This window comes from Gorilla gorilla, chromosome 16 (assembly GCF_029281585.2).
Source record: "Gorilla gorilla gorilla isolate KB3781 chromosome 16, NHGRI_mGorGor1-v2.1_pri, whole genome shotgun sequence".
Classification (NCBI taxonomy): Eukaryota; Metazoa; Chordata; class Mammalia; order Primates; family Hominidae; genus Gorilla; species Gorilla gorilla.
Window position 1 is genome coordinate 95,011,330 of NC_073240.2, and position 144,179 is coordinate 95,155,508.

General features: G+C 39.2%; 1 protein-coding gene and 1 long non-coding RNA gene across 2 annotated transcripts; one reads left to right on the forward strand and one right to left on the reverse strand.

Moving 5' to 3' along the window:
- Nucleotides 1–29,356: 29,356 nt before the first annotated feature.
- Nucleotides 29,357–78,391, forward strand: LOC129527273 (uncharacterized). Its single transcript, XR_008672251.2, has 3 exons — nucleotides 29,357–29,622; nucleotides 38,099–38,211; nucleotides 77,978–78,391. It is a non-coding gene; the product is annotated as an uncharacterized lncRNA (long non-coding RNA).
- A 3,256-nt stretch (nucleotides 78,392–81,647) lies between these two features.
- Nucleotides 81,648–96,501, reverse strand: LOC129526902 (uncharacterized). Its single transcript, XM_055362774.2, has 4 exons — nucleotides 96,421–96,501; nucleotides 95,487–95,817; nucleotides 95,172–95,271; nucleotides 81,648–83,961 (listed from the first exon to the last, which is right to left on the reverse strand). The coding sequence occupies exons 2-4, from the start codon at nucleotides 95,807–95,809 to the stop codon at nucleotides 83,665–83,667; spliced, it is 720 nt and encodes a 239-aa protein (XP_055218749.2). The 5' UTR covers nucleotides 95,810–95,817; nucleotides 96,421–96,501; the 3' UTR covers nucleotides 81,648–83,664.
- Between the last annotated feature and the right edge of the window lie 47,678 nt (nucleotides 96,502–144,179).

Consider the following 144,179-nt stretch of genomic DNA (forward strand, 5'->3'; position numbering starts at 1 on the left):
GCCGTATTCTTTTTTTGAGACAGAGTCTTGCTCTGTTGCCCAGGCTGGAGTGCAATGGTGTGATCTTGGCTCACTGCAACTTCTGCCTCCCAGGTGCAAGTGATTCTCATGCCTCAGCCTCCCGAGTAGCTGGGATTACAGGCACACGCCACCATGCCTGGCTAGTTTTTGTATTTTTAGTAGACATGGGGTTTCACCATGTTGGCCAGGCTGGTCTCAAACTCCTGACCTAAGGTGACCCGTCTGCCTTGGCCTCCCAAAGAGTTGGAATTATAGGTGTGAGCCACCACGCCCGGCCTATATACTGTATTCTTAAAATTAAAGTAAGCTAGATGACAGAAAATGTTATTAGGAAAATCATAAGGAAGAGAATATATATTTACAATTTATTAAGTGGAAGTGGATCATCATAAAGGTCTTCCATCTTCATCATCTTCATATGGAGTAGACTGAGGAAGAGGAGGGAGAGGAAGGGTTGCTTTTGCTGTTTCAAGGGTGGCAGAGGTGGAGGAAAATTTGCATATAAGTAGACCCACACAGTTCAAACCCATGCTGTTCAAGAGTTAACTGTACCTGTCTTGTTTACTATAAAATGTGGTTCAGAGAATTAGAGCCGGAAAGATGCTTGGACACCCACCTGATTATATTCTCCATTCTACACATGAGAATAGAGGCCAGGGTACAAATCTTCCCAACAGAATGAAGAGGTGGTTGTAATTTTTTTGTTTAATTTTTAACATTTTAATTTTATTATGTTATTTTTTATTGTATTATGTTATTTTTACTTCATTTCCTTTCTCTCAGCCAGGTCAGAAAGAATAAATTTGTAAAGAACACTCATCACTAAGCTCCAATAAAAAAAAAAAAAGGAAGAAAATGATTAAAAGAAAATGTACCGTCTTGGCAGAATCCTTAAAGACCATCTGGTTGCGATTTGGCAGAGGGGGTCTGATAGGAGCCCCAGTCCACAGTGTTGCTTGACCCTGGAATCATGGATTGTAGTTTTCGTGAGCCAGTCACCTTTCGTTATCTATCTGCTCTGTATGGCCAGAGATTAGACTTGGTTCTTTCATATATTTCTTCCAATGTTAACCTCTCAGCATCTTTGTTATTATAATCTCAGTTTTTTTTTTTTCCAAAGGAGGAAAGTGAGGCTTAGAGAATTTTTGCAAGACTTACCCAAAGGCACTTAGACAATTAGTGGCAGGGATGGGCCACAACTGCTAGAGCAAGACTAAAATCAATTACTTTTATGTCAAAGAAAATAAATTACTAAAGACTTTCTATCTGCTAGGTCCTGCTCTGTGCTAGTCCAGTACTCATTCTGTCTCAAATTTTTTTCAAATCATATCTCCCCATCAGCAGCAAGCTTTGTGAAAAAGAACAATCTTGGGATGAAATGATATAATTGCTGCAATTTTTTAGACCTAAGCACATGGAAAGGTGACCTGAAAAGGCTGTCATTTGCCTTACTGCAGAATAGACTTGCTCAATCCTAAAGAACAGTTCTCCATTTTCTTAGGCAAATAGAAATCTCCAAATACAAATGTTCATAGTACTAAGAAAGGACTTAGAATATTACCTATATTGTTAGAATGTAAAAAAAATTCATCCTTCTAAATAGTTAGATTAAGATTGCTTTATTGCAAGAGATACTTTCATTACAAAGTACCTGCAGCCTGTCCTACAAGAGTCATTTCTCACTATTTCTAGATGCATCCTGCAACATGATACTTATTGTCTCTGGTTACTTCCATACACATTTGAATTTGCTTAGTTCTTGCCTCTACATGGAATTCTTTCCATTTCCAACTTCAAGAAAAGAACTTCTTTTAAGGTTCCACTAAAATGCTCCTTCCTCTATGAAGTTCTTCTCAATCCTCTATGTTTCAGGAGGGGAAGGGTAACATTTATAGATCTCCAACTACATACAGGAGCTATGGTAGGAACATGACATGCTGTCAACATATCTCATTCCTCCAAAACCCTAACTGGTACGTATTGCAAGCATGGAGGGAAAAGGAAGAAATGTTTTAACTAATGTTTAGAACCAAAAATATTTTAATTAACGAAAGTTTGGACTTAATAATGTAAAGACAAATTTTTCGGGGGGTGATGGGGCATCTGTGTATAATGAGTTATACAAGCTGCTGAAGTCTCTTTGTTCCATCTTGCACTGTTTATGGAGTATTCTCTTTAATGCTGGAGGAGCTGAATACTCAGAGGATATAAAGACAAGCTCTGCTGTGTATATTTCCTGGATGAATTTATCTTTTGTGTTGAAATATACAAATTTCCTAATATTATGTTCATAAACCTATTTCGAGGCTATTCCTATAAAATCCAAAGAAATACCAGTTGGCAGGTGAAATTCCAAAACTGAACAGAAAGTACACCTTGAATGTATCAGAGAGCTGTCAAAAACTATTTCACAATGGGATTTTGTGGGGTGGATTAGAAAATGCTGAGTACAGAAGAGACAATTCTTATTTCTCTTAGAAGGCTTAGAAAGGTGAGAAGAGCAGAACAGATTGGTTCATTAACATGCTAACCTTAGAAATGCATGTTTCTTAATAGGGCTGCCTCTACTGGAGATCCCCTAAAAGAGCCAAGTTCAGAGCTTGAAAAAGAGGGAAAACTGTTTCCAGGCTAAGCACTTGTCAGTTCTCCCATGAGTTCATGTAGGGGAGTATCTCCCTTTATTCATTTCAGAGCAAGAAGACTCAGCAATGACTGGGAGCATGGGCTGTGCTCTCAGTCCCACCTGACATGCTAGACCTTTACACAACGTAATGCAGGGTAGTCACTCCTGAGCCAAAGGCAAAATTGGGGGGGGGGGGCGGGGGCAGGGAAAGATGTCTTCTTCTCCAGAGACATGAAATGTTTTGGGGATTGTGAGCCTCTGCCATAAAGCCTACTCTTAAGGCAGATGATGGAAAGGCAAAGATTTCTTATTTTAAGGGCTTCTATTTGAGTGCAGTTTTTGCTGAGTTCCAAGCAATTCATATGCACACAATTCCTCTGTGTGTACAGAACCCGGTCTACAGAGAACTTGAGATGGTGAGTGGTCTGGATTTACTTAGTCTAGAACAGGGCTTCCCAGACATTTTACCAGGAGTTAAAACTTATATTAAGGGAAAGGGGCAAAGTGATCTGATTCATATATATGTTTAGTATTTTGTAATAAACCAGCATTTGTGCTAAGAGGTCTTATTAACAAGTATAATTTTCAGGATGGGTGAACCTCAACAATTTGAAAGACTACAAAGCCTCTGAGTTAGCGTTCAAGTTCTGCAAATGCTATAAAACCAATTATTTTCATTAAACATCCCATGTATGAAGTTTGGTCTAATCTGAGAGGGATGGGAATCAATTGATTTTCACAGTGTTCCAGAGTTTTGCTGAAATGCCTGCTGTGATTAATTTAAGGGACCTAAAAAATTTCAAAATTTCAAAATTATTTCTCAAATTTCATAACTAATATCCAATTTTGATTTAACAATTGATTCACTTAACCAAAAATTTTTCTTGATATGGATGCCATGAACTGGAAGGGGATTACAATGGTCTGAATATATCCTCAAAATACATATATTGAAACATAATCACCAATTTGTTAGTATTAAGCAATGATAAGTATTAGGAGGCAATTAGCACCCTTATAAAAGAGGTGTGAGGGAGCTGTTGGTCCCTTCCTCACTTTTCCATGTGGAGACACAGCATTCATCCCCTCCAGAGGATACAGCGACAAGGTGCCCTCTTGAAATCAAATACCAGGTCCTCATCAGACATAAAACCTTCTGGCACCTTGACCTTGGACTCTCCGGTCTCCAGAACTTGAGAAACAGATTTCTATTCTTTATTAGTTAGCCAGTCTATGGTATTTTGCTACAGCAGCACAAACAAACTAAGATAAACTACAAAGAACATAATTGTTGAGACATTTTCCTGGAGAGAGGGACCAAGATGGCAGACTAGAAGTAGGCTCATGTACTCAGCTCTTATGCTCTTACCAAGAGGAAACAAAAGGGCTAGTGAACAGTGACCCTGCAGGCTGATCATCTGAGAAACCACATCTCGATCCATGAAGGCAACAGGGGGACCCAGAGAACAGAGAGAAGAGAAGCTGGGCACCAGCCTATTTGTGTTCAGCGTGGTGCCAGGACAACCTCTTCAACACAGGAAATGGTGAGTTAATGAGAGCCTCCTGGGGGATTCGTGCTGTCCACAGGAACCTGTACAAGACTGGAAATGGGAGAATACCCCTGCCCCTCAACCCCCACGACTCCACTCTGCTTCTAGACTGAGACAGAGAGCTACCTGGATATTTTGCAGGGACAAGTCCTGACTCCAGGAAGACCCCTATAAGCCTTTGGCCCTTGAGCAGGCCAGCACCAACGCCACAGCCCCAGCAGAGGCTGCAGTCACAGTGCCTGGGGGCAGTAAGATTGCTTCATCCTCTTGCCGGATGGGGCTCAGTGCCAGCTTCTGGCTCAGTGGTCCTGCTTCTTTCTGAACTCAGCTAGTAGGTGCAGCCCCCTGTTTTACCAGGAAACACCCAGGCAGCAGGGCAGGTGGCCCTGCTCACCCCCGCTGCTGGAAGCCAGGTGGGCAATGCCTGCTAGAGTTTCCAGCTCAGCAATCCCTCCTCTGTCTAAACTCAGCCAGTGGGCACAGCCTCCTTTTGTCCTGGGAAGCACCTGGATGGCAGGGCAGGTGACCCCACCCATACCTGCTGCTCGTAGCCAGAAGGACAATGCCTGCTAGAGCTTCCAACTTAGTGGTCCCACTTCTATCTGAACTTATCCAGTGGGCACAGCCTCCTGTTATCCTGGGAAACACCCAGATGGCAGGGTGGGTGACTCTACCTACCCCCATCTCTCCTAGCTGGACAAGCCACATCTGCTAAAACTTTCAGCCCAGCAGCCCTGCATTTACCTGAATTTGCTAAAGGGCACAGCCTCCTGTTTCCCCAGAAACACCTGGATGGCAGGGCAGGCAACTTCAGTCACCCCTGCTTCTTGTAGCCAGATGGGACCCACCTGCTAAAGCTTCCTGCCCCGTAGTCCCACCACTGCCTGAGCTCTGTGTGCTGGCACAATCTTGTGTTTCTCTGGGAAGCACTTGGACAGAAGATTAGGGCTAACCCAACAAGGATACAGGTTATCTGCCAACTGCAGCCCCTGTCTGAGAGAGCCACATGGACCAGAACAGCCAATAAAAGAAACACAGGCACAAAGATAGTCATGGGAGAGGGCTCCTTTAAGACACAGGAGTGGAGTAGAATCGAAGCCAGTCAACTAAACCTACCCTATACCACAATCTAACCTCCAAGGGCATCAAAAAATATAAAAACAAACAACAAAAAAAGCAAAGGATAGCAGCAACTTCGAAGATTGAAGGAACATCAGCCCACACAGATGAGAGAAAACCAGTACAGGAACTCTGGCAACTAAAGAAGCCAGAGTGTCTTCTTACCTCCAAACAACTGCACTAGTTCCCAAGCAATGGTTCTTAACCAGGCTGGAATAACTGAAATGTCAGAAATAGAATTCAGAATATGGGTAGGAATGAAATCATCGACAGGAGAAAGTCAAAACCCAATCTGAAGAATCTAAGAAATACAATAAAACAATACTGGAGAAAAAAAGACAAAATGACCATTTTAAGAAAGAAACAAACTGAATTGATAGAGCTGAAAAACTCACTTTAAGAATTTCATAACACAACTGGAAGCATTAACAGCAGAATGGACCAAGCTGAGGAAAGAATCTCAGAGCTTAAAGACCGGTTCCCCAAAATAACTGAGTCAGAAAAAAATAAAGAAAAAACAAAGAAGAATGGGCAAAACTCCAAGAAATATGAGATTATTTAAAAAGCCCAAATATGTGACTTATTGGTATCCCTGAAAGAGGAGGAGAGAAAGCAAAGTTACTTGAAAAATGTATTTGAGGATATCCATCCATGAAAATTTACCTAACCTTGCTAGAGAGGCCAACATTCAAATCCAGAAAATGTAGAGAACCCTTGTGAGATACTATACAAGATGATCATTCACAAGATACCTAGTCTTCAGATTCTCCAAGGTTGAAATGAAAGAAAAAATATTAAAGGCAGCTAGAGAGAAGGCACAGGTCACCTACAAAGAGAACTCTATCCGGCTACCAGTGGAGGACCTTTCAGCAGAAACCCTACAAGCCAAAGAGCCTGGGGGACTATATTCAGCATTATTAAGGAAAAGCAATTTCAACCAAGAATTTCATATCCAGCCAAACTATGCTTCATAAGCAAAGAAGAAATAAGACCCATTTGTTTCCACCGCACCTGCCTTACAAGTGATCCTTAAGGGAGTGCTAAATATGGAAAGGAAAGATATTTTCTATATTTCCATTTTCATTATTGGCCACCACAAAACACACTTAAGTACCTATACCATTGATACTATAAAGAAGCCAAACAACCAAATCTGCTTAATGACTAGCTAATAACATGATGACAAAATCAAACCTGCATATGTCAATATTAACCTTCAATGTAAATGGGCTAAATAACCCAATAAAAAGGCACAGAGTGGCAAGTGGAATAAAGATGTAAGACCCAACTGCATGCTGTTTACAAGAGACCCATCTCACATGCAGTAACACCCATAGGCTAAAAGTGAAGGGATGGAGAAAAATCTACCAAGCAAACAGAAAACAAAAAGGCTGACGTTGCTATTCTAACTTCAGACAGACTTTAAATTGACAAAGATAAAAAAAGTCAAAGAAGGACATTGCATAATGATAAAGGGTTCAACTCAACAAGATGACCTAACTATCCTAAATAAATATTCACTCACCACAGCAGCACCTAGATTTGTAAAACAAATTCTTAGGAACCTATGAAGAGACTAAGATAACCAGACAATAGTAGCAGGAGACTTCAACACCCCACAGACAGTATTAGATTGTTTGGGGCAGAAAATTAACAAAGATATTCAGAATCTGAAATTGACATTTGACCAAATGGGCCTAATAGACATCTACAGAACTCTTCACCTCAAAACAAAAGAATATATATTCTTCTCATTTGCACATGACATATACTGTGAAATTAACCACACAATTGGCCATAAAACAATCCTCAGCAAATTAAAAAAAAAAGAAATTATACCAAACACACTCTCAGACCACAGTGCAATAAAATAGAAATCAATAGGTAAGAAAATGGCTCAAAACCAGAGAATTACATGGAAATTAAACGTGCTCCTGAATGACTTTTGGGTAAACAATTAAGGCAGAAATCAAGAAATTCTTTGAAACTAATGAGAATGAAGATACAACATACCAGAATTTATGGGACATGGCTAAAACAGTGTTAAGAGGAAAGTTTACAGCACTACACACCAAAATAAGTTAGAAATATCTCAGATTAACAATCTGACATCACACCTAGAGGAACTAGAGAAACAAGAGCAAACCAACCTAAAAGCTAATAGAAGAAAAATAACCAAAATCAGAGCTGACCTGAATGAAAGTGAGATGTCAAAAACTATACAAAAGATTAATAAATTCAAGAGTTTGTTATTGAAAAAGTAAATAAGATTGATAGACTGCTAGCCAGACTGATCAAGTAAAAAAGAGACAGAAGCCAAATAAACACAGTCAGAAATTCCAAAGGGAACGTTACCAGCGACCCAAAAGAGATACAAAAACCCTCAAACTCCTATGAGGACCTCTACACACAAAAGCTAGAAAATCTAGAAGAAATAGATAAATTCCTGGAAACATATAACCTCCTAAGATGGAACCAGGAAGAAGTCCTTGAACAGAATAATAATTAGTTTCAAAATTGAATCTGTAATAAAAAAGCCTACCAATCAGAAAAGCCCAGGACCAGACAGATTCATAGCTGAATTGTACCAGATTTGTAAAAGAGCTGGTAACATTCCTACTGAAACTACTCCCAAAAAAAAAAAAAAAGAAAGAAAGAAAGAAAGAAAAGAAAGAGGAGGAAGGACTCCTCTCTTACTGATGCCAGCATCATCCTGATACCAAAACCTGGCAGAGACACAACAAAAAAAGAAAACTTCAGGCCAATATTTTTGATGAACATAGATGCAAAAATCTTGAACAAAATACTAGTAAACTGAATTCAGCAGCACATCAGAAAGCTAATCCACTATGATCAAGTAGGCTTTATTTCTGGGATGCAAAGTTGGCTTAATATACACATGCCAATCAATATGTTATTTACGACATAAACAGAACTTAAAAACCACAGGATCATATCAATAGATGCAGAAAAGGCTTTCAATAAAACGCAACATCCTTTCACGTTAACAACCCTCAACAAAGAAAGCATTGAAGTAACTCAATAAGAGCTGTCTATGACAAACCCACAGCTAACATCATACTGAATGGACAAAAGTTAGAAGCATTCCCTTTGAGAAGTGGAATAAGACAAGGATGGCCACTCTCATCACTCTTATTCAACATAGTACTGGAAGTCCCCGCCAAAGAAATCAGGCAAGAGAAAGAAAAAGCATCCAGATAAAAAGAGAGGAAGTCAAACTATCTCTATTTGCAGACAATATGATTCTATTCTTAGAAAACCCTATTGTCTCCGCCCAAAAGCTCCTAGATCTGATAAACTACTTCAGCAAAGCATCAGGACGTAAAATCAATGCACGAAAACCAGTAGCATTTCTATACATCAACTACAGTCAAGCAGACAGCCCAATCAAGAATGCAATCCCATCTATGATAGAAGAAGAGTTAATACCTAGGAATACAGCTAATCAGGGAGGTAAAAGACCTCTACAATGAGAAATACAAAACACTATTCAAAGAAATTGGAGAAAACACAAACAAATGGGAAAACATTCCATGCTCATGAATAGGAAGAAACAATACTTTTTAAATGACATACTGCCCAAAGCAATTTACAGATTTAATGCTATTCCTATCCTACTACCAATGACATTCTTCACAGAATTAGAAAAAAACTATTTAAAAACTCATACGGAATCAAAAAGAGCTCAAATAGCCAAGGCAATCCTAAGCAAAAAGAACAAAGCTGGAGGCATCATGTTACCTGACTTTGAACTATATTACAGGACTACAGAAACTAAAACAGCATGGTGCTGGTACAAAAACAGACATATAGACCAATAGAAAAGAATAGAAAGCCCAGAAATAGAGCCACACATCTACAACCATCTGATCTTCAACAAAGTCAACGAAACAAACAATGGGGAAAGTACTCCCTATTCAACAAATGGTGCTGGGATAACTGGCTAGCCATATGCAGAGGATTGAAACTGCACCCCTTCCTTACACCACATAAAAAAATCAACTGAAGACAGATTAAAGACTTACATGTAAAACATAAAACTACAAAAACTCCAGAAGATAACCCAGGAAATATCTCTCCGTGCAGAGGACTTGGAAAAGAACATATGACAAAGATGCCAACTGCAATTGCAACAAAACAAAATTTGCAACAAAAACAAAAATTGATAAATGGGGCCTAATTAAGCCAAAAAGCCTCTGCACAGCAAAAGAAACTATCAACAGAGAAAAGAGCCCACAGAATGGGAGAAAATATTTGTGAACTGTGTATCTAACAAAGGTCTAATATCCAGAATCTATAAGGAACTTAAACAAATTTACAAAAAACAACCCCATTAAAAGTGGGCAAAGGGCATGAACAGACACTTGTAAAAGAAGACATACCTACAGCCAACAAGCATATGAAAAAACTCTCATCACTAATCATTAGAGAAATGGAAATCAAAACCACAATGAGACACCATCTCACACCCGTTGAGGGGGGGATGGCTATTATTAAAAAGTCGAAAAATAACAGATGCTGGTGAGGTAGTGAAGAAAAGGGAATGCTTAAACTATGCTGGTGGGAATATAAATTAGTTCAACCATTATGGAAGACAGTGTGGTGATTCCTCAAAGATCTAGAAGCAGAAATAACATTCAACCCAGCAATCCCATTGCTGGGTACATACCAAAAGGAATTTAAATCTTTCCACCATAAAGACACATGCAAGCAAATGTTCATTACAGCACTATTCACAGTAGCAAAGCTATAGAATCAACCTAAATGCCCATTAATGGTAGACTGGATAAGGAAAATGTGGTATGTATAGACTATGGAATATTATATAGCCATAAAAATAATGAGATCATATCCTTGGTAGGAATGTAGATGGAGCTAGAGGATATAATCCTAAATGAACTAATGCAGGAACAGAAAACCAAATACTGCATGTTCTCACTTATAAGTGGGAGCTAAACGATGAGAACGCAGGAACACAAAGAGGGGAACAACAGACACTGAGGCCCACTTGAGGATAGAGGGTAAAGAGGGAAAGGATCAAAAGTCTACCTCTTAAGTACTGTGCTGGTTACCTGGGTGGTGAAGTAATCTGTATGTCAAACTCCTGTGACACATAATTTTCCTATATGACAAACCTGCACATGGACCCATGAACCTGGTTTTTTAGAAAATTTCCTTCATATAGGCTAAATATAAAGATGGCTACCTTGTAAGACTCACCTGCGCAGATTGTGTTCTGATGTAATTGGTCTGGGAATAATCTTAGCCACCTTTATAGTTTAGAAGTGACTTAGATGATTTTAATGTGCAGTGGTTGAAATCACTGGCCTAATATATTATTTCACAAAAGAAGTAGTTCTTTGAATTTTTATACATTTGCTGAGCATTTGCTGTACCTGCTCCATGCCTGGCAGACCTATGCTTGGGAGATAAAAAGATTAATAAGACTTACTTTTTGCCCTAAAGGACCTCATAATCTATTAGCAGTAATTTCAAAAATTCCAGTTTTTGTTCCTGTTGTTCAGTCAGAAGCACGACCTTTGTGTTATGCAATCTTAGGCTGTTTGAGTTTGCTTTTAGTTAATGGCCTGTGTGTGAAAGTTAAGCATACTCACCTGTTTTATTGAATGGCCATGGGAAAGAGTTTATACTTATGTTTGTGGTGAAAAAAAGAAAAGGCATTCATCTTAGCTTTCTGCTTCCTATGATGACCTGAGGCTTTCATTTTAGTAAGGAATTCCTCTCTTGGCAGAGAAAGAAAACAGGTGGTGTATCTTTAAGTACATAATGTATGCTTCCTCCACATTATTTTTGGAGAGCATAAAGTATGATTAAGGGAAGTGAACTCATGCTGTGAAAAACAGGCACTGCAGTTGAGGTGCCTGCAATAGCTTCCATATGCACCAAGGTGATGGGTTTTCCTGATCCCCACTGCTATCTTCATCCTGTAGGATTTGTAAGAAGAACCGTTGCTCAAAAAGAGACCATATGATTCTAGTCAGTGAGTGACCAGTTTGTATGACACGCAAGGGCTCTCCAAGAACACTGTAATTACAGATTAGATATCACTAACATAGTTTTAGGTAATTCTGGCAAACTCATTAGCAAAGTCTTATACAATATAAGCTACTTAGGAAGTAATCCTCACATTCTTTCTCATGCTCACTCTGAACACAAGGTTATTATTGTTCCATATGTTGACTTAAAAACACCATTTCACAGAATATAGAGGAGAGCATCTTTAGAGCATATGTAACAATTATAATCAATCTTTTCCAAAAGATATCGGAATTTTCAGGAAAATACCATATGTGATTTCAACAAATACATATTCAGTACAATATGAGGTGGGATTCTTTGGCACCTAAGAAGAAAAAAGCTGAGATTTGCATAAACAATAATGACTGCTTTTGGCTCACAAGATTGGAGAGTCGGAAGAGTGGCCTCTAAGTTAAACCTAATCTAATGGTCTTGGCCGGTTTCTCTGTGCTTCTCTGGATGGTATCTTCCTCCCTGTACTGATGTTAGTCTCAAGCTTAGCACGAAGGCTGCAGCATTTCCAGTTTATACTTGTGCATTTGGATGTTCAGGGCATGAGACAAAGACTAACTTCTGGAAAATCTCTCAGACAAGTGAGAAAAAACATTCCCAACAGATGTCTCCTCACCTCCTGCCTGACCGCTACTCCTTCCCCTTAGACCACATGGAATTCCGTGAACTTTTCTTTTGTTTCAGAGACTGAAAACTGAAGTTCATTCTCAACCCTTTGTCACTGCATTAAGAAAAGATTTATTGCATTTATGGGCTACTTTTCACAGAGGAAATAGTGTACCTGTCAATTGATGAATGCCTAGCCAGCTTTTCAGGCAGGCACACAAGCTCCCTGAAGAATGATCTTCCTGCTTTTTCTGCCTGGTGTTCCCGGGTCTCACCTCCAGAAGGCTACAGCAGGAAAGAAATCAGAGTCTAGTTTTGCTGATCAAGAAACAACTAACCTTTATGTCTCTATCCAGTTTCATTATTTGTATCATATTTAGAGTTTTTATAGAACAAGGGAGTGTCCACGGGCTGTTGGTTTATCTGAGCTTATGATGACTTTGCCTCTCTGATCAGGAAGCTGGGGTTTTGGAAAGTTAACTCTTAGCTGAGTTTTAAGAGTAGTAAAAATCTTCCACCTGTTAAGCCTTGATTACCATTATGAACAAATGTGTACACCTAGGGATGTGCCAGCAGATAGTATTGCATATAAGTGACATGCTTCATCTCAGACAGTAGCCTTTTTCCCATCTGTGCTCCTTGAACTGCCCCCACTGGCCCCATCACACGGGTTCACTGAATAAGGACATGGGGTCAGAAATGCCATCATAGATGTCAGACCAGAAAGGCTACAGATTCTGTATGTACAAATGCATCTGCTAAGTGCTTATCATGGGCCTCTCACAACACTGCAAAGTGTTATGAAGAATATGGGTTTTTTTGTTTTTTACTTTTTTGAGATGGAGTCTTGCTCTGTCACCCATGCTGGGGTGCAGTGGTGCAATCTTGGCTTACTGCAACCTCTGCCTCCCAGGTTCAAGAGATTCTCCTGCCTCAGCCTCCTGAGTAGCTGGGATTACAGGCGCGTGCCACTACGCCTAGCTAATTTTTGTATTTTTAGTAAAGACGGGGTTTCACCATGTTGGTCAGGCTGGTCTCGAACTCCTGACCTCGTGATCCACCCACCTCGGAGCTCCCGAAGTGCTGGGATTTCATGCATGAGCCACCGCACCCAACCTAGAATATGTTTTTAAAATCAATTTAGAGGACACTGTATATCTAAGGAAAAGTTATGATTTTTGAAATATATTCTTTGAAATTGAGGTATAATTTACTTACAGTGAAATGCACAATAAACATGCAATATATTTATGTTTAGAGTGATATGCACATTATTGTGATTTGACACTTTGACAAGTGCATACATGTGTCAATGACGCCTCAAACAAGATATGAAACAATTCTATCAACTGAGGAAGTTCCCTCAAGCCTCCTTCCAGTCCATCCCTGTTACATAGGCAACTACTGTTATTTCTATCAACATAAAGGAGACTCATCTATTCCTCGATTTCAGAAAGAATGGAATTTTACAGCATGCACTCTTACGTCTGACTTCTTTCACCCAGCATAATGGTTTTGAGATTAATCTGTAACATCACATGCATCAGTACTTTGTTTTGTATTATGGAATAATATTCCGTGGTATGATTTTACCATGATGTGTTTAAGCATTCTCCTGCTAGTGGGCATTTGGGTAGGTTAAATTTTTGTTAGGGAACATCAGACTATTGCCCCCGGGTACTGAAACTGCCATGTGTCTCTCTTGCCTAAGAAGAAGTCATCCTCTGAAATGTATTAAGGCTTCCTTTAATCCCCACTCTTTAATAGCACTATAGATAACTGATATTTTTTCCCCATCCTGTTGTTTCTTGTTGCTACCATGGAAGTACAAGTCTTCGATCTGACAAAGTTCCTGAAAAAGAAGGGAAGGCTATATACGTCCACATTACAGTGGTGTAGAAAGCTTAACCCTAGAACATAAACATTTTCCTAGGAGGTGCCGCTGGACTTGAAGTGCTTTATATTATTCTCGGCCAACCTCTTGCACATTTTATTACAACACACTGAATAATTCACAATTGCGGAAATGTATTTTGGGAGCATTTTAGTGTCCCAGATTCCCTGATTGGGAGAGTAAAATGAATCTTTTAAAAAAAGCCTCTCTGGATAGGGGCTAAAACTTTTCTAAAGAGGGTAAGAGATCTCACAGGTAAACTTTGAGCATCATGATTCTCTGGCAGTGGGAGCATGAGGTAGATTTCAAGACAGAGAAGCAATGCTCATGGTAATGGGGTGGGGGTGAATGTAAGCAGGTGTCTAATCAAATGCTTAAGTGTCCTCCCTCCAATCTTTTCAGTTATTCAAGTCTTGCAATAAATTATATAAACTGCACATGTTTTTGGGTAAGTGGTCCTTGGGATCTTTGGGATAGTGGAAAGGATCTAAGGAACAAGGACCCTGAGAAACATGAGTGACAGTTCATGGGTGAGACTGAGGTAAAGGTGCAGAGAAGACCACCATATGAAACAGGCAGCCAGCAGAGCAGGAGGAAAAAGTGAGATGATTCCCCTCCCCCAGATGTATGACAAGGAAAGTGACACTGAGGAGATGGAAATGCTAATATTGAGGTTAATATATACTAGGGGAGCTTATTTCAAAAACATTTTTTTGGGAAGAAAAAGTAAACTCACCACAACACCTATAATCTTAACTATAATTATCCACTCTTTAATCCTCAAGAGTGAAATGTATTTTATACTTTTTTTGAGATGGAATCTCGCTCTGTCACCCAGGCTAGAGTGCAGTGGCCTGATCTTGGCTCACTGCAACCTCCACCTCCCGGGTTCAAGCGATTCTTCTGCCTCAGCCTCCCAAGTAGCTGGGACTACAGGCATGTGCCACCACGCCCAGCTAATTTTTGTACTTTTAGTAGAGACAGGGTTTCACCATGTTGGCCAGGATGGCCTCTATCTTTTGACCTTGTGATCCACCCGCCTTGGCCTCCCAAAGTATACCTTTTTTAAAAGTTAAAGAAAAAAAACCAAAACAAAACTGCTTTTGAGGTAGAGAAAAGATTTAAAAAATATTGACTCCAGGCCCTAGATTTTGAAAGAGGAGAGAGAGATCGAGGGAAGTGGGGACAGCAGATGGCCTATCTAAAGACACTTTTCACTGTATTGCCAGCACCTGCTATGATACCAAGTACAGGGTATCTGTGAGTAAATACATGCATGACTTGCCCACAGTCACATAGTGAGAAACAGAATTCATTTTCTGCTGATTCTGTTGAAGATGTAGTTTTCGTTTCTGTATAACTGATCTAACCTTTCTCATGTTCCTCTGAGTCCTGACTGGGGTGGGTTTGGGGCAGAGGGAGGGGCAGTGGTGGTGAGAAGCACTAACTTAGTCAATGTATTTCAACTTCTTCTGGTTAAACCGTGTCATTAAGATAACATAGTCTCCCTTCAGATAATTACTCAGCCTTTTACATTTCCTCCTCTTTCCATTGCTCTACCAATGACGACCTGAGGACACATGATGGGGATCAGTTGATCTCCTGGGAGTGATGAGAAGGATGTCCTTGCTCCAGTGCATGGGGCCCCGTGCTGTCTTCTGGGCCTGCTAGTTTCCAATATGTTGTCCCTTATCTGCCCCATCACAATATTCTTCTGTCGTCTGCTGCTGTGCACATCCCATGTGGAAGAGGGGCCAGGACTGCTTTATGTTATATTATATATTATATTTGTCCTGCCCCCATGCTCTGGATTTAATATACTGTAGTGGCTATAGAGACTCACACAACATACAGCTCTGATGAATCAATATCAGCAATGTGGCTTCTATTACACAAACTAACCACTCACATCAGCCAAAACATATGAAGGCCAAGATTTTTCATAGTCAGTTGGCGCTGTCCCGCTCTCTGTCATCCACAATTCACAGGGCTAATTGGACCCTGGAATGGACAGTGACTATGAGACTCTGAAGGAAGTACTATGACTAGAATACTCAGACCCTTTCTAGTCCCCACCCCTTCCCAGGATTTTGGCCCAGAGACACCTATGAGGACATGAGACCCCTTTCTTTGCCTCATCTGTATTTTTTTTAAATGAAAGGTCTCATATTTATTACTGAACCCAGCCAACCAATGTATTCATAACAGATTCAGACTGAAAACATACTCCCAATAAAACATGTCCAACTCTTCAGATAGTGGTATTTTCAGCTTGATATGGTAATGTGATTGTGAACTTCAGATAGCATAAATGTGTGTGTCATTTCAGTGCAGTTCCTTATAGACCCAGCTTGGTTCTTCTCTAAAGTCTCCTTCTGGAGTTGTACCTGATCTTATTACCAGTTTTTGTCCGAATCCACTGGGGAGTGGGATGATTTTGCTTGTTTCTTGGCCAGGAATCTCTTAATCCAGAAAGTCTTGTGAGAAGACATGGTGAGAAGCGGAGTCAAGCACACACCACAATGGTGGAGGAAGAAGAGAGGGTGTCTCTCTTTTTTATACATTCAGTGATCAGCAGGGTCAGATTCTCTTCCTGTTTCTTCCAGTCTATTGAGAGATGCTCTTTTTCCTCAGGGTGGAGGCCTCATGTTCTCTCCTTTATAGGTGAACAATTTGAGTGCTTCAGACTAGTTCACATGAAACCAAGGGGCAGCCAGAGACTAGGGATGTGCTCCCATTAAATGCAATAGTTGAATAGTTTTCAAGATATTATCCTCATTACAAAATAGTCACGCTTTTCCTCTTCATAGAGGAAGACAAACACTACTATGTTTATTTTCCATTTAAATCCCATTGGTTTAAAAAAATCCTTAAGAAAAACGTTTTCAAATACTCTGAATCAGACTCAAGCTCAAATCAGATACACTTGTAGTTACAAGGGGCTGAGGTTTCTCTTTGTTTTAGGTTGTTGCTAGATAATACAAACAAAGAATGCTAATAAGGTTGACTTTATGGAAGGTCCCAGGAATATTCAGCGGGCTTTAGTGCAATGCCTAAGTAGCTGTTCTCAAAGCTAACGTTTTGTGAATCTGCACTTCAGCTGTAAACTAATTCCTTTATTTCTTTCATAAGTTAGCAAGTGGTTCCATGCATGCTAACCATTCAAATAGATGGGTGATCTTTCCAAATGGTGACAGCATCCCCAGGGACAACACCACAGGGAAGGTTATTGATGGGAATGATTAGAGATTACTCATGCCAGCTTCAGAGAGGCCTACCAGCTGCTAACAGCAGTAAACCATTAGTTTTAAGCATTATGGTTGATTTTAAATCTGAGATCCTTTTCATGTGATGTAAACTCCTGCAAATGGAGACTGCCTTGTTTCATTAATTCTAACCTGCCAAAAAGGAATATATGCAGAGATAAAAACCAGACATATAGGTACCAGAAAAAAAGTGTTTCTGTCTCTAATTTCAGTTTAAACTATTGACTTAATGACTAATTTCCAAAGTATTGACAGACCAATGTACTCATGACCCTAATATTGAGGCATATGTGTTAAATCTTCAAGGTTAAAAAAGTGACAGTCCCTCCAAATTAGAGCCAACTCAGTGATGGTTATTTTACATTAATAGTTAATCACTGTTGCTGCTCTAAGCCAATGGTTTCCACCTTGGCTATATATGGGAATCATCTGGGAGGCTTTTAAAAAATATAGATGCCTGGTTCTACTCCAAGAGATGCTGATTTAATTGTCCTAGGGTGTGCCCTAAGCAGCAGGGATTGTAAAAGTTCTCCAGGTGATTCTCATTTGCAGCCCTGGTTGAGAATTGCTGCTCTAAGCAGCAACAGGACAAGGGCTTGAATGGTGGGGTGTAGGACCTGAGGGAAAAGATGCTTGGTTGTCAAATGTCTGACCTGTTGCAGAACAAAAGGATGTAGTCTCAGTCCTAAGCAGGGTAACCCAGCCACCTGGTTTGCCCTGGACCATCCTGGTTTTAACATTCAAAGTCCCATGTCCTGGGCAGAATGGGATGGCTGGCCTCCCTAGTCATAAGGTCTGCAAAGAGAGGAGGGAGAAAACTTTGGTCTAGAAACAAATAGTGTTAACTGGTGGAAACAAAGAATGTTCTGTTGACAGGAGGGGTCCAGAGCTAATCTGGTAGGGACCAGCCAATATCAACGTCAGACGGGTCAAAGCCAAAGGGAAAGCCTTGGCAGCAAGGCATGTTGACAATCCCAGCTCTTGTTAGCACATGTCTTAGCCTTGAATCCAACATAGCAGTCCCAGCTGTTCTGAGAGATGTCAGAGTGGAATCAGGTCCATCTGCCTCCCCAAGGTTATCACTTGTTGCCGTCTCTTTGAACCCACCTCTCCAGGCTGACTAATCTTCCTGAAGAATCCCACTCCCTCCTAGCCCCAGTGATGCCGTTCCATTGCCCTCCTTTAGGCTTGCTCAATGCTATGCTGTTGCTGCTTCTTCCCACTCTCCATTGTCTAGGGAATAAGCCCTCTTCTTTAAAGATTTCCCAACCACTTTTATTCATTACTGACACCCCCCAGCAGACTTAAGACTTTTTGGAACTGCCACTATGAAATTTTAGTAACACAGGTGTGCTTTATATTGGCTTATGTAATGCAGCCCTTTGGAGAGCCACAAGCTATTAAAATGCAATTATGGTTTTTTGCTGCCACATCCACCCATGAAACAATTTTCACCCTCTTGTGGGGCTATACCACCCCCATGGAGAATGCAGGAACTAGTGTCATTCTCCCATAGAGTTTTCTACCTCCTTTTTATCTTATTCCCACTGTACCCTAGAGACTTCTAGCATAACATCTATAATATTTAGTAACTCATAGTTCAAATTACTGACCCCATTTTTAAGGGTAGAGACTAGTTCTAATTATGTATATGGGGCATATATTTGTCTTTTAGACACTGGTAAATGCCAGTCATGTTAGGTCCTCAAGAAACATTTGGTTCGAAGAATGATTGTGTGGCCCACGTTTTTCCAGTCTTCACTATATGTAATAAGACTCTCCACTTCCACATACCCCTAATGCAAGTCTTCTGGACTTTGTGTCCTTCCTATCAGAGCAGCCCCCAGGAAATATCTGACATTTGCTTAGAAACAAGTTTTTCTGGGTGTGCACAGTGGCTCAGGCCTGTCATCTAGGATTTTGGGAGGCCAAGGTGGGCAGATCGCTTCAGCCCAGGAGTTCGAGACCAGCCTGGCCAACATGGTGAGACCCTGTTTCTACTAAAAATACAAAAATTAGCTGGACAGGGTGGCAGGTGCCGGTAATGCCAGCTACTTCGGAAGCTGAGGCTTAAGAATTGCTTGAACCCAGGAGGCAGAGGTTGCAGTGGGCCGAGATTGTGCCACTGCACTCCAGTCTGGGCAACAGAGTGAGACTTTGTCTAAAACAAAGAAACAAACAAGTTTTCCAACTTCAACTAACTCTAGACCTCCTGGATGTTTATCTCAGTTGCATGGTTTTCTGTAGCATGTTTTCTAAACTGCAGTAGTGTCATTTACAACTCCATAGAAGTGTCAACTTCGTCTCTCCAAATTTCCTTTAAGAAAAGCAGCAGAACAGATATTTTGGTTTTATAAATCCATAGCCAGTAACCACCCTTTGTGCTGGGGCCACCGTGTGCTGGTCAATGCGTTCCTGCCACCCCAATCTCCATGCCCATTAATACAGGGAGGTTATAGGATGTAGGGAAAGGGGGGCAAATGTAAATAGCAGTGCTATTACCTTATGATAGATTGAGTTCAAGGCCCAGAACACTTCCTTGTTCTAAAGACACTTGCTATTGGATTTAAGGCCCACATGGATAACCTAGGACAATAACTATCTCAAGATCCTTAATCTGCCAGAGCCTTGCAGACCATTTTCCAAATAAAGTCACATTTATAGGTTCCACAAATGAGGACTTGAACATATATTTTTTGATGGCCATTATTCAACCTATGACAGGAATCAAAGCCAAGTTTTTAAGAGTAGAAAAAGCTGTATCGACAGGGCAAAATTTTAGATGCTTGGATAGCCCAGCTTCGGCAATAAAGTGAGAGGAACCAGTTTTTGTGCCCAGGCCCCATTATTAACCTCAGTAGGGATGGCAACAGGTTCAAGAGGTAGAAGAAGAGACCCAGAGCCAGGAAATGGACATGGGGTTTTACTAGGGGCTTACATACGAGGGGAGAGGGTCCGGGGTGTCAGGCTGGACCGGAGAACCACCTTACTTACAGAAATGACCCGTGGCAGTAGGCTGGACAACATATCCACAGTCCTATGGTCCAGTGACGTGAGCTGAACAAGATTAACGCACGGCCTCCGTAGTATCGGGTTGGGGAGGAAAACTGCAACTGCTTGCAAGCAGCCTGCAGCTTATATAGCATTTTCACTTAACATCCTCCCCTTAACGACCTCCACCGGGCAACATTCATTTAATCCAAAACTCAGGGCCTTAATGCCTTGTATAGCCCGTGTTCCATTGGTTGGGCCTGGAGCTTAATGTTACTCATAGACAAGAAATGAATCTCTGGGTTGGCCACTCCCACATCCCCTAGCTCAGAACACACATTCAGGTGCATCTGCCATCGGGGTCATTCTAAGGTTACGCTGGCATTATTGCTATCAGGTGTGTTTACCCTACACCAGCACGGATGACAAGGACATTGTGCACAATGTGACTCACCTGAGAATCTTCAAGGATCATGGGAACATGCTGGGTGTGTGTAGGAGGGAGGGGGAAGCATGGTGCATATGTCGATCAAGGTCTCAGCAGGAAACTGATGGTGCGTTCAAAAGCATGACTAGAGAGTGTCCAGTGAAGCGACTTTTTGCAGAGGCGTAGGCAGGAATAAAGTGCTAGCACAGGGTTTGACTGTAGACTGTCAACGAATGAGCCACAGTTTTACACTCCCCAGTCTTATCTTATTGCAGATGATCTCACCCGGTGTGGGGAGAAAACCAAGTTAGGCAAGAGCACAACAAGCTCTATCAGTGAGGCCTAACTGGAGATGCCTGGATAGCCCAGCTATCAGCCAGTCAACAAGGGATAATGAGGCACCCCAGGGCTATCAACAGAAAAAAGCTGTTACTAAACTAGGGCTACAGGTCCAAGGGAAAGGAGGTGCCATCCTTAAGGCTAAACAGAATCAGATAAGCATAATTAGAGGAACAGAGGACTGAGTGACTCAGGAAAAGCCTAAGGGGTTAAGAAGCTTCACACACACACACACACACACACACACACACACACACACACACACACACACACACACACACACACCCCTCTCTCTCTCCCTTCTCCCTCTCTCTCCTCTCCCTTTCCTCTCTCCCCACTCCTTTCTCTCCTGTCTCTTCCCTCTCTCCTCTCTCCCTCTTTCTCTCTCCTCTCTTTCTCACACCCTCTCCTCTCTCTCTTACCCCCTCTCCTCTCTCTCTTACCCCCTCTCCTCTCTCTCTTACCCCCCTCTCCTCTCTCTCTTACCCCCCCTCTCCTCTCTCTCTTACCCCCTCTCCTCTCTCTCTTACCCCCCTCTCCTCTCTCTCTTACCCCCCTCTCCTCTCTCTCTTACCCCCCCTCTCCTCTCTCTCTTACCCCCTCTCCTCTCTCTCTTACCCCCCCTCTCCTCTCTCTCTTACCCCCTCTCCTCTCTCTCTTACCCCCCTCTCCTCTCTCTCTTACCCCCTCTCCTCTCTCTCTTACCCCCTCTCCTCTCTCTCTTACCCCCCTCTCCTCTCTCTCTTACCCCTCTCCTCTCTCTCTTACCCCCCTCTCCTCTCTCTCTTACCCCCTCTCCTCTCTGTCTCACCCCCTCTCCTCTCTCTCTTACCCCCTCGCTCCTCTCTCTCTTACCCCCTCTCTCCTCTCTCTCTTTACCCCCCCTCCTCTCTCTCTTACCCCCCTCTCCTCTCTCTCTTACCCCCTCTCTCCTCTCTCTCTTACCCCCCTCTCCTCTCTCTCTTACCCCCCTCTCCTCTCTCTCTTACCCCCCTCTCCTCTCTCTCTTACCCCCCTCTCCTCTCTCTCTTACCCCCCTCTCCTCTCTCTCTTACCCCCCCTCCTCTCTCTCTTACCCCCTCGCTCCTCTCTCTCTTACCCCCTCGCTCCTCTCTCTCTTACCCCCTCTCTCCTCTCTCTCTTACCCCCCTCTCCTCTCTCTCTTACCCCCCTCTCCTCTCTCTCTCACCCCCTCTCCTCTCTCTCTTACCCCCCTCTCCTCTCTCTCTTACCCCCTCTCCTCTCTCTCTTACCCCCTCTCCTCTCTCTCTTACCCCCCTCTCCTCTCTCTCTTACCCCTCTCCTCTCTCTCTTACCCCCCTCTCCTCTCTCTCTTACCCCCTCTCCTCTCTTTCTCACCCCCTCTCCTCTCTCTCTTACCCCCTCGCTCCTCTCTCTCTTACCCCCTCTCTCCTCTCTCTCTTTACCCCCCCTCCTCTCTCTCTTACCCCCCTCTCCTCTCTCTCTTACCCCCTCTCTCCTCTCTCTCTTACCCCCCTCTCCTCTCTCTCTTACCCCCCTCTCCTCTCTCTCTTACCCCCCTCTCCTCTCTCTCTTACCCCCCTCTCCTCTCTCTCTTACCCCCCTCTCCTCTCTCTCTTACCCCCCCTCCTCTCTCTCTTACCCCCTCGCTCCTCTCTCTCTTACCCCCTCGCTCCTCTCTCTCTTACCCCCTCTCTCCTCTCTCTCTTACCCCCCTCTCCTCTCTCTCTTACCCCCCTCTCCTCTCTCTCTCACCCCCTCTCCTCTCTCTCTTACCCCCTCTCCTCTCTCTCTTACCCCCCTCTCCTCTCTCTCTTACCCCCTCTCCTCTCTCTCTTACCCCCTCTCCTCTCTCTCTTACCCCCCTCTCCTCTCTCTCTTACCCCTCTCCTCTCTCTCTTACCCCCCTCTCCTCTCTCTCTTACCCCCTCTCCTCTCTTTCTCACCCCCTCTCCTCTCTCTCTTACCCCCTCGCTCCTCTCTCTCTTACCCCCTCTCTCCTCTCTCTCTTTACCCCCCCTCCTCTCTCTCTTACCCCCCTCTCCTCTCTCTCTTACCCCCTCTCTCCTCTCTCTCTTACCCCCCTCTCCTCTCTCTCTTACCCCCCTCTCCTCTCTCTCTTACCCCCCTCTCCTCTCTCTCTTACCCCCCTCTCCTCTCTCTCTTACCCCCCTCTCCTCTCTCTCTTACCCCCCCTCCTCTCTCTCTTACCCCCTCGCTCCTCTCTCTCTTACCCCCTCGCTCCTCTCTCTCTTACCCCCTCTCTCCTCTCTCTCTTACCCCCCTCTCCTCTCTCTCTTACCCCCCTCTCCTCTCTCTCTCACCCCCTCTCCTCTCTCTCTTACCCCCTCTCCTCTCTCTCTTATCCCCTCTCTCCTCTCTCTCTTACCCCCCTTCTCCTCTCTCTCTTACCCCCCTCTCCTCTCTCTCTTACCCCCCTCTCCTCTCTCTCTTACCCCCCTCTCCTCTCTCTCTTACCCCCTCGCTCCTCTCTCTCTTACCCCCTCTCTCCTCTCTCTCTTACCCCCCTCTCCTCTCTCTCTTACCCCCTCTCTCCTCTCTCTCTTACCCCCCCTCTCCTCTCTCTTACCCCCTCGCTCCTCTCTCTCTTACCCCCCTCTCCTCTCTCTCTCACCCCCTCTCCTCTCTCTCTTACCCCCTCTCTCCTCTCTCTCTCACCCCCTCTCCTCTCTCTCTTATCCCCTCTCTCCTCTCTCTCTTACCCCCTCTCTCCTCTCTCTCTCACCCCCTCTCCTCTCTCTCTTATCCCCTCTCTCCTCTCTCTCTTACCCCCTCTCTCCTCTCTCTCTTACCCCCTCTCTCCTCTCTCTCTTACCCCCTCGCTCCTCTCTCTCTTACCCCCCTCTCCTCTCTCTCTCACCCCCTCTCCTCTCTCTCTTACCCCCTCTCCTCTCTCTCTTATCCCCTCTCTCCTCTCTCTCACCCCCTCTCTCCTCTCTCTCTTACCCCCTCTCCTCTCTCTCTTATCCCCTCTCTCCTCTCTCTCTTACCCCCTCTCTCCTCTCTCTCTTACCCCCTCGCTCCTCTCTCTCTTACCCCCCTCTCCTCTCTCTCTCACCCCCTCTCCTCTCTCTCTTACCCCCTCTCTCCTCTCTCTCTTACCCCCCTTCTCCTCTCTCTCTTACCCCCCTCTCCTCTCTCTCTTACCCCCTCTCCTCTCTCTCTTACCCCCCTCCTCTCTCTTTCTCTCTTTCCCCACCCACCCTATCTCTCTCTCCTCCTGTCCTCCAATACCCCATAGGCACTTCCTTCTGGCTGCTGTTAGCTAAAATCTAGAGAGTAGAGAGCGAGTAGCCCTCCTGGGGGCACAGAGCAGGGCAGAGAACAGATGGTGAGGGAACTTGGAGAACAACAAACCTGAGGGCAAGGTGTGATTCTAGGAAATCTGTCTGAGTAGACTGCTCCAGATTGCTTTGGTTTGAATAGTAAAGGTTACGTGACATATTTGCAGTCACAGTTGGTGAGATCTGGAGATTGAAGTTAAACTGTTTTAATGGATTCCCATCCAGGATCCAGGAGGTGAGAGATCACACCTGCCTTGCTCACTTCAACACCCCATTCCTGGGCACAGTTCCAGAATACAGTCGGCACTGAAAACAACATTGACTGAATGAATCAAGTCCATCCTTGCAGATTTGTGCTTTGGGAAAAGATGAGGCTCTTTGTGCCTGACTCCTTCTTCCATTGAGAAGAGTTTGCTCACCCTCTAATATAAATTTACCTTGGGCTGTTCCTACTCTCTGGGCCTCCTGACATATAAAGACAAGCCTATAGCCTAGGCTCAAGCTGAGATACACAAAGACAATTATCTCATGGGCCACATTCCCAGGAGGAGTTCAGGATTAGAGCTAGTAGCTGACTGAGCTGAGGTTCAGGGCTGGGTTTCAGCCCTAAGATGAAAGCAGGGATTCAGGGGCCTGTGTGTAAAAGGCTGGTCAAGTGGAGACCAGAAAGGAATTAGAAGTCTTTGCTCACGCAGATGCCCTTTTCACTTAACATTACTTTATTGAGCATCAGTCTTGCACCAGATACCATGTCAAATGCCTGGGATGTAAAACCGAGTAAAACACATTTCCCTTTCATTGCTTACATTGTTGTTAGGGAGGCAGGGAAAAGTTTACGAATACATTTTGCAATGAGCTCTTTTGTAGAGGCCAAAGATGCCTTAGACAGGAGGGAATGCTAACCACTGCTAGCGTGGAAGTGTGAAAGGACAGGAAAGCTTAACAAATGCAGTGATCCCTGAGGTCTGTCTCAGAGCATGAGTGCAAGTTTTCCAAGACGGGGATGGGGAAGTCAGCTGGACAGCGAATAGCACATGGACAGGCACAGTGGTGAAGAAGAGGATGTTGCTTTCAGAAAACTAGATGTCTTAGTCTGAGCTACTGTAGACTGAGTGGCTTAAACACAAACATTTATTTTTCACAGTTCTGGAGACTGGAATCTGAGACCGGGGTACCGGTGTGGTCGGGTTCTGGTGAGGTCCTTCTTCTTAGTTTACACATGGCCATCTTCTTGCTGTGTCCTCTTGTGGTAAACAGTATCTCTTCTTATAAGGGCACTAATCCCACTCATGAGAGATTTGTTTTTATGACCTAATCACCTCCCAAAGGTCACACCTCCAAATACCATTACACTGGGGGGGATAAGAGTTTCAACGTATGAATTTGGGGGCATGCAAACATTTAGTTCATAGGACTATAAGAACTTCTGTATAGGCCAAAGGGGCTAATCAGGGTTCTTGAATGCCACACACAGGAGCCTGGACTTTGTTGCACATGTAGAGTTTGGCTGAAGCAAGGAGAAGGTGAGGTCATGGTATTCTGCAGGCTCCAACATGCTCAGGCTGGAAGTGCCTACAGGCCTCAGCTGATACCAGCTTCTCCATGTGCTATGCAATAATAGCCTAGTGTTTCTCATAGTGGGCATACAGCCCAAGAGTCCAGTCTCTTGTGGGGACATTAGCCATGACCAGAACTGATCTTTTTATATCCCTCTAATCAAAATCACTTATATGGTTTGCAAGGTGATAAGAGTCTCTCCCACTATTTAGCTGTTTAGATTCACGCCATTCAGAGGCGTGCTCTAGGAGAGCTATAGGCTACTAAGGAGGATGCCAGGCCAAGCTGCTAGGGAAAATCTCTTTTCTCATTTCAAATGCTTATAAAAGCCGAATTTAAAAAGAAATTTCAGTGTATAGAGATGTTTAACCCTCTGCCTCCCACCAAGAAGGCAATACCCAAAAACAAAATAAGGATAAGTAACTCAAAGCCAATGGTGCAGGGGACTTGAAGCCACTCGGCAGGCTCATGGGGGAACCAGGGAATGGCATAGGCTCCAACGGCTGGGGCCTAGGGTCCCACTGCTGCCCACAGAATGGACTCCTGTCCTTGGCAAATGAAGCTACTGTCTTCCAAGGATCAGTGCGGAAAAAAAGTTGGCCTGGCCACTTTCATAAGTAGGTGTGAGTTCTGAATCCAGGCTTCTAATGTGATATGGTGACACCAAGCCAAAAAAAAATTAGGCTGGGTGTGGTGGTTCACGCCTGTAATCCCAGCACTTTGGGAGGCCAAGGCAGGTGGATGAAGAGGTCAGGAGATCGAGACCAGCCTGGCCAACATGGTGAAACCCCGTCTCTACTAAAAATACAAAAATTAGCCGGGCATGGTGGCGCATGCCGGTAATCCCAGCTACTCAGGAGGCTGAGGTAGGAGAATCGCTTGAACCTGGGTTGCAGAGGTTGCAGTGAGCCGACATCGCACCACTGCACTCCAGCCTGGGCAACATGAGCAAAACTCTCTCTCAAAAAAAAAAAAAAAAAAAAAAAAAAAGCAACAAAAGCTCCTGATTTAATGAAACCCATAGGTTCCTCCAGCTCAGGCAAATTCAAAACTGCCTGCCAGTGATTCTGACACAACTCCCGTTCAATAGTCTAATATGACAGGTGAGATTTGAAGATCAATAACTATCAACTTAGAATCACAAAACTTGCAACAAAATGAGGAAAATAATGACACCTTTAGACAATAAGATGCAATCTCTCAAAGAAGAAAATTGAACATAGAAGACTGGCACACAAAAATAAAAAGAACAAATTGTTGTTAACTGTAAACTAGCATTGATTGACTATAAAAACTAAAATGACTTTTGAGAGAGGTAAACAGGTGAGGCTAAAATAATGGTGAACAATTACATGGAAAATGGGTAAGATCTGAATCTTATATGTTGCTGCAAGAGACATACTTGATGCAAAATAACAGACAGTTGAAAATATAGTTGTAGGAAAGTATGTATTATACAAGCACTAATAAAAATCTGATATAGTAATAATATTAGAGAAAATCTATTCAGGATAAAGAGCATCAAGAGATATAAACAGGAATACTCTATAAAAGTAATGCTTATCCCCAGAGATACACAGAAAATGCGAAATTGCATGCCCAAAAATACAGAAATGGGTATTGAAATGAAAGCCTTACAGAATTAAAAGGTGAAATTGACAGATCTGCAGTCCCAAAAGAACATTTCAATTCACACCTCTCAGAAGCTGACAGATGAAATACACAAAAAATTAGTAGGATAGTAAAAAATTTGAATGACACTTTTAACAACTGTGTTCTATATGTCTGTGTGTGTGTGTGTGCACATGTATATAATTGTAGTATATATGAATACATATGTATGTATGTATATGTAATATGTTATATATATTATATATACCACACACATATATTAATATATAAATATATTTTACCTAACTATACGTATCTATACATAACCGTTACACATGCACAGTTTATATACATACATATACATCTTAACCAACAAATAGAAACCATTATATTCAAGTCCATATGTAACTTTTAAAATAAATATTGACCACATATGAGACCATAAAAAAATTTGATAAACTGAAAGTATTAATATCATACACATTATATGCTCTGATCACAATTCTGTTAAATTAAAAATGAACAATAAAGTCATAGTTAAAATACTTTACAAAAAGACATTTAGAATAAACACACATCCATACACACACGAATCCCAAGGGAAATACTCTAGAAATGTGTAAGAAAATATGAAAGTCGAAATAGTTTTAAAATAGAAAATTTCTTAAGACAAAAACAACCCAAGACACAAATGAGAAGGTAAATAAGTTAAATCAAATGAAAAGCATCTCTATCAAAACAAAAACAAAGGAAAGAAGAGAAAGAAAGAAATACATTATAATCAAATTTAAAAGACGAGGCTGGGAGAATGTATTTACAACACATGTAGCAGATTCAAGATCGTATCCACGCTATAGAAAGAATTTTTGTACAACCATCAGAAAAGGAGAAAGAGACTGGGCACGGTGGCTCATGCCTGTAATCCCAGGCATTACTCCCATTTTGGGAGGCTGACGCTGGTGGATTACCTGAGGTCAGGAGTTCGAGACAAGCCTGGCCAAGATGGTGAAACCCTGTCTCTACTCAAAATACAAAAATTAGCTGGATGTGATGGTGCATGCCTGTAATCCCAGCAACTTGGGAGGCTGAGGAAGGAGAATTGTTTGAACTCTGGAGGTGGGAGCTGAGATCTTGCCACTGTACTCCAGCCTGGGTGACAGAGCAAGACTCCGTCTAAAAAAATTAAAATTAAAAAGAAGAAAAGGAGAAATAAAGTGATATTATAATTTGTTCATTGGGATAAATGTGTATATTAAAACATTTTTTAAAAACTTCATGATACTTTTAGGAAGGAAAATAGAGAAACAAGTTGTGGGAGGAATAAACTTCAACTTCATCCTTAATCTCCTATTTTTTAATAGAAAGTGCTTGAAATAAAAATTGGCAAAATGTTAATATTTGTTAATTCTGGTACACAAGTAAATTTTACATTTTTTGTACTTTTTGTATTTTACTAAGTAATTCAGAATCTTAAGATTGTCAAGGAAACTATAAATGCACTAATTAAGTGGTTAATATTTGTGTATGTGTGTGTGTGTTTCTTTATTGCTAGATTTCATGCCAGTATTTTTTCCAAAGCAAGATTGACACATGATCCTTCAAATAAATGAACATTTCCATTTTAATTGACTATATTAGTCCTAATAAGTTAACATGTTAATGTGTGCTTTATGTACATAATTCTTCAGTTACAGGCAATAAATTAATGTTACGTTTTTACCATGCGCAATGAACAATCATAAGAAAATCAGGAGGTGGAATTTCATAATGGGCATATGCAAGATTGAAGAAAAAGGACAAATACAAAAAATAACTAGGGCACAAATCATCATGACAGAGTAACCAATACCCCACTTTTTTCAAAAGAAAAGATTACTAGTGTGACAGGATTGCAAAATAAGTTCATTCCTTAGGTAAAATTGTGAAGAAGAGGAAGTGTGCATGGCCATTTGTGCAAATAAGGCACGTTCGGTAGTAAGTAGCAGAACACACACCTCAAATTGGCTTCAAATAGTGATGGCAAGCATTATTTACATCACAGAGGGGCAGACAATGCAGTGGCTGATCAGAGCTTTCCTGATACCATCATGCTTTTTAGAGGCCTCTGCTCTGCCAGCCTGGGAGTCATCTTCACCCTCAGGCTGGTAGACTCCAGTCTCTGAGGTCAGAATGGGATTAGAGACCCGTTCCTGAACCAGTCACACACAGGGGGCGAAACTGCTATGATTGGTTTAGACTTAGAGACTGGAATGGATGCTGGTGAGTCCCATTATTTCTGCCATGCTCTTCCTGGGGTTGTTTTTTCCCCTATGTTTCCTTGTGTTTATGCTCTTTCATTTGCTCAACGCCTTGTTTTTCTTCTTGCTATTGAAATTGAGGTGCAGATTCCCATGCCAGTTTATAGTCACATTTTAATTTGTGTCTTGTCAACAAAAGCATATTTGGAAAATATACTAATGGATGTCCAGCTTCAGTTACCAAGGTAGAATTGAGCAGTACTAGATAGTGAGGTTTGAAGTTATCTGATTTTCCTCCCATTCTTCCTTCCTCTGTCATTCTCTTGTAAGCAATATCATTGCAGAAAACTTGAGAAATACATATGCAAAGGAAAAGTAGAATTGCCCGTAATGTCACCACTCAGAGAGAGAAGCTTTATATTTCAATCTGTGTTCTTACAGTGAATTAAACCTTGGGAAATTCTGTATAAAACTTATTTAGAGAATTATGTTTGATGTTGATGAAAAAAGCCAAACTCTAAAATATTTGAAGAGGTTATCTGAGCCAATATGACTGACCATGGCTTGGTGTACAATCTCAAGAGGTCCTGAGAAAATGTGCCTGCGATGGTTGGGTTACAGCGTGGTTTTATACATTTTAGGGAAACTGAAGTTACAGGCAAAAACATAAATTAATACATGTAAGGTATACATTGGTTCAGCCCAGAAAGTGCAGGTTGGCAATTGGCAGGGGTGGGGCTTACAGGTCACAGGTAATTTCAAAGATTTTCTGATTGGTAATTGCTTGAAAGAGTTAAGCTTTGTCGAAAAAGTTGAATTCAGTAGAAAGAAATGCTTGAGTTAAGATGGGGAAGGTTGTAGAAGCCAAGGTTCTTGTTACGTAGATGAAACCTCTAAGCAGCAGGCTTCAGAGAGGAAGGGTGGTAAATGCCTTTCTTTGGACATTAAAAGGTTTTGGAATCTCAGTTAAATCTCTTCTGGATCCAGTAAAGACCTAGTAAGAGGAGATTCTATACAGAGGCTAATTTCTGCCACAAGAGAGGGCTTTGCAGGGCCATTTAAAAATACGTTAGAGAGGACGGGCGAGGTGGCTCATGCCTGTAATCCCAGCACTTTGGGAGGCCCAGGTGGGTAAATCACGAGGTCAGGAGCTCGAGATGAGCCTGGCCAACATAGTGAAACCCCGTCTCTATTAAATATACAAAAAATTAGCTGGGTGTGGTGGCGGGTGCCCATAAACCCAGCTACTTGGGAGGCTGAGCCAGGACACTCGCTTGAACCCGGGAAGTGGAGGTTGCGGTGAGCCAAGATTGCACCACTGCACTCCAGCCTGGGTGACAGCGTGAGACTCTGTCTCAAAAAAAAAAAAAGGAAAAAGAAAAAGAAATATATGTCAGAGAACTATATAACTATATTATATTTTGGGGTAAAATATTTTGATTTCCTTTAGGGCATGCGATGTGTCATGTGATGCTATCCCAGATTCAGGTTAGAATTTGGTATCTTGTTGACACAAAGAGTCTGCTTTAGCAGTTACATGATCTCTATTTTAATGTTAATGCTGGTCAGTTGTGCCTAAATTCCAAAAGTGAGGGGGTATAATGAGGTATGTCTGAGCTCTTTTCCCATCATGGTCAGGAATTTAGTTTTTCAGCTTCCCCTTGGGCCAGAGGGGTCCATTCAGTCATTTGGGGGATGTAGGATTTTATTTTTGGTTTACAATGTATATTGGTTTTCTACACACTCTTGTAGAACTAGAGAAGGGAACTGAAGCTTCTCCCAAATGCTTAATTTGATATTTTCTTCCTGCCTCGCATGCCTTTCACCCCTGCTTTAAGAAACATGTTTGTGCCTGTCTGTTGAGACAGCACTAAATTCTGCATGAACAAACATCCAAACTCCAAGGGATTAGGGTTTGCTCCATAGTCTGGCTTTATTTCAACCCTGAGGTCTTAAATTGGAAGAGCAACCAGGGCTCACAGGCACTGACTCACCTTAGAGACTCTTGCAGAACTTTTGCTCCTGAAACCCAGAGACAAAGGGAGGTGTGACTGGGAAAGAATGCTTCGCCTGACAAGAGTTGTGATGGAAACTCTTAAGTCATGAGCTTCATTCTTTGGGCTAATAGCACCCGATTCTGCCAAAGCCCAAACTTTCTTCAAAGCAGAAGATCCAGGATCTGTGAGCTGTGAAAGTGACACTGAAAAATTACTTATTGTGAGTTGAACATCTGGCTGCCATATAGTTTTTATTCTTTTCACACTGTTCTCCCCTACCACCGTCTTTGCCACCATTTACCAAGGGTGGAAGCCAGTGTTGCTATGCTTGGCCTTGCAAACATCTCTCCTTGCAACCATTGTTTTGAATGTGTGGATTGAAGTTAAAGGCAGTCAGCTGCAACTGCTAGTGGCTCCCAGGAAGATTGGCCCCTTCATTACACATCCCTGCCATTGTCATCCATAGAATGATTTAAAACTCCCTTTTCACTTCTTCTCACTTTGGATTATTTTCCCAGAAAGCTACTCTTTGATATGTGAATGATCCTTAAATAGTATCTAGTGAGTGGAAAAGGTTAAATAGATTTCTTCATGGTCAGGGTTGCCAGTGCTTGGGTAGATATGCCCTGAATTCCCTGCCTTGTTCCAGACAGATGCCATGATGCTTATGCCAGCAATGGCGTCTAATGGGTAGAAACTGTAGTTACATAAAGCCACTTAGCCATGGGCTTGATTTCTTGTTCACTGACTGTGTAGATAATGGATATCTTTCTTAGTCTCTTTTAGCTATTGTATTAGTCAGGGTTCTCTAGAGGGACAGGACTAATAGGATAGATGTATATTTGAAAGGGCGTTTATTAAGGAGTATTAACTCACACAATCACAAGGTGAAGTCCCACAGTAGGTCCTCTGCAAGCTGAGGAGCAAGGAATCCAGTCCGAATCCCAAAACCTCAAAAGCAGGGAAGCCAAAAGTGCGGCCTTTAGTCTGTGGCTGAAGGTCCATGAGCCCGTGGCAAACCACTGTTATATATACAAGAGTCCAAAAGCTGAAGAACTTCGAGTCCAGTGTTTGAGGGCAGGAAGCATCCAGCATGGGAGAAAGATGAAGGCTGGAAGACTCAACCTATCTAGTCCTTCCACGTTCTGCCTCCTTTATTCTAGCTGTGCTGGCAGCTGATTAGATGGTACCCACCCAGATTGAGAGTGGGTCTGCCTCTTCCAGTCCACTGACTCAAATGTTAATCTCCTTTGTCAGCACCCTCACAGACACACCCAGGAGCAATATTTTGCATTCTTCAATCCAATCAAGTTGACACTCAATATTAACTATCACAACCATTATTCTTTGATCTGTAAAATGGCAGTCAGAATACTTAGCAAATAGATTTGTGTGAAGTTTAAATAAAATGACAAAATTAAATACCCACCATTGTAGAACCTAGTATGTGGTTAGCAAATATTAGTTTCCCCACCACCTATCTCTCTGCGACTCAATGTCCATAGCTGGTATCCACAAAGAGAGGGCAAAAGCTTGTAATGTTAACATAGTTCACAAACTAATGGGTTAGGAGGCTAAGATAAGACAAATCTTAAATTTTTTCTTGCTCCAAGATTTAAAAATTGTTCATTCAACAGACTTAAAATACAGCAAAAACACACCAGTAACACTCAAAGATAGAAATAGTGGGTGGATGCTGCCTCTGTGGCCATTGAAAGAGAAGCTAGGTTTTCTAGAATATACAGTTCTGTGAGATGTCACAACAGGGGGTTCTTAATTTTACAGCCCATGAAAGCATAAAAAGTGACCAGAAACATCAGCAAAATTCTGAAAACAACATCTCATTGCTGTTTCTGTTTGGAGACGTGTAGATGTTGACAACAAAAATATCCATGAAAGTACAAGCCTCCCAGCTCCATCACATGTCCAAGACTCACTGGAAGTGAGGGGAACCTTTGAGGTTGGCCTTAAAGTCACACAGAGTGGGGTATAATACTAAGTAAGAGTAGGTCCACACTGGTTTAATAAAACCTCAGAGAAGGGTAGAAATCCACATATCAAGTCTCCTCCATGCTGCCTTCAGACAGTTGCTAAGTGAAGATTAATAAGATTAATATTAAATAAGAATAGGTTTAGGGTAAAGCTCTGAACATTAAGTATAAGCAAGATTGGTCTTTTCTAGAACCAGCTTTTGGTTTTATCGATTTGCCCCTATTGTTTTTCTGTTTTCAATTTCACATATTTTTTGCTCTAAATTTACTATTTCTTTTACTCTACTTCTTTTAGGTTCAAATTGCTCTCTAGTTTTTTTCAGGTGGAAGCTTAGATTATTGATTTAAGATTCTGCTTTTCTAATATATGCATTTAATGTTTTAAATTTCCCTCTTTTGCTGCATCCCACAGATTTTAATAGGTTGTATTTCCATTTTCATTAAGTCAAAACATTTTAAAATTTCCCTTGAGACTTCTTTGACTATATTACTTAGGCAGGTTTTCAAATATTTGGATATTTTACAGCTATATTTCTAGTATTGATTTTTAGTTTAATTCCATTGTGGTCTGGAAACATGCTTTGTATGACTTCTGCTATTTAAAATTTGCTAAGTGTGGTCTATCTTGTAGAATGTTCCATATGAGCTTGAGAACAATGTGTATTCTGCTGTTTTTGGATTCAGATTAAGCTGATTGACAGTGATATTCAGCTCAACTCTATTCTGACTAATGTTCTATGTGCTTGATCTATTAATTACTGAATTAGGGATGCTTAAGTCTCTGACTACAATAGTGGAATTTTATATTTCACCTTGAATTTCTGTCAATTTTGCCTCACATATTTTGATGCTCTGTTGTTAGAAACATACATATTAAGGGCCATTATTATATTTACTTGGAGAATTGGCCTATTACTGATGGCTTTGTTATTTAACGTTCCTCTTCATCCCTGAAATTTTTTTTCTCTGAACTCTGTGCTTTGAAATTAATATAGCTATCCCAACCTTCTTTTGATTGCTATTAGAATGCTATATATTTTTCCATCTCTCTCTCTCTCTCTCTCTAACCTATCTGTATCTTTATATTTAAAGTGGGTTTCTTTCTTTTCTTTTTTTTTTCTTTTTTCTTTTTTTTGAGATGGAGTCTTGCTCTGTTGCCCAGGCTGGAGTGCAGTGGCACGATCTTGGCTCATTGCAATCTCCGCCTCCTGGGCTCATGCCATTCTCCTGCCTCAGCCTCTGGAGTAGCTGGGACTACAGGCGCCCACTACCACGCCTGGCTAATTTTTTGTATTTTTAGTAGAGACGGAGTTTCACCATGTTAGCCAGGATGGTCTCGATCTGCTGACCTCATGATCCTCCCACCTCGGCCTCCCAAAGTGCTGGGATTATAGGTGTGAGCCACTGCACCTGGCCCTTTCTTTTCTTTTTTAAGACACGGTCTTGCTCGTTGCCCAGGCTGGAGTGCAGTGTCATGATCTCAACTCACTGCAACCTCTGCCTCTTGGGTTCAAGTGATCCGCCTTCCTCAGTCTCCTGAGTAGCTAGGACTACAAGCATGCACTACCATGCCAGGCTAATTTTTGTATTTTTAAGTAGAGACAGGGTTTTGCCATGTTGGCCAGGCTTAAAGTGGGTTTCTCATGGACAAGGTATAGTTGGGTCTTGTATTTTTACATTTGGATTAATATCTACTATGTTTGTAACTGTTTTCTATTCATTGCATTTTCCTTTATTCTCTGCCTTTTATAATTTTATTTATTTAGTTTTTATTTTTAGGTCTTTTTTTTTAAAGGCAGGGTCTCACTCTGTCACTCAAACCGGAATACAGTGGTGTGATCATAGCTCATTGTAACCTCAAACTCCTGGGCTCAAATGATCCTCCAACCTCAGCCTCCAGAGTAGTTTGGACTACAGGTGTGCACCACTGTACCCAGCTAATTTTTTAACTCTTTGTAGATATGGGGTTTTGCTATGTTGTCCAAGCTGGTTTCAAACTCCTGGCCTCAAGTGATTCCCCAGCCTCGGCTTCTCTAAGTGCTGGAATTATAGGTGTGAGCCACCATGCCTAGGCTCTGGTTTTAATTAGGCATTTTATATGATTCCATTTTATCTCCTGTTTTAACATATACATTTTACTTCTTTTAAAAAATTTAGTTGTTGTCCTAGAGCTTGCAATATGTATTTTTAATTAATCTAAGCCCATTTTACAATAACATTATATTGCTTCATTTAAAGTATAGTCACCTTATAACAAAGTATTCCCAATTTCATCTCTTATAACCTCATTATCATTCATTTTCCTTATCCATATGTTATAATCTCCTAATAAATTGCTACTACTATACTTTAGGCAAAGCATTATATTTTATATATATTAAGAACAAGAAAAATAAAGGACTTGATTCTATGATAGATTCATTTATTCCTCCTCCAATATTCTTTCTGTCTTTATATAGATACGAGTTTCTTATATATATGTCATTTTTCTTCTTCCTGAAAAACATCTTTTAATATTTCTTTCAGGTTTGTTGTCAATAAATTTTCTCAGTTTTTGTTTTCCTATTTATCCTTCACTTATAAAGGATAATTTTCCTGGATACGAAATTCTAAGTTGGTAAATTTTGTTATTGAACATTAAATATTTCACCCCATTCTCTTCTTTTGTACATGATTTCTGGTGAGAATTCTGCCGTAACTCTTATCCTTTTTTTTTCTATAGGTAAGGCTTTTTTTCCCTTGTCTTCTTTCAATATGTCCTCTTTGTCTTTGGTTTGCTGCTGTTTAGATATGATATGGCTAACTGTAGGTGTTTTGTTGTTTTGTCTTATTTTGTTTGTTGGTCTGGTACTTATCGGGCTTTGTGTTTTGCATCTGTGGTTTAGAATTTGTCATTAATTTTGGAAAGTTCCCAGCCATTATTACTTCAATTACTTACTGTTTTGCTCCGTTCTCACTTTCCTATCTTCTAGTATGCCAAATCTGCATATGTCATACCCACAATTCTTGAATTTTTTTCATTTTTAAAATATTATTATTCAGTTTCCTCCCTATGTTTTTGTGTGGGGAGTTTGTATTGGTTGTGGTCAAGCTCATAGATTCTTTCTTTAGCTTTGCCCAGTCTGCTGATAAGTCCATTAAAGGTATTGCTCGTTTCTGTTGTACACATTTTTATTTCTAGCATTTTAAAAAATTCTTGCTTAGAGTTTCCATCACTCAGCTTATATTATTCACTTATTTTTCACATTATCTACTTTTTCTATTAAAAACCTTATCATATAAATCACAGTTTAAAATTTTCTTCTCTGATAATACTAGCGTTTTTGTCATATTGAATGTAGTAATGTTGATTGATTCTTTTCCTCTTCAAATTGTGTTATCTCTTACATTCCAACATGATTTGTAAGTTTTTGTTAAAAGCTGAACACTGCATACTGCATAATGGAAACTGAGATAAGCACGATTTTAATGTATGGTTTTAAGTTAGTTTGGGTCAGCGTTGGACAATGTTTAGTGTTTGATATAGGTGTAGGTGCCAGAGATTTCAAATCCCTCTAGGGTCCTTATTTTTGTCTCCCTTATTGACTTTGAGTGCCTTGAGGACTGCTACTCAGACAGGGTCTATCTGAATCTTGCAGCTCTTTCAGGTTTAATCCACTATTATATGGGAACACTGTTGATATGGTAGTAAGATGTTGGGGAGGGAAGATATTCTATAATTTTATTATTAAATCTCATTATTTTAACAGGGAGAACTCTACATGTTAGTATGGAGTAAAAAAAATAAAATTAATTATGGAATAAAGTAAAATAAAAGCAAGATGTGTAAGAGTATATAGGGCAGGCTAACTTTTGTTTAAAAAGTATAGGTACGTTTTAGAAATATAGTTACTTATATTTTCAGAACAAATTAATGAAAGGATAAACACACTCCTAAGTAAAATGATATCCTACCTGGGGAGACAGAGAACAAAATAGAAAAGGAGAGTGGTAACGAAACTTAAGTGAATATATTTTACTACATAATTTGGTATTATATAAATATATACTTTAAAAAAGTTATTTTGACAGAAAAGGGGAAAAAGTAACATCTAAAGTTAAGAGCAAGTGTAAATAAATGAACAAAATATCTCTATCAAATGATTGCATAATCACACAGAGAAAATAATTATTTCAAGTGACTTTAAACACCATATTTCAACTGAGCACCTCCAGTAAGATGTATTCTAAAGGGAAAGTACTCACAATAATTTTTATGCTTTTTTAGCATTATTATTGTTAGTAATATTTACATTCTTATTTTGAAACTATTATAGTTATGCTATAAGTTGATACAAATAAGTAATTTTGAATATATTAGAAACAGAATTTTTGCGTAGGAAAAAACACAAGTTTAAAATCAAAGTCATTTAATAATCATAATTTTGAAGTGGAATCATCAATTTAAATTATGACTATTTTTTCTCTTAAAAAAAAAAATATATATATATATTTTCTTTTCCCTGAATAGGCCTACAAGTGAAGACACATAGAAGCAATGTGTAGCCAGATTGTGGTCCTAAATGCCATTTCCTACCAGGAAGGAACCAGGGTCTTTGGAGAAATGTATCATTTCACATCTGGGTAAGGAAATGTCTGAGAAGGATCAGACATTTTGTGGATCAGAAAGCAATGGAGCTGTCAAAGAGAAATCATGCAATGGTATCAAAAGGATTCAGAAGAATTCAGTTGATAAAAGTCGGTATAGACCCATTTCTTCCCACTCTTCCCTGCTAAGTATAACTGTAACCCCTGAAAATTACTCAAGAGACAACCAAAGGAGGACTCTAAACACTAGTGGAAGAAGATGAACAGATTTGGGACCCTAAGAACAACACAGTGGCAGGGTGACACTCATGCCTCCTTTCAAAAGAACAAGGACACCTAGACCCAGTATTTTCCTACCTCAACAGAGTAACAGATGGAAGCCCAGGCAGGCTCATTGTTCTCCTGGATCCATCATCAGCCCCTCTGCATCAGGCGAGCCCAACACTACGTTTGAGGAGGAATCAATTTGGAGACCTATCAATAAGCAGTCAGGGGAATCACTCTCCTTCCTCAAGCAGCACCCGCAAGAACCAGTGGGAGCCCGAGAAACACCAGACATGTTAAGTAGTCCAATGTAACACCACAAAGTCTCTGAAAATTAAACTGCCATTGGAACCATAGCCTAAAAAAGTTGGCCAAGACTTACGTATGTGATAAATCTAAACAGGGTGACTGCCATTTAAAATAAAAGATTTAAAGAAGACCCCAGAGTCTCTTAACATACTAGACAAAATGTTGAGGATACAGTAGAAAATTACCCATCACACCAAGAACCAAGGAAATGACAACTCGAATGAGAAAGAAAATCACCTGACACTGCACTAAGTTCAATGTTGGAATTATCTGACAAGGATTTTAAATTATATTTGATCACTGAAACAAAAATTATAACACAATACTTAAGGTAATGATATTTAAGAGTGAAGAAGATGGCTTCCTAAACAGAATGAAGTTTCCATACTTTATTTGAAGTCATAAAATGTTGACACTGGTAGATTATTACATATATATTTTGTAATGCCCAGGTCAACCACTACAGAAACTATACACAAAAATACACCCCAAATGCTTTAAATAAATCAAGATGGAATTCTAGAAAAGAAAATTCAAGCAACCAACAGAATGGCAATAACAAGAAATAAAAAAAATAGAAAATAAGCTATAAAATGGCAGATTTGAATACTAACATATCATTAAGTTCCTTATATATAAGTTGTCTAAATACACCAATCAAAAGGCAGAGTTTAGCAAAGTGGATTTGGAAAATCCTGACTCAATTATATGAAAGAGGCATAACAATCAAATGCAATACGTACAACCGTTGATTTTGATCTGAACAAGCTAGTTGCAAACAGGTATCTTTGGCGTTAATTAGGAGAATGTGAATATGGATGGTTAATTAGATAATAAGAATTTTTTAAAATTTTTTTATAGTTGTGCTTATGACTCATAGTCATGTTTTCAAAAATGTTATTATTGTCTGGGCATGGTGGCTCATGCCTGTGTTCCCAGCACTTTGGGAGGCCGAGGCGGGTGGATCACTGGAGGTCAGGAGTTTGAGACCAGCCCAGCCAACATGGTGAAACCCCGTCTCTAACAAAAATATATATTAAAAAAAATTAGCCAGGTGCGGTGGCATGCTCCTGTAATCCCAGCTACTCAGGAGGCTGAGGCAGGAGAATCGCTTGAACCTGGGAGGCAGAGGTTGCAGTGAGCCGAGATCATGCCACTGCACTCCAGCCTGGACGACAGAGTGAGACTCCATGTAAAAAAAAAAAAAAAAAAAAAAAGTTATTATTTGCTTATTAAATTATGGAAGGACAAAATTATAGGCTGTCTGGTATTTTAAAAAATGCTCCAGGAAAACAAAAATGTGAGAATGACTTGGCAAGATGGCTGACTAGAAACAGCTGTGATCAGAGGCTTCCACCGAGAGGAACAGAAAGCGGGAGTGAATCCTGCACCAGCAACCGAGGCAACTGCCGGAACGGGAAAGACTGAGCAAAGTGGACCCAGGACGAATTCCCCACAGGGAAGCACAGCCGCAGTGGAAGATCGTGGCCAGATTACCTCTTTAGGCTGGACCTCCGATCCGTCCCTCCTCAATGGGTAGGGCCTCCCTGTGGGAATTTCAAGGTCCCGAATCTACAAGGAACTTAAACGAATTTACAGGAACAAAACCAAACAACCCAATTAAAAAGTGGGCAAAGGACATGAACAGTCACTTCTCAAAAGAAGACCTACATGCGGCCAACGAAGATGTGAAAAAAACCTCAACATCACTGATCATTAGAGAAATGCAAATCAAAACCACATTGAGATACCATCTCACGCCAGTCAGAATTAATTATTAAAAAGTCAAGAAACAACAGATGCTGGCGAGGTTGCAGAGAAAAAGGAAGGCTTTTACACTGTTGGTGGGAGAGTATATTAGTTTAACCCATTGTGGAAGACAGTGTGGCAATTCCTCAAAAATCTAGAGGTGAAAATGCCATTTGACCCAGCAATCCCATTACTGGGTATATACCCAATGGAATATAAATCATTTTATTATAAAGATACATGCATGCATATGCTCATTGCAGGACTATTTACCATAGCAAAGACAGGGAATCAACCTAAATGCCCATCAATGATAGACTGGATAAAGAAAATGTGGTACATTTACACCATGGAATATGATGCAGCCATAACAAGGAATGAAATCATGTCCTTTGCAGGGACATGGATGGAGCTCAAAGCCATTATCCTCAGCAAACTAATGCGGGATCAGAAAACCAAACACTGCATGTTCTCACTTATAAGTGGAAGCTGAACAATGGGAACACGTGGACACGGAGTAGGGGACAAGACACACTGGGGCCTGTTGGTGGGGTTGGGGGAGGGAGAGCATCAAGAAAAATAGCTAATGCATGTGGGGCTTGTAGGTGATGGGCTGATAGGTGCAGCAAACCACCATGGCACACATTTGTTTACCTATGAAACAAAACTGCATGTCCTGCACATGTACCCCAGAACTGGGCATGGTGGCACATGCCTGTAGTCCCAGCTACTCGGGAGGCTGAGGCAGGAGAATCGCTTGAACCCGGGAGGCAGAGGTTGCAGTGAGCTGAGATTGTGCCATTGCACTCCAGCCTGGGCAACAGAGGGAGACTCCATCTTAAAAAAAAAGAAAGAAAAAGAAAGAAAGAAAGAAAGGAAGGAAGGGAGGAAGAAAGAGAAAGAAAGAAAGAAAGAGAAAGAAAGAGAAAGAAAGAAAGAAAGGAAGGAAAGAAGGAGGGAAGGAAGGAAGGGAGGGAGGGAGGAAGGAGAAAAAAGTGTATAAACAAAGGGATAAATTGATAGAGATACAGGATACATGAAAATAATGTTTTTAGTTGAAATAAATACTAGAGACTCATAACAGGTATTGCTCTTAAACATCATAATCACATGAATTGTTACTTTTCTTTTTTGAATGACAGCAATTATTATTTGGGTCTTAAATGTTTGACTTAAAAAATTTTTGTTTTTATACTTCCTTTCTTTTTTAAACTCAATGAAAACTTTCTAAACTTTAAAAGAAGCCGTCTATACTCTCAAACCTGCTCTCTTGGTCACAAAGCTTCATTTGTTGTTTGGTTTTGTTTTGGGCTGATTTGAATGAACTGATGAACTTGACCAAACACAGCAGAGAATTGCTCAATCCCCTTTTACTTTCTTGCTAATTAAATTTTGAATGTTTGCTGTGGAAAAGGGAGGTGGGAAGATTTTAGAACTCCAATTAATTGCAGATGCTGAATCACACCAGCTGAAAGCTGGCAAGCCACCCCATAATTTACATAGTCTGTCGACTGGACAGCTGTGGCTGGGAATGGGCGGGGATGGGTGGGATGCAAGCCCCTTCACCCCAGTGCTGGCGTCGTAGTGCTTGCCATAACAGATATTTGTGAAAACCTTTCACCCTCCCCATTGCTGTCTTCACTTTTCCTGGCCTCTGTATATTCCTCTGATGCATTTCTTAGGGTCCTTAAGCCTCCTTGGCTATTTTGCAATTCAGTAAGTTTGTTGTAGGTGTGGCTCAAAATTAAAGAGTAGAGACAGAAAGACAAGGATGGATCAAGTTGGTTTTTTTTTTCTTTGTAGTCCTTTAAATACTAATTTTTTTTTTTTTTTTACCTAAATAATTGTCAGAATCTTCAGAAAGGCAAAGTCTCCTGGTTGCTCCCAAGATTGGCAATCAGAATGGCTCATCTTATTCGCTCTCCAAACACTGGGGCCACCCAGAATTTATTATTTTCTCCTTGTTTTGGATATGTGTATATGTGTGTGTTGGGGTGTGAGTATTCAAGCACATGTGCTGGATGCTAAAACACACACATGGCCTTGGCCTTAAATGTTCAGCTGTGTCTGCTCCACACCCTGACATTAAAATAAACTGTCTTTTGGAATAAGATTCTATCCCCTAGACTCCTGGTTGAAGAGGATTTTAAGCTTGTGAACTCTGCTTACCCTGAGCACTGAAAAAGATTAGGAACAATCAAATCAACCAGGTATTCATCGTTCTCAGTGTCAAGTTAAACTTTTAAATCTAGAAAGTAAATGTTGCTGAAGTCTGGGTCGTGGAGACCAGTCTGCAGAGGTGAGTGTGCAGTTGTGCATGAACAGTGTTTGCTTGGAGCTTTGTCAAGTTTAATTCATGGAGAGGGAGGGATGTGAGACCTGCCATGAGCAGTATGTCAATTTCAGTTAATTGATGCCTATAATGTGCCTTTACATGTGTTTTCTCATTTTATCTTCATAATAGTTCTGTAGACAGGTGAATAAGACACAGAGATGTGCGGCAGTTTGTCTAGGGTCCCCTAGTTATTTCATTGATTCATTCATTTATTCATTCATTAATGTATTTATCCTTTACTATGATCTTATTTTGTACTAGCCACTGTATGATGTGTCTGGGATATAGGTTAGAAAAATAAACATGACTCTTCCTCTCATGCGGTCATACACTAGTGGAGAAGAGTGGTTTAAATCAAATATATAAATAATTACACCAATAATTGAATAATGGCAGACTGAGGTAAATGCCATGAAGGAAAGGAATGCTGATCTTGAAGAGTGCATCATATACGGAACATGACTCGGACTCCTGGGGTCTTTAAGGAGGTGATGGTGAACCTGAGATGTGAAAGATGACAAGAGTCAGCCAGATCAAGTGGGCTGAGTAGGGGAAGAGCATTCCAGACAGAAAGGTCAGTACACAGAGAAAACCTGAGAGGCTGCATTTTTAAAAACTACAAGGCTAGGGATGCTGAAGTTAGAGACCAACTTGGAGCATGACTCGAGAGGAGAATGGAGAAAGAGTCAAGTTTCGGATCATGCAGGGGAGAAACGGGAAATTGCTATGAAGATCTTACTATTGTCAGTCAAACAGACAATTGCTTGGAGGCCATATGAGTTAATATTATTTGGAGTTTGCATAAGAGTAGCTGATAGCATTAGCTAGGTTATTGGCAGGGCAGATGGAGATGTCTGGATACATTTCAAGATTGCTTAGGAGACAAAATCAATAGCACTTGGTGATAATTTGAGTATCAGAGTTGAAAGAAATGAAAATAATAGGATGATTCCTGGCCTGCTTACCTATGCAGTTGAATAGATTTAAGAGGGCTGGCTTGGGGTGCAGAGAGATTCAAAGTTTGGTCCTGGGTTGATTGTGGCAGGATCAATGTGGTTAATATGGCTTGCAGGCCTCCAAAAAGAGATTCTGAATGGCCAGCTGGGTATATAGGTCTGAAGTTCAGAGAAGAGTCTTTGAGTGAAAGATTGTTTGAGAGTCATCAGCATTTAGGTAGTAGCTATGGGTGGAGATTAACTTGCTTGAGACAGTGATAATGACAAAAGACAAGACCTGGGACATCATGTTGAGAAATTCCATCAGGTGGGTTGGGGCATGAGGATGAGCCTGCCAAAGCTAAAGAAACCCGAGGATGAAAGGAGATAAAAAGGAATGTAGGATCCTGGAAGCCAAGGAAGATATTTCCAGAAGGAGCATGAACAGTGCCATATGACTTGGGTCAGGTAAGATGAGGACTGGAGGGGTCCCATTATGTCTGTAATATGGTCCTTAGACTGTCAGCTGGAACCTTCTACCTGACTTTTAAACATTAAGACTCTTCTTTTGAAAGAAAATGTTTGCACCCCACATCTCCCTCTCTGGCCCACTCTAATTTTCTCTCTCTGTCTTTGCACAAACTTCTTGAAAGTATTTTTTGTGTGCTCCCTCTCTCCATTCCCCCTCTTTTCTCTGAGTCTTCCACCCACTCAAACCCACTTCTTCTCCATTCCCCTACCCACACTCTTCTGCTTCCAGTGTGCCCTTTGCATTTTATATCATGGCGATGTGAAATGGTTTGGCTGCGTACCCACTCAATATCTCACCCCAAATTTTAATCCCTGGCCAGATGTGGTGGCTCATGCCTATAATTCCAGCAGTTTGGGAGACCGAGGTGTGTGGATCACCTGAAGTCAGGAGTTCGAGACCAACCTGGCCAACATGGTGAAACCCCATCTGTACTAAAAATACAGAAATTAGCCAGGCATGGTGGTGCACGCCTGTAATCCCAGCTACTCAGGAGGCTTGAACCTGGAAGGCAGAGGTTGCACTGAGCCAAGATTGTGCCACTGCACTCCAGCCTGGGCAACAGAGCAAGCCTTCATCTCAAAAAAAAAAAAAAAAAAAAAAAATTAATCCCCATAATCCCCATTATCCCCACGTGTCAAGGGAGAGACCAGGCGGTGGTGTTTGAGTCATGGGGGCTCTTTCTGCATGCTGTTCTCATGATAGTGAGTGAGTTCTCCCAACATCTAATGGTTTTATAAGTGTTCGGTAGTTCCTCTTGCATTCATTCTTTCTTGCCGCCTTGTGAAGAAGGTGCCTTGCTCTCCTTTTGCCTTCTACCATGACTGAGGCCTTCCCAACATACTGAACGTGAGTCAATTAAACCTCTTTTCTTTATAAATTACTGAGTTTCAGGCAGTTGGGGTTTTTAAAATTTTATTTCCATAGGTTTTTGGGGAGCAGGTGGTATTTGGTTACATGAGTAAGTTCTTTAGTGGTGATTTGTGAGATATTTGTGCACCCATCTCCCAAGCAGTATATACTGAACTCAACTGGTGGTCTTTTATCCCTCACCCTCTTCCCACCCTTTCCTTCTGAGTCCCCAAAGTCCGTCGTCTCATTCTTATGCCTTTGTGCATCATGGCTTAGCACCCACATATCAGAGAGAACATACGATGCTTGGTTTTCTGTTTCTGCGTTACTTCACTTAGAATAATAGTCTCTAATCCCATCCAGGTTGCTATGAATGCCATTAATTCATTCCTTTTTATGGCTGAGTAGTGTTCCATCATGTTTCTTTATTCTATTCATACAGTTTCTTTATCGATTCACTGATTGATGGGCATTTGGGTTGGTTCTACATTTTTGCAATTGTGAATTATGCTGCTATAAACATGCATGAGCAAGTATCTTTTTTGGTATAATGACTTCTTTTTCTCTGGGTAGATCCAGTGAGATTGCTGGATCAAATGGTAGTTGTACTTTTATTTCTTTAAGGGATCTCCACACTGTTTTCCATAGTGTTTGTAGTACTTTACATTCCCACCAGCACTGTAGAAGTGTTCCCTTTTCACCATATCCACACCAACATCTATTTTTTTTTGTTTTTTAATTATGGCCATTCTTGCAGGAGTAAGGTGGTATCACACTGTGGTTTCGATTTGCATTTCCCTGAAAATGGACTAATACATGATGTTTGCACAGTAATATGTTGATTCACATATTTACATTTATAAATATTTTTATTTTTACATCTGCTTTGGATGTCCTATATAAAAAAGTTTTCATGCCCAAAATTTATAAAAATTTCACTAATATTTTTATTATTTTATGCTTTTATATTTTATATTTAATTCAGTAATTACTTTTAGTATCAAGTATGAGGTAAAGATTTAACTTTCTTTGGCTCTAGGTTGCTAGATAGTTGTTTCAGAAGCATATACTGAATGCCTTCCTCATCAGTTGGAAATGGGATCTTTATTGCTCTTCTTTTAGATTCTTGGAATGAACTATTCAAAGCTCTTTTCATCCACAGTCTCATAGACTGGCAAATCAATAAGAATTGGGAAGACAAAACTCTAGAAAATTGAAAAAATCAGCAATCTTCAACACAATGTTCAGAACACAGAAAGTATTGCACTTCTGTTGCTTAATTGTATCAACAAAAATGATAATAAAAGGGAAAAATGGCCTAAAATGAATCATTTCCTATAGCAATAACAAGAGCAAGGCACACATACACACACACACACACAAACACAAACACACACCCCCCAATGTGCTAATATTATTATTAACCCTGGCAGGCAATACTTTTTGTGAAGTAGGGTTTTTTTTCATTTGTTTTTTGATTTGCTTGAAACCTGATTCCATCATATGGGATACTCAATATCCCCAAACGCTTATCAAATTATTACTTTCAACTTACCTGAAATTCCAAATCACTGGCTTTAGTGTTGCTAGACCAAAATTTCTGGCCTTGACTTTATTAGATTGAGAGTCACTTAAGGTCAGTCAGCTCCTATCTGCTTGCAGCGTGGTCTCTGGTGCACAGAGCTCGATGCCAGGAAATACTGTCTTGCAATGATTCATTCCCTTTTATTGGCTACATAGTCATAGGTTGGACTCTATATTAGGAAGGTGAACAACAGGTATTTTGTGCCATTAAGGCAAGTACAGTTTATAGTGGAAAAAAGGCAAATAAACATATAATTAAGATAAATAAGAGAATTTCTACATAAATTTAGAAATTAGGGCTCGGCACAGTGGCTCACACCTGTAATCCCAGCACTTAGGGAGGCTGAGGTGGGAGGATCACTTGAGGTCAGGAGTTCGAGACCAGCCTGGCCAATATGGTGTAACCCTGTCTCTATTCAAAATACACAAATTAGCCAGGCATGGTGGTGTGTGTCTGTAGTCCCAACTACTCAGGAGGCTGGGGCAGGAGAATCGCTTGTACCAGGGAGGTGGAGGTTGCAGTGAGCTGAGACTGCACCATTGCACTCCAGCCTGGGCATCACGGTGAGGCTCTGTCTTAAAAACAAAATTAGAAATTAGTATATGTATGTAAAGTACTCTGTGAAGAACAGAGAGGCAGTCTCTCTATTTTGGCAAATGTAAGCTGTATATGGCAGAGAAGCAAGAATCTTCTGGCTAGAGAAGGAAGAAATATGCACATGGTACAGAGACGACAACATGAAGAGAGACATGGAAGCCCCACAGGGTGCTGCCTGCTTGAGGAAGGAGCCACGGCTTATGGTGGCTGGAAGAGCCTGAGAGGAGCACAGCAACTGCACATGGAGAGATGCAGCTGGCATCACCTTGTAGGACTCTCTGTACCAGTCTGAAGAGTTTAGTCTTCATCTTAGAGAGCTGTAGGAATGCTCAGGCAAAGGGGAGGTGTAATCAGAACTATGGTTTGGATAGATCATGCAGACGGCATCAAGAAGGATATGTGGGAAGAGGAATTGGTGGGGGACTGGAGAGAAGAACTGGTGGGGGACATTCTGCAATAATACAAGGATGGAGGCTTCAATTTAAATAGGATCCAAATACTTCTTACCAACTCTATGTCTGATCCTAGGCACCTTGACTGTTGCCTGCAGTATTGCACCAGACTCTTAATTTGGATTCCTGCTTAGGTCCTTGTGTCCCTACAGGCTATTCTTAAGGCAGCAGCCCCAGTGGTCCTCTTGAAATCTAAGCCAGAGTCAGTTCATGTCACTGCCCATTACAAAACTTTCCAGTGTTCCCATTTTAATTATAGCAAAAGATGTGGTCCATACAATGGCCCACAAATCCCTACGTAGTCTGGCCCATTGACCTCTCTGTTGTATCTCCCAGGACTCTCTCCAATTGTCACTTGGCTCCAGACGTGGTGGCACCCTCTCCCCGCCTCCAACATGCAAGGACATTCTTGCCTCAGGCCTTTGAAATAGCTGTTGCTTTAGCCTGGAATGTTTTTCCTCTACATATCTGTATAGTGAACTCTGTTACCTTCTGTAAGTCTTTGTTCAAATGTCACATTGACCACCATATTTGAATTGTCACCTACTTCAGCACTCCTATTCTTCCTTATCCAGCTCCACTTTTTCTTTATTCCCTCACAGCACTTACCATCTTCTCCCATAGTAAAATAATTTACTCGATTATTAAGTATATTGTCCTGTTGTCCTCTGCTGAAATGTAGACTCCATGATAGCAGGCGTTTGGGTTTCGTTTCCTGATGGATTCCAACTATCTTAGAGACTGGCTGAACATGGTATAGATTCAATAAATATTCATCAATGAAAGAATAAGTGGCCAAACTGATAGTGAAAATGGGTTAGATTCTATAAATACATTAAAGATATAAGTGGCTGCAGTAGATACCTGCTGAGATAGAGAGGGTGATAAAGAGAGGGAGAGGAGGAGAAAGTAACTCCTGTTACATGGCTGAAGGTATTACTCTTCAAAGCATGGAATGCGAGGAAAAATACACTCAAGTTAGAAAAGAAAAAGAGCACTATTTACATAATCAATGTGTTTACTTTGAGAATAGGAGGCATTCGGTAGAAGATTGCTGGAAGTCTTCAAATTATGTTATTGATAAGGCTCTAGGCTTATCAATCACAAATGGACCTCTGCCATGACTTCCACCTTCTGAATTATTTATATATGTGTCCTTGGATGTCAAATAAACCTATGGTAGTAACTTTTTAAAATATTTCCTAAGGCAAAACATTACTAAGCATCTTTTTTTTTTTTATCAAGACCTGAGGTTGATTGAAGTTAGAAAATAAAGTTTAAATATAGATATTTAAAAAGAATTGCATTTTTGTAATGACATTTTAAAGCACAGAAAAGCTGTGAATACTTTGTTTCAATCAGACCAAATTCACTTTTATAACAAATAAACTGAAAATTCATTAGGTAAAATCTTTCCAGGCATCCAGGCCTTGGGGTGTTTCTCTCCCTTAGTTTCATTTCATTGGAAGGAATTCTGGCAGGCTCAGAAATCATATGAATTAACCAGGGGAGGGATGGAATCAGCCTTCATTGCCTGGTGGTTTCTCTCTGTGTGTATTGTGACATGCACACACGTGCAAATAGAGAAAACCTCCATTTAATTCCTTAAGCAATTGTAACAGGCAGGCATCATTTTCATTTAAGCATGAAGATTGGGACTCAAAGATTTGCATAACTTGGGGAAGGTCACACCGTATGAAGGAAACATATTCAAGCCCAGCCCAAACTCCAGTTCTCCCGCAGCCAGCTGCCTCTCACATGAGGTCAAATTACCTGACATACATAGAGTGAGTTTGGAAACTTAATAAAAACTCTCCTCTCAAATGTTTCCTCTACCTAAGTCCCTGGCGTTTGGCTCTGAAAAGTCCTTTGAGGGTAAGAGGTACTGATATGAGGAATACTTTCTAAGACACCACGCCAGTGCTTCCTTTGTCAGCTTACAGTGCACACACATTCACGGAGTTTATCAGACTCCATCCAGCCTGGGATACTCTGAGCCTTAAGAGCCCAGGGAACTCAGACGGCAAAGTTGGAGTAGGAGACCAAATCACCCATCCTCATTCGTCATGCTGATTACTTTGCCTGCAGCTAAACCTGTCTTTAATTTTAAAATTAAATATTTTTAAAAAGCGTTTCTTCCTGTGGAATTGTGTTTTAGAAATTCTGATTTTCTTTTCCAATTTCCCTTGGAGATCAAATTTGAAGAAAATATTATTGAATACCTACATGATAATTTGCCACAGGTAATGTACAAAAGAGGATATAATGACATAAATATATTTGTGTTTATATTGTCATAAAACTCACCTTTCAGTTCTATTTAGTAAAAGCTTACCCTGTATATGGACCCATGCATGGATAGCACATGCTATCTGCTTTCTCATGAGGAGCAGAGGCACAGGTAACTTTGAGGCAGGGAGGCTGTGGTTATGCAAAGAAAGATGATAAAGAAGAAATAGGAGAGCTAGAAGACAAACAGCCATATGTGGTATGTGATAAAAAAGCTAAGTGAGCCCATGGACAGAGTGCTAAAGCTCTAAGAGAGAGGAAATCTTTTTATTTCATGGTAGTAAAGCATTTACCACCTCATAATAGTTTTGTGACCTTATGAAAAAAGCTCGGGCTCTCTCAGCCCTGGTTTCCCCAGCTGTAAAATTGCAATGATAACAGCTTACCTCTGAGGATAGTTGTGAAGGTGAGGTGGTGAGCTAAAGAGCTAAGGAATCAATTAGTGGCATTTATTATCATCATTATTGTTATTCAATGAGGAGATGATATTTGAGATAAGCCTTCCTAGAAAGAATATTTGAGGAAGTTTAGGAGAATGGGAAAGAGAACGTCTATGTGGGTATGGGATGGTGAGGGGTGGAAAAAAATGGTGAACAGGTGGCATGTGCATTGTATGATCATGAAAGGAGAGATGGGAAAGGAGAGACAGGAAGGGAGAGACGGGAAAGGAGAGACAGGAAGGGAGAGACGGGAAAGGGGCTGTCAGATTATATCCTGGTTCCTGATGCCGGGTAGTATGTGGTTAGGAGGGGATAAGAGGACAGGGCTAGTTTGGGGGCAATAGTTATATTATTTCTCACATGGTTTCTCACTTAACTTAGGATATTTTTCCTAAAGTGTTATCTCAGTCAGGAAAAATTGTGGAAAGACTTTGAAATGGATGAAATAATTACTAGGTGTCCTGTTTAGCTGCCTTTCCATTTTACCTAATTCTACAGGGGTCTGTACTTCTTTTGAACCATTTTATAAATCTGTAATGTGTAGAAAGCTTATGTGAATGCAAATGACTTTTTCCTAGGAATGCAAATAAACTTTGTCCAGTAGAATCAAATGTATTATTGCCCAGTAACTATTGACATCTTCTGTGTTTGTTTATTTCAGCATTTCTGATGGCACGGATGTGTGTGTTGTTTGAATCCTCCCTCATACTGATTGTAACATCTTACTGGTTCACTCATTACTTAAAGAAAATCTTTACATACATTCATTTTATATTTGTTAAGAGTCATATTTTATTGGGAGGTCGAGGCGGGAGGATCACGAGGTCAGGAGATGGAGACAATTCTGGCCAACATGGTGAAACCCCGTCTGTACTAAAAATACAAAAATTAGCTGGGCATGGTGTCATGTGCCTGTAATCTCAGCTACTTCGGAGGCTGAGGCAGGAGAATTGCTTGAACCAGGGAGTCGGAGGTTGCAGTGAGCCGAGATCACGCCACTGCACTCCAGCCTGGTCCTGGTGCCATTGCACTCCAGCCTGGCAACAGAGCCAGACTCTGTCTCAAAAAAAAAAAAAAAAGAGTCATATTTTAGTTCATTATTTAATACCTCACGGCATTTTGCTGAGCATAATTCCTTTCTGGAAGGTCACATGCATTCTGGCAGGGTGTGTCAAGAGGGATGAAGAGAGGAATAGATGAGAGAAATAGTCTATTATACTAGCAGTCCCTATTGCCAAATCTTGCCAAATTGTCTTACCACCATTCCCACCCCCAAGTTGAAAAAAATAAGTTTTGAATTAAGATCTAGAGCTTTTTAATTTTTTTTCTTAAAGTGTGGTCTTCAGAAGAACAACACCATATATGCTGGGAACTTGTTGAAAAGGCAGAATCTTAAGATTCATTCCAGACATACTATATTGTAATCTTTATTTTAATGACATCCTCATGTGATTTGCACCCATTAAAGTTTAAAAAGTGCTGATCTAGAACAAAACAGTGAGACCCTGCAGCTCTCAGTTCAACACCTCTCTGCTTCCTCGTGCCTGGCTGAGACAGAGGTTCAGAGTCCATGGACTGGCAATAAGAAAAGCCACGAGCCATGAGAGCTTAATTTTTTCTTTTATTAAATAAAGGAATCAGCATAATTGTAAGTCTCCAAAGTTTGAAACAGTTCAAGTTGAATGAGCATAGAGACAAAAGATAATGGGATATATATATATCCATATATATATATATATATATCCATATATATATATATCCATATATATATATATATATATATATAATTCTAGCTTAATGATGGGGATACATTCTGAGAAGTGCGCCAGGTGATTTCATAATGGTGTGAACATCACAGAATGTACTCACACAGATCTAGATGGCATAGCCTACTCCATACCTAGGCTGTATGGAATAGCCAATTACTCCTAGGCTACAAACCTGCACAGCCTGTTACTGTACTGAATACTGTAGGCAATTGTAACACAATGGTACTTGTGTATCTAAACATAGAAAGGTACAGTAAAAATATGGTATAAAATATAAAAAATGGCATACTTGTGTAGGGCACTTACCATGAATGGAGCTTGCAGGACTGGAAGTTGCGCTGGGTGAGTCAGTGAGTAGTGAGTGAATGTGAAGGCCTAGGACGTTACCGTGCATTACGGTACACTTTATAAACACTGTTCACTTAGGCCACGCTACCTTTATAACTTTTTTCTTTCCTTAATAAAAAGTTAACCTTAGCTTACTGTAACCTTTTTACTTTATAAGCTTTTTAAGTTTTAAAAAATTTTTGACTCTTCTGTAATAACACTTAAAACACAAACACATTGTACAGCTGTACAAAATTAGTTTCTTTTGTATATCCTTATTCTAAAGCTTTTTTCTATTTTTAAATCTCTTTTTTTACTTTTTAAAGTTTTTGTTAAAAATGAAGACATGGACACACAATAGCCTAGGCCTACACACGGTCAGGATCATCAATATCACTCTCTTGTCCCACCTCTTGTCCCATTGGAAAGTCTTCGGGGCAAAAACACACACAGAGCTGTCATCTCCTGTGATAACAGTGCCTTCTTCTGGAATACCTCCTGGAGGACCTGCCTGAGGCTGCTTCAAAATAACTTATTTATAAGTACACTCTAAAATAATGATGAAAAATATAGTATAGTATGTATTTCATAAGCTAGTAACATAGTCATTTATTATTATTAAGTATTATGTACTGCACATAATTGCGTGTGCTATAATTTTTTTACAATTGGCAACACAGCAGGTTTGTTTACACCAGGATGACCACAAACACGTGAGTAATGCATTGAGTTTGACACGACAATGACTATGATGTCACTATTGATAGGAATTTTGTGGCTTTGTTTTAATCTTATGGGACCACCTTTGTATGTGCAGTCCATTGTTGACTACAACATTGTTATGCAGAACATGATTGTGTGTGTGTTTGTGTGTGTGAATCCAGCGAGGATATCCTGCAGCTACCCGGCTATATCCTAGCAGACCCCTTTCCTGCAGCAACATGTCCATCTATTGCTGCAGACTGTTCTCACTGGTTTGATTATTCTCAGGACCCTCAGTCTTGCCGCTCATCTTTGGACTCTCCCACTGTTTTGAATTTGAGATATTGACTTCTTCTCCTCGACGCTCTCCAAGGACAATTTTTTGCCACGAACTCTTTGACACTTTTGTTGTTGGAGGACTTGAATAGGCTACCTTTGCCCTGGCAGACCCATGCTCTGGCACTAATCAGTTCCACCCTTCCAAGTGGAGAAGATAATCATGGTCTCTGGGGCTACAGCTCATATGCAAGGGCATTGGTGGAAATTGGCTATGGTTCCCATAGATGAGCACACAGTATATATTTCATTTACATGAACAAGTGGTCTTTTCACCTAAAACTTTTTTTCCCCTTTTTTTTTTCTTTTGGAGACAGAGTTTCACTCTGTCGCCAGGCTGGAGTGCAGTGGCACAGTCTCGGCTCAATGCAACCTCCGCCTCCCGGGTTCAAGCGACTCTCCTGCCTCAGCCTCTGAAGCAGCTGGGACTACAGGCACGTGCCACCATGCCCAGCTAATTTTTGTATTTTTAGTAGAGACGGGGTTTCACCATGTTGGCCGGGATGGTCTCGATCTCTTGACCTTGTGATCCAACCACTTCGGCCTCCCAGAATGCTAGGATTATAGGTGTGAGCCACTGCGCCTGGCCTAAAACTCTTTGACACACACAAGGGTACAATCAATGTGTTACCAGGGGTGAGTTTAACCAAGTGTCCTTTAACATTACCTGAGACTCCAGGGTTTCTCAACCTTGGTAATATTCATACCTTGGGCAGAATATTTCCTTTTGTGGAAGGGCTGTGCTGAACATTGTATAATACTTATCAGCAGTCCTGGCCTCCACCCACTACATACAAGTACCCTCCTCCCTGATATGACAACTAAAAATGCCATCAGACATTTGCCAAAGTCCCTGAGGAGTGAGGAAGATGGGGGGACAAAATCACCCTTGGTTGAGACATTTATCTATGTGTGTAGGTTGCTATTATTTGCAATCCTAACCCTGGAAACAAGAAAAATCTCCCAACATCTGACCTGGAGGCTCACAGAAAAAAAGTGCTTGTCAGTAACCATTACACTTCGATTTGGGATTCCTGGGTGCATAGCAAAATAGAAAGTCGTCAGTTTTGTTTTGCTTTACTGATGTGTGCTTTAGGGGAAAAGCAAAGTGATCTGGTTGTGCTTGAATGAGATAGTGGTATTTTCATAACACAATTAGAACGGGGGAAAATTGCATGCAATTAGGTTGAAAGATGCCTTCTTTAACATGCACTTGGCATAACAGAGCCAGCAGGTTGCAAATTGTGGAAGGTAGATTTTCATTATCGGGTCTGCATAACGTATAGCTTGCATTTAACAACCAGGTCTGAGGGTGGGTAGGAAGCATGTCAATTGTTTGGTGCGGTAACTAAGGCTTAACACTTTCTACCTCTGGTTTTTTTTTATTGCTGTTGCCTTAATTTAAGCACATTTGTCGCTATATTTGCATTTTCATTTTTTTTAAATAAACATGTTAATTTTATTTGAAGGATGATCATTTATTATTAAGAGATTAACTTTACATATCTTTTCTTTATGAAATAATAGTGATAACATAAAATTGTTTTATTTTCATGCCATTATTTAGTAAAATAAAAAGTTGGCAACCTTACACTATTTTTGTAATTTACTTTTTTAAAAATATTTTTTCATTTATTTATTTTTATTATTATACTTTAAGTTTTAGGGTACATGTGCACAATGTGCAGGTTAGTTACATATGTATACATGTGCCATGCTGGTGCGCTGCACCCACTAACTCGTCATCTAGCATTAGGTGTATCTCCCAATGCTATCCCTCCCCCCTCCCCCCACCCCACAACAGTCCCCAGAGTGTGATATTCCCCTTCCTGTGTCCATGTGTTCTCATTGTTCAATTCCCACCTATGAGTGAGAATATGCGGTGTTTGGTTTTTTGTTCTTGCGATAGTTTACTGAGAATGATGATTTCCAATTTCATCCATGTCCCTACAAAGGACACGAACTCATCATTTTTTATGGCTGCATAGTATTCCATGGTGTATATGTGCCACATTTTCTTAATCCAGTCTACCATTGTTGGACATTTGGGTTGGTTCCAAGTCTTTGCTATTGTGAATAATGCCACAATAACATACGTGTGCATGTGTCTTTATAGCAGCATGATTTATAGTCCTTTGGGTATATACCCAGTAATGGGATGGCTGGGCCAAATGGTATTTCCAGTTCTAGATCCCTGAGGAACCGCCACACTGACTTCCACAATGGTTGAACTAGTTTACAGTCCCATCAACAGTGTAAAAGTGTTCCTATTTCTCCACATCGCCTCCAGCACCTGTTGTTTCCTGACTTTTTAATGATTGCCATTCTAACTGGTGTGAGATGGTATCTCATTGTGGTTTTGATTTGCATTTCTCTGATGGCCAGTGATGGTGAGCATTTTTTCACGTGTTTTTTGGCTGCATAAATGTCTTCTTTTGAGAAGTGTCTGTTCATGTCCTTTGCCCACTTTTTGATGGGGTTGTTTGTTTTTTTCTTGTAAATTTGTTTGAGTTCATTGTAGATTCTGCTTCAGTTGCTCTTTTTTCTAGTGTATTACCATCATGGTCGCTGCCATAGACTATCAGCATCCTGTGGAAAATCATTTTAGAATCCTCCCAATGCTGGAGAGAGCAGAGATGTGAAGCCTGGCCATCCCCAACCCAGGCCTGCCCAATGAGATGACTGGGAAGACCATGGCCTCAGTTTTTTCACTGGACAAAATGGGAGGATGGGCAGTCAATGCTCATTTTCCAGTTCCTTCCTGACCCTCTCTGACCCTTTACTTTTTAAATCATTCATCAAATGACCATTTTAAAGTTTTTAAAAAATTTCAGTTCATCATTTCTATCATTTTTCATCATATTTCACTGGGGCCTTATTCTTGCCAGGAAACTCTCTGCCCTAGTTCAAATCCTAGCTTACCACTTATGACAGTAGTCCCCCCTTATCTGTGGTTTCACTTTCTGTGGTTTCAGTTATCTAGTCAGCCACAGTCTGAAAATATCAAAAGAAAAATTTCAGAAAGAAATAATTCATATGTTTTCAATTACGCACTGTTGCTGAGTAGCGTGATGAAATCTCTCTCTGTCCCTCTCTATCCCGCCTGAGACGTGATGCATCCATGTGTCCGGCGTGTCTGCGCCGTAGGCAGTACCTGCCTGTTAGTCACTTAGCAGCCATCTTGGTTATCAGACCGGCGGCCATTGTATTGCAGCAGTGCTTGTACTCAATTATTTAACTCAACTATTCTATTTTGTTATTAATTGTTGTTAATCTCTTCCTGTGGCTAATTTATAAATTACACTTTATTATAAGGTATCCATATACAGGAAAAAACATAAGATACATAGGATTCAGTACTATTTGTGGTTTCTGGCAACCACTGCAGGGGGGTTGCCTGGAATGTATCCTCATGGACTACTGTAGCTGGAAAATTGACTGAACTTCTAATCAGGGGTCATAGTCAAAATAGATAAAATTGTTGAGGCTCAACCAGTTCAAGCAGATGGCAGCACAGCCCAGGAGCAGGTACTGGGAGTTCCTGCTGTACCAGGCACTCAGCTTTGAGTCACTGGATCATGTGAAAGCAGGGAGGGGAACAGGCCAAGTGGGGAGCAGTCAAATGAGGTGACCCAGAGGAGGATTTGGAGTAGCCAGAGTACAGGAGAGTGCTTGGGGGAATCCGGGTAGCAGATTTACCACAGATGCGGAAGCCACAGACTGTTAGTTCCAAGACTGATTAAGTCTCACCTGCCTCATACAAAATGGAAATTCAAATAGTGTTTACTTGATAGGGTTATTATGGTGCTTAACGGAGATTTTGCAAGTAAAGCACATAGCATAGGGCCTGATGCAGCATAAGTGCTCAATAAATATTAGCCAATATTATTATCATTACCCGATTGTGTCTTCCATATCTCTTTTTGTGCTTCTTCATTGCTTTATCCTACCCACATGTCTATTCTGTGCATTTCTGGTTCTATTTCCCCATTTCTCTATTGTTCCTGTTTAAAGTTTTCTCATGTCCTTAATGTTGTTTCTGCCCTTTTATGTTTCTCTATTTTATTTCTCCTTTTCTGTTAGTATTTTGTCATGCATGTCTCCCAAATTTATGTGGGAATGAATAAGTGAATGGAATGGGAATATGAGGCACAAAGCAATTTTCAAAATAATGGATGCCTGCAAGTGAAAACGAAGGGAGGGGGATATTTCACTGGCACCATAACTGGGATTCACAGACTTTCTGCTGAGTTTTGAGGTTATGGAAAACCCATGTGCCTGTATGACAGAGTTCTGTCCATGGGAAAAAGGGGACTTAGAGGAGGGTGTTTGGGGTGTTGTGTCAGGGCCAGAGACTGAGCTACGGGCAAATAATACTGTACGTTCCCAGACTTGCGTCAGAGCCCAAGAGGAAGGAAGAGAGCGGTGAAAGCTGAGGAAGTCATTTATATAACAGACTCTGTGAGATCAGAGACAAGGAGTAAAATGCCTGAGCTCAAGTGACAACAAGCAACTCCAAACTAGAGACAGGATCCTTCTCCTCACTTCGAGCAGATCCCAGCATGAATCCTGCAGTGTGGTGATGGCAAAAGTCAGTGCAGGACCGCTGGGACTCCTGGAGCTTCTCACATCTCTGAGAGCACCAGAAGCAGGTGTTTTGATCAAAGCAGAGGTGTTCTCAGGGGGGGATGGTTTGACCAAATATATCTACGGTGGCTTGTGGGAGTGGGCATAGCATGTGAAGACCAGAATAAAGACCTCGTAAGAGAAGTGGTTGTCAGCTGTCAATGATGCTCCAAATAACTGAAATTCATGGCAAGTTAGAGTCACGTGGGGTGATGCAAAGATTCTGAGGGTACCCATGGAAGCTGCAGTCTAGCAGAGTGGGTTTTAAGCACTGAAGTTACCTCATTTGTGTCTACAGGCTGGGCTATGGGTTGGCTGTTTGACCCCCTCAAACCTCATGTCGAAGTTTGATTCCAGTGTTGGAAGGGGGTCTAATTCGAGGTGTCTGGGTAGTAGGAGCAGATCCCCATTAATAGATGAATGCCCTTTCTGAGGGGAGGGAGTGATTGAGTTCTCACCATGTTAGTTCCCATGAGAGACAGCTGTGAAAAAGAGCCTGGCACTATTTTTTCCCTCTCTTGCTTCCTCTCCCACCATGTGATCTCTGCACAGCCAGCTCTCCTCTGCCGTGTGCCATGAGTGGAAGCAGCCTGAAGCCTCACCTGATGCAGATGCCAGTGCCATGCTTCTAGTAGAGCCCACAGAACCATGAGCCAAACAAACCTTTCTTCTTATTGTTTTTCTTCCCAACTTTTGTTTTAGTTGGGAAATAAAGGCCCAGTGGAGTGTTTTCTCCACTGTGTTGTGACAGTGGGCCATGAACTTGCCTCATCTTCCTAATAGTTATCTGCTACTTAATGTTTGAAGAAACATATGTATTGGCTTGACTAATGTTACATTTATGTTGTTAAGAAACATGTACTCAGGGGCTACATGTGCAGGTTTGCTACATGGGTAAATTTCATACCATAGGAGTTTGGTGTACAGATTATTTTGACATCCAGGAAATAAGCATAGCATCTATAGGTATGTTTTTGATCCGCACCCTCCTCCTATCCTCCACCCTCAAGCAGGCTTTGGTGTCTATTGTTCCTTTCTTTGTCTACATGTGTACTCCATGTTTAGCTTTCACTTACAAGTGAGAACATGAGGTATTTGGTTTTTTGTTCCTGCATGAATTTTCTTAGGATAATGGCATTCAGCTCCATCCATGTTGCTGCAAAAGACATGATCTCATTGTTTTTTAATAGTGGCATAGTATTCCATGGTGTATATATACCATGTTTTCTTTATTCAGTCCACTGTTGATGGGCATGTAGGTTGACTCCATGTTTTTGCTATTGTGAATAGTGCTGAGATAAACATACATGTCCATGTGTCTTTATGGTAGAACAATTAATATTACTTTGGGTATACACCGAGTAACAGAATCGCTGGGTCAAAAGTCTGTTCTACGTTAAGTTCTTTGAGAAATCTCCAAACTGCTTTCCACAATGGCTGAACTAATTTACATTCCCACTAACAGTGTATAAGTATTTCCTTTTCTCTCCAATAAACCTCTTGTCTTTATAAATTACCCAGCCTCAGACACTCCTTCACGGCAATTCAAAACAGACTAAGACATGGCGGTTGTCTGAAGTTATAGAGGCAGATACAAAAAGGAAAATTATGCTAATTACTACTTCTAACCTCATCCCTCACTCCACCTTTCAGAAATTAGGATTAAGTATGTCTGGGGCAAGGCCCAGGAATCTGAACTTTTAACAAGTACCCCATCCTCCCCTTCTGTTCCTATCCTAGATCCTTAGAATACACACAAAGTTTTCATGGACCACACATTATGAAACACTGGATTAGAGCAAAGTGAAATGCTTCCAGAGCAGGAGCTACTATTCTGAGGAAGCTTGGAAGAAAAAGTATCAAAATATGTTACTACATTTTGGGGGGATAGACACAGAACTTAAAATTGATTGAACTCCAAATATGGCCAATTTTTTGGAAGATTTAATCTTTCCCTAAAGCTCTTTGTTTACCCATAAAATGTGAACTTTCGTTGACTTTGACTGGGTATGGAGTAGATTGATGGTATTGCCTGATATTTTTGAGTGTGTAGTTTGTGGTTTTATGAAGCATTTTTATATTGTCTTTACACTTTTGGAAAGTATAAGCAATTGCTAAAACTTCAATGTTATCTTTTTCTTTTGATGAAATAGAAAACATTGCCCATTTCATCTGTTCCTTCAGTCCCCAGATAGCAGATGACTGGTAGGAAGATGAGGCAAGTTTGTGGTCCATTTTCATGGATAGTGGAGACAACACTGGGCCAGAAGTGGTAAGACCTGAATCCAAGACTCAGCTCTGCCACTTGCTAAATGGGACTTTGAATAAACCATTTCTCTGCACTTAAGTTCCTTACCAACAAAATGAGGGAAGTGGCCCACATGCCTAGATATCAACATTTCATGTCATGTAGAGATCTAGCATCACAAGACTCCAAGTCATCCTTTGTTGCCTTTAAGGTAAGCACTGTTGAAAAATAATCAGCTATCAGAGTGCTCAATCCCAGTCTTCAATTACGTAAAGAAAACCAATACCATATACCTCTTGGCCTGCTCATTTCAGGACAGGGTGGAGGAGGCAGAAGGAAGTGGGAGTTGCACTGGGGAGGGAGAGAGACTATCTCTTCCAGCTGCTCTTATGATGAGGAAATAATTACTTAATGGCTAGGCAATTTGTGAAGCAGCTGCTGGTGGTTTGGGGACCCAGCTGTTCCAAAAAATAAAAAGAATTGGGTTTTCTCTTTCCATATCCTTCCCATAGTAGACAAATTAGATATGCAGTTTCAAAATAAATGATTAATTCCTACTGAGAAATGTTCTTTAGAATCCCTTGTTGAGTAAGAGTCTAAAGGATTGGTTAAGTTTCAATGCTCACATTTAAAAATAAATCTTAAAAGTATGAGAATTTGAGAGAAATCTAAGCTCATCGGAAATGTATACCAAACCCTCTACCTGATGTTGCTATAATTGATAGTCATTTTTTTTTAATCCCTGAGGTAAAATAAAATCAAACAATAACATGCCAGAACAACTGTCTCTTTTTTCTGGCCACGGAGTGTGGAACAAAAGCAGGTTCCATTCTTTGGTGGCATTGGCCAGGCAAGCAGGGTGTCTGGACAGCTAGGGAGAAGGCGACAATGGGATGGAAATCAGATGCTCATTCAGTAAATATCTGTGAGCAAGTAAATGGACTAGGGATTTTGTGGGTTTTTTATGTCATCCTCAGAGGCACGAGGGAAGAAGGTCTCAGTCTATCCATCGTGCAGATGAAAAAACCAAAGCCCACATGACTTACTCACCTAAGCTTTCCCAGTGGTGATGTGTGGAATCAAGTTGAAAAGGTAGAAAAGAGGTTAAAGGAAACACATTTGGAGTCTAGCTGTTTGAATCCCGGATCTGCCAGTGTCTGAGGTTGGACAAGTGACTTAGCCATCAGAGGCTTCCTTTCCACTGAGCACAGTTGTCCAGCAGACCATGAGCTCAAATTCAGTGACAGAGATGATTAATTCCGTCTGACTTGAAACTCTTGCTCATGTACTACACTTTGCTACGCTGAAAGTAACACAGGTTTGCAGAAAAAAAAAATAATAATCAGTGCCACATCTGGCTACAGAAAACCCATTATATACCACAGAACAGCATGTATTAGCTTGGCTTACATTACATTTATGTTGTTCAGAAAGAAACAGGAATCAAGAGGGATGTAATTCTGACTCTTTTCATGGGGTGGTCATTAAACAGCCTTTACTCACCTTTCCACTCTGAGTATTAACTTCTGAGTTGTCAGTGGTCTGAGCAGGACCTGGGCAGCATGTTGCATTTTCAGCAGTTGCAGGAGGACATCTTTCCATAAATTTCCCCTGGAAGGAAGGAAATAATAACGTAATCTCATCATCTGCTGATTGAACAAGATCTGCTATATTACAAATCTGCTTAGCTGAGGAGCGGCTCTCCTGGCCTGCTTTCCTCCAGCTGTCTAAATATTACTTAGTTCCAAAACCTGTCTTACTCCTACTTCCTCCAACAAATCCCATCTCAAGGCCTTCAGGCCACACTGACCTCTTTCTCCTTTTCAGAGTCCCAAAGTTCCTTGCATCTGTGCCACACATTTCAGAACTTGTTTTGATGATCTTGTATTGTCCTCTGACTCATTTTAAACCAACATTTGTTCCTTGAGAATGAAGATCATACTAACAATCTCTTTGTCCCCTGCAGATTTCAGCATGGTGAAGGAAAAGTAGCAGAAGACTGAATGCATACTCAGTTTTCAAGCTCTGGATTTAATCTTTCCATAGCTGGAATTGCCTCCTCCTCAAAAGCCTTATTTGTTCATTTAATTGGGGCAACATGAAATAATGATGTATCATTGACAGAGAACAGGGGGCTTAGGTTCTCATCTTGGTCCTAGTGATTACTCTATGCATAACCTCAACTTCTTTATCTGTACATTGGGAACAATAATTCTTACTCCACTTGTGTTGAAACTGAATTATATAATTCATAAATTAAAACACCAAATTCTGATAAATGCTAAATGCCATTTTCTTATCTTGTTCTTTCCTATAATGCCCATTTTGATATAAACCAGGCTCCCTTGTCAGTCTTGCAGAAGGTATTCTCAAGAAGAACTTATATCTTTGGTTTATCAACAAATTTGCAAAGCTGTGTTGATAATCTAGAGCTGAGTCTTTTAACAAGTTTTAACAATATCTCAATTACTATGATGTAGGTCTCTTAATAAAATGTAAATGTAAATGTGACAGAAGTCAACGTTAGGACTTTTAGGAAGGGATATAGGCACTCAACATTCCTCTTTGTTCAGGAGGGTGACATAGCACAGCTTGCCACCTGTGAGCTAACCTTATCTAGAACACAGTATAGGAACTACTGCTTGACTAGAAAACTAATTTATAAAGCTTAAGGAACTTAAGGGACTTTCAGGGACTAATTTACCATCATAAAATATCTATCTCTATGAAGAAAGAAGAGAGTTTTAAGTACTTGAAAATAAAAATCTTATATTTTAGACTTTTTGAGTGAAACTTCTTCACCCTTGCAATAGACTGGCCAGAAAAAGAGTGATTGCCATCTCCCATCTCTTAGAATAGCATGCTTGCCTGCAGACTCTGTGGCCATGTTTCAACAACTGGATTAGACCTCTTTCAATATCAAATCCATATCTGATCAATTTCAAGTTGTTCCTGTCCCTTGGGAGTGGTTTGCCATTTCCTGCCTATGACTGAATTCCTGCTTTCTTCTTATCCTCAATAGCTCATGGCACGGACACTCTCGTGTGCCTTGTCCACATCATGACCCTGCTATCCATTTGGGTGACCTCCACACTTTGTGTTTCCTGCTTTCATATCACATGAGACTCTCAAGGAGAGAGTTTCAGGATGGGTAAAGCTGAGAAGTAAAAATAGAAAAGGTGGTGAAAATTCAGTAGGAGAATAGCATACAGGTTGACAGAAGAACACATTTATTTTCTAGTGGGGAGTGATCCGTGAAGAAAGACCTGAATCAAGAAGTCTTTCAGAATTCTGGTTTTAATAGTTTCCCAAATTTGCTTATTAACATTTACATTCAAGCCAGAGAGAAAAGAGAGGAAGTCATTCAAGAGAAAATTGTCACAAGAAGAGCCTATCCAATGGAAATGGCCACCTCTTATTGATCACTTACCATAGGCTGGGTGTATAGGGCAAGGGTCCTTAAGATTAGCTGCATAGCAGAATCACCAGGGGAGCTTTTACAAATCCTGATGCCAGGGCTAACTGCAGACCAAGACAGGTGGAATCCAACATATTTAAAGCTACATAAGTCATTTCAATGTGCAGCTAATTTTGAGAGCCACTTTCAATGGTGCTAGAGCCAGCTCTTATTAGCTCACAGAAGCCAATTATTAAATTTTCAGGAATTCTGTAAGTGAAACACATTGGCCACAGAGGGAATATTTACACCATGGAAATTTACAAATGCTGCAAATCGTTTTTTTATCTCTCTGGAGAACTAGTTTTTAAACATTTACAAACACACTGGTGGCCCTAAGGGGTAAACATATAACTTGCTATTTAAATCTGGGCAATTTTAAGACACATAGAGGGGAACAAAACATACTGGAGCCTGCCAGAGGGTGAGGGGTGTGAGGAGGGAGAGGATCAGGAAGAATAACTAACGGGTACTAGGCTTAATACCTGAGTGATGAAGTAATCTGCGTAACAAACTCCCATGACAACACAAGTTTACCTGTGTAACAAACCTGCACATGTACCCCTGAACTTAAAATAAAAGTTAAAAGAAGAAAAGGCACAAAAAAAAGAACAGAAAGAAGACACTGTTAATAATTATGCCAGGACAATTAGCTTGAATCAGAAATTATGATCACTTTAAGTATCTAGGTAGTTAATACTCACAATACCTATGAAAGACAGTTATCATAATGGCCATTTAATGATTAGTCAACAGTGTCTTGGGGAATTTAAGTAAGTTTCTCAAATTTCTTTCACACAAATTAGAATTAAAGGAATCAGAATTGAAGTGAATCTGACTACACTAAGCCTATCACTTGTGACAGCCATGGGAAGATATCATTGGTTGCTGAGGAGCAGAAATAAGCAGAGACCTATTGTGTTAGGTTATCATTCATTTCGGGTACTTTATGGAGTAGCAATGGTCTAAAATAGTGAGTTTTATATAGGATTCATTTGAACATATTTCTGATGACTGTATAACAAGTTAGAAACTTAAAATGTAAAGATGTGGTCCTAAGGCAGAAAAATCGGAGAATAAATCTTCTACTGAAATGTCTTCCGTGTAACTATGTCCTGTGTGGGATGAAAAAATCTATTAACACTTGATGTTTAAGAGAGAACTCAAGAATCACCTGGCTGTTAGGTATTTGTGCTCCAGGTTGGTTGAGAGGTGAGACAGAGAGGGAGAGGGAAAAGGGAAGGAGGGAGAAAGAAGGGAGAGAGGAAATGGGAGAGAGTGAGGGAGAGTGACTGAAATTAGACAGAGATGGATGATCGTGTTATCTTGTTACCTTTCTTTTACCACTGACTATTCTACCAAACACAAGGCATATTTAAAACTATCTCCACTCTGTACAGTCTCATTCCACACTTCTTTCCCAGTTCTCAGCAGTTGAACTTGCCTCTTACTTTAGATTAAAAGTGGAAGCTGTTAGATTGGAAGTATTGATCCTAAACCTACACACACATCCACCTACACATAACACATTCCATCTTCTCTCTCCCTATTACGCTGGCAGAGCCATTTCTCCTCCTATCTAAAGTCATCTTTTCCTTCTGGCCCTTGAATTCTCCCATCCTCCACATCCATGCACTGTCAGGATCTCTCTAGTACATTTCTCTCATTCTCCCTCATTTGGATCTACTCCATTGGCCTTTGTCATTGTTTGTTTGCCTTTAAAAACAACATTTTATTAGAGCTCATAATTTTATGGTCAGGAATTCTGTGGTCAGAAATTCAAGCTCCTTTTGGTTGGCCAAGTCTTCTTTTCCACCTCTTTTGACCAAGGTCACTCCATGGAATTCAGCGGGCAGATGGTCAGGCTGGGAGGTCTGCCATGGCTCTGCTCACATGGCTGATGTCTCAGTGGGGATGGCCTCAGCTGGGGTCACTGGCCACAGTACCTACAGATGGCCTCTCAAGCATGGTGGCACCTGGGTAGCCCTGCTTCTGTTTAATTTTTTTTATTTTTATGATTTGTATCAATACATAATATTTGTACATATTATGGGATACATGCAGTGTTTTGATACATGCATACAATGTGTAATGATCAATTGGAGTATTTAGGATAGCCATCGCCTCAAATGTTTACCATTTCTTTGTGTTAAGAACATTTCAAGTCTTCTCTTCTAGCTATTTTAAAATATAAGATATGTTGTTAACTAGAGTCACCCTACTGTGCTATTGAACACTAGAACTATCCCTTCCATCAAATTGTATTTTTGTACCCATTAACAAACCTTGCTTCATCCCTCTCACCACATCCATCTCTCCTACCACAGCCTCTGGTAACTATCATTTTCCTCTCTACCTCCATGAGATCAACTTTTTAGCTCCTACATTATGAGTAAGGACATGTAATATTTGTCTTTCTGTGCCTGGCTTATTTCACTTAACATAGTGACCTCCAGTTCCATCTATGTTGCTGCAAATAACAAGATTTCATCTTTTTAATGGATGAATTGTATTCCATTGTGCGTACGACTCACATTTTCCTTATCTATTTATCCATGGATGGACACAGGCTGATTCCCTATCTTGGCTATTGTGAATAGTGCTGCAATAAACAAGGAAGTGCAGGCATCCCTGTGATATACTGATTTCCTTTCCTTTGGATCAATTCCCAGTGATGGGATTACTGGACTGTGTGGTAGTTCTATTTTTTCATTTCTTGAAGAAACTCTATATGGTTTTCCAATGGCTGTACTGATTTACATTACACAACAGTGTACAAGAGTTCCCTTTTCTCTGCATCCTTGCCAGTGTTTGTTATTTTTGTCCATTGGCTTTTAAGTATTCTTAAATCTCTCCTCAAAAAAAAAAAAAAGAAAAGAAAAGAAAAGAAAAGAAATCTCACTATTCTACCAAACCTTCACACCTCTGTTTCTTCTTTCATTCACAGTCAAATATCTTGAAAGAGCTACTTATTCTTGCTAATTTCATTTCTGTATCTCCCACTCAATCCTCAAGACCTTCTGATCTGACTTTGCTCCCTTCTTGCCCTTATCATGCCACTGAAACAGCTCTTGGTAAGGCCATCAAAACCTTCATTTACATGATCTCTGTCTGATTGATACTTTTTATTCCTAACTTGAATAAACTCACTAGAATTTGACATCCCTGATCACTTTCTCTCTTTGGTTTCTGGTTTCCATGACTTAACACTCCTGGTTTTCCTCCTAAATTAGTAATTGCTCCTCCTCAATGTCGTTAGAAAATTTGCCCTCTTCTACACAGCCACCAAACGCTGTTCAAAACATGGCCTGTGCCCTCTTCTCTCTGCTCTCTCACCTCTCAGTTAGCCAACCTGGAGCACAGAAACCTAACACCCAGATGATTCTTGAGTTCTCTCTTTTTCAACTGTGGCACTACCGATGTTGTGGAATGGACAATTTCTTGTTATGAAGTGGGGTTCATGATGGTAGCTGTCCTGTGTATTGCAGGTTGTTTAGCAGAATCCCTGACCTCTATCTGATAGAGGCACTCCCCTCTCACCCCTCCAAGTTGTGACAACAAAAAAAATCTACACACATCATCAAATGTTCCGTGGGACATTTGAATCACCCTTAGTTAAGAACCACTGTTCCGCTCATTTTAGGTGAGCTCATTTACACTCATGGCTTTATTTTCCCCTGTCATACAAATAATTAATAAATAACATCTCCATCACTGAAACCTTGTAGAGGCACCAGATCCATGTAAACATTTTCCCTCTTGATGTATTAATCTTAGAAGACTCAAAGGCATTTCAAACTGAATATGGCCAAGAATAAATTTGTAATCTTCCTCCCCTTCCCTAAAACCTAGTACTGTTGTAGTGTCCCTTTTCTCAGTGGGTAGATTTACCATCCATCCACTTATACAAGCTGTCAACTGAGAGTCCATCTCCAATCCATCCTTTTTAATGCTGCAAATCAAACCATCATTGAGTTTTACTTTTTAGTTTTGAGATGTAAAAGTTTCCTTAAACATTAGAGTAAAAGTTATATTTATAAAGGGAAACTGATACATTTAACTTCATAAAAAATAAAAACTTTTAAGATCAAAACACAGCAAAAATAACTAAAAATGATATAATTTATATGAAATAAATAACTAACAAATAAATCACGAAAAGACAAATGACCAAATAGAAAAGAAGGCAAAGGTCAGGAGTAGGCATTTCTTAAAGGAGCATCATGAATGGTGATGAACACACACACAAAAAATGTTCATTCTTATTAGTAATCAGAGAAATAGAAAAGAAAATCATATATAAGTAAAACATTATTGTTTGATTTGCATTTGGAATTATTCCCATCCCAATTTATCTTCCTTTGCTCTTTATCTCTTCCATCAACCCATGTCTTTTAACAGGATTACTTTTTTTAATGTCAAAGCCTCCTGTCTTAATTGTCTAGTACAGTCTGCTGCAGTCTTGTATTATTGTTTGTCTGAAAATGTCTTTGTTTCAACTTCATTTTTAAGCTGCATTTTCCTAGATCTAGTAATTTAGCAATTATTTTCTTTTGTTTCCTTGAAAATGTCATTCCATTGTTTTCCAGCTATTGTTGCTTTTGAGATAGCAGTTGTAATTCTACGGTTTCAATAAAAGTAATGTCTTTTTAAAAAAATTTCTGCTGCTTTTAAGATTTTCTCTTTGACTTGATATTCAGCAGTTTCACTCTGATGTATTTAGCTGAATATCTATTTTTATTTATCCTGTTGGGTACTACTGAGTTTCTTGAATCTGTAGGTTGAAGCTTTTGCCTTGTTAAGGAAAACTCTGAGCTGTTATCTCTTCAAAGATTGCCTCATTTTTAACTTTCTGTTCTTCTGGGACCACAATTTTTCAAGTAAAGGCTAGATCTCATGGAATCTACTATATCTTTTCATACTATTCTAATTTTTCCACCTTTGTGTCCTTTTTATGCTATATTCTATATGATTTCTTCTGAGTTATCTTCTAGTTTAAAATTTTCCTTATGGCTATATGTAATCTAATGTAAAACCTACTCTTTGAGTAATTGATTTTGATTATTGTACCTTAGGCTTAGAAGTTTAGTTTCATTCTTTAGTTTATAATATGCTATATTATATTTTATCATTTTTTGTTTGCTGTTACATTTTCAAGCTTACCTTTGTTTCTCTGCACATAGTACGATCACTTATTTTAAAGACTGATCACACAAAATCTAAATATTTTGTGGGTCAGCTTCTCTTTTTTGTTGGTTCTTGCTCATGATGTCTTTGGTTTCTCTGTTACCTGGAAATCTTTAACTCTATATAGTTATTTGTAGAAATAATTTGAATATCTTTAAGTAAATAGCTTACTTAAGGGAAGATTTGGATTTGCTTCTGAGAAACTCCTAAGGAAGTACTAACTCAGATAGATCTTAAAACAAATTCAAGGCTGGAGGATCACTGGGAGATCTACAGATGAAACTTGGTTACAATTCCTCCTAAGGACTGGGCCTCTTCTCATTCATTCTTATCCTGACTACATTGCGTTGAATCTTTCTATTGTTCAATTTCCGCATCTGTAAAATAGGCAAAAGAATACCTAGCTTGCTGATTTGTTGTAAAAATTAGAGGTAGCAAGCACTGATACAGGAAAGTGATTTTTTTAGACTATTGTGGATAAATATCAACAGATGTTATGAACTAATTGGCTTGAATGTGTTTGATAATATAGGATGCTGTATCTATTCTAATTTTGTATTTCGTTGCTGCTTTAAATTTACCGAGAAACTACTCTTTTCATAGCTTTGACCCTTTTATACACATATTTGTAATCTTGAGCAACCAATATTGATCTCTGCTGTGAGAGACATGGTCCTTTAAGGAAATGTCATAAATACTTGATTTTGATGTTTCTATTTTTAAAATTTTGCAGTATTCACGGTAACTAGCCAATTTTAAGATATGAATACTATGTCAAGGATTTACTTTTTGTAACATTTAGTACTTGGAGTGGACAGAATCTATTTTAAGAAAAGATTTCTCCCTGTCTTAGTTGTTCCCCTTTGGCCTGTGGAGAGTGGAACAGGAGTTACACAAATAGAGATGATTGCCTCTCCATCCTGACAAAGTATGGTAAAGACCACCGAAGTGTTGTATGCAAGAAAGCACAGGATGGCTGGGATGAGTGAACTATGTATCCCAGGTTTTACTTAGGCCTCAGCATCCAGTGGTAACCCCATCAATTCTTTGCTCTCTCTGATCATTTGCAAGTATTGGGAGGAAGACACTATTTTGGGGTTAATTAGAATCATACAGTATTTACCTTTTGTGACTGGTTTATTTCATTGGTTTAATATCCTCAAGCTTCATCCACGTAGCAGTATATGCCAAAATTTTCTTCCTTTTTAGAGCAGAATATTTCATTGATGCATATGTCATATTTGGCTTATCTATTCATCTGTTGATGGACAATTCCGTTGCTTTCATGTTTTAGTTTTTGTGAATAATGCTGTTACTAACGTTGGTGTACAAATACATTGCTGAGACCCTACTTTCAGTTCTTTTGGTTATATACTTAGAACTGGAATTGCTGAATCATATGGTAATTCTATTTTTTAATTTTTTGAAGAACTTCCACACTGTTGCTCTAACTTCTATTATTTATTTGCTTCTGCTAGCTTTAGGTTTAGTTTATTCTTTTTATGGTATCTTAAAGTATGAAGCTAAGTTACTAACTTGGAATCATCCTTTTTTAAATTGATACATAATATTTTACATGTTTATGGGGTATATGTGGGTACATTTCTTACACGCATAGAATGTGTAATGATCAAGTCGGTATTGGGAGTGTCCATCGCCTTGAGTATTTATCATTTTTGTGTGTTGGGAACATTTCGAGCCCTCTCTTCTAGCTACTTTAAAATATACAATGCACTGTTGCTAACTGTAGTCACCCTGCTCTGCTATCAAACATTAGAGCTTATTTATTTTAACTGTATGTTTATACTCATTAAATAATTTCTCTTCATCCTTCCTCCCACCCACACTCTTCCCATCCTCTGGTATCTGGCATTTTATTAATCACTTTCATGAATTTTTTTTTTTAAGATAGAGTCTCTCTCTGTTGCCCAGGCTGGAGTGCCATGGCAAGATCTCTGCTCACTGCAAACTCTGCCTCCTGGGTTCAAGCAATTCTCCTGCCTCAGCCTCCCAAGTAGTGAGAGTTACAGGCATGCGCCACCAGGCCTGGGTAATTTTGTATTTTTAGTAGAGATGGGGTTTCACTATGTTGGTCAGGCTGGTCTCGAACTCCTGACCTCAAGTGATCCACCCACCTCAGCCTCCCAAAGTGCTGGGATTACAGGCGTGAGCCACTGCACCCGGTCAAGTTCTACTTTTTTAGCTCCCACATATGAGAATATGTGGTATTTGTCTTTCCTGTCCCTGGATTGTTTCATTTAACATAATGACCTCAAGTTTCATCTATATTGCTGAAAATAACATAATTGCATTCTTTTTTATGGCTAAATAGTATTCCATTGCGTGTGTGTATATATATAAATCTATATATATATTTATATATACATATATAACAACATTTATGTTGTTCCTCTACATGGGTCATATTTCCCGATTTCATTTTATGCCTTTTTTTTTTCTTGTTGTTGTTAAAAATTGGGCATTTGAAAAAAGCGGACACTTCTCCCCATCTTTGCAAACTGATGTGGAAGACTGTTACTACTTAGTGGGCCCACCTATCCTTGACATTAGCCTGGATTGAAGTCTTAATGTCTTTTCAGATCCTTTCTGGGTGTGCATTCTGTCTGGGCCTCTGTGTGTGTGTGTCTGTCTCTGTGTGTTTCCAGGCTTGTTTTAAGTGTCTTAATTTCCCAAAATATCTCACTCTAGCTTTTTCTAGGGGGTTCTAAATGTTCTGTTGCATTCCTTGGCCTGTAATCTCTTCACTCTAGATGTTCAATGGTCTGAAGTGCCTCTGTGGTTTTCATACACTACAGTAAGTACCACGGCCTTCTATGAACTGGAGCTTCCTAATCCACCCTCTTGCTGACATCACACTAAATATTCACTTTTGTATCTAATTTTATATTTCAAAATTTGCATCCCTTTTCAAAAAATAGGTTATACACCAAAGTGTGTGAGCGTCAGGCCCCTGAATCTGAATCTACTTCTGGAAGTGGGAAGAAATAAATTTTAACTGTGAAACAAGTTTGAATTTTCATTATTTACATGAATTGCAAAAACAAGTCATTTATATCTAAAGGTGATAAAAGATTTTATTTTTATTTTTTGTTTTATGAAATCAACCCTCCTATCCAAAGTAACAGAAATAATCTATTCAGTCATGGAAAAAACAGAGTGGGCTGTTGGAAAGAAACAAGTATGTGTGTGATCTATCTCTATCTATCTATCTATCTATCTATCTATCTATCTATCTATCTATCTATCTATGTATGTATCATCTATCATCTATCTATCTATTATCATTTACTTCATGGCTTAGTGTATGCCCATATATGTCCTTTAAAGGGGGAAATAATAATATTTAATCTGAGAGCCTATTTATAATTTTGACAAATGTTTGTGGACACTGGTTTTATAGTTAGGTAGACTTGAATTTATCCTAGGTCTGTTTTTGTTCACTCGGGAAAGTTGCTTATCCTCTAAATAACCTTGGTTTTCTCTATCTGTAAAATGACATCATAGAACATGTTTTAGGGTTGTGATAAGAACAAAATGAAATAATTCAAGTAAAGGTTTTAGCATAATGCCTGACATGTAGAAAACACTAGCATTCAAAAAGGAGTCATTATTATCGTTTTTACTATTACTTATTAATACATACTTGGAGAAGCAGGTAGTTTGGTGTTCTTACATTATCACTGAATAAATTGAGGCCAAGAGTTTAAATATTTTGTTCATAATTACTTAGGAATTTATGAGTATACCTTTAGCTTGTAAACTGTAGAAATTATTAACATCTTTGCCTTTCCATCAGTTCATTAAGAACTGCAAATTATAAATGTTTCTGGACTCTGAGCTGAGTATGCAGTATCTTATGAAAACATCAGGCAGGTGGGGTTGGATTTGGTATTTTTTCTAAGAATTTAGTCCCTTTATTGCTCAAATTACTGGAAAATCAATGACTTGTGCCAAACAAATTGTTTTCTGTCTCTAGACAAAAAGCAGATCAGCAAGTTTTCATATTGCACTATTTTCAATGGCTGGAGCATCAACATTTTACAACAAGAAAAAATTTAAAATTCTTCAACATTTGGGAAAGAAGTGCTTGTAAAACTTTTCACTTCCATTCACCATCTGGAAAAGCAAGGTTTTACAGTGAGGCCTGATGATGTCTAGAGTCACCATGCATCTTGGAAAATGACCTCCTATTTAAGTTATTTCCTCTACAGGACACCATGGTGTTCACCTTTCTACAACTTTACACTTGCTGAGGACATATTGTGGAAAATTAAGAGAAATATATATGGATGGCCAAGGCTGTAGATGGATGTCCAAGCCTTTTTACTGGGGAATGTTTTCAGAACAAAATGAGTTACAGGTTCAAGAGTGAAACCCAACAAATCTTGGCTCTTTTTTTCTCTACTAAATTCCAAATCAAAAGTATTTATGGAGTGCTTTTAATGTGCCAAGCACTGGGCTAGAGGTTCATAATTTTGATGGGAATCTGTGTATTCGCACTCTTTTAACGTGGAAACCTTGCTTGTGCAAGGTCCTCCCAGATCTTATCCTACTTTATCAAAGCTTGGCTAAATGCAACATGTCTTCTCCCCAGTGCCCTGGGTCTCTGTACACGCAGCAAAGTGGTCCTTAGACATATGCTGAAATAGTGCTTAATTTTCCCCATATACGAATGAGATAAATTCTACTACATGTAGCCAGACTTCGATCGGGAGAACACCCAAAATCACTTAAAATAAAACTACACAACTACACTTTCATTTTTGCAAGCCAAATAATCCTGGAGGAAATTGTGCTAATTTTTTTTTTTAATTTTCAGTTTACACATTGGAGTTTTGACTTCAATATGTAAAAAGTGCATGAAAACTAATGTAGTGCATCTTTCCTCATATGCTCTGCAGTGATGCGAATTGACTGCATGGCTAGCTGGTCACCTGATAAAGGGCACACAGAGATTCTTGTAGTTCATTAGGGATTACTCCGAGGTTGAACACAGGTTTTTCTTTTTCTCAGATATATAGGCAAGACTTGAACTTCAATTTCCTGCATAGTAAATATGGTTACTATTGTCATGATTGAGTTTTTTTCATTTTAAACACTGAGAGCTTCTTTTGAGTTTGTGGGACCCATGCTTTTGGGCAAAGACTGCTTTCTCAAGGCACATACGTTCAGATGTTCAGGTCGCGACACAGAGGTATCATCTGGGAGGTGCTCCATGTAAGTTTGCTACTAAACTTCACCCACCCTCATCTGAGAGGCCACGTCTCTTCCCCTGAGTCTGGGGATCATGACACTTTATATGTCAGCTACTTTCTTTTTTCGTTTTATTTTATTTTATTTTTGAGATGGAGTCTCACTCTGTCTCCCAGGCTGGAGTGCAGTGGCACGATTTTGGCTCACTGCAACCTCTGCCTCCCAGGTTCAAGTGATTCTTCTAACTCAGCCTCCCAAGTAGCTGGGATTATATGTGCACGCCACCACACCCAGCAAATTTTTGTATTTTTTTTTTTTTTAGTAGAGACAAGGTTCTGCCATGTTGGCCAGGCTGGTCTCGAACTCCTGCCCTGAGGTGATCCGCTCACCTTGGCCTCCCAAAGTGCTGGGATTACAGGCGTGAGCCACTGCGCCCAGCCACATCAGCTACTATTTAATGAACATCTTTCCCTGGACAAGAACAAAACTCAAAGAAATCCAACAGATTACAACTTAGTCCTGGGGAGAGAAAAGTCCACGTTAAGCAGAAAGCTGAACCACATAGAATTCAACCTTTGGTGCCGCTAGTGTTGACAAGGAAGGATAGATTCTCTGAGCTAGAGTAATAAAGAAAGAGAAATGAGAAACTAGTATATCTCCAAAGGTTCTCAAAGTATTATTCCTGGACCAGTAGCACCAACATTCCCTGAAAATATGTTGGAATTAAAGATCTCAGGCTCCACCCAGACTTACTGAATCAGAAATTCTGGGGCAGGGTCCACTAATCCTTGTTTTAGTCTTCTGGGTGATTCTGATACACACTCAAGTTTGAGACCCTCTGTCTAGCTAGACCATGCTCTTTTTACTTCAACTCATTATCCCCACAACATGATGCCATAATATAAGAGATTACATAGTGTCAGGCTTTGCTTAACCTAGGCTAAGTCTTTAGATAGATACAAAGAGGTCATTCAATTAGTGGTACCTATTGGATAGGGCTCTTATACCATCCATTTTGTTCCGGCAGTTCTTAGCTCAGTTCCTGGGACACAATAAATGATTAATAAATAGATAACTAGTTATTGAATGTGTGGATTGATGAAGTTTGAGTATACACACACACACACACACACAGACACACACAATGTGAGCCATAGAAGAGAATGAACGGGAAAGCAAATTTCTTCTTGAATACTCATAAAATCAGCTTTTAATACCAAATATTATTTCTTTAGGCCATAACCCACTGGAGCTTGAATTGCTAAAATAGCATTCTGGAGATTTTCCTCCTTTCTAGTATTGGCCTATCCTAATGTATTACATAACTAGCATTCTGGAAAATATTCCTCAAGGATCACTTGCTTGCATAACTTACTTTAGAAATTCTTCAGTGTTTGAGTGTGTAGTTCTTTCTGTGCTGTGTGCCCATTGTATCTTGTGAATTCCTGTCTACTAAGGTAAATATCTGTCCACATGTCTCATTCCTTCACTAAACTAAGAAATCACTGTAAAGAAAAATGTATTAGTCTGTTCTCACACTGGTGATAGAGACATACCCATGACCAGGCAATTTACAAAAGAAAGAGGTTTATTGGACTTACAGTTCCACATGGCTGGAGAGACCTCACAATCATGGCAGAAGGTGAAAGTCATGTCTCACATGGCAGCAGACAAGAGAAGAGAGCTTGTGCAGGGAAACTCCCCTTTTTAAAATGATGAGATCTCATGAGACTTATTCACTATCATGAGAACAGCATGGGAAAGACCTGTACCCATGATTCAATTACCTTTTACTGGGTCCCTCCCACAACAGGTGGGAATTTAAGATGAGATTTGAGTGGGGACACAGCCAAACCATATCAAAAAATAATTTATTAATTACCTTGTATGATTCTTTTTCCTATTCCTGGGATTTAGCACTATTCCTAAAATGACTTATAAAAATATTTCATGTGTATTTATGTATAAGTACTACACACTAACAGATTGCCCCATTGGAGCACCCAATTTGTGTTTATTTAATCCGTGAAAACAATTAGTTCCTGGCCATGAAGTTTATGCTCCTCCCATAATTTTATGCCAGTTTTTCAGCCTTGTGAATTTCGTCTTTTATCCATCACCTCAATTATTTTTTTTACAGGTGGAGTCTCACTATGATGCCCAGGCTGTACTTGAACTTCTAGGCTCAAGTGATCTTCCCACTTGAGCCTCTGGTAGCTGAGACTACTAGGGTGTGCCACTGTGCCTGGCTTCTCCTCTCACCTTTAGCTCAACAAGTCCTCTTGGAGTCCTCCCCTTACTCAAGCAGTGCTCAAGCCACCACTGGGTCATACTTTACATACCTTAGGGTGGCACTGTATTTGAGGGTTCACATTTAAATGTGCCAAATGCATGCAAAGCCTGGTTTACATTTAGGAGCTTTATTTTTTTTTTGGCTTAAGGTCTGGTCTATCTGGTCTATATGAAAAATAGACTTCTTGAGGAGCCCCACCCTTTCTCACTTACAAACTTGTACATAACTGGGCTTTAAATAAATAAATATTTACTTACTTATTTACTTAATGAGGATGACAGCTTGGTGAGATGTTTGACAATGATAATTTCAATAATTTCTGTCATTTTTAGTTCTAAGAGGAACCATCACCCAGTTGAAACTGTGAACCTCTCTCACAAAGTCTAAGTAGCCCTTGATTCAAGCTATGGGCACCAGTCTCCACATAATCTACTCAGAAGCACTGTAGTGTGGAAATTGGCAATGTCTGCCTTCTCCAAATCATTCAATAGTTTCAGCTTTTCTCAGGCATTCTGCATATTTATAAAAGTTAGCTCGATGCAGTATTCCAATAAGACCACCAATTATATGCCTTTCAAAGGATGTCATCTTCTGAAAGCATTCCACATGGCTATAATCTTATTACCTCTGGTTGAAGTAGTAACAGACCAAACTAAACGGTGAGTAGAGATTGGTTATAGGGATTATATTTCCCATCAGAGTCAGTGTAAGTGACTGCCCTCTCCCTTGTGGTATGTTTCAGTCCTGACTTGACTAGTGAAGCCACTCCTACAGATTTCAAACTCTTTGCCAGGGTAGGAAAACACAGGTTGGCTTCACTTCATCCTCAGCCTCCTAACTTCCTTTTAAGTAACCATGAGATATATTTAGGAACTGCTGGTTTCTGAGCTAATACCCATGAGGCACCAAGGCAAAAAAAAAAAAAAAAAAGGCAAGTTAAACACACTAAAACTGCTGGCCATCTCTTAACCATTCATTGCACATGTAAATTTCACTTGCATTTTTTTTTTTTTGCATTTGCTGGTACTATTTTCACTTTTATATCCTAAATTCATGTGGTAAGAGGTCCTTTTAAAGCATAAGGCGAAGTAGCATAGGGTGGAAAGTTACAGATTTTAGAGAAAGGTAGACATGGCTTTGCAAACTAGCTCTATTATTTATTACATCAAGAATCCCAGAGAAGTTTCTTCTCTAATCTTCCTAAATGTTCTTATGTGTATATTAAGGGTAATGATTCCTATCTTACAGCATTAATGAGAATTCACTGAAGATTCATTCATTCCGCAAATGTTTATGTGCCCTTACAGGAACTGGACCAAGGGAAGAGGACACAGAAGGTAAAAGGAAGCCAGACCAGCATGTTCTCCCACTCTAGTGCTCCTACCAAGAGGCTTTGATAAGCAATCACAATTGTCCCCAGTGACATGAAAGAAAAAGTGAAGCATCCTGTAGGGATGCATAGCATGACATCTACATAGACTTGGGTCATGGAAGGAAACTGTCACCACATACAAGTTCAAGGGAAATGTTCAGCCTCCAGGGTAGGCAATCCCTAATTTATAACTCTTTACCTGTTGCTAGACATTTTGACTGCATGTGGAAGAATAAGGAGTAGATAGCTAGACAGAGAAGATTTTGGAAGAGAGCAGGAAGGAAAAGCATACAGCATGAGAAAAGACCTGAAACACTCAAGAAAGCCCAGCAGGGCTATATGGTAAACAGCAGGGGATAGACTTGACCTGAATGCCAGAGGTGTGATATGTTCTCATTTAATGAAAACTATATTCATCATTCAAAAACTGTGCATTAATTGACTTCTAGAAAGTAGGCAGTGTTCTGGGTAGTAAGTGGTTTGGAAGTGATTTTTTTAAAAACTTTTTTTTCCTAGAAGATATCTAGCAGAGCCTTCCTGCTGAAGGTAAAACCTATTAAGTATAATATATATCTACATATTTATATATCTATATATATCTATATATTTATATCTATATATTTATATATCTATCTATATATATATAGAGAGAGCCTGAAATCAGATAGTCATATATATAGACATATATATATACATATATATGTGTACATATATGTGTGTGTGTGTGTATATATATGTGTGTGTGCGTGTGTGTGTGTGTATATATATATATATATATCCTGAAATCAGATTGTCCTCAAGCAAATGGTAGCTTTCTTTTTTTTACATTTTACTGTTTAGTATTGGCCAACATCTCCACTCTCCCCATGGGACACTTGAGTCCAATCGTTATTATAAGATGTTAGACCTACTCTCTCTCCAGGACAGGAAAATGCCAGTCACCATGGGCAAGAGCTTTTGGCAGCTTTGCAGACTTTAAATGCCTCATTTTGAATAAGCAAGGCACTTTCTGGAAAGATTTAAAACCATATTCTATAAGTTGCAATTAGTGGCTTCCCACAAATTGCGTATCACTCCAGCAAGTGAGATCTCTCCAGAGTGCTTTGCTAACTGGCTTACAAGATTGTATGTTATTGTTCTTTAGGGGGAAAATATTTTCTCTTTTCCTTTTATACCCACTCACTTAGATACGTATCATCATAGGTATTTACTGCAGCGGACTCTAGCTGTGTGTTTACAAGGCCCCCAACTAGGGATTAACAAAAGTAACATGGCATGTCACCTTTCAAAGATATTTTATTTTCTTGGCGGGAATGTTTTTCCATTTCATTTTCAGTATGTAGGTGACTCCTAACCTACACTAGTTTATTGCCTTACTTAGAGTAAATAAAGATGCCTGATAGTGAGGAAAACATATTTACAGCAGTTAAATATGACATTGTTGCCAGTGCTGAGCCAAGCTGATTTGGGTTCAGACAATAAAAGCAAAGCATAGCAAGGAAATATGAGAAGCTGATTGTTGTGGTGGCAAAAACTTTGAATTGCACCTATGCAGTGAATTCATACCTTTGAAATAGGGGAAATTTTGTTAAAGCCTTTTTGCCTTTGCTAAACAGGTTTTGGGAAGACTTTAAGAGAAAAAGTGTTTAGCAAAGGCAAAGTGTGGTTTCATCATTTTAGGAAGATAGCTACTTGATGTGACATCAGCATTCAGGTGGAAGCTGAGAGTATTTTGATAGGCAGCCTCCAAACAGAAGCTGCCCTACTGGTCACTGTTAACTAGGAATCAATTCAGGCATAGTGCAAGGGTGTAGGAATAATGACATTTATTTTTTTTTTTAAAAAAACAGACATCATAGATTTAGAAGACTTAGGCGCTCCCCAGCATTTGGATGTAGACAAATCACTGGAGTGCTTTAGGCTTCTATTTCCCTATCTTTGAAATGAAGGAATTAGAGAATCTTTAGTATCTTTTCTAATCATAAGACTGCAAATTACATGAATTCAAATCCCAGGTTATTCTGTAATTCTGCCTTCGGAATACCATTCACCTTCTGGACCTCAGCATCCTATATCCTAGAGTAACAATAATGTGTGTCTTATAACATTTTTAAATTAATTTAGATAATATATGTGAAAAGTTCTAGCAAAGGGCCAGACACATAGTAAATATCTCAATACCTTTCTAGGAGCCTTGTCGATAATGGCTTGATTGAAAAGAAAAAAAAAGTTAAGACAATGATTAGGGGATTTTCCAGTCAAAGATTTCTGTACAGATGTGCCTTGACTTATGGTGGGTTCGTGTATCAATAAAGTTGAAAATATCTTAAGTCAAAAATGCATTTAATATACCTCACCTGCCACACATCATAGCTTAGCCTAGACTACCTCAAACGTGCTCAGAACATTTCCAATAGCCTACAGTTGAGCAGAATCACTTGGCAACACAGTACACTGTAGAGCATTTGCTGTTTACCCCTGAGATGGCGGGGCTGACTGGAAGCTGCGCTCACCACCGCTGCCAGGCATTGAGAGAGAGTATGGTACTCAAATCATTAGCCTGGGAAAGGATCAAAATTAAAAATTTGAAATGTGGTTTGTACTGAATGCCTATCATTGTAAAGTCGAAAAATTGTACCATAGTATGCCAGGGACCATCTGTATTTTTAGTAATTTTGCTTGAAAACAACTTCTGCATACCAGACAGACCCTTACCTAAGGAAATATTTTTTCATTACCAACATTTGAGCAGGTTAGCAGAGGTGAGAGATCTGAACACAGAAGTGGAAAGAACATTAGAAACAGCCTTGGAGGACATCCAGCAGCCCATGCAAGTAGCAGAATGCTCATGGACAAGCTGAGTTTGTAGGGAAACTGCAATTAGATAGACAGGAATTGACGTCCCGATTTGAGATGTGTGGAATCTGTGGACATGATGTCATTGGTTTGTAGGGTTTATGCTCCATTTGTCCTTACAGAGGAACCCAGGAAAGAGCATAGTGTGAGGGGAAGGTCATGCGATTAAGGTGAGACATTGTGGCAGAGAACCATCTTTCCATCAAAAATGCGCACTCTTCCTTCCACAGTGTGGAGCGTGTACAGGAATGAAGCTGCTTACCCAGGACTTATGCTTTGCACCTTTGTGCTCCTCACATATGGCCATGTGCCCGTCCCCCCGTTCCCCACCCCACCAATGGCATCTGTGCAGAGTGATATGCGCCACTTCCAGGCTGGATATTTACACTGTGGTTACCTTCTGTCCCTTTTCTCTGCATCAGCCGCTGAATGAAGCTCTGCCCAGGCCTTAGGAAAAGGTGAAACCCCAACTGGCAGGGGCCCCAGTTCACCATATCCAGGAAGGTGTCCTTGAACCAGAAATACCCACGTTGTACTCCGACATGAACAAGAAATAGATTTCTATTATATTAAGCAACAGAAATTTTCAGATATATTAGTTCTTGCAGCAGGAAGGATGTATTGATAATGGCAACATGGATGGAGCTCAAAACATCACATTTAATGAAAAAAGAGACTTACATAAAAAAATTATAGACTATATTATTACATTCAAATGAAGTTCAAGAACAAGCAAAAGTTGTGGAAAAATATCAGAAAACTTGCTTCCGCTGGAGGGGTAGGACAGGATTTGACTGGGAAGAGGCCTAGGGGAACATGCTGGAATGATATTAATGTTCTATTTCTTGATGGAGGTTTGGGTTCCACAGGTGTATGTATTTGCAAAAGTTCGCAAATGTAGAGTTAAGGTTTGTGTTCTTCCTTGTGCAATACATTTTACACCAAAGGAAAGGCTGTAAACAAATACTGAACTGTAGTTAATCATATGTATGGAGAAAGACTTAAGGAAAAGACTTATTAATGCCTCAAGTTTATTTAAAAAAGCATTGAAAATACGATTAAACATGTATTTATGGATAAACTACTGAAACTGAGAGATATTAACAGTAAATAGTCAAAATTTTCACCATAAGAATGAAATTGAAAGGGATTTGAACCCAGGTCTGTTTCACTGTAAATCCTTGCTCCTGTGCTGTCTCATGTTTATTGGAATTCATGGGTAGAAAATTTAAATGATCTGAATCACTATGAGAAGATTCAGGAAAAAAAAAATGAAAGGCTAGATTTCCAAAGATAAGCCAGGTAAATATCATGGAGAGTTGCAACAATGTACTGCTAATTAACTCTAATACTTAGAGCTAATGTCGAGTTTTCTGAGGGTTGTGACATTCATACATGACTAATTAACCTACACAGCAAATCCATTTCACTAGCTGCCATGACACAGCCAATCAAGACTAGCTCACTGTTTGCTCATTTGGAAAATGATGAGGATTCCCATTTAGACTTAATTACACTACAAAGATTGACAATTATCTTCTCTATAGAAGCATCAGATGTTTCAATATTATACTGAACATGTGCCTATAATTATGTCCATAATTTGTCTAGCAGAAAATGTAACCCAGTCATTACTGAGATCTTATGCCTGTAATTAGATATCGAAAAAAAAATACCAAATGGGAAAAGTGGGTTGTTGGGATGTTAGGACCATTACAATGTGAGAATCTGTATGAAGCTATTAGTGGGAACTCAGTAGCAACCAACATCTCTTGGATTGCTGCCCTCTATTAAAAATAATCAGGAAGTGTGAGAGAGAGGGGAAAATGATGGCAGAGTAAAACCACAGTACAATCGCTTTTCCAATACTTGACTGCAATCATTAAAAATCCCATAGGCACCTCAAATTCAACACATTTGAAACCGACTCATTAGCCACCTTTGCCCCACTATAGCTGCTCCTTCTCCTGTGTTTGCTGTCTTAGACGATTGCAAAGCATTGTAGAGTCATCTGCAACCATTGTTCTCTCACTCCTTTCTCCTAATCAAACCTCCGTGATTCTGATTACTAATTTTTTCCAAGTGTGTTGCTCCTCTCTATGCTGTGACTCTTCCATTGTCTGCCTTCATCATCCTTGTATGGTCAATTTCAAGAGCACGTATAAGAACGGTGCTGCATCTGCATGTTCACTCATAAGTGGGAGTTGAACAATGAGAACACATGGACACAGGGAGGGGAACATCACACGCTGGGGCCAAGGGGAGGGAGAGCATTAGGACAAATACCTAATGCACGTGGGGCTTAAAACCTAGATGACGGGTTGATGGGTACAGCAAACCACTATGGCACATGTATACCTACCTAACAAGCCTGCATGTTCTGCACGTGTATCCCAGAACTTAAAGTATAATAATAATAAAAGAAGAATGGTGCTGCTTTCCTCAAATGTCTCCACCGTGTCACTTATCTTCTGAATTTCTCCCAGTATGATCATCTTTAATCACAAATCTCATTATGCCACTCTGCCATTCAGAAGAGTTGAGTGTGTCCACCTCTTTCCTAACAGCATTTGGCAGAACACAGAAAGTATGTTTTGTTTTTCATTGAATTTTGTGCCAGCTTCACGCTGGCCTGCCCCAGTCTGTAATTTAGGCTAGCTCCATTATATGGTTTACTAATTATGTAATGTGACATGCTCATTATTTCAGTTATCTCTTGCAGGACAACTGCCTACCCCAAAATTTAATAGCTAAAAGCAATCATTTTTATTTTGCTAATGATTTTTTGGGGTAAGGAATGTAGAAATGGCTCCAAAGGGTGGTCGTTTCTGATCGATATTGCATCAGCTGGGGTGGAAGAATCTTCTTCAAAATAGCTTCTTTACTCACATCTGGTGCCTTAGGGCTTCTTGACCTCTCTCTCTTCATGTGGCTTCTCATCCTCCAGGCTTTCTTCACTTGGCTTACCTTCTTGCAGCAAGGGTATCTAAAAGAAGTCTCACTTTTTACACGGAAGCTAGATTCCAAGAGGCAGGCGGTAGAAACTGCCCAGCTAGTTAAAGGCTATAACAGAAAAAGGCATGGCAACACTTCTACCATAGTCTATTAGTGAAGGCAGTTCCCAAGACCCTCAGATTTAAGAGCACAGAGAAATAGACCCCAATTCCAGATGGGAAAATGTCCAGGTCACGTTGAAGAAGAGCACATAGGGCAAGAGACACTGTTGCACCCGTATTTGCAAAAGTAAATCTATATGCATGCTATTTCATTCTTCTAAAATACTGAGTGGCTGTAGCTCTCAATGCTAATTGCCCTGTCTATCCTACTCAAATGCACTTCGGAGCAATTGCTCAACTTTGCACATTCTCTACGCAACCTCTCTCCAAAATGCCCCTACAATACTTAGTGTAATGTCTTTTATGTTAGAGTGGAACACCATTGTCTATTTACTGACATATTTATCTCTCCCGCCAGAATATAAGGATAAGCTCATGTCTTATTTACTTTAGAATACCTTTTGTGTAACACAGATGCTGGTATATAGTAGATATTAAATACATGTTCTATTGATCACAAGACTAATAAAAGGAATAAATAAATTGTCCTATTCATACATGTATTATCTATGCCTGGTGTACTTCCTGGAACAAGTTTAGTACCTGGTGATTATCAGCTTCCAAGATGGCCCCCAATAGTCTCCACCTCCTGAATTCACACTCTTTGTAGTTCCTTCCTGCATTGTGCCAGAGTTGGTCAATGTGACCAACAGGATATAATAGAAGGGATGGTATTATGCTATAGAAGACTTTCAATTTTTATCTCTTTCTCTCTCATAATTCACCGTGAGAGAAACCAGCTGCCTTGTTGCAAGCAGTCCTATGGACAGGCCCACATAGTGAGAAACTGAGGCCTTCTGCCAACAGCCAGATGAGGGAGCTTGCAACAAGACCCTCCAGCCCCAGCTAAGCTTCAGGTAACTGTCCAGGCAACGGCTTGAGTAAAACCTCACAAGACGTCCAGAGCTAGAGCCACCCTGCTAAGCTGCTCCCAGATTTCTGACTCTCAGAAACCATGTGAGATAATAAATGCTTGTTGTTTTAAGCTGCTAAATTTTGAAGTAGTTTTTTACACAGCAAGAGATAATTATTTTATATACTAATACATATTCGTGAATGCCATCCAACATAGAAAGAATGAAGCAGTTCCATTCTTCTTCTTGGATTTTTAGCTAAAGTATTTTGTTGTTACTAGGATAGACACCCGGGTGGTAATTGCTATTTCTAGCTGGACACCTGGGCTTTTTCTCCACTACAAAGAACCTCTCAGTTACTACCAGAGAAAGTAATGATCTCACTTCTTGGAGTAAGTGTTTGTGCTAATTAGCAGCATGACGAAATATAGCATGTCAAGCAAAAAACTATTTGTACTTACCTTCCAACACATTCTCGTATAGAGAGGACATGATGCCAGAGAAATAAACATTAAACTACTGTATACTATCAGACTTTGCAATGTAGCCTTACTTCGCTAGCTTTGTATTTCAATCCCTAATTACTAAACTGATAAGATTTCTGATTACTTTGGTTGAAAGAAAAAGCCCTCCTTTTGTCTCAACAAAATTAGAACATGAAAGAAAAAAATAAATATATGAAATTACCTAGAGAAGATATTATTTATATGCGCTTCTAAGAAATTCAGCAGGGGATTTTTAAAATGCTGGATTAGTAATTTTGTAATCTTTTATATTCAAATATACTTCCATGAAATGTTAGCATTTAAAATAATAGGGAAAATTCTATAAATTATAGACATAACCAAACATCACATTCAGGACTTTAGTAATTCTTTAGTTTGCACTAATCTTTTCAGCCATTCAGCTACTCATCAAACATATATAGAATTCAGCTGATAACTGGTCAACAGTTAGAATCTTGGAGTGCAAGAAATTCAAAGTGTAGACTTCCAGCACGAATATGGCTGTTTAATCAGAACTTTTTCTTTTCTTCCTAGAAGTCATCTAAAATATACCAAAAAAGAAAAAAAAACAACTTAGTACATTGTGTTTAGTGAAACTAGGAGACCAATTTAGTTCTTAGACCTCAAATACATGCACTTGCCATGGAATAGATAAAAATTGTGACCAAGTATGTTTGATGAAAAGTTTAAAATCCCAAAGAATAATTAATTGCTTCTATGAGGAACTCCATGAAGCCAAAATGCAAGAATTCAGAGAAGAGATAATAAATTTAGCAGAAGGATATGAAAGGTGAACTGGCAAATTTCAGGGGAAAAAAATGGGAAAATAAAGCCGTTACAGAAATCAAGATATAGTTGAAAGGCACCAAGATAGGATAAACACAGAGAAAGTCACAGTAAAGCCACAGAAGATAGAAAGAAGAAATCAAACATAAAAAGGGAAATAAACAGTCTAAAAGGTTTGGAAAGAAAATAATAAACAATACAATATAGACAAAGAATATCTAACATGCATATCATTAAAGTCCTTGAAGAAGAAAGCCGAACTGAATAAGACTAACTCTTATATATATAATTCAAAAATACTTCCTGCCACATAAATACTATGATCCTACCTATTGAAAAGGCACAAAATATACCACACAGTAGTTAATAGTTAATGCTAGAATATATACTGTGATATACTATGTTGACATTGGTGGTTTTTTACAATAAAAGGAAGAATTTCTCTGGCAAACAAGGCGAAAGGTCAAGTCATGTATAAGAGGAAACAAAAATCAAACTGAGTTCAGATTTATCCTAAGCAACATTCATTGACAGAAAACAGTGGAACAACATCTACAAAATCCTTAAGGAAAGAAAGTGTTAGACAAAGATTTTATATCCAGCTAAGCTTTCTTGGCTGGCAATTTTGAACATGGAATGTCCAGCAAATATTTACCCATTATCCCTTCTTGATGAAATTACTAGAAAACAAAACTTCAATGAACCAAGGAATGGCTGAGGAGATAAGACAAAAGAATTGGAGGTGGTGAATATATTCAATCCATTTTGATTGAGAAAGACTAAAAGAGAAGTGCATATGAGAATGAGAGAGCATAATGCACACTTCCAGTGCCATGACAATGTATAATAGAAATGATCCAACAACACGAATTAGGAAGAGAAGAAAGAAGAGAGGTAAAGTAAGTTCACTGATTGCTTCATTAATCATAGCTGGGCTAGATGTCATTTATTTATTACATGCTGATAGAGCATGTAATAGAAAAGTAAGTGTATTTAGGTGTACAAAGTAAACCCAAAGAAAGGTAAAATTATGGACTAAAATCTGGTGATAATAAAGAGAAAATTTATTATTGCTCATAGCAAGACTAATAGTTACTATCTAAAGAAACACGAATGTTAGCAAGATAATTGAATTCATCTGTATTTCATGATAAAATGAATGAAAAATAAGCAAAGGTATAGAATATCTAAATACCCTAATTTAAAAAGTACACCTGATTGATATTAATCATACTTTGTATAATAAGACAGAACATACCTTGCTGACAAATCACACTCAAAAGCTGGTTGTGTATTAATTAAGTCACCAAGTAAACCATAATAAATTCTAAATAATAAATATGCAGACAGCATTATATTATTATAATTCAATGACTATTAATAAAAAAATACTCCACCATTGGAGATTGATGAATTATTTCTTAATGAATTTTTAGTACCAAGGAAATATATAGCGTATAACCTCAGCTTATCCAGACAATTATAAAAATCAAAACGGAACATGGGATACAACTAAAATCAAAAGAAAACTCAAAAGCTTTGCTATTCTTATATTTAAACACTAAGACTTAACATCTGATGCAAGAAGTTAGAAAAAGACAGCAAGATGAACATAAGGAAGACAGAAAGGACAAATAAATTAAGAAATTAAAAAGTAAAAAATCAGTCTTAAAAAGAAGTAAAACTAGTCATCTGAAAGCTGATTTTTAATAGATTATCAACTAATCAAGACAAAAGAAAAGAAAATATAAGCACATAAAATAAAAAGTAACAACAGAAGCAAGAGAAATTTAAAAAGTCATAAGAATGATACTACTCGACTTTATGTAAATACATATGAAAATCTTGATCAAATGGAAAATTTTTAGTGAAATTACTAAAACTTAGTCCTGCGGGACTATAAAACATAAGTCCATTTTCTGTAGAAGGAACAAATAAAAGTTGTTAAAAAAAACTACTCTGGGAAAAATATCACTAGAGGAATTATATCACCATTTAAAGAATAATTACAATGTTATTTAAATTATTCTATAGTGAAGATGAAGAGAAAAATTTTCCAGATATTTCATATGAAATAAGCATTTTAATTTTACTAAAGCTTGATAAATATTACAAAGAAAACTACAGACTGATATGGTTAGGCTTTGTGTCTCCACCCAAATCTCATCTTGAATTGTACCCAATCTCAAGTATTGTCTTTATGGCAGTGTGAGAACAGACTAATAAGCAGGCCCTATCTTTTTTAGGAATAATATAAGTATCATTTCACAGAATATCATAAAAGATGTAATATTAACATATTCAATTATTAAATTAATATTAATAAACAGATTCGTGTAGAGCATTTAAAAATAATACTTGATGATCAAGTAGAGATTATTCCAAAAATGTAATGAGAGTATGATAGTAAAATCAAGAATCCCCATCTGGTCTATAGTTCTTTACTAAACTTGAACCTGTGGTTGGTTATTGGCTAACCTTAATTCAATAATGACACTCTTCTTAGCATATCACATCTATTAATTCATTTTATTCTCAGAAACATTCATTTTCCCATTTTATTCATGTAGAATGGAAGGCACGAAGAGGTTAAATTACTTGCCCAAAGTCACCCAGCTAGTAATTGCTCACGTTGAAATTTGATCCCAAGTCTTCTGGCTCCGGAGACCATAATCTTATGAATTTCTTCACTTCTCTGGGACAAATAAATTAAACATATTTTTTCCAACTTCCTAATGCTTACGTTACATACAGCGCAATCAAACAGAAATGAGTTATCATGCCAGTGCCTAAGAGAGGCTGGTTATGTTTCTGAGGCACCTCAGAGACCATCTGTGGTCCCACTGGCGATGATTTGAGCAAATTCCTTAACACATGCCTAGCCACAGTAAGTCCTCTGTAAGTTTCGACTACATCACGATTGTCATGGAAGGATGGAGCAGGATGGTGTCTGCCTGCTGTGGATGTGTAAACTTCTATGCGTCATGCATGGTATCACAAGTTCATGAAAAGAAGCCTCAGAATCCCTGAGAAGTAGCCAAAGATCTTTGAGCCAAAGATCTTTATTTCCCCATATTGAGTCTGATACTCTTTTTCATGCCTCAAACGAATTCAGTCAGGGTGTTTAGAAAAATTAAGTATTCTACTAAATAGATGACAACTCCCCAATAAATGTGTTTTATAAGTACAGATATGCATACATTTTTTTTGCAAGATAAACATGTGCAATGTGAAAAAGTCAGAGCCTCAGAATTATTAAGGGGGAAAGAAAGCAACCAACCAACCAAGAGAGCAAGGTGATCAAGAGCAGAGATTGAGCTAAGAGCTTCCAGGACTTTCTCAAGGGAAGTCATTCTGTTCTCTACTGATCACCCTCCAGTGACTCCTAAAGCCTAATTCCAAATCTCATTTTTCTACAGGTGAATGTTTGCACAGAGAGTGATGGAACAAGATCCCCAAAGGAGAAGTGGTTAATCCTTTGCTTTCATGTGAGTGCTCAGGCTTTTGACATTAATACCAGGATGTGTAAACTACACCTTGTCATTCGTATTCATGTCAGTTTTATTATGTTATTCAGTACTAATAGATTAGAATTCCAGAGCATTCCTCACTGGCAGTATTCCTGGGAAGTAGTAAAGACAGACAAGCATCTTCACATGCATAAAAAGAAGCTAATTCATATTTTTGCCTCCTGCTTCCTAGTGAAGAGTAAGCTCGGTCAAGTGTGTTTCTGATGTACACGGCAGGCACTGTGTGATTCCTTAGTAAACAGCAATTAGTGGTGACGATGGATGCTAATACCATATTAAAATAAACTTACAAGGCCAGCCCAACATAGAAGAGCAGGGAAACTCCCTCTTCGTATGAGACAGAATGATCTGTATCTTAAACAACTGCACAGGCCTCAAAATATTACTCATCCAGGAAAATAGAAGGCTAAGTACCAAATATCCATTCTAACATTCTAAATAGAGGTATCACTGGGGGAGGATATAGATTTTCAAGTTTTGGTTAATAATAAAAGTTAAAAAACAAAGGGCATCCTTCAGTTTTTAACTATTAACTGGAAAAACATTCTCCTTCTTCAAATAGTTGGAGCAGGTGGTGTGGGAGAGTGGCTAACAGTGTGGCATTGGGACTCAGACTGACGTGGCTTTACCCCTGACAAGTGGTGAAAGCTTAGTTTGTTGATTCCTGATCTACAGCAAGGATCAGATGAGACAAAAAAAGGGGCTGTGAACAATGCCTGGCAGATATCTAGTGCTCATTGTGTTTGTTTTTGTTAGCTCTCTAGTCACAGTTTTCATCTAACCAAAATGTTGCCAGATAATTCTCATCTTTATGGATAATTGGTCATCTGTTTCTCCTTTAAAATGTTTTCAGTGTCATGGCCGGGCATGGTGGCTCACGCCAGTAATCCCAGCACTTTGGGAGGCCGAGGCAGGCGGATCACCTCAGGTCGGGAGTTCGAGATCAGCCTGACCAACATGGAGAAACCCCGTCTCTACTAAAAATACAAACTTAGTCGGGCATGGTGGCACATGCCTGTAATCCCAGCTACTTGGGGAGCTGAGGCAGGAGAATCACTTGAACCCGGGAGGCGGAGGTTGCAGCGAGCCGAGATCGCGCCACTGTACTCCAGCCTGGGCAACAAGAGCAAAACTCCATCTCAACCACAACAACAACAACAAAAAATGTTTTCAGCGTCAACTGTCAGAACCTGAGTAAGATCAGATTAAGAGAAGGAAGAGTGAGAATAGCATTCAATATCATGGTATGTTCACCATATGTACTATGCTTAGAGTGGATGTAGGGGCAGTGGTGATGGTGGTGGTGAGACGAGTATGGAAGACATACAATTTGAGGTTGTTTTAGGCCGGGGGCCAATTAAAATTTAAGACGCTGCTGGAAGTCAATTCAAACAGCAGACTGAATTATTTTCTTTCTGATCAGATAGTTTGGGATTCTGTGTTAACAAGAAGGATGCTCCTCCCTTAGGAAGGAGAAAACAGACTAGAGTAAGAGCCAATTCTACCACCTTTAAAGAAAGTACCAAATTCTTCTTTTTAAAAAGGCTCATTGATGAGATGAGGGAGACCAAACCAAACAAAACATAACAGAACTGTTGTCTCTCTGTTTTGGGAGGAGTGCCAGAGAAGGCTCAATACAATGGACTTTACTGCATCTAAGTTCCATGTCAGGGCTCAGATCATTTGTCCCAGAGCCACATAAGCAGGTGTGGCTGCTTTTTGCTGATGGCTCTTCAGAATGGTCCATTGGTGGCATCATCCCACTGCCTCCTTTTGTCCTGAGCCTTCATCACTCTCTCCTCACTGGGAGAAGAGATAATGTCTGTTTTCAGATCTATTCATGAAATACCAGACTTGGCAGAGCAGCCTCCCTGGAGAACCTGATAATTAAGACAGTTGCTTAATTAGAATGATGATGTGTGTGTCTGCATTGAATGCCAAGCACTATAATTACATTGTGAACCTGAAATGTGGGCCCCAGGCACTTCAGGTCAGCTTTCTAGGTATTTGCTTGCTTCATGGGGAAGCAAGGGCTGCTCAGTGTTCCTAACACATTTTAAACACCTTAGGCAAGTTGGAATGAAGGTGGGTTTTGGAATCAGATGACCTGTCTTTAACTCACAGATCTGCCACTCACCAATAGTGTGATTTGGGCCAAAATTTTAAAACTCCCTGAAGCTCAATTCTCTTTTCTGTTACATAGAATTGATTATGTGTGTATCATAGTATTGTTAGAAAGATTACATGAAATTATATTAACATAGTCCTCAGGAAATATTAGGACACATTCATTATTTGGCGTTTTCACCAGTGTAGTTAATTATAAACACTTGGATAAGTTTGCAGAATTTAGCAAATAAAAAATATAGATAAACAACAATTTTCTAGCATAAGTATATCCCAATTGAGATGAGTCATACTTACATTAATACTAAAAATTATTTGTTGTTTATCTGTAATTCAAATCGTACTCGGCATCATGTATTTTATCTGGTGACTCGACATTTGAGGGATCTTGAAATCCTCTTTTTGAAATATTCATTTATAGAATAACTGGGTGAACACTATCAAAGCTATGTTAGGTCTCTCAAGCCAAACTTTCAAGTTCTACTCAGAGTGCCCTGGCAGAATACGAACCTCAAACTTTCCAGCTTTGGATATTCAAAATAGGAAAAAATACCCAATGCAAACAGAGCCCTAAAAAACAAGAACTGTGAGTATAATGTTGTATCATTAAAAAAAAAAGATTTGTATTAAAAAAATCATTTAGGAATTCCCCAAATCTGAGAAAAGCTCCTTTGGCCTGTTTAAACTTGTCAAGAACAATTATAATTGCCCATTCTGAGCCTTGGGAAGAAATGACAGATTCTTCTTACCTTAGCCAAAGCCCTTAAAGCCCCAAAAGGCCAGAACTGCACCAGAGATTGGGAAACTGCAGAACGCCTGTGTGTGTCTGCAGAGGGGTTTCTCTTCTTAGCACATTCAGTGAAAGTCTTCAAAGGCAAAAAGTTTCCTAGCTTAGACTCAAACACATGGCCCTCTGCTTCTCTCTAAACCAGTATGCAAATTAGTATATCCTCTAAGGTTAGGGGTGAGAGGGGAAGGCATGGGAGAATGTAAGCATAATAACTGTCTCTCAGAGCTGTGAGAATTAAAAACAAAAAAAGATAATATATCTTACAGAAAACCTTTAGTACAGTTCCCAGCATACAAATATCACTACTAGAGAAGATCAGAGAAAGGCAGTTGGGAAGAGGAAGGTCCTGGAGACGGGGTAAGGGGACATTGGAACATCCCCAGATACCTGTTAGGAAGCAAGTTCTGGGAATAAACACAAGGATGGGTTTTGCTTTGCCATACAAAGTTTTGAAAGCTAGAGGTGAGACACAGAAAAGCATTATGTACTAATGCTTGTGTACAAACGGGATAATGAAGCACTAGGGAAGGCAGAGGGCTTTACTAACGCTAATCCTCACTCTGTCCTAAGTAAGTATACACTCTACATATACTCTCAATGACCAAAAATGAGGGTAAATTATGATCTATGCATCCATTTAAAAGTACACTGTTAGGCAGAAGGAAGAAATTCTAGTGTTTGACGGCGCAGAAGGTTAACTGTAGTTAACAATATGTTGTATATTTCAAAATAGCTAGAAGAAAAGTTATGAAATGTTCTCAACACAAAGAAATGGTAAATATTCCAGGTGATGGAGATCTTAAATACCCTGACTTGGTCATTACACATTCTATATGTGTACCAAAATTTCTCATGTCCCCCATAAATATGTGCAAATATTATGTATTGATAAGTAATAAAAATAGTAAAAGGGATTTTGCCTGAAAACAAGGACATAATTACAGTATTCAGTGTGAACTTTGTAAATATATATATAAAAGGTTTCACTGGGCACTATTGGAAAAGGTACACTTTTGAAGAATGAGTATTTTTTGAGATGTTCACACTATTTTGGTAAATAAAAATAAACAATTGACAAAAAATTGTGTGTATAAAACTAAAAGGATAGACATCAACATGTATGTACCATGATGTCCTAGAGGTAGAAGGATTATGTGTGATTACATAAAGGATCATTTTTTATAACTTCGTGTATTACAGATTTCCTACTCTGAATATTATGCCTTAAGTTTTAAATTAGAAAAGATGGCAAATATGAAAAATACCATTAACATCCATAGATAATACCCCTCCTACATCCCCTCATAAAAATTTAAGATTTTGTTAGGGATTTGCTCATATGGAAAATGACAGACCAAAAAAGTAGGTTAGCTCAGGGCAGTCAGCGATGGAAAGTCAAACATGCCAAGTGGCCAGCATGGAGTAGAGTGTCAGGAAAGGTGGATGGAGGCAGAGTGTGGCCAGCACAGCCATCTCTACTCCTTTTTGTTTGTTTGTTTGTTTTTGAGACAGAGTCTCGCTGTGTCACCCAGGATGGAGTGCAATGTCGCTATCTCGGCTCTCTGCAACCTCCGCCTCCCGGGTTCAAGCGATTCTCTTGCCTCCGCCTCCCACGTAGCTGGGACTACAGGTGCACTACCACACCCGGCGGATTTTTTTTTTTTTTAAGTAGAGATGGGGTTTCACCGTGTTAGCCAGGATGGTCTCGGTGTCCTGACCTCATAATCCGCCCGTCTCGCCCTCCAAAAGTGCTGGGGTTACAGGCGTGAGCCACCGCGCCCGGCCGCCATCCCTACCCTTTACAGACAGCGTCAGTCTCACTGGTGGGTCCCTATGCAGTCCAACTTGCTCCATGTCTGAATGTCAGTCCTAGATACAAAGCAGAGAAGTTTAAAGTAGGGAATGGCTTCTTTTTTCCTTTTACGAAACATAATGATGATAAGACACAATACCGGAGTTGGCATGGGAGAGGTAGATACAAAGACATGGAGGGGCATCCCTTAAGGGATATAAATAGTTTCACAGATGAAATGCCTAAAGGAGAAAGAGGAGAGACAGTTGAGGAGACAATTATCTCAAAGGAGGAAAATGGTAAAAAGGCAAAGAATAATGTGTGTGAACTATCTGGTGCATGGTAAGTACTATAAATATCTTAGCTGTACTAGTGTTAGTCAATCAAGTATTTGCAGTTACTGTTCCTACAACGATTTTAACTGTTACTGTAACTACTCTCACTGCTATTAAGACAACTATTAACTATTGTTACAACTACTATGTCTGCTAATACAATAACTACTATTATGACTGCTACTACAGCTACTATTATTGCTGCCATGGGATCCTTGAGGTGTCGTTTCACCAGCCAGAAACCTCTGTGGCTGGCAGCACCTTCTGCCTGAGTATTGCTCGTGCCCACTGGGCTTGTTCCGCCCACTTGGCCCGGTAGGCTGTGCTTGGCTCCTGCCACCAGCCCAGAACCCACACCTGCCCAGGGAGAGCTAGGCGCGGAGCCGCAAGGGGTGTGTGGGTAAACGAGCGCAGGGACCGGCAACAGCCATACATACCGGCTGCTGCAGTGGGGCTGGCAGCTCCAGGCGCCAGCACAGTTGTGGCTCTGCGTGAGGCTGGACCAGATGTACGGCATGTGGATTCTGCTGTGGGCACCTGTTTGGATGAAGGGAACGAAGGTGGTGGCGCCTGGAAGCTTGGAGATGCCAGGAACCATAGAACCCCAAAGGGAGTGTCACAGCCCTGGCTCAGGGAGACCCTAGGTCTGGGCTCCCCAAAAGAACACAGCTCTTCTCTCCTTCTCGTCACCCGCAACGTGGCAAGCAAGGGAGCGTGTTTCAGCCCTGTTTGTGTTAAAGCTCTTTTAGTACCTCCAGGCGGGTCCTGAGTTCTTGTCCTGCGTCCAGGGAGATGAGGTATTGCGGACAACTGGAGGCTTAGCAAGGTGGAGAAGAGCTTTATTGAGTGGCAGAACAGCTCTCAGTAGACCTGAAGCAGGTAGCACTTTTCTGCAGGCAGGTTGTCTCTCCTTTCCGCAGGAAGGTTGTCCCAACAAGTTGAGAAGACGCACAGGGGGCAGCTCCTTCCCGCAGCTGGTACTCCTGACTTCGCGTGAGTCTGGCTGCGTCCGGGGGGGGGTTTTTATGGGTTCAGAAGGGAGGAAGTGCATGCTGATTGGTCCATGGGTGGCCATGGGCGGGCCTGGAAAAAGAACCATTAGTGCTCACTCCAGGCCACAGACTCCGACCGGAACTGACAGCGCGGCCTCCAGGATTGAAGCCATCCCTGGCTTGAAGGTGGGGCTTCACTGGGACCCGTCCCTTTCTGTCCAGTAGCCTGTCTTCCTCTTGCTGCCATCAACATGCCCTCCACAGCACCTCTGTTCGTTTTGAAGGGCGCCTCTAGGCCTGAGCCCAGCAGCCCACAGCGCCTCCTCGCCTCTCTCCCGTGCTCATCAGTGCCCAAAGTCCAAAGGGGGCTGAGGAGGCAGGGGGCTGGTGTAACAGCGCCTCCCTGAGCATGCGCACACCTGGCCAGGTTGCAACAGCACCCAGGCTTGGCCATCACTTTGCTCCAAAATTGGAGTGGGCACAGGAAGCAGGCAGAGGCCAGGAATGGGAGCAAGCAGACACTTCTGAACCTGTGGGGTCAGGGGCTTCCTGGCCCCCCGAAAGCACAGGGATACCTGGGTCTGCGGCGGCAGCTCTGCAGCTGTGCCCCTAGCACCGGTTCCCCACCCTTTAGCTCGGTAGGGGGCGGGACCCCTGCCTGTTCCCAGCTCTCCCCCCCCCGCCCCCTACCCACCCTGGCTTTGCTGAGTGCGGAGCTCTGGCAGCACCTCCCCTGCTGCAGCCGGTGTCCTTGCAGCGGCCGCTCCAGACAGGTGGCCGGTGCCATCACTGCTGCTACTACAATTACTATTGTGACTACCTCTGTAACTATGGTCATTCTATTTTATAGGGTTGTTATGAAAGTCACTATATGTAAAGCTCATACATATGTGCTTGGCACACTGTATGCCCGTAATAACTCTACAGCATGTCTATATGTCTATTTTTATTTATTTATTTTTCTTTTCTTTCTTCTTCTCTTTCTTCCTTTTTGTTTTTTGTTTTTGTTTGTTTGAGAGATACAGGGTCTCACTTTGTTGCTTTACTGCCCAGGCTGGAGTGCAGTGGTGTGATTATGGCTCACTTCAGCCTCAACCTCCTGGGCTCAAGCAGTCCTCCCACTTCAGCCTGGGACTACAGGTGCGATACACCATGCCTGGCTAATTTTTTTGTTATTTATAGAGATGGGGTCTCGCTATGTTGTCCAGCCTGGTCTTGACTCTTGGGCTGAAGCAATTATCCTGCCTCAGCCTCCCAAAGTGCTGGAATTACAGGTGTGAGACACCACACCTGGCCTGTGTAGCGTGTTTACAGGTGGATTGTTTGAACCTTATTTTTATGGTAGCATTTACATACAAGGTTGTAGAGATATATTGGGAGAAAATTGTCTTATGGTCTTGAATGCCAGGGAGTTTGGATTTAAATTTTAAAGGAATCCACCAAATTTGTAACTAGGGAGTGAAAACTTACATACTGCTAGTTGAGGAAGACTAAATCTGACAGTAAAGTACAGCCTAAAAACAGAAAAAAAAAGTGAAACAGAAAATTTTATTACAATGCTATCGTACTAGTTCAGGCATGAGTTAATAAAAGCCTGAAATAAAACAGGGACCATGGGAATTGAAGGGCTTGCATGAATATCAGCAGCAGCATCCAGTGGAGAATCTTTCATCAGAAAAGGAGAAAAATAAGGTAACTCAAGTCCTCAAATCTGAGTGCAATAGACAATGGATATTCCCCCAATATGAAAGTATTGGGTAGTAAGAAAACCCATGAATTTAGTATTAAATATGTTCCCTTTTCAAGAACAGTCAGACTCTTAGTAGAAATGAGCACTCTCCCACCTGCAGATTCAGATTTGGAGAGTTATCTTTAGAGAAGTGATGTTTGAAATTGCAACAGTGATAGGCATCCCTGAAGAAGAGGTTATTGAAAAAACAGCGGAAAAGACAATTTACTCAACTTCCATACTTACCTGTTAAATGGAATCAAAACATATCTTTCAGGTTTTCTTGTGATTATTGAACAAACGATGCCTGTAGATCTTCCATACCCTTCAATATACCACAAATATTATTGCCCTTTCCCACATTATAAAGCCAATTTCAGAGAAAAGTTCTATGAACATCTTCAATCATTAAAATCTCCTTAAGATCTCACAGTTTTCAAATAGAGGTCATCATCCTTCTTCAACCCCATCAATATGAGTATATCTAGTCACTTGGAGGAAGAGGAACAGTTATTGAGTGCATACAATGTGCCAAGCACTTATGTATGAGCTTTACATACAGCCACTTTCATAACAACCCTATAAAATAGATTGGTCCTTGTAGTATTAGCAGTCATAAGAGTAATTGCAGTGATAGTAGTTGTAATAACAGTCACAATACTAGTTGTAGTAATAGTAACTACACATCCTTGATAGATTAATAATAATATTACAATTAAGATATCAATAGCATTTACTATGCATCGGATAGTTCATATATGTTATCACAAATAATTATATAAAACTTTAAATGTGAGTATTATTATACTCATTTGTTAAATGAGGACATTCAGAATCAGATTAAATAACTTTCTACCAATTAGAGAACAGAGAGCTCAGGCCGGGCGTGGTGGCTCATGCATGTAATCCCAGTGCTTTGGGAGGCCAAGGCAGGCAGATCATGAGGTCAGGAGTTCGAGATCAGCCTAGCCAACATGGTGAAACCCCGTCTGTACTAAAAATACAACAATTAGGTGAACGTGGTGGCAGGCACCTGTAATCCTAGCTACTCGGGAAGTTGAGGCAGGAGAATTGCTTCAACCTGGGAGGTGAAGGTTGCAGTGAGCCGAGACCACGCCACTGCACTCCAGCCTGGGCAACAGAGCGAGACTCCATCTCAAAAAAATAAAAAATAAAAAAAAGAGAGAGAGAGAGAATAGAGAGCTCAAACTATGACTGTCTGGGTCTGAAGTTCATTGTCTTTGCAGCAAGGGATTTGATACTCCTAGATGAAAGCCCAAGGTTCAGTTTTTGTCTCACTGATTTGCAGTCTAACGAACTCAGTTTTATCAGTTTACCCTGTATCTATTAGGCTTTGAAGTTGTCAGTAGGAATCAAATGACAATAGTCTTGAATAAATTGGAAGAGTCTACATTAAGGTACCCTCAGGATGTATCTATAAAGACAACTGGCTTTTATCACGTACTTAAGGAAACCCTTCTTCTGGAAAGTAGGTCAAACTAGAATATGAAATAACAAACCAGAGACCTGCTGGTTGCACCAATAACTAGATAATAGAAGAAACTGATGTTCTTAAGAAATATCTCCATTGCTAAGATTTCTTAATAAATATCTCATGATGTTTAGTTCTGTATAATTGAGAGTGATTCCCTAAATCTGAGCCCCTTTTCTCCAGCCAGGGCCACTGGAAATGCCTGAAATAAAGCAGTGGCCATGGGAATAGAAGGGCTGCCATGAATAGTAACAGCTGCATCAAGGGTAGAGATTTTCATTAAAAAGGGAAGAGACTGAGATAACTCCAAGTCCTAAAATCTGGGTGTAGTAGACAATGGATATTCCCCTAGATAGCCTGAAAGTGTTGGTTATTCTGTTCCAAGGAAATAGAATTTTATTCTGTCATTAACACCAGAACAGAATAGTGTTGATGACAGAATTCCATTTAAAAGATTCTATTCCCTTGGCAGTAGTTTATTGTGAATTTGCCATTACTTTCATTTTTTTCACTTGAGATTCCCTCTCTTGGGATTTCTGAAAGGCAATCCTATGCTCTATCCTGAAAACACAGTGACTTCAGAATGACAGTCATTGTGATGAAATCATCCGTCCCTCTTATTCTCTAAAAAGTGCAATGTCCATGTGGATCAGAAGAAAATATGCCCTGAAGTCCTAAGTAACCTAACCCCATAGAGATCCCTGGAAAGACTGATTGATTAGACTAAAAATGTATCGCTCCTCCCCTCTACCTAATCCCACATTTCTCAAGTAGATAGAGAGAAGCACACACATGCGCAAGAAATGTGTGGGAATGAGTTTCTAGTTGATGGATGAAAAAAGAGGAGCTACTTGCATTAAGAATATTTGCTTTTTGGATATGTTAAAACACCCACTAATGCAACTTAGAGACTTAAAACCCCTCTAAAGAAGCTTTCTGATTTATGAGGGCAAAGGGGCCTCAATTTGTTATGCAGTTTAAATTCCAAACAAAATTTCCATCAACAACCTGAATATCTGAAAAGAATCTCAGGTTATGCCTTTGGGGAACAGGATGATTAATACAAATCTTGCTGTTTTAGCACTGATGAGAGACAGACCCATGACTCTGAAAATCCAACAGCAAAGAGTCCATTTTGGGCCCTCTCTAGGGACAGACCCAGGACTCTGAAAATCTAGCAGGATAAGAGTCCATTCTGGGCCCTCTCTAGGGTGACTTTGAAAAGAAATACTGGTGCTGGCTTTGAGAAAGGCAGAAAGGACCACGGTTCTCTAATCTTCTTCCACTTATTTCAAATGGTTTCGATTTGCAGGGCTGCCTTCTGACTCTTGTTATTTTGCATTATAGTCCAAAGAGCAAATTTTCCCTCTTCTACCTCTGTTATCTTTTCTGAATTCTGCATTCCAAAAAAATAAATATAACCTTTATTTCAATAAATTATCATTTAATATTAAAAAAGAAAATTGATTATAGTCCTGATTCTATCATTACAAATTGCACCCTTGATGCTTTGGACAAAAGTACCCTTCTTGGCCTCAATCATATCATGATTAAAATAAGAAAATAATTTTCCATGTCTAATTTATTGTGTTTATTGTAAAATTTAATGAATTATTGTAGGAAACATTTAATATTACTTCTTTCCATAGCACATAGAATGAAACATTTAATATTACTTCATTTATAGCACATAGAATGATCTTACTGGTTTATACATCTATCTGTTCATCAGAAAGAGGTATCTCTATGTCTATTCATTCTTTCATTAGTTAATTATTTCATGCAGTTATCAATTGACAACTATGTATCTGCCAGGCACTTTTATAGGCACTGGGGTCTTTTCTGGGCTCCCCTCACTATCAATATAAAAGCTCCCCTGGGGTGATCTGGTTACTTTTATTACATGTTAATTGCTCACAAACTTGTATATCCAGCAAAATTTCTCTTCTGTATTATAACCTAAGTGCTAACTAAGCATCTCCTCTTGACTATCCTTCAGGTAACTGAATCTTATGCCTAAAGATGCCTAAAGATGAACAAGGAGTCCCACAACCTTCTCCCCATTTGTAGACATTAGAAACAAACAAAATCCTGAGATTTATCATTCACTTATTCCTATCTTTCACACAAACTCTCAAAATAAGGTCAATTAACCACCCAATGCTGTCAATCTATTGCCTAAATATTTCTTGAATCTGTCCATTTTAATTAATTTTTACTACTACTACAATGATGCAGACCATCATAATTTGTCCCTAATTATACTGCAACAGGTTCCTAATTAATTCCCCCTGCTTCAGCCTTTTCCCCATTTTAATCCATCCTCCTCACAGTAGCCTAAGGAGATTTGCTAGTTTGAGTCCTGGGAGATGAGATGGGGAAGATGGGCCCAAGCTGCAACATGAAGGTCCATGATGAGCAGTTGGCATCTCCTACAGTGCCTGCCACTTGGTAAGTTCTCAACGCTTATTTGTTGTTTCTGAAATGCAGGAAAGCATTTTGAAAATGACAGGATTCCACAAAATTAAGTTCCATATAACATATTTTAGCATAAAGGTAATGACATTTACTCCAGTGAAGTATTTCCCCTTCCTTCCTTCCTGGATTAAGAATGTAAGCCATTGCCTTGTTTATGTATTCTTACCAAAGGAACTTCTAAATGTCAGAGGTAAGTGAAATCCCAAGATATGAATGGAAATGTCACCTTACAAATTCACTGAAATTTTTATTCTAGTGGAAATTGGATAAATCTTATGAAATATAGAGAAGTGAGGAAGTGTTTGGGAAATGGCAATCTGACCAAGAGAAATCAGATTTAAAGTTCATCCTCGTAAGTTGCTATTGACGTGGAAAAATTTCAGCAATACTGTGGCTGTGGCTGGAGTATTATGACTATAGATGGACATTGACTTTTTATTTAATTGTTTTTGTTTTTATGGATACATAGTAGGTGTATATATTTAAGGGGTTTATGAGATATTTTGATACAGGCATACAATGTGAATTAATCAAATCAGAGGAAATGAGGTATCCATCAATTCAAGCATTTATTCTTGACTTTGATATTGAACCCTGCAAAGTTATGAGCACTAACATATCTTGTATGGCCTTCCAGAGATACTTTTCTCTATATTCTAAATTTATTCCCTACACTCAATAATTTATTTGCTTTATTTACTGCCAGTTTATGGAAAGTCTTGAGTTATCAGATGAGACAAATTTTTAAAAAGTGAATTGAATCAAAACCTCACACAGAATTTATAAAATCACAGCTATGGATTGACCTAGAGAGACAGCATTTATGTCTTCAACAGCACAAACCTTAGACATCTTGGCACAAAGTGAATGCTCACTAAATATTTGAAGCATAAATGTAAAAAATTCTTATTGCTCAGAACTCATTCCTGTATCTCTTAAAATCATTCCAAATGTGTTCATGAAGGTTCATGAACAAACAGTATGCACAAACATTTCCTAAACTTCCTCAGAATTCCTAAAAAAGCTGAAAGAAATGCACATTTGAATTTCGTTTCATTTATTTGCTCAGGTGAGCTGTGTTAAGTAAGAACTTAACATCTCTGGACCTCAAGTATTTCATCTGTAAAATGGGAATAATTATAATACCTATATCATATGAAGTATTTAGCAAAACGCTGGGCAGTATGTCACTCCTGGCAAGTACTTATGCATGCCTATGCTGGCAGAATGTCACTTCTTAGATTCTACAAAAAGAGTGTTTGGAACCTGTTTCATGAAAATGCAGGTTCAATTCTGTGATAAAAAATAACACATCACAAAGCATTTTCACAGATAGCTTGTTTCTAGTTTTTAGGCCTGGATATTCATATTTCCTTATAAGTCCTCAATAGGTTCGGAAACGTTGATGGTGCCAAGCTATCTGTGAAACAAGCTATCTGTGAAAATGCTTTGTGATGTGCTATGTTATTTCACAGAATTGAACCTGCGTTTTGATGAAACAGGTTCCAAACACTCTTTTTGTAGAATCTAAGAAGTGACATGGGGATGCATGAGTACTTGGTAAAATTAGCTAATATTATTTTTATTGTCAATTATTTTCCTTTCCCATGACATTTTCCCCATTTTGTACTAAAGCTCAGAAACAGAAATATTAGTGTTTAGCAAAAAGGAGAAGAGGGGAAGCAAATAGTCTGAAATGTGCACAACTGATATACGATCAGCTCCTTAGTAATGTAGTGCCACTTCCAAATAGCCCTTCGATTTCTTTTGTTTTTACATTTACTGTGTTTTCCTATTTTTTAGCATATATAAACTTTTTAAATAGAAAATTTGTGGAATTCAAAAAGTACAAAGGAAAACTATAAAAGCACAGGTAATCCTACCACCTAGTGATAATGGTTAATATGATATATATTACTTACTATATGTAATATACATTATATATACTTAACACCATATCATGAAAATTATGCCATTTTGTTATTTTGTTTTATTTTATATTTTTAGCTTTCCAACTTTCTTTCCTAAAAGCATCAATAATTCCTCCTGAGGAAGTACCTTTTTCTTTGGTATACAGTCTTGTTTGGTGAAATTGTCCTTCAGTGAGGGGCTTTGCCCTTTTCTTGTCAAGCCAATAATCCAAACTAGGCCACTGAATCCTTCTTCCATTGAATTTTAGCAGATTGACAGTGACAAACAATTGAGTTTACCAGTGGCAATGCTCGGACTAGGGTGTTCCTATTACGATACCGTTCCTGTAGGTCAGATGGCTGGCCCTCTATAGCTATCTTGGTTTTTCATCTTTCCCATTTAAAATACTAGTATCTTTCCAGTGAATTTTGTTTTTTTGTAAATTAGCCACAGTTTGTGTTACCACTATGACAGAACTATACTGGTAGAGAAATTGGTGCCAGAAAATAGATTACTAGCAATAGATATGAAATGAAATTTCTCTTCCTATGCTAGAATGTATATTTAGCAGCTTGAGAAACGTTATGGCAACATAGCAAATTAGGCTGTTCCTGCGGTCACCGGGAAGTTTGCTCACTTTGGCCAGCCAGAGAGAAACTGATTAACTGCTGCTGTACAAAAAGGAAACCTTTAGAAGAAATTCTAGGGCGCCATAGTACAATGGCTGCTTCTAATAGCATAACGGTAACTGAAAGCCAGGAAGCTCACAACCTAAATTCTCATTTCAAAGTATAGACTGAATCTCATTAACTTTTGACACCATACTGTGTGATTCTTAGCTTATGTTGCCCCAGATTTAGGATCATCAGAAGGCATTCTGAGGTTGATTTGTGGGTTGTTAAGTTGCAACATCAATTGAATTAAAAGCCTTGTCTAGTCTCTCATGTGAAAATTATGTTATTGGTTGAGAGTGCATACAGTGGGATCTCAATGATTAAATTAGGGAAATCTGAGAGTATTTACAGTATTCATAGCATCTTAAATCTGTAAACCCCTCTGAAAGATCCCACACATAAACACCCTGAGTTTTCCTTAGTCAAGGAAGCAACTCCTCTGACCTTGCTATAGAAATACTTCCTCTTGGCCGGGCACAGTGGCTCACGCCTGTAATTCCAGCACTCTGGGAGGCTGAGGTGGGCAGATCATGAGGTCAGATTGAGACCATCCTGGTTAACACGGTGAAACCCCATCTCTACTAAAAATACAAAAATTAGCTGGGTGTGGTGGCGGGCACCTGTAGTCTTAGCTACTCGGGAGGCTGAGGCAGAATAATGGTGGGTGAACCCAGGAGACGGAGCTTGCAGTGAGCCAAGATTGCACCACTGCACTCCAGCCTGGGCAACAGAGCGAGACTCCGTCTCTAAGTTAAAAAAAAAAAAAAAAAAAAAGAAAGAAAGAAATACTTCCTCTCTCCTTTCTTTCCTCCCACATGTGTAGAACATACCCTTTCAGGGAACCCAGGCTCATGAAGCATCCTTACTTGTGCTTCAATAAGCAAGGCATTAGTGAAAAGAGAACCTGCGAAACCCCATTCTGCTCAGAAGTAACAAACTTCACATCTCTTCAGACTTCATGTGGTCCAAGAAAGCATGTGGCTGTGTCTGAGTTCAACAGGGTGTGAATAAAGAATAACCCCTCCACAAGGAGACTTCAAACAACAAATATTTGTAAAACACCAATGGTAACACAATCCACAAGGCCCTTGCACCTGGCATGCACTTTCGATCTGGCAAATGCTTTTCCCCTATTCATTCTTATAGTCAGAAAACATCAGAAGTTTACTTTCATCTGAGAGGAACAGTAGTATTCCTTACTTTCTTGTTTCATGGATAAATTGTCTCTAGAGATCTATGCTAAAATATACTCATTGTATGACACGACATCACACTTTTACATTAAATGGGAAAAATCATGCTGATAATTTGTAGGAAACTGGAAATAGCAGGAACATTAGACACCCTGCTGAGACACATGTTTTCCATTGGAAGCAAGATAGAAAAAACTTGAATACACTAACATCTACCACCTCTGTGAAATGTCTGAGAATCCTGAGAATTGCAGCATATTGGAATAAATTTCCCTTTTCAAGTGAAGAACCAGTAGGCTCACTTTGCATTCCCTACCTTAAGAAGACAGAAAACACATCTCTCAGTTGCTGTCTTTGGATTTTGTTGGCAGTATTGGAGAGTTTGATGTGCTGCTACATAAACTTACAAAGTGGCTTGAAAACCTGCAAGTTTGAAATGGAACCTAAGACAGGCATATCTCTCTACCTGTACAAATAGTTACATAAATTGGCCCTTTGGGCTCAGTAAATACAATGATAACTAGAATTTCAGTGGTGGTTCAGAGTGCTTTATGGAATCTATAGTAAGCTCTGTTAGATGAATCACAAAAGAAACATCTAGAATTTGGAAGCAAAGCCCTATCATCATTGGTTAAGTAACTATTCTGTGTGCAGTGCCTCTTGTTTTACTTCTGGGCTCTGCTAGATTCTCAATTCTTGAGCATAATCCAAACTGTTCCTGATGAATGTGACATTATCTGATCCAACCATTTGGAGAGTGTCCTTGAAACTACTATGGACAGTGATAAAGTTATTGAAACCTCTATTCTATGTTGGGAGAATCACCAAGAACTAAGCTCAGTTATTAATAATTTGGTTTGTATTGGTCTACTTGACAAAGAACTCTGACCAGTTGAGCACTGGCTGAATATCAGGTGGATATAGGATGAGTAATAGGCAGGACCAATTTAGAAATAAGGAATGTAGTCAACGCAAATTTTATTTTTTTATTTTCTTATATTGTGACAAATATTTTATCTTCTCTTTCCATTATGTTTCTACTTATCTTATATTGGTAGTATTTATGGTGGTTAAAGTTAACATTATTTCAAAGTTTCACAATATTTGAATGGAATATCAAGAGAGCAAAAGGAAGAGGGACTATCGATCTAGACAGTTCAGACTTTCTGCCAGTTTAAAAAATTTGAGATATTAGATTGTCTGTAGTTATAAGTAGAATCTGTTTTCAAGTGTAATCTCTATAGTGAAAAAATGGAAAGGATGCATGAGTATACTTGATGAAGTTTTGTCAATTGAAGGAAGTGTATAACCAGCGTCCAAATCAAGGAATACATTGTTGCTAGCAACAATGAAAGGAGGGAGGAGGAAAGGAATGAGTTAAGACGCTCGATAATAAAGGAATGAGTTAAGACGCTCGATAATAAAGGAATGGTTAAAAAGCACACTGATACATTCTTGGGTGACAGAATACTATGCTAATCTTATTGTAGAAGAATAATAATGTGTACCATTTAAAGTTTTTGCTGCAAGCAAGGGAAACCAGTTCTGACTCTGATAATGTACAGAATGGAGTTGACTAGAAGGATATTGGCAACTCAAAAATTATGCAGAAACCAAGATGGAATGGTAAGCTTTTTTTGTGTGTAGAAACTACACAGGTGAGTGAGCACATAGCTGAAATAGTCTAGTTATGGTGCTGCTAGTGGAAATGATTGAACCACAACCATTTTCATTGTCATTCAGTTCCAGAAATATAACCAGCATAATTCAACTAATCTTTTATAACCATAAATAAGCTTGACCCTTTTAGAAGTCGGTAGGGGCTACTAGGTTGCTTCCTGTTTTCCTTCCTTCCTTCCTATGCAATCCTGTTGAGAATTTTGTAACACACATATCATTTTGCATATTTGTAATAGTTTATTCAAGATGATTTTTTAGAATCAGAAGTGCCGAGTAAATATGTATATATATTTTTAAAGTTTTTAATGAATGTTCCTAGGTTTTCTTTGAGGAAGAATTACCAATTTATGCTTCATCAACACTCTAGGACTCTTCAGTTTTCTTCATTTGTGCCCAAACTGGTGGAAACATGTTAGCAATTTTTTTGTACATCATTATATCAACCTCCCTTTTTATTTGGGACAGGCTTTCCCAATAATAAAAATTTGTAGTTTGATGAAGAGTAAGCACTGCTGTTAGATAAATCTATATTTTATACTATAAAGATAATATAATTGACATTTAGTAATAAGTTGTGTGTCATCCATTCAAGATTACCTTTAATGAATTATCTCCTAAATTTGCATGCTAAGTCACTTTGTCCTATCTTCTTTCAATAATGTTTGATTTTTATCACTTAATATTATTAGCTGCTAATTAGTAAAGGTTATCCTGTTTTCAAGGCAATGATAAAGCTTTCAAAGAAAATAATTTTTCTTTTCTCAGGCGAGAGGGAATAAAATATTGTGTTTTACAAAGTTGGCCCCACTGACCACATTTTAAAATGTCTTGATCTTCAGATGTTATTTTAAACATGATAGAAAGAGCTCTTAAGTGACCTTCAATTTATCCAACCTCCAGAATGACACTCTGTTCCTTCACAGATGCCCATAGAACACTAAATGCTTAAGTTCTCATAGGCTACACACTTCTTTTCAAACCACAAGATAGCTTTTGCTTTTTACTTCCAAGGTTGTTTGTGTCAGGTATATTTGTTATTTTAATTACATAATTTAAATAAGAATTATTCAAAGCAGTGGAATATGAGTGTGGAAAGAAATTCATTTTCAAAAGACCAAGTTCAATGGCATTGAACAATGACTTAAATAACTTGATCAAGATAATTCGTTTAAAAATGTTAGCAAATAAGAATGATTGAAGAAAAAATTACAAATCTAGAACAATTTTGCATTCAGATAGCTTTGCATCTGTCTTTAAATTCCAGACATCCTTTAAAGAAACCAAAATTGGAGTTCTTATATAATGAAACATGGGTATAACATATAAAACTGATGACACAGATATTCACTTAGCAGGCTCCATCTATAGTAAACACACACATACACAAATCAGCTCTAGCCTACATCAAATGGTTTCCAAATGAGTTTATATTAATAGATATTAACTTGCAATGTATTCTCTGAGACATGCACAAACCATTTTTAATAATTTATTACTTTGATTCAATTTAAAAATTAACCAAACAAACTAGATGCTATATTTTGGATATAATTTGTTTGGCCACACCAGGTCTTATGTTGAAATTGATCCCCAGTGTTGGAGGTGAGGCCTAGTGGGAGGTGTTTGGGTCATGGGGGCAGATTCCTCATGGCTTGGTGCCATTCTCCTATTCTTGCAGGAGCGAGTGAGTTCTCAGTCTTAGTTCCTGTGAGAACTGCTTATTGAAAAGAGGTGGACACCTCCTTTCTCACTTCCTTATTCTCTTGCCACATGACACCTGCCCCCCTTTGCCTTCCACCGTGAGTGGAAGCTTCCAGAACCCTCAACAAAAGCAGGTGCTGGTGCCATTCCTCTTCTGTAGCCTGCAGAGCCAGGAACCAAATGAACCTCTTTTCTTTATAAATTACCCAGCCTCAGGTGTTCCTTTATAGCAACACAAATGGACCAAAACACCAGATATTGTCCTATTTTGCTTGTATCTCAGTTTTTCTACAGAATGGAAGATAGGAAGAATACTTAAGTAATAGCACATTACATCTCAGATATGTGACAAATAATGTCACAAATAATGCCATAGGAAACTATATGCCAATTTTTAAATATCTTTTTCCTAACACAAGTAGAAGATAACTCTAAATAACGTGGATTTTTTTTTCACTTTATAAAAATCTATATATTTCTTCCTTCTAAATATTTGCCACAGTCTTTGTCCTTCACTCTCCTTGTTCCTTTGTGTTGTTTTTTACACAGATGAAAAACACTCACTGAAGTCAAAGTACATTTGTGTCTGCATGATGATTAGCAACAGATGAGTACTGATGTGGCTGAATGGTGATAAAGTCCATTAAAAAATTAAACCATGAGAGACAAATATATAGGTATAGCAAAGGCCATCTGTCTGAGGTGGATATGCATTTCCACTAAGAATATCTGGTCGCTTAGAAGCTGTCTTCCTTTCGGCACACTCTCAAATGAGACTATCTCAACACTTTTTCAAGTGTTTGTGTAGATTTAAGGTGATGCTTAACATCTCTGCATTTCTCATCATGGCCCACCAGAAACATACATGATAAAAATACATATTATATATGTTCTAAAGGAATGACCACAGATAAAATGATCAGGAATGTTTTGTAATTGTTTTATTGAAACATACTTTCTCAGAACTCCCTTGATTCTTCTTCACCTTATGTCAATATTACTTTCACTTTTTGATTGATAATATTCATTATTAAAAATTCAGCTTTTGACCGCTGAGTCCTAAACATAACTTCATGGATAACTTCAGTAGAATTTAATATATAGACTAAAAGATTATTTGTTCCATGTGATGGTTCATATTTTTTACAGTTAATCTAAGATTTGTTGATTAATTTTAAATTTACTTTAAAATTTATAATAGATATTTAATCCCTTCATAATCTGATGACTCTTTACTCAATATTTTGGTAATATCTCTAGTCTGCTAAGGCATTAGGTGCTCATGCTAGTATTTTACCAGCTCCCTCCTCGCCAGACCATGTGAGATTGGGATCACTTTTCTTTTATGGGTATGCTGGTGTGAGAGATTATTAATAAAAGAAATCTTCTTTTTAAACAAAGGAACACTGTATCTCTCAGTACAGATGGCTCCCAGATTGTCACAGCATCAGAGTGCTACTGAAAGCGCATCTTTTCATGCCATTTGCTATTTGTTCACTTCTAGGTTCCATATATAACCTGCAGAATGCACCCAAAAAGTGAGTTCAAGGGCCAGTCTTTGATGGGCAATTACGTATAGATTTCTAATTGCTGATCCTAATGATCAGTGGTTTCTCCTTTGAGTCAGATGTATTATTGCTGTACAACTGGAATGCTGTCACTCAAAGTGATCCCTAGTCATTAACTCATTGGTCAGGCCAAGCATATAATGACACCGCATTTTCAGAAGATAGAAATTAAGTGTGGACAAGCAAGGATGGTCAACTCACCTAAAACTGCCTGGCAGCAGCAGCAGCACATGAAAGATAAAGTGTTCGGATCTCCACAGACTAGAGAGTATTTAGGGAAACAAAACACCTTTGATTTTTATATTTTGGCTGAGACATTTTCACAGTACTTTTTTGGGCTGAGAACAAATGATATTTCCACAATGACAAAGGCATTGGAAACATCTAGAATAGAACATGCCAACCTCTTCTGTGTGAAAGCATGTGCACTTAAAACAAATGGTCTCTTACCAGTAACTGGCACATAGCAGTTGTTCAGAAACTTTTTGTGCATCAGATTAAATGAGAGAACTGGAGGCACAACAGGTTCAAGCATTTTCCGAAATATTTGAACATTGGAAGGGTAGAATTCATGAAAACAAAACCATTTTATAGTTTTGTTGAAAAGTTTCATTATATTTAGAAAGTAAATAAATATGTAAAGAAATCAAGTCTCCTTAAAATAAGAAAGAAATCGTCAAATGGGTTATATATGGTTCTATGTATATAAACAAACACACAGTGGAATGTGAACTAGAAGAAGTGATGTTGGCAGCGCACCAACAGTAGACATTCTTCTTCTTGCAAGGACAAGAAAAATAATTTGATATGATATCAGAAATGAAGCATTTTTATAGTCAACTATCGGCAAAGAGATAAAGACATTTTAAAGTCAGAAATAGCAAAGTTCACAATGAGCCAATGAAAATGGGATTTTTATATTAAGTTTTCCTAAAGAACTGAAGTTCTAGAGTTCAAGACTTGTCTCTAGGAAGAGAGATTTGAGACTACAAACCAATTGATTAAAGTCATTCTGAAGCCAGAGATATGTTAAAATTTAGGAATGAAATTTGGATTAAATTACACTGTGATTTTGAAGATATATAAGTGATGTATTTTCTGTTAAAATATCTATCTTTATGTTTTGTAGTAAATGTTTGGCTAAAATAATTACTAGTAAAATTTATTACATGCTTATTTTAGTTTATACCATGTCATATTTTTTAAGCAATATAAAATTAGTAGAAAAGCAGGTTGAAATTTTGGTATAATTAGGAACAATGGTCTTAATTCTCCTTTTCACTTTGATTAATGAGGAGGCAAAGCTCTGGTTTGACATTTAATAATGTTTAAACTCTTAAATTCGTGTAAGGTTAAAAATGTTTACATGGATTTAGGGAGGGTTTTTGGGTTGTTTTTTATTGCATTTTATAATTACATGACTACAGTACAAAAACACCAAAAATTGTTCATGGAATACAGCCACGCTAAATCCACAGAACATATTTAAATGACATATATAAATGTAGCCATCATACTATTCTAAAGTTTTTGTTTGTTTATTTTTTGTTTGTTTGTTTTTTGTTGTTTTTTTTTTTTTAGACAGGGTTTTGCTCTTGTTACCCAGGCTGGAGAGCAATGGCACAATCTTGACTCACTGCAACCTGCCTCCTGGATTCAAGCAATTCTCCTGCCTCAGCCTCCCAAGTAGCTGGGATGTCAGGAATGCGCCATCATGCCCAGCTAATTTTTTCTATTTAGTAGAGACAGGGTTTCACCATGTTGATCACACTGGTCTTGAACTCCTGACCTCAGGTGATCCAACCACTTCAGCCTCTCAAAGCGCTGGGATTACCGGTGTGAGCCACTGTGCCTGGCTCAAAGTTTTTTTTAACTTAAGGAATTTTATTTTGGTAACTATTATGTGTCTGGAACTATATTAGTTCTCGCTGGGTGATAACACGCATATGACAGTTCCTGTTCTTGCAGGACATTACACTTTATTTGACGTTAAAGAATACAAAATATTATATGATTTGTTCGCATTTCAAGGGTTGATGTAGACTGAATGGTTTAGAGAAATTGTCATAGAACAAGGCTACTTGAATGTGGCCTTGTGGAATATGTAAGAGAATTAGGCGAGGTTGGCAGGCAGAGAGAGGAAGAAGAGAAAGGACACTGTTAAAGAGGATATAGCAGAATATTTGGAGATCAGTTTAAGTCTCTGCAATGCAGATGAGAAAGGCTTTTGAAGGATAGAAGTTAGTGTGACCTTGAGATCCCCAGGAAGGATTATGAAAGGTTTGCAAATGAGTTTGTTTTTTGAAGCAGCATCTTCTCTGATGGCTCCATAACAGCGGGCGCAGTGCTGGAAGTGGTGGAACTGGCAACTGCCCTTCCCAGGAGTGAGTGCTTCCTTTCATGGTGATAGAACTTTCTTCTCTCTGGGCAGAGTTCATTGTCAAATAGGGTCCTGAGACTTGTCTAAATACCACCTGCTACACAGAAGTCCTGTCATGACTACTGGGAACTAGTAAATTAACATTTGGCATTAGAAAAATGAGTAAGATGTATTTAGAAAATGAAAATAAACAATCAGAAGTATTTTTCTTTATATTTGAGGATTCTTTGGAAGTTGCAGTAGTTATGTTGTAAAGTGGGCCTCAATGACTTTTCAACATTTTATATTAGTTTATTTTTTTCCTTTTAAAGCAGTAAGACAAAGAAGGAAAAGAATTGGGTTTGGAATAAAATTTACAAAAACTTGAATTCTGTCTCTGCTACTAACTAACCAAGTAGATCTGGTCAATCATGTCACTTAACCTCTTTACAGGTGATGATAACAAATCCATAAGTAGCTCTTAATCATAAGTTATTCATATTCACAATAAAACTGGCTCACACTTATTGCATATTTAATATATACCAAATTCCAGTCCATACACTTCCCATGTATTATCACTTTTTTTGAGAATTAAATAATATTAATAAAATAATTAGCATGAGGTCATAGATAACATTTTTAACAAATTACTTTTCAGACCTTAAATAAGCTGTCCAAGTTGGGATAGAAATTGTGGTTTATAATATCTTCTATGCACTTAATAAAAAGCTTTCCATTCATTCTTTTGCAGAAGGCCACTAACTTCTTGGATTTGCAGTTCAATTCCAATTAGCATGATTTTATTTTATTTATTAATTTTTAATTTTAGAGACAGGGTATCACTTCGTCGCACAGGCTGGAGTGACTGGCACAACTGTAGCTCAGTGTAACCTCGAACTCCTGGGCTCAAGTGATCCTCCTGCCTCAGCCTCCCAAGTAGCTGGGACTACAGGCATGCACCACGACTCCTGGCTAATTTTTTAATATTTTTGTAGAGATAGGGTCTTGCTGTGTTGACCACGCTGGTCTTGAACTCCTGGCCTCAAGCAATCCTTCTGTCTCAGACTCCCAAAGTGCTGGGATTTCATGCATGAACCATCACACTCAGCTGGTTATTTTAAACTTAGCATTTGATTTTATTTTATTTAAAAATCTTGACATATCAAGTACAGAGACTTGATATTCTTTGGTGCCTTATGAGGATAAGGGGAAAATAAACTAAATTTAAAAACTACCTTTTCATAGATTTCTTCCAAGGCCTGCCACTAATCTAGAATAAGACTCATTTGTATACGTAATATCTAAGGAAGAGCTAAATATTTGTTATTGTTGTTCCATAACATATATCTCTCTGATGACATTATTGAAAACAAATGATATGAAAGAACTCTAAATTGTAAACCAGAAATAAAATTCTAAGGCCCTCCAACCATCTGAACAAACTTTCTCCTCAGCCAGGGCTCTTAAAATTTAACCTGAAAGACTGGTTCAGGCCATGAAGGGAAGTGGAGGTGGAAACATGCCTCATTATACCTCTCAGGCACTAACATCAAGGCAGACTTTTCAGTCTGATAAGAAACATTTCTCTCTGCTCTCTCGGAAGCCTGCTAGCTAAAAGCTTCATCTGCATGATAAAACTTTGGTCTCCACAGCCTCTTATCTCAACCCAAACATTCCTTTCTATTGATCCCAGGTCTTTAGACAAACTCAACCAATCGTCAACCAGAAAATGTTTAAATTTACCTATAGCCTGGAACCCCCACCTCCACTTTGAGTTGCCCACCTTTCTGGATCAAACCAATGTATGTCTTAAATGTACTTGATTGATGTCTTATGTCTCCCTAAAATGCTGCACCCCAACTGCCTTGGGCACATGTCATCAGGATTTCCTGAGGCTGTGCCACGGGGCGTCCTCAACCTTGGTAAAATACACTTTCTAAATTACCTGTCTCAGATTTTGTGGGTTCATAAAATCTACCAGGAAAATAAGTTGAAGTGTTGAATTGGCAAGAGAAAATGATAAAATAAGAATTGAAAATATAGAGTTAGGAAAATATACACTAGACAAATACAAGTAAGGAAAGCAAGAATAAGAATAGTAATATTAGAAGAACATTAGATGTAGAAGAATTACCAAGGGCAAAAACAGTAAATATGAAAATGGGAGATATTTTGTGAAAGAAAATGTCCCATGCAAATAAAACATTATGTTTATGTGCTAACTGTAAGGAAAAGTTCCTAAAAGGGTAAAAATTTTAAATATGAATTAAATTGAAAGTTTACAGATTATGTAGGTCAGCAACATATAGTCTTTGACTAATATAACTTTGTACCCATGCACAAAAAATATATAATTTTATTTCCAGAAACATTTACAAAAATCATTCATGGAAGTATCCACAAAGAAAACTTTAATAAACATGCAAAAGTCAAGACTGACAAGGTCACACTTTTTCTTTAATACATTAAAACTAAAAGAAACCAAGAGAGTATATACATGGAAAATGTGAAACACTTTCTAAAATCAAGTTTTGTTTCAATAATGAATTTTTTAATTTAAATAATTAAAAATAAGTAGAAGAGCACTCTATGCTAGAATATTTGGAAGACAGCTAAATTGTATTCAGAAACTATATATAGTCTTAACAATTTTTATTAAAAAATGACTGAAGACTTCCGAAAAATCTTTAAAAAACCCCTTTCTCTATAAAAGCAATAAGAATACTGTTTAAAACTGTCAAAATCAACTTTTTCAGAGCTCTGGAAGTTAATTAAAGGCTTGCAACAATCTGAAGAAATTTATTTAAGAGTAGTGGCTAAATATTAGTAGGAACAATAAATTCTATGGCATTACAATTTGACCTAATCTCATCTCTCCTCCCAAGATCCATGGTACATTTGAAAAACAGTAACCTAGAAGCCGCTGGAAAGGGCTGAATGGACTTGGAGCTACCCAAATACACCATTCCGTTTACTGTCTGGCAGTACTTTGAAAAGCATCATTCTTGGGGCTTGTCTTTAACTGACCTGACTCAGCTACTCTGTGTGAATGGCCTTATTTGCAGTTCATTGGTTGAAAACAACCAGTGGCAATTGTTTACCTTTGCAGCTGCCTGAGGCAGAATTATAGCTGGAGCTAACAAAAGGCTAATCAAAAACTTAAAAGGAAATATGGGGGAATTATAGGGGACTTCGAAAGCTTTGGCATACTCCTGGACATTTAGAAGGTTGCTATATTAGTCAGGGGTCTCTAGAGAAACAGGAGAGATGATTGATAGATGGATAAGTAGATAGATAGATAGATAAATGATAGATAGACAGATTTATTATAAGGTATTGGCTCATGTGATAATGGAAGCTGAGAAGTTCCATGATCTGCCATATGTAAGCTGATGATCCAAAAAAGCTAGTGGTGTAGTTTGAAGGCATGAGAGCTGGAGAGCTAATAGTGTAGATTCTAGCCTAGGTCTGAAGTCCTGAGAATCAGAAGTGCCAAGTGCAGGAGATCAGTGTCTCAACACAGGCAATCAGGTTGAATGAAAATTTAAACTTCTTCTGTCTTTTTGTTCTATTCAGTCTTTAGATGGATGAATTGATGGCCACTCATGTTGGGGAGGGCCAGCTGCTTTACTCAGCTCACAAATTCAAATGGTAATCTCTTCTGAAAACATGCTCACAGACATGCCCCGAAGTAATGTCTAACCAGGTATCTAGGTATACTGTGGCCCATTCAAGTTGACACATATAATTAACCATCATACTCATGTGCTTGCACATGCCCAGGGCTGTATGCATACCCATAAAGACCTGAGAGCACCCTAATCCCTTATTACTGTCTGCCTTTAAGACTCTGTTGTAGCAGGACCAGCCACAGACAAAACTCCTCAGACACCGAGTTAAAGAAGGAAGGGGTTTATTCGGCCGGGGGCATCGGCAAGACTCCTGTCTCAAGAGCCGAGCTCTCCGAGTGAGCAATTCCTGTCCCTTTTAAGGGCTCACAACTCTACGGGGGTGCGCGTGAGAGGGTCGTGATTGATTGAGCAAGCAGCGGGTACGTGACTACGAGCTGCATGCACCAGTAATTAGATCGGAACAAAACAGGATAGAGATTTTCACAGTGCTTTTCTATACAATGTCTGTAATCTATAGATAACATAATCGATAGGTCAGGGGTCGATCTTTAACTACCAGGCCCAGGGTGTGGCGCCAGGCTGTCTGCTTGTCGATTTCATTTCTGCCTTTTAGTTTTTACTTTATCTTTCTTTGGAGGCAGAAATTGGGCATAAGACAATATGAGGGGTGGCCTCCTCCCTTACTGTGAAAGCCAAAAGTGACGGCTAGGGCAGAGTTGGGAACTGTCTGCTTGAGTGTTGTAGGCATTCCCTATATCTACACACAGAGCCACTTAGCAAAGATTTGGAGAATTATTGACACAAGTAATGTAAGGACATATTCATCAATCTATTAGCTGATCACTAAGCTAACTAAGTAGATATTTCACAGGCTGCACAAGACCAAAACAATACAAATTTTACAAAATTAGTATGAGAAAGTCACTAAACAATTCTAATAAACAGCAACAAGTAAAAAACACTGTAAAAGTAGGGGAGCATAATCTGAATTCAAGAGTTGCCATATCATATTATTTCAAATGTTTAGTTTTCAACAACAACAAAGAATTAATAAGACTTACAAAGAAAAAAATATCTGGCACACAAAGAGAAAAAAGTACTCAAGAGAAATAGTACTTCAAGAAGCATAGATGTTATACTGAATAAATAGTTTAAATTTTAAAAGTACAAGGAATTAAAGAAAAACATGTCTAAAAAATTGAAGTAAACCGTGAGCATGATGTCTTTCCAAAGAGAGATTATCAGTAGAGAAGGGACTCTAAAAAAGAGCCAAATAGAAACTCTTGAGTTGGAAAGTATAAGAACTAAAATGAAGAATTTACTAGAAGGAATCAACAACATATTGAGCTGGCAGAAGAAACTTGAACAAATGTCACTTCAGAGTATACATCCTGAGGAACAAAAAGGATAAAGAATAAAGAGAAATGAATAGAGATATTGGTACACTTTAAGCATACCAACATATCTATAATAGAATTTCCAAAAGAAGAGGAAAAAAAGGGGAGGGAAGAATATTTGAAGAAATGATGGCCAAAAATTTACCAATCAATTGAAGTTTGATAAACTCAAAGAGATTTATTCTAAAAATGCCATTGTTAAACGGTCCTTTAACAAAGACAAAGAGAGAATCTTCAAAGCAATAAGAGAAAAGTGGCCTATCATATACAAGGGATTCTCAGTAAGATTAATAACTGATTTACTGACAGAAATCATGGAGCAAAGAAGGCAGTGACATGTCATAATTAAAGTGCTGAAAGGAAAAGACTTTCAACCAGGAATTTAATATCCAGCAAAACTGTCATTCAAAAGCAAAGAAGAAATTAAGACATTCTCAGATAAACAAAATGAGTAAACTTGTTACTAGCAGACCTGCCAAAAAAAAAAAAAATGCTAAAATAAGTCTTACAAGATGAGTTGAAGAGGCAATAGAGTAATTTGAATTCATAAACAAATAAGGAAAACCAAGAAAGATGAATATATAGGTAAACTTTTAAAACAGTATAAATATATGTTTGTTTGAAACTTTTATTGTCTTATCTGACTTAAAACTACTTAAAGCAATAACTCTAAAGCTGAGTTGATGAGCCTATAATGAATCAAGATGTTATTTGTGTGATAATAATAATACAAATGGGAGGCGGAGTGAAGTTATACAGAAGTGAGTTTTTACATACTATTGAAATTAACTTGGTATTAATCTTACCTAGATTGTTTTAGGATGTTAATTGTAACTCCCAGAGCATCCACTAAGAGAATTACTAAAAATACACAGCTTAAAAGTAAGGAAATTAAAGTGGTATACTAGAATTATCTATACAGTATGAAGAAGACAGTATGGAGAATTAAAGGGAAAAAAAGTAAGATCTTCAGAAATCAAAGAGCAAAATGGAAGACATAAATATTACTTTATCAACAATATATGTAATTATATATAATATAAATTACACATATTCACATGTTTGTGTATATATACATATGCACACATGTGTGTGTGTATATAAGTATGTACTATGCCTGACAACAAAGTTGCAAAATACATGAAGCTAAAATTGATAGAATTGAAGAGAGAAATAGACAAGACAAAAACAATTGGAGACTTCAGTATGGGTTTTCAATACTAGGAAAAACAATGAGAAAGAATATCAACAAAGAAATAGAAGACTTAAATAAGACTATAAAGTAATTAGACCTAACAGAATTTTAGAGAAGTCTTCACCCAAAAATGGTAGAATAAACATTCTTTTTTTTTTTTTTTTTTTTTGAGATGGAGTCTTGCTCTGTTGCCCAGGCTGGAGTGCAGTGGTGCGATCTCGGCTCACCACAACCTCTGCCTCCCGGGTTCAAGCGATTCTCCTGTCTCAGCCTCCTGAGTAGCTGGGACTACAGGCATGCACCACCATGCCCGGCTAATTTTTGTATTTTTAGTAGAGACGCGGTTTCACTGTGTTGGCCAGGCTGGTCTCGATCTCCTGACCTTGGGATCCGCCTGCCTCAGCCTCCCAAAGTGCTGGGATTACAGGCATGAGCTACCGTGCCCAGCTTAGAATAAACATTCTTAAATGCACATGGAACATTCTCTAGAATGGACAATAGGCAATATTTTTTAAAGAACTTAATAAATTTTAAAGAATTGAAATAACTAAATGTATGTTCTCTGACTCAAATAAAATAAAACTAGAAAGCAATAACAGAAGGAAATTTACAAATTTGTGATAATTTAAAAAACAATCATACTCTTAAATAATCAATGGGTCACAGAAAAAAAATCACATGTAAAATTAGAAAATACTTTGAAAATCAACAATTGAAATGAACAAAATCCAAAAACAGCATACCACAACTCATTGGATACAGCTAAAGTAGTACTAAAGGGAAATTTATAACTGAAGAACTATTTTTTAAGAAAAACCTCAAATTGATCACGTAATTTCCTACCCTAAGCAACTAGTTTAAAAAGATTAAACTGTACACAAAGCAAATAGAAGAAAGAAAATAATAGACTAGAATAAAAAGTAATGAACTAATAAATAATGAAATAATGAAACAACGGAGTAAATCGACAAAATCAAAAGTTGGTTATTTTAAGTATAAACATTAAAATATATACAGCAAAATCGGTAGAATATAGGTGAGCACATCAAATTAATCTTTCTTCTTCTCTCAGGAAGGCTGTTGCTGGTGAAAAACAACACCCAAACATGTTATGCTTCATTTTTTTATACTGTTTTTCAAAAATCTTACAAATTAACAATGTTTTGGTTGTTATGTGGTTATGTTAATATAACATTGTTAGGGGACAAAAAAAGGAAAAGATCAAAGAAGATGATTAATTTTTTTATTCATATCTTTGAATTGTCTCACTTATAATGAATATGTATTACTTTTATAATTTCAAATAAATTATAGTATAAAAAATTTAAAATGAATATAAAGATAAATATATGACATATATTATAAACATGGTAATTTTTTAAGGTTAAAAAAGCATCTATATTTATAAACATACACATTACAATTGTCTTGAATGGAGTATAACAAAATGTTAGTAATTGTCATCTCTCAGTGGTGCCATTATTTTTATTGCTTTTTAGAGTTTTATATAATTTGGACTTTTCATAATGAGTTTTTATTGTTTTACAATTGTAAAAAAATCAGTGAAGTTATTTTAGGTTTGGATACAAAAATGTTTTATTGAGCAGAGAGAAGAATGAGGCAGAAGGTTCAGGAAGTGTGGTTGAATGTCAAGGCAATTGAAGGGAGTTGGAATGAAACCCAGTCCTCAGACACTCAGGGGAAGGTCGATTCAGGGCAGGAGAATGACCTTAGCGGTCCTTACCATTTATCTCCTACTCCTTTTGCTGTGTTTTGTCTTTGAAAATTTTCAGGTTAAACTGTCATTTTAACTTCTAATTCATTATATTTATTTGACATCTTTACAAATAACTGTGATTTGATACCAAAGTTACCAGGATTTACATTTTCATTGTTGTTTTCTGAAATGTGAACACTAATGTTATGCCGGTTGTTATGTAGAAGAAGTTTCTTCAAGGGAATTCAACAGGACGCTATTCTTGCAAGACACCTTCGGTGTAGGTCACAGACTATACTCTACAGTGAATTTTGAGCTTCAAGAAGGCTTGTTAAGGGCACAGGATTTTGGAAAGTGTAGACTCTATTCAAAGTTATGCTTAGTAAGTGGAAAAGAATGAGTGAGGTGGTAATGAATTGGAAAAGAAGGAGCTGTTGTATGTTGTCAGAGGGAGAGAGGTTTAACAAGAACTGTTGCTGTGTGTTGTGGAATTGTGCATCTCTGCTTATTTACGAGACCTATATTGTATTTTCAAAAAAATTTTTTAATTGATTTTATGTCTTTCAAATGCAGCCAAAGACATAAAATCCTGGTCATGCATTAAGGCAGGGCTAATGAGGTAATGTTTCAGAGCCTTCCATAAGGGACTGGGGACCTAACGTACAGGCTCCAGCATCCCTTCTAGAAGGAAACAGAGAGTGCACCTTCCCCATGACAGCCAGGCTGCTGGGAGCATGAGCCAATAAAAAACGAGTCCTCTGGTCTTCATGGTTTCAACTCAAGGTGAGAGGGAAATGGTGCCAGCTACCGATAAATTAAATTTACAGTTTTAGGGACAAGGGATCTTAGGGGCTGGATATTTCTGTTGGAGCTATGAGCTAAAGGTTTTGTAAATGTGTATAATTTGCAAACAGAATCAATGATTTTGTTCTTCAAGGGAAGGAAGTTTTTGTTTTTTGACAAGTGTGTCTCTTCTTGAAAAAAAGAGTGATGGAGGATTTACGCTCCAGGATGAGACATGCTCCAAGTCAAGAGCACAGTCATTTAAAATGATATTGGACAAGAAAGGGATGCCAACAAGAGGCAGATGTGAATAAGACACCTGTGTGACCTTGGGGGTCCCAAAAACCAGAAGGGAAAAAAGACCAAGCCACTAATTTGTGGCATGAGGCTGTGGGAAGGATAGAGTTATAAAGAAGGTGTTTAAGAAGTGTTGCTGGGCCTGGTGTGGTGGCTCACGACTGTAATTCCAGCACTTTGGGAGGCCGAGGCAGGTGGATCATTTGAGGTCAGGAGTTCAAGACCAGCCTGGTCAACATGGTGAAACCCCATCTCTACTAAAAATACAAAAATTAGCTGGGTGGTAGTGGTGTGCACCTGTAATCCCAGATACTTGTGAGGCTGAGGCAGGAGAATCGCTTGAAGCTGGGAGGCAGAGGTTGCAGTGAGCTGAGATTGTGCCACTGCACTCCAGCCTGGGTGACAGAGACCCTGTCTCAAAAAAAAAAAAAAAAAAAAAAAAAGAAGAAGTGTTGCTGTGTCTTAGGTATGATAAAGCCTCTTTCATTGCTCCTTTAAGAGTCCAGGAGCAAAGACAATTGTTAGTATTTTCTAAAGAATGTTGAACACCAAAACCTTTTTTAAAAATTGGGTTTCTGATGATCGAGACTTAAAATGTATGAAGTTTCTCATTGGGATTTATGAAAACAGGGAACAAGTTGATGACAGAATTCTAGAGATAGAAGACTGCAGACCAGCTTTTTATAAACACAGCTTTATTAAGGTATAGTGAACAAAGAACTGCACATATTTAATGTGTACAATTTGATGAGTTTGGATTAAACTTCCATTGGATACTATCACTACAGTCGGGGTAATGGGCACATCCAACATCTCCCAAAGTTTTCTTATGTTGCTTTGTTTATTATGTTGTTTTGTTTTGTGTGTGTATGTGGTAAGATCTAGCTTCTTAACAAATTTTGAAGTGCACAATACCATATTGTCAACTATAGGCACTGTGTTGTACAGCATATCTCTAAAACTTACTCATCTGACATAATTGAGACCCTATACTCATTCAACAACAATTGCCCATTTCTTGCCTTCTTCTAGCCTGTGGCACTATTTTATTCTCTGCTTCTCTGAGTTTGACTTTTATCGATACCTCATATAAGTGGAATCATACCGTATTTGTCCTTCTGTTACTGGCTTATTTCACTTAGCACACAATAGCCTCAAGGTTCATCCCTGTCATCACAAATGGCAGGATTTTCTTCTTTTTATGGTTGAATAATATTTTATTATATATATTTACTGCATTTTCTCTATCCATTCATCTGTCAGTGGGCATTTTGGTTGTTTCTATATCTTGGATATTGTGAGTAATGCCGCAGTGAACGTGGGAATGCAGATAATTCTTCCAGATCTTGATTTCTCCTCTTTTGGACATATACCCAGAACTTGGATTGCTAGATTCCCTGGTAGCTCTATTTTCAACTTCCAGAATAACTTTCCTACTGTCTTCCATCATGACTGCACGATTTTACGTTCCCACCAACAGTTTACAAGGGTTCCAGTTTCTTCACATCTGACCTACTCACTATTTCTTGTTTCGTTTTGTTATAATGGCCATCCTAACAAGTGTGAGGTGATATTTCACTGTAGACCAGCTTCTTACTGCAGTAAGACAATCTGACATTCAAGTTCATTATAATGTGGTTACCACGCACTTTCTGGCCATTTATGCCTCACCACCCCCGCATGCGCAGCCTTCCCTCCTGCCATGTTCGATGGCTTGCTCTTCCTGTTCTTTGCTTCCATGGATTGTATCTTGCTTTCCCAGCTATGAAACACTTATTTATATTTATGTTCACGCCCCTCTTCAGAACTGTGGCATGGTGCAGAATGGTTTTTTCCAGACAGCCATGTGCTTCACTCCCTCACTTCTCCCATGTCTCTGTTTCAATGCCATTCACCTGTGAGGGCTTCCTTCCCCAAGCACCCACGGAGAAGAGCACTAGAACCGCCCCACCTCCTGCCTTGCTGTTTCTCCACAACATTGGCATCACAAAATATTTTTGTTTGCTTAGTTTTTGTCTTCTCTCCACCCAATGAGAATATAAACTCCATGAAACAAGTCCTTCTACCATTTTCCTTTTATACCTCTAGCTTCTGGAACAATGGATACATTTGGTGTTCAGCAAATTGTGCTTTAATAAATTAATGAGTGAATCAGAGTTGTGTCCCCTTTAACTTTGTATTTTCCCAATAACTAGCACAGTGTCTGGACTCGCGTATGATCCCAGTGATCATTTGTTAAACAAATAGCTCCCTGGAGTGAGAGTATTATGGTAGGAGAAAAGTTATTTTATGATAAAATGTACCTATTTTTTTAAGGAAGAATTGGTTATATAGAGACAAGAGGTATATACAGTGAGTGTGAGTTCTTTATCTGATCACTTGGAAAAGTTCTGGCTTCCCCTGTTTCCAGCTGTGTGACATTCAGCAAGTCAGTTCACCTCTCTGAGTCTCAGTTCCCTCAGATATAAATTAAGCTTTGCTGTGACTATCAAATTAGCACATATATATATATATACAGCACTTAGAACACTGTGTGACAACACATTGTGAGCACTTAGTAAGTATAAGATGTTATTTTTATATGAGAAAACAATTTGAGAGAAAATGAAAGAAATCAGAATTGTAAAAAGTTTATAAAAACTTTAATAACCTCATATAAAGTGGAAAATTGGTATAAAAATCTTATATGAGGTCACTAATATAATACATATACATATATACAGACTAGGAAACGAGTAGAAATGTTCTAATATGGATTCAAGTGCATAATTTTTTATAGTAGTTATCTTTGGGTGGTAAGACTTTGGGTGGCTTTTTCCATTAATGCTTTAGTGAATTGTCCATATTCTATTTTAATCAAGCAGTGCCTCTGTAGTCAGCACAAATAATAAATACTGTAGAAATTGGCTCTTCACTACTTTAAAAAATACTAAAGAAAATGAGTTTTTTTTTAGTATTTAAAAAATACTAAAGAAAATAAATATGGTAGAAGTTAGCTCTTCACTACTTTAAAAAATATGAAAGAAAATGAGATGCATTTTAGATTTCACTCTCCCCCAACCTGGCTGCTCGGTTGTTGTCATCCAGGTGAACCCCTAGCAGAATCTGCGGAGTCCGGATGTGACTAACACCTAGTGCATTCCTCAGACCCACCCTGCCAGAGCTGGTGGGTTTAGCCACAAGGGACTTTGGCACTGAGCTCAGACTTTCTGGTGGCATTGGGCAGTCACAACCTGAATCTTTGTCCAAATTCAACTACTTGATTAACTTTCATTAAATAGAAGCTTACTTTTGAAAAGTTAGGTTTTCTTCCATTTTTTTTTTTTTCTCCCACAGCTGTCTTGGCAACATCTGATTCCAGCCAGGGCAGGAAGTATCTGAGTCAGAGATGGGGTGAAACAGTTTTTCTGGTGCTGTTCCCAGCCCTCTGACAAGGACCGTCTCTCCTGGAGCTTTCTGTCTGCTTCTACAAATAGCTTGTAGAGAGCCAGAGGATGTGTGTAACGGGATTCAACTAAAGCAGTCCTCCGGCCCACCCTTGACTGTATTTGAAAGAATGTGAGTCATCAGCATGGGTCCTGTCCTCTTCAGCATCCTCAATGAATTAGCAATTCCCAGAAAGCTACCCCTGAGGGAATGGGAAGAAAAAGAGACCAGAAGCAAGGAGACTGAATTTGCACCTACACCAGATGATTTTATAAGATGTGTTTAGATAAATATGGCACATTTCCACCCACCCACCATTAAAAAAAAAAAAAAAGAAGCAAAACTTTAGTGCTAGATTCTGAAGGCACATTTTGCTTCATTAATCTAAGTAAGTACCTTAAATGTGAATTGTTCTCTTTTCTTCTCATTCTTTTTTCTTTTCCCTTTATTGTTGGCGTGGTAGCAGTTGGAAGCGTTTGAAATGGTCACACAAATACTTAGCCTCTCTCTTCTGTATTAAAAACGTAGGCAATTCCCTGTTTCTAGATGAAGAGGAGCTAAATGTGTATGTGGCTTGAAGAGAAGTCACCATAAGATGAACCTAATACTTTTACCCCTGGCTCTCTTTTTAAGGACTTAGACTTGAGTTATCTGTGAGAGGTCATGAAGCAACTCAACAGATTTGAAGACTGTGACTGGGAAAAATTGTGTCTTGGTGAAAATAATATTGGCTACTCAATTTGCTGAACCAGTATCTAAATCTTAACTTTGGCATTTATGAACTGTGTGATGTGGAGATATTTCTTAACTTCTCTGAACCTCAATTTTCTACTTTATAGGAATCATTGTGGTGACGTGAGGGTTAGTTATAATGGGTTGAAGTGCCTTTCACATGATAGATACTATACGATTTACCTCTATTGAACATACATAATCCTCCCATATAGACATTAAAATTGCTGTAAATAAAAACAGTGGAAGTAAAATCTACAATGTGGTAGAGATAAGTTAATAATAGTCATAGTTAAGTGTCTAGTGCTCAATTTTGTTTTTAGTAGAATGATATCAAGCGTACGTTTAAGTGACCATGTGCCTAATGGTTTTAAATGCTATACCTAACAGCTAGATTCACATCTCTCAAAGTGTGGATTGAGACCCATCTCAATAAGGATTACTGAAGATTCTTTCTAAAAGGCAGATTTCTAGGCCTATCTAAAACCTTCTTGGGTGCGGGGCCCTAAAATTTGCATTTTGCTGTGATTTCTATATACATTATAGTTTAAAAACAAACTTGATGACAAAGATTTTTTAAAAATATTTTAAGACAATTATTTAGTATAGCATTATCTGAAAGATAATCTAGTTTTATCTGACAGAGTATCATAATGTACTGATATTAATACACATTATATCATTATAATTATAATTTATTTTTGATGAAACTCATGGGAAGTCATGGATCAGAGTAGTTTCTGGCTTGGTGCCAATGCCAGCTGAACTGCCTACCAGCTATGAGACTTTGAGAGAATTTTAACCTTTCATTAAATTCTAGTTTCCCATCTAGTCTCCATAATAGTTTCTACCCTATAGGATTATTGAAAGGATTGCGTGAGATAACACATCTGTAAGTTTTAGACTGTAGACATTAGAGGTTATCGTCGAAAGACTTCATGATTATTATGTAGTTCAGAAAGACTCTGGCGGAGATTTGATGAGAGTCTTTGAGAATTTTTTTGGCTTGAGGCAAAGAGAGGCAAATCTGGATGGTCCTCATTGTCTCCCCCTTTTAGTATTTTAGCAGAAGCTGGCTCAGCAGGTGCAAAATAGCTCAAAGAAAGAAAAAGCTGATTCTAGCTACTGGGCCTCACATAGTCCCTCCTTCTAGCAAGGTAATTTTTCCATAGTTATATAGTCACATAGATAGTCCCTGCACACACCCCCTACAAATATATAGAAAACTATAGTTGTGGGAGGGGGTATAAACATAACCATTCTACTGGATCATTTGCCATGATGGATCTATTTTAGCTTTGTGTAACCTAAGCATACCTTTCTATGGAATGGGAGAACTTGGATTATATGTGCTTTATTGTTGCTCTATCTTTACAGTTTTCCATATAAAACCCTATTTTTACAATATCTATACTAAGTAACACTAGAAGTCTGTGCTCATGACCCCTTTGCAAGATAACTTTTTTTTTTGATAAAGGGAATTTTGGAGATTAATAAATTAGCATGCAGGAGGTACAATCGAGAGAGTCCCTGGAGGCAGCATCTGTAGTATGGACTGAAGCATAGCAGGATGGGAACAGGGAGATGTGGAGCTGTGTGATGGTGTCAGAAGGGACCTCAAACCCCGTGGGAAGCTCTGAAGATGGGATTGCTCTTCCCCATCTTTGCAAACTTACCTGTACCAAGTCACTAAATAAGAGCCTTGCTAGGAAAAGGAATTAATCTTGAGCAAGGCACTCCCCATAGGGTTGACAGCTAACAATCTGTTGCTGTTTTCTGGCCCATCACTTGGTGAAATTAATAGGTCCTTCACTCCAAAAGGGAGATTTGGCTGGGGTACGACCAGATCCATCCTGCAGTCATATCTAGTCATGATACATTCTCTGAGATAGCTAGAGTGGATGTATTCATCCATTTTACTGATAAAGAGATTTAAAAAGTTCATTGACTTGCCCGAATGCTCGCAGTTTATAAGTAGCAGAGCTGAAACTGAAACTTATCTCTTCTGATTTTCAGTTTGTATTTATAAATTATTGTTTTAAAATTGCAGAGGTGGATGGAGATATAGTTATGACTATACATGTTTATAAGTCTGAATGTATTTTACGTCAATAAGTAAGATGCATTCATTTAATAAACATTTCCAAATTGCCTTCTATATACAAAGCCCTAGAAGGAATGCTGGTAATATAGAGAAAGAAAGACACAGTTCCTGTTGTTTAAGAACTCCTGAACTAGTGAAAGAAAGAGATAAGTAAGCAACAATTGTCACCTTACCAGGTAAGAGCTGTGATAGAGATAGATAGAGTGTGATAGAGTATGTAAAAAAGCACAAAGTAGCCACTGCCTTTCAGCTCAGGTTCTCCAGACACTGGTGATGCTCAATCTGGGTTCGAAGAATTATAAGAGAAAGGCAGAAATAATCTGAGTAAAGTCTTGAATTTGCAGAACTACAAATAATCCAGTGTAACTACAGTATCAGATGGTATTAAAATGGTGAGAGATAAGGCTGAAGAATTGATCTGGTACTGGAGCTTGACGGAAAATGGGAGGTTTTCAGTGCGGTTTGGAATTTCCCTTGAAGACATGAAGAGCCAATGAAGAAATGTTTGCTGTAGAGGGGCAAGATGATATCTGAGTTTTAGGAAGATCACCATGCGGAATGAACCAGAATGGGGGTGAGGCTGAAAGTCGATAAACCAAGTAAAAAAAATGAAGCAATAATCAATATGAGACATAGCAGTGGCCTGAATTTCAGCCTGCTAACTCATATTCACATGGTTTCTCCTTTTTATTAGGATGCATTAATTAAATTCCCTAGCAAAAGGCAGAGAATCAAGAGCACTCTGGAGAAAATAGAGGAAAATTCCTTTTGGAAAGAAGAAAGGATGGTGAAAGTGAAAGATGTTTAGTTTCAATAACCTTTAAAACTCATAGCCACGGAGGACTGTGTGGGTCCTCAGATCATTGAGAGGCCTTGGGTGGAGAAATGAGGATAAATGCACAGGGTTACCTCTGAGTGATCACACATACACCCCATCAGTGCCATCTCCATGCTTGTGAGGTGTGGAATATGGAAAGCCATAGACATCTGCCCTCTCCTGTTTTGTGTAGTTCTCCCAGGCAGTTGTATTCTGCTTGGGGTCCAGCTCACACCTAGGGAACTTTATTTGAATCTTCCTGGTGGAACATTCCTATGATGCAAATCCAAAATGTGCAAGGACGCAGTAGCATTTACTGAGTACCTCAGACATTCCAGTACGAGGCAATTTAATACATTTTGTCCCAGTGAGCCCTTGCAAAAGCTCACCTATCATTATCATAAAGAAGCTGGTTCAGAGATGATGCCATGTGCCCAAAGAAATACAGCCAATCCATGCCAAGGTGGGGTTCCTCTGTTAGTCCGCACTGACCCAGATGGGCAGGCTCTGCACTGATGTCCAGGGCTGGATTGTAAGCTTACGTTGCTCCTGGAGTTACCCAATTCTATGTCAAGTAAACATAGGCTTTTTGAGCAGAAGCAGCAGCTGTAAAATGCCTCAAGATGAGTAGCAACAGGTAATCTACTTTATCTCTAGATTAGCATAGGCGTTAAAAGTATAGGTTCTGGAGTTCGACAAACCTGGGTTCAAATAAAAGTTTCTGAACTTTTTACTTGAGAAAATGTATTTAAGGCTGTTTTCTCACCTATAGACTAGAATGACCACAGTGTTGCCTCACAGGATTATTTTGAGAAATTAATGAGTCATTGACTGAAAACACTTGGTAAAATGTCTGGCACATGGTAACTGCTCATAGAGGTGAGCTAATACTAATACATATTACCTTTTCAATTACTTTTCATTTTTCTTATTCTACAGTGAAAGAATCAGCTGATCGATGCTGTGAATTTACATCAAGAACTGATGTGATTTTTTGGTTAGATGAAATCATTATTTCTTTGAGAAATATCACTTGCAAAAAACTAACTTTTGTCTCCAATGCCTTTTCTCTCCTTTCCTTGCTCTTCTGTGTCTGTAATGAGAAACTGATGGGCATTTTCCTGCTCAATTTATTTGGATTCTGTAATTTTCTTTATTGCCTTGCTTTGCCCAATAAACCTTATGAATTTTTTTCTTTTTACATTTCCACTTCAGGGTGTTTGGTGCTGTGATGATGAAAAATGAAACCTGAGTTACGATATGATAGGGCAATAACCATACAGACTTGCTTTAATGTTCCTGAGCCTCAATTTCCTTTTAAGTTAAATGAGATCTATCCTACATATCTCACCGCTGTAATGAGCGTCAAAAGATACAGTGGTGGTAAAATACATTATAAAGCTTAAAGTTCTGTAAAAAATGTAAGATCTTTATTTTATTGCTGTTACACAGCAAGAAAAAACTTCAGATAAAAGTGGTCATGCGCCTATTTTAAGTGCTAGCTCCTACGATAGGGAACTACTGAAGAGCATGTTTTGTCTGAAACTGACATTACTTTAAAAAGGGTGAGAGAACGATTTCCTTAAAATTTGTGCCTATGTTTTACAGGAAAGGGAGGCAGAGGGCTGACAATGGTGAGGCTTGGAAACGTAATTGATGAAAGACTCGCATACACGTGGTTTGGTTAGGCTCGTGCGTGTTTAATTATATAATCAAAAGAAGGAGGAGGCCGGGCGCGGTGGCTCACGCCTGTAATCCCACCACTTTGGGAGGCCGAGGCGGGCAGATCACCTGAGGTTGGGAGTTCGAGACCAGCCTGACCAACATGGAGAAACCCCGTCTCTACTAAAAACACAAAATTAGCCGGGCGTGGTGGCACATGCCTGTAATCCCAGCTACTCGGGAGGCTGAGACAGGGGAATTGCTTGAACCCGGGAGGCGGAGGTTGTGGTGAGCCGAGATCGTGCCACTGCCCTCCAGCCTGGGCAACAAGAGTGAAAACTCCGTCTCAAAAAAAAAAAAAAAAAAAAAAGGAGGGACAGTATTGAGATGGCCATGGGTTTTATCAGACCAATCCTTCCCAGCAACTGTCAGAAAAAAACAAACAGGAGATTGCATAGAAAGCAGTGGTGACTTCTGTAAAGAAAGGGTTGCAGAAACGCCTGGGCCATCGACATTTTTCACCTCCTCTAATAGATGCTACTCACTATCACCAGCCTCAGTTCCTTAATACCCACTACAATTCCTTAAGACCCACTCAGTTCCTTAATACCCACTACTTGCTGTAGAGGGACAAGATGATATCTGAATTTTAGGATGTCACTTCCCTGTGTGACCTCAGGGAAGACAGTCTCTGAGCCTTACTCAGTTGTGTGCTGGTAAGTGTTTTGAAATATATGCACATATATACACACAGGAGTTTATCATAGATTTTACTGACATAAAAGATGTGTAGCATACATTTTATAAATACAGTATACAACACTCTGTAGTATAAATTTCCTATAGCCGATTGTTAATCGCAGAATCATTTCATTGATTTTTGCCTACTCTGACACCCACAGCTAAACTGTGGTTGGCATTGACTGAGTGATTGTAGTTCTGAAATGAATGTTTGTTGCTGTTTAATTTACATTTACAATAAGATAACAGTGAAACAACAAAGGCACATGTGAGAATTTCACTTATTTATTAGTGAAATAATATCACTAATCACTTAGTGACCTAAGTGATGTTGTTGCCAAATCAAATAATAATTTTTGAGTAATGAAAGAATAGTTTCTGAAGGAATTTTTGTGCTATTCACAATCTAATAGCTGTGAACACTTTCCTTTTTTTTTTTTTTTTTTTTTTGAGGCAAGGATGGGTCTTACTCTGTCATCCAAGCTGGAGTGTAGTGTTATGATCACAGTTCACTGCGGCCTCGAATTCCTGGGCTCAAGCCAGCTTCCCACCTCAGTCTCCCAAGTAGTTGGGACTGTAGGAGTGCGACATCATGCCAAGCTAATTTAAATTTTTTTTTAGAGAGACAGAGTCTCTCTATGTTCTTCAGGCTGGTCTCGAACTCCTGATTGCTTCAAGCAATCCTCCTGCCTTGGCCTTCCAAAGTGCTGGGATTACAAGTATGAGTCACTGCACCTGACCTCCTGCTCTTAAATTTATTCTGCCTCATAAACATTTTCTCCATAATTATCTTAGGTCTAGACAAACAACAAAATAATGAATTAAGCTGTAGTTTACATCATTTGCTGATTTTGGAGGGGGTAAAAATTCCCACTGTGGTCTATTTCAAGTGACAGTTTGTCCTACTGAATGTGAAGGTAGCGAGAGATGTACAGTATTACATCAATCTATAATCTTTGCACCATACAGTGATAATAACTATAAGTAAATTTAAGGACAAAAATATTAGAAAAATGGAAATTGTTAAATTTTGAATATTGCCTTTGTTTTATTATAAAGTATTTAATAGTGAGTTTATAGTCTGTGTTTTTAAAGTAATGGTTAAGTTCAGCAACCACTTCACAAGATTCCTAGAAATTAAAAATCAGCCATCATGATTTAGTGAAAGTTGACTTGATTTAGTGAAAGTTGACTCCAACACACTACTGGCCTTTAGTGTTCCTTGTTTTGTAAAGCGGATGACCAGATTTTGAAAATGTATGCAAAATGCTTGGTATACTCTCTCCAACTTTTAAATGGCATTTTTTCATTAATTCAGTGTACCTTTTTGTATCTTGATTTTTTAGCATTAACAAACCCCTTGTGAATTTCTCTGCCATGTAATACCTTGTTGGATTCGAAAGTGGCATACTGAAGTCTTTCCGAATATGAATGCTCAGACATCACGTAAGAGATTTATGCTTACGGAAAATGTAGATTATTACACAATAAGTAAATCCACTTTTCTGGTCTCTGCAATACACATTTCTGCAGGCATTAGAAGGCTCTGCCTTTAAAGAACAATCTCAAGAACCTGCTTTTTATCCCCACTTGCCTCATTTCATTTTTCCCATTAGCAGCAATTTAAAAATTCTTCCAGACTGCAGCTCTCATTGTGCCTTTTTGCTTTACTGCAGAGTAGGTCTTTATTCTCTTTACTCTGAAGCTTTAATATTTGAAATTGGTCTCATAAATTAAAAAAGAACACTCATATGGATGATTATTTTAAAACTCAATCAAAAAGGTTTTTTTTCTTATTCTTTTTTGAGGGCAGTGGAAGAGTAATGGATAAATGTATAATCAACTCACATAAAATTCGACAAGTGGATATTTTATGATATTGCCTTCTGGGAATCCAAATAGCATGCACTTTTTATCATAACAATTCAGTCCAATTCCGTGACCAAGGGAGAAGAGCACAGCACATTTAAGAACCAGTTGTAGGGACCTGACAGCGCCTTGCTGCCAACAGCAAAGCTGAAATGCAGAATCCCAGCCTGAAACAGGGACATGGGGCTTTATGAGTTCATATGCGTGGGGATTTTAATGGGAGCAGCTATTTGGACATCTTCTTTTTCTCTCCCATATGCTGAGTTGAAGAGCTGGAGAATGATGTCGTATAAATTTAGAATGTACCAAGTAGCTAAAATCGCTGATTCACCTATACACTTTGGCCATCACTTATCTAAGGTAGTTTCTGGCTAAAAAGCCCTTGGAACATCCACTTTGGAGATTTTCAGCAGTCAGAACTGTTTGCAGCTTGTCTGATGAAACATTTGCCAATACAGATCCAAAGGCTATATTGGGAGAAGTGTAGTTAAATTTAGTACATTTCTAAATTGGAACACAACAGGTTTATCACAGCTAAACCCAACCTCAGAAATGAGGAATGAATTTGCTCCTTTATTTACCAGATTCTGTTTGATGTTGGCATTAAGTAAGTAGAGGCAAGAATTGGCAGGCCTGTGCAGCAAAAGACATGGATCGGGAAGCAACAAATTGAATTCAAGGGGCACGTAAGAAAAATTGTGATAGGAATGCCAACTGTAACATGGGATGACATTAAAAAGCAATGGAGGCCAGGCATGGTGGCTCATGCCTGTAATCCCAGCTTTGGGAGGCCAAGGTGGGCAGATCACCTGATGTAAGGAGTTCGAGACCAGCCTGGCCAATGTGGCAAAACCCTGCCTCTACTAAAAAACAAAAATCAGCCAGCCATGGTGGTGCTCGCCTGTAGTCCTAGCTACTTGGGAGGCTGAGGATGGAGAATCGCTTGAACCCGGGAGGTGGAGGTTTTAGCAAGCCAAGATCCCACCACTGCACTTCAGCCTGGGTGACAGAGTGAGACTCTGTCTCGACAAAAAAAGAAAAAAAGCAATGGAAGAGGCAGATAAGAATGCAAGCCTCTTGATTCCAGTAGAAGTTATCCCACTTTAAAATGGCAGTAATTATTGAATTTGAAAATCGAACCTTAGAGCCACACTGAAGACAGGAATGAAAAATCAAGTTTTTTTTAGTCCTATGAAAAATGATGTTGATACTTTAAGAGGAATCATGTTGAAACTGTAAATTGCTTTGGGCAGTATGGTCATTTTAATGTTATTGATTCTTCCAATCCATGAGTGTGGAATGTTTTTCCATTTGTTTGTGTCATCTACTATATCTTTTAGCAGTGCTCTTCTTGTAGAGATCTTTTACCATGGTTAAATGCATTCCTAGGTATTTTATTCTGTTTGTGGCTATTTTAAATGGGATTGCATTTTTTTTGTTTGGCTCTCAGATTGAATATAATTGGTATATAGACATGCTACTGATTTTTGTACATTGATTTTGTATCTTGAAATTTTACCAAAGTTGTTCAACAGTTTCTGGAGCCTGGAACTCATGGCTGATGGCTGATTGGTGAAGGCTTTAGGGTTTTCTAGGTATAGATTTATATCATTTGCAAATTAACCAAAATAGCATTGTAGTGGTACAAAGACAGACACACAGACCAATGAAGGAGAATAGAAAACCCAGAAATAAAGCCACATACCTACAGCCATCTGATCTTCAAAAAAGTCAACATGCTCTCTATTCAATTAATAGTGCTGGGATAGCTGGTCACCCATATGCAGAAGAATAAAACTGGACCCCTACCTTTCAACATATGCAAAATTAACTCTAGATTAATTAAAAATTTAAACTATAAGAATCCCAGAAGAAAACTTGGGAAACACCATCCTGGACATCAACCTTGGGAATTAATTTATGACTAAGTCCTCAAAAGCAATTACAACAAAAACAAAAATTGACAAGTGGGACTCAATTAAAGTAAATAGCTTTTGCACACAGAAGAAACTTTTAACAGAGGAAAAACAAAACCTACAGAAGAGGAGAAAATTTTTGCAAATGTTGCATCTGACAAAGATCTAATATCCAGAATCTATAAGGAACTTAAACAATGAACAAGGAAAAAATAAATAACCCCATCAAAAAATGGGCAAAAGACATGAATAGACACTTCTCAAAAGAAGTCATGGCTGGGCGCAGTGGCTCACTCCTGTAATCGCAGCACTTTGGGAGGCTGAGGTGGGCAGATCACGAGGTCAGGAGATCGAGACCATCCTGGCTAACACGGTGAAACCCCGTCTCTACTAAACACACACACACACACAAATTAGCCAGGCATGGTGGCGGTGCCTGTAGTCCCAGCTACTTGGGAGGTTGAGAGAGGAGAATGGCGTGAACCTGGGAGGCGGAGCTTGCAGTGAGCTGGGATTGCACCACTGCACTCCAGCCTGGGCAACAGAACGAGACTCCCTCTCAAAAAAAAAAAAAAAAAAAAAAGTCATACAAGTGGCCAAGAAACATAAAAAAGTTTCACATCGCTAATTATCAGAGAAACACAAATCATAACCACCATGAAATATCATCTCACACCAGTCAGAATGGCTACTATTAAAAAGTCAACAAACAACAGGCTTGTGAGGCTGCAGAGAAAAGATAACACTTATACACTGCTGGTGGAAATGTAAATTAATTCAGCCACTGTGGAAAGCAGTTTGGAGATTTCTCAAGGAACTTAAAACAGAACTACCATTGAACCCAGCAATCCTATTACTGGGTATATATTGAAAAGAAAACAAATTATTCTACCAAAAAGAAATATGTGCTTGCATATTCATTACAGCACTATTCACAATAGCAAAGTCATAAAATCAACCTAGGTGATTTGATAAAGCCCATGTAGCACATATACACCATGAAACACTACACAGCCATATGAAAGAATAAAACCATGTCCCTTGCAGCAACATGGATGCATGAGGAGGCCTTTAACCTAAGAGAATTAGTAGAGAAAGAGAAAACCAAGTCCCGTATATTCTCACTTGTAAGTGACAACTAAATATTGGATACTCATGGACATGAAGATGGGAACAATAGAAACTGGGAACTACTGGAGGTGAGAGGGAGAGAAGGAAAGGGTTTTAAAACTATTAGGTACTCTGCTAAGTGACAGGAACATTCAGACCCGTAAACCTCAGCATCACACAATATATTCAGACAACAAACCTGCACATGTACCCCCATATCTAAAATAAAATTTGAAAGAAATAATTGAATTAGTCCTGAAATAAATAATTGAAAAGTCCTGACAGGACATTTCAGTTTCCATGTCTCATTTACATTTTGCAGTTCAGTGTCTGCAGAGTTACTTTATTTACTCATCTGACGTCCTTGAATGGGACCACAGGCCTGTGCAGAAGATGGGAGGGTGAACTGATATCTATTTCAGAGGACAGGCTCATGGTGCACAAGGTACAGCCAGTCAGCAGAAGCCTCAGGTTTTCCCAGAAGCCTCAGGTTTTCCCAAGATGCACCACTGCAGCCAAAGGCCATCTGAGAAAATCTCCCAGGAGGAGCTTTTTCTCCTGGATGTCCAGAACCTTGCATAAGAAATCAGACAGGACGTGTAGTTCAAGCTGAGCGGCAGCAAGCACAATGGAAAGTGAGGGGAGCTGGTTTGTTTTCATGGGAAGTGTCTATAATGTAATAGAAATTGTCTATAGGGTAATAGATTTCAAACTTTTTTCTCCTCCCCTCTGCCACCTTTAAGAATGTGGAATCTTATTCAGGATTCAATTATCTTTTCATAGATCTTAATAGAGCAGAATGATATGAAACCCTGGTTGCCCACTGTCTTCCTCACCTACCTGGGCTTTCCAGAGTATTTTTGCAGAAATCTGGGGATCCTGGAAATACGAGGTGAAAACTGCAGAGCTGGATGATCTCTAAATTTTGTTACATCGTGAGTATTCATGATTTCATGAAGGTCACATGGGGAAGCCAAGACTCCAGTTGAGTCTTCTGATTGCCCTCAAATTGGCTCCTTCATTCCTCACTGCGTCCAGCCATGTGTCCATCCACAGCAGTAAAGTCAGTTAAGGCCAAGTTTCCACTCTCAGGAGACACATGACCGAACCTCACAGCCTTGCTTTGGTTTGGGGGAAATGACCTTAACTTTGGGCTCCCGGTCCAGATTTATAAATGGAAGCTGAGAGTTGGCCCTTTGGGGAGACCTAACAAAACACTCTTAACTTTAGCATTGTTCAATATCTAGTCATCTGAAAAGCTCTGTCCACGTCTCCATTTTTTATGGCACTCCCTCTTGTTTACTTTGTTTCAATCACTGTGGTCTTCCTTCACTCCGTAAAACTAGAACACCTTTGTCATAAGGCCTTTGCATATATTGTTCCTGCTGCATGCAATGCTCTTTCCTTCGCTCTTTACCAGGTTAACATCTACTTCTTGATTCAAACTTCAGCTCAATAGTTCCTCTCCCAGGAGATACTTCTCTGACCTTTTTGTCCACATGGAACCAGTCTATTGCTCATGCTTACAGTGAAAGGCAGCTGTCTTTCATGGCCCTTAAGCCAACTGTGAATTACAACTAGCAAACTTACCATGGCAAATAATCTGTGTGATTATTTGATAAATATTTACTTTCCTTTCTAGACCAGGGATTGGAAAACTACAGCCCTCGGGTCAAATCCAGCTCACCATCTGTTTTTGCAAAATTAAGTGTTACTGGAACATAGCCACGTTAACTCATTTGCATATTGTTCATAGCTGCTTTCACACTGTAACAGCAGCGTTAAGTAGTTGCAACTACCCACAAAACTAAAATACCTGGCTCTTTAGAGAAAAGCTTTGCCAACACTTGCTCAAGACCATAAGCTTCTTAAAAACAGGAAATATGACCATATTGCTCATCATTTTGTCCCTCTGCAGCTAACCCAGTTCCTGACATATATTCCTGGCTCAATAAATATATTTTTAATGAATGAATCAATGAGTGATTCACAAACACATTAGTTATATATGTGGAATATAGTCAGAATTACAGAGTAGAAAATTGCATCAACAATATAGGAAAGAAAGCCCTGTTTTTGAGTGGCATTTTTATTTTTTAAATATTCATCATTATCAAAATAAAAAATGAGAAATAGAAAATGTATTGGTGAATGATTTAATATTCAATGATATTAGAGTTGGACAAATCAAAATAACAACTAATCTTGTGTTGAATTAAAACATAAAATTGTGATCAACCATCCAAAGCAAGTGTTTCCATGCAACTAATATCCTCAAATTGCCCACCAACAATTCAGCCTTTTTAAATGAGGCATGTAACTAATAGATTCTATTTTTTAATACTATTACAAAATATGACTTGTTTCTGGTTGATTTAAAAATATTTTATTTGTTGCACAAATGGCCTAAAATATATATAAAACAATCATATTGCAAATTTTGCAATTCTGTGAGAAGGCATGCATTTTTTCCTCTAGGGACAAAAAATACAGTATAAATTGCCTCCTTGGTAGATAATTTCTAGCTTTTGACTATAAATTGATACATTAAATACACACAGAGAGACATATATTTAGAGGGTATTATTTTGCTTCATTTTTGAACTTAGTTTAAACATTTATTTTTTGCTGGTTTTGTAGAACAATAATCAATGCACAGATTGGGGGCCAGGATGGGGTGGGGAGGCTTTGATGGTATATTGACAGTTTCCTGCTTGGCGACATCCTCAGCCTTTCACAAGGCCACAAGTAATTTACGATGGCAATAAAGACCTGAATATTTTTCTGTATTCAAGGTAGCTCCTTGCTTCCAGAAGAAGCATAGACCTGCTTTTGAATGTGATCCACGTAGTTGATGTGGAAGACAGCCCTTAGAAAGAGAGGCCATTAGATCAGGAAGCAGCTGTCTGGTAGTCCCTGTTCATATTCAGCAGCCATTCCTGAGACGTGACTGTCACTGCTAAGCAATTTCCCAGGGCCTTGTTCGTTTGGCACACTAGACAAAGCCAGTCTTGGCTCGGTATATCTCAAAAGGCAGGTCTGTACCATAGCAGATTAGTGCACAGGCTTATCTCAATTCGAAAGCTGCTTCTGCCACTGAGTAACTGCTTGGGGCAAGTGCCTGGACCTGGCTGTGCCACAGTTTCTTCACCTGTGCAGGTGGAGGAAATAAAGCAACCTGTAAAGAAAATAGTTGGAACCATCTCAGGTGCACAGTAAGCACTCAATAAAGGAGCTATCATTATTAGCTTTTTTTAGATCAGACATACATTTTATTTATTTATTTATTTATGTATGTATGTATGTATGTATGTATGTATTTATTTATTTATTTATTTATTTTTGAGACGGAGTCTCCCTCTGTTGCCCAGGCTGGAGTGCATTGGTGCGATCTCGGCTCACTGCAACCTCCGCCTCCCGGGTTCAAGCAATTCTCCTGCCTCAGTCTCCTGAGTAGCTGGGATTACAGGTGCCCGCCACCACGCCCGGCTAATTTTTGTACTTTTAGTAGAGATGGGGTTTCACCATGTTGGTCAGGCTGGTTTCGAACCCCTGATCTCATGATCCACTCGCCTCGGCCTCCCAAAGTGCTGGGATTATAAGCGTGAGCCACCACGCCCGGCAAATTTTATTTATTTTTAAAAAAATTTTTGGGGTACATAGTAGGCGTATATATTAATGGGGTACATGAGATGTTTTGATACAGGCATGCAATGTAAAATAAGCACATCATGGAGAATGGGGTATCCATCCCCTCAGGCATTTATCCTTTGTGTTACAAGGAATCCTATTATGCCATTTGTTATTTTAAAATGTACAATGAAGTTATTATTGACTTTAGTCATCTTATTCTGCTATCAAATAGTAGGTCTTATTAATTATTTCTATTTTTTTTTGTAGCCATTAACCATTTAGATCTTCCCCCATCCCCCCACTACCCTTCTCAAGCTCTGGTAACCATCCTTCTACTCCCTAGGTCCATGAGTTCAATTGATTTGATTTTTAGGTACCTCAAATAAGTGAGAACATGTGATGTTTGTCTTTCCCTGCCTGGCTTATTTCACTTAGCATAATGACCTCCAGTTCCACCATGTGGTTGTGAATCACTGAATCTCATTCTTTGTTTAGGGTGAATAATACTCCGTTGTGTATATGTACCACATTTTCTTTATCCATTCTTCTGTTGATGGACACTTAGGTTGCTTCCAAATCTTAGCTATTGTAAACAGTGCTGCAACAAACATATGAGTGCAGGTATCTCTTTGATATACTGATTTCCTTTCTTTGGGATATATACCCAGCAGTGGGATTGCTGGATCTTATGGTAGCTCAATTTTTAGTTTTTTGAGGAACCTCCAAACTCTTCTCCATAGTGGTTGTACTAATTTACATTCCCATCAACAGTGTATGAGGGTTCCCTTTTCTCCACACCCTTGCCAGCATTTGTTATTGTCTACCTTTTGGGTATAAACCATTTTAACAGGGTGAGAAGATATCTCATTGTAGTTTTCATTTGCAATTCTCTGATGATCAATGATATTGAGCACATTTTCATATGTCTGCCATTTGTATGTCTTCTTTTGAGAAATGTCTATTCAAATCTTTTGCGCATATTTTGATCAGATTATTAGATCTTTTATCTGTAAAGTTGTTTGAGCTCTTTATATATTCCAGTTAGCTTTTAAAACAGAATTAAATAGGTTGGGCACAGTGGCTCACGCCTGTAAGCCCAGCACTTTGGGAGGCCAAAGCAGGTGGATCATGAGGTCAGGAGATCGAGACCATCCTGGCTAACATGGTGAAAACCCGTCTCTACTAAAAATACAAAAAATTAGCCAGGCATGATGGCAGGTGCCTGTAGTTCCAGCTACTCGGTAGGCTGAGGCGGGAGAATGGCATGAACCCAGGAGGCAGAGCTTGCAGTGAGCCGAGATGGGACCACTGCACTCCAGCCTGGGCGACAGAGCAAGACTCTGTCTCAAAACAACAACAACAACAACAACAAAGAGAATTAAATAGTTTGAGTTCCTTCTATATTTATTGTTAGCTTTTAAACAGAATTTCTGAGACAAGGCCTTCTTTCCTGAGAAAGCTTATGAGGGCAGATGTCTTTTCCCACGAGGTTGGGCTTTACATCCATATTTGTGGTTATTCATGTTCTCATTCATAGGTTTCATCTAATTATTCAACATGATTAAGTAATTATTCAGCCTTAGGTTATTCTAAGAACTCAATGATGCTCAACTACTCTCCAGCAAGATCTTTGGTACAAAAACGTCCATGGTTCAGCTTTCATGCTGAACCATAAAAAGAATGTTCCTCTTCCCTTTACTATAAAAAGGGAAAGAGAAATAACATTTCTTGACCACCTAGCTATATGCTAGATGTTGGGTTAACTGACTGCACTTTGCTAATATGATTCATGAAGTTCTCATGATAACCAAACAAAGCAAGGGTTGAAATCTCTCTTTGACATATGGATGAACTAAGGATTGGGAAGATAAGATATTTTTCTAAGTACTACAAAGGGGCAGAATTCAAACCCTGGTCTATCGTCCCTCTGCTTGTTATTCGTGTATATGAGAAGCTAATGATTTATCGTGAATTTTCCCTGTATAACAACATAAGATTCTTTCAAGCAGGGGCAGGACATGTTTAGCTTGCCTAGAAACTTGACTTGATTGCTGTCTCCAGTTGTCTTATTGGGTATCCCAGAATATTCAATTCATTCTTAGGCCAGAGACAAACCTGCAAGTGACTTTAAATAGCAAACATGGTTTCTGTTCAGAAATTGGATTGCCAAAACTTGTTTTAATGTGAAATCCTTTCTCCTCCTACAGCTCCTTCTTTCTTCTACCATTTCTCTTTCTCCTTCATTGTCTCCTCTGCTTACAGCCAGAATCCATATCCTGTTCCAAGATGCCTGTTCCAAACTCCCATCACTAAAGTTTAGGTAAGAAGGCCTTCCTCCCCAACCCATTGGCTCTGGGATGGGGTGCGGGGAGAGGCACTGACAGATTCTGCAGCCATCTCTAAAAATCCTCTTTCAAAATTCTCTCTCTTTAACTTCTTCAATGGTTATAAAGCCTCAAACTGGACCAGGGGACTCTGTTTGGGGAGTCCAAGAGTTGTGAAACTAGTTCTAGTTCATTTGTTTTGGAAATCTGCAACCTCCAGTGAGTGTGCAATGTCTACTGTACTTTGATACCTAGTGAAGAAATCAATTTTATCATCGTGTCAACACATACAACTCACTTGCAGTTTTGTCATTTGCTTTGACCCTGTATTTGGAGACCCAGAATCTTCCCTAAGTCCTGTTCTCATTGGAACTTTCAGGTTTTCTTCATCTTGGAAGTCTAGCAGGGGCCTCCATGCCTGAGTTCATGAATAGAGCTTGTTCCAAAGACCAAGTGTTTGCATACAAGGATAGAGATACTTTAGGCTTAAAGGAAAATGTGTGTCTTAGATTGATTTCCAGACTGGGCCCCCAAGTTTAAGTAGATGGCCAGATGGATAGGAAGGCTTCTAATAAAAGAATATGACAACTGCACAAAAGAGGAATGGCATTACTCTGTGCATAAAGAACTAAGTATGCACACCCCTGTGTCTCTATGCATCTGTTTGTTGCACTATAACAAATAATCAGAAGACATTGGGGTGGAGAACCATGAAGGGTCAAAATTCCTCAAATACCTGAAGAGTGGAGCAGCAGCAGGAACCCCTTAATTCCTGAGCAGACAAACTGGCATTTGAACTGTATCCTGGGGCCCCCCAAGAGGCTGGTGATAAGATCAGAAGGGAAAATGATTACAAGAAAGGTTAGCATCCATAGAACTTGGGAGAGACCTATTGGAACTCCCTGAACAATCTGGGAGGAATCCAAGGGCATCCAGGGTTCATTCTGTTCTACAAGTAGGGGCTGATCTAGGATAGTAATTGGGACACCACTATGCTAGGTCTAGCAGGACCAGGACGCCTGGATAAATAAGAGGTAGACCCATATGCCATTCCCCACCTTCCTCCAAACCTTCTCAAGTCCAGTTCACTCCTGCTTCCAGGACCCTCTTTGTGGCAGAGAGAACAGGGAACAACAGCCCACCAAGAAGGCCCAGGGCCCCCATTCTTTCAGCCTTTGCACCCCAAGGAACCTGGAGGACACACCCCTTCTACCATCCCTGGTTGCTTGCATAAGAGTCTGACCTCAGCTAATGATGGTTCTTCTAATCAATAAGGACCTGAGGGAGGACCTCCAGTGGACAAGGGCCACTCTTTGAGACAATGGTCAAAGGAAAAATAATAAATAATTGCACTTTCTTAGGTGGGTTTGTCCTGGTGGGTTTAAGCCCACAAGAACCTCCAAATTGAGACTGATTCACCTGGTTATAAAATCATGATAATTCCTACTTCAACATGGCCATGAGCCACATTCCACTTTATTCTGCAGGTTTGGTGTGTTCTGATTTGGCCCAAACCTGCAGGTTAAGTGAATGTTGTTGTTAGGAGTTAAACAGAGCCAGAGATTGGAATCCCAAGGCTGATGGAGGCCAAAGCTACCATCAGTCCCTCCCAATAAGGCCACCCTTTCTGATGACTTAGAATTCAAATCATGGAGGCTTCTAACAAAAAGGATCTATTTTTTGTCCAAGGTTGCTTAGAACTTTTCTTATTCACACCTTCATCTAACATATGAGGATACAATTTAGAGGGATAAATTGGCTCATCCACTCTAACAGAGAAGGTTAGGGACAGAGCCACAAGTCCAACACTCCTGGAAACACTGAGCCCACCTTACCACCCTCCAGGAATAGTACCTGGTACAAAAAGCAAAGGCCTCAGCTACGGTTCCTAAACGGAACTCTGCAAGAACCACGGGTTTCCCAAAGGAGTTTCCCACAGTTCATTTAAAGCAAGGAAGAAAAACTCAGCAGAAACAACTTAAAAACAAAAAATGCCCACTCCAAAGCCTCCGAGCCCCAATGCTGAGGCATGCTTACAGCTTTTAAGGCATCAAAGCAAAACAAAAATATTCCACAACCTCCATGTTTGAGAGCTACTTATTCAGCAAGTCCTGCTGCTTCTCATGTCCAATATCTAAATCCGTGGGATTTGCACTGATTAAACGTGGGCGGCTCATAGCGTTCTTCTCCGTGGCAGGCTGTTGCACTTCATGCAGCTCAGCTCAAAGAGACACTTCCACGTTTAGCTTACATTTTCCCTTCCCTAATTTGTTTTATTACTCCCAGACTCATTTCTTGATACCTGATACT

What these genes read in the sequence shown, in the direction of transcription:
- LOC129526902 (XM_055362774.2), bottom strand. Translation starts at nt 95,809, where the DNA reads ATGGCCACCCATGGACCAATCAGCATGCACTTCCTCCCTTCTGAACCC. An exon ending in AACTCAGGACCCGCCTGGAG is followed by an intron (nt 95,272 to 95,486) that starts GTACTAAAAGAG and finishes TCATCCAAACAG; the next exon opens with GTGCCCACAGCAGAATCCAC. An exon ending in CAGCCCCACTGCAGCAGCCG is followed by an intron (nt 83,962 to 95,171) that starts GTATGTATGGCT and finishes TTTCTGTTATAG; the next exon opens with CCTTTAACTAGCTGGGCAGT.